This window comes from Emys orbicularis, chromosome 18 (assembly GCF_028017835.1).
Source record: "Emys orbicularis isolate rEmyOrb1 chromosome 18, rEmyOrb1.hap1, whole genome shotgun sequence".
In the NCBI taxonomy this organism is placed as follows: domain Eukaryota; kingdom Metazoa; phylum Chordata; order Testudines; family Emydidae; genus Emys; species Emys orbicularis.
This window is the reverse complement of record NC_088700.1, coordinates 8,544,913-8,689,091: the sequence shown is the minus strand read 5'-3', so window position 1 is coordinate 8,689,091 and position 144,179 is coordinate 8,544,913.

The window sequence follows — 144,179 nt, the reverse complement described above, 5'->3', positions numbered from 1 at the left end:
GAAGGCCCCATCACATAATGCTTCCCAAGCATTCAGGAATAAAATTAACAACAGTCTCTTTCTTCCTCTGTCTTTTCCTTCTCAGCCCGCAGGAGAAATAGGTGGTTTAAGTTGACACGGTTTTTGTGTGTGTTTGTGGGTTTGTTTATGTTCGTGTGTATGAGTGTGTTGCGTGCATGTGTATAAAGAGATTATTGAGGAAAAGCTAAGTTGCAGTGGTGGGTTATGCCTTTATTTCTGAGTGAGATAAGCACTGTGATCATTCTTATCTCCTGAAAGAGCAAGTTCCACAGTCTGTGCCCCCCCCCCCACGAAAGTCCTGTCTCCCACATTCCCTCCTGCTATTGGCCAACAGTTTCATTGGGCCAGTGGAATGTAGCGCTGGTTGCAAGAGGGAGATGCCATTCCTCAGCTAGTGGGGGCCATTTGACTGGGGCCGGCTTTGACTATCAGAATAGGGATCTCCAGCAGTACTCTTTTCAGTGGGGAGCCAATGCAGAGAGAGGAGCAACAGGGTGATATGTTCATGACAACCTGTGTTGCTAGGGAGACAGGCTGTTGCCCTTGGTACCAGTTGGGGCTTTTTCAGGGTGGGTGGCTTCATCCCTAAATAGAACGACTTGCAATAATCAAGCTTTACTCACTTTTTCCTAACATGGAGCTTGGAGATCTCTGAAGGTCTTCCCGGCCTGGGCTTCCCATAGTTTATTGGATTTGTGTCCATATCTTGTGTGCTCAATATCATCTGTTCATGACTACTTCAAATAAAAGCCATTATTTAAAAATAAACCCCACAGAACGAAGCCCACCAGACTGACATTCTGCTGCGTGGGAACCTAGGTACCATATGACACGGTGTTTATATTTCCTGGAGTGTTTTACAAGCTGGGTAGTATTTATGGTGTCAATTTATAGGGGCTATCAGGGTCTGGTGCTGCACACCTGCAATGATTCAGTGTCACACTGGGATCAAAAGAGTAACAACAGGCTGAAAATGCTCCGGTTTTCCAAGGCACCTTGTACTCCACCCCCAAATCGCCTGTAGCAAATCAAAGTGCAACAAGTACCTGGCATCATCTTGCTGAGGCTGCTTCCAGAAGTCTGGGGCCTTGTATGTTATCTTGAGGACAGGGTATGGGCTATAATAAAAGGAGACTTTATTGTAGACTGCAACAGAGCCAAGAATCCAACCGGTATTGCCTTGTGGATTCATTGTAAATTCTCTTTTATGGCCCTTTCAGTCTAATTGCTAATGGAGATTTACAGTGTGGTGGGCTTGTGTTCTCCGTCTAATTAACACTAGTTTTAGCCTGGATAGCTTCAGCACTGTGTCCAGTCTTTGCACTGGGAACTCGAGAGCCTGCCCCAAGAATGAGATGGGAAGTGGATGCACTATTGACTCTGAAGGGGCAGCGTTATTCTGCACTCAGGCTACAAGGCTCTGTCAGGAGGTTGCTGTGATCTGCCCTGGCGCTAAGTCCCAGCCTCATTCCGGCACATCCGCAGAGTTTTCACCCTCTTCCAAGCCGGGACGCTGTGAACAGCCTTTGTCACCTGCCTTTGGCTGCAGGAGAGTCTGAGGAAGGTAATTTGCATTCTAGCCGGTTGTTTCCTCCCCGTAGTAAATAATAGTTAGCTCAGGGAGGGAAAGGAGGCTCTTTGGACCTCCACTGGGCATTCCTGAATATAGGCATGTTTAGAACCCTGCCAATAGGTATTTGTCACCAGCTATCCTGGCATGTAGAGCCATCTATGTGGCATTGGTGATGGCCATGAAAGGGTTTCCAGGCACCAATTTTACATTTGCCACCAGCGTGTGGAACATCCAGCCAGACCATCTTAAGCACCTAGCTAGAACTCAGGCTGGGTTGGGCTCAAGGATTTGCAAGGATTTGCCTTGAAGATGATGATGAAAGGGCTTGGTGGTATACACCTAGTGTTCCCAAAAGCAACTAACAAGCATATCCTGCCTTCAGGCTAGACCCAGCAATGATGGTGCAATGCTTATCACTGGTTATCCTGCTGAGGAGGGCTGGGCTTGACGTCATTGAGATAGCCACGCTCATTAGCGACATGGGATCTAGAGTTAGACTGGTGGGAGATGAGGGCCAGATCCTGGTCAGTGCTTTCTCTCAGGCTGTGGAACGGTGGACTCTGTGCTCGTGTCTAGCCACCTTCAGAACCCAGTGCCCGACCTGCACCTTTGTATATACCTACAGTGAAAGGAGCTACGCTGATTTAAACAAACAAAAAGCCGTGAAGCCACAAGTGGGGAGCACTTTGCTTAGAAATCTTGCCTTTCGTATTTCAGCCTTTAGATACTGTGGTGACTGATAGCAGATAGATAGATAGATAGATAGATAGATAGATAGATAGATAGATAGATAGATAGATAGATAGATAGATAGATAGATAGATAGATAGATAGATAGTTTGGAGGCTATGCTGAACTGGACAGAAATTGAGTTGTCCATTCCCAGCTTGCTTGTACAGTTTCAGTTGAGTTCAGACTCTTAATTAAAAGTGGTTGTTATTTGTTTCTTATTCACCTTTGGACTTTCAAATACTTTGAACCCAGTTCTGCTCACAACTCCAGTGGAGCAACTGCACCAAAGACAATGAAAGTGACTGCACTGATATCTGGTTGGTTTCCATTGTACTCTGCTCTGCTGAAATGAAACTTCAAACCAGGCGCGTTTCATGTGGTTGACGGTTTTGCTGTAAATGTTCCATGCAGATCTCCTGGGCAATTAAAAAGTCAAGAGCAGGAATGAGAGCCGTCTTGCTAATGATTTGAAGTCAGCTCCTTTGAGCCAACATGTCTGAATAAAGTCAAAATTATATCATATCAGTCTCCAGAAGTTAAACATTAAGCAGTCTTGGGATGGAAACTTCTGTAGTTCTGCGGCTGATCACAGGTGAAGGAGAAAGCCATTAGGGGTGGCCTTGATCTTTAGTAACCGTCAGGAGAAATGGGAAAGCACAGAAGAGAGGACAGCAAGCATCCGAGCGTCATAAAGTTCAACCGCACTTTCTGCTTATCTGGAGCTTGGTCAGGCACACACTCAAGAAACAGGAATACTCCCCCTGGCTTCAATAGGCATAGGGCTGAGTTCCTGTTTTATTTTTCTGATAAGGTGACAAAGTGCTGGTGAAAGGAAGAAACAATCTCACCTAGTTGTTTGAAGATTCATTCTAGCTAGAACAGTCCAAGGAGGCAGATCCCCAGCTGGTTTTTTTTGGTCATAGCTCCACTAACTTCAGTTCCTGAGGACCTGTCCCCCAGTGTTTAGAGCAGAGGTGTCACAGTCTGGACTTCTGGGTTCTTTTCCTAGCTCTGCCACTGATTTTGGACAAATCACTCCACCTCCCTCTACTTAAAACGCTGTAGCGCTTTAGCGAAGATGCTGTACACCGACGGGAGAGAGCTCTCCCGTTGGCATAGTTAATCCGCCTCCGCCAGAGCAATGTTGGTGGGAGACATAGCGCTGTCTACACCGGTGCCTAGGTCGGTATAACGCCACCGCTCAGGGGTGTCGATTTTTCACACCCCGTGAGCGACACAATTATACTGAAGTAATCCCATAGTGTGGACCTGGCCTAAAGGTGCGTCTACACTGCACTCCAAGGTGCGATTGCAGCTTAGGTAGACGTGCCCGGGCTAGCATAGGGCTGTGCAAACAAGCTGGGTCCCTAGGGAGCTTCTCTTGTTGTTAGAGCCTATGCGGACTCATTGACACTGCTATTTTTTGCCATGCTAGCAGGGGTAAATCTAGTGTGGGTATGTCAATGCAAGATGCAATCACATACCCTAAATCCATTAAGTGGGAGCTGGAGCAGGTAGCTATTCTCTGGGGATCAGGTACAGAGAGAGGACATATGCCACACACTGAAGAGTAAGCGAGCTACCATTTCATTTAAGGTGCTGTAGAAGTACAAAAGACTCCATTTGTTCTCACCATTATTACCCATATTACAATGTATTAAATTCTCTAGTCACTGAGGAATAGAGGAAGTTTTATGTTTGGGAAGACCCAGTATTTTCCATTAGATTTTCAGCTCTCTGGGGTAAGGGCTTTGTCCTTTTATTTTTTCTGCAAGGCTCCTAGCACATTTTGGGGCGACAGACAAACAATAAATGACGATGTTAACTGGCCACGGGCTGCTAAATAACAGCAGGCTCATACCTTAGTGGAACTTGTTTAAAAAGAATTGTGGAAATATTGTGATGGTGTGACTGGGTAAAACACCCCACATCCAAGATCCCAAACAGGTAAAGGTGATGCCAGAAAAGTGAATTGTATTAAAGAGATTTCCAAGGAAATGCACAGTTACTAAGTTTTGAAATAGGTATCAGGTCAGAGCATTCCTGCTGTGCAGCGAGGGAGGAGTCTTAGTGAGGTTAAATAAAAAAGCTTTTACAACCCAGACCTTAAACACATGCCCTCCCCTTTTGCCCATTTATTAAGTAATAATGAAACACTTTTGTCACAGTTTAGGCACAAAATTTTTGACACTAAATCTGCTCTAAAACTAATCAAGGGCTAGAAAAATGGGAATATAATTACGGCGGCTGACATCCCTGTATCATTAACCTCTCCGCTCAGGTGCCACACTGAGTCACAGCTGCACAAGATTCCGTATTACAGATAGTTAGCTCCAGCCTCGGAAATGAATTTGGATGTTAATAGCCGTGTAATGTCTCCACAGCTGTCTAATCTGCCACTGCTTACTAAGCCAATGCTGAGGGTGAAGTTTCCTGTATGCGACACCCTGTGCTCTCTAGTGGCTTGGGTCAGGATCCAGCTAGCTTCATGGCCTGGTCTTAAATAAAGTGTAGTTGAAATTGTACAACCTTGAGAAAAGAGAGTTTTCCAGGCAAGGCACTAGACTGGGACTCTGTTCTGGGCTATATAGGTTCTTGTACCACTCTTATCATTGCAGTATCTGAGCCTCTTCCTTTAGGGCATTGACACAACGAATGTCTGTGAAGTGTGGTTCATATATCAAAACGAGGGATTGTTGTTATTATTAGTTTCTTCCCAGGGCAGCAGAGTAAGCCATTCGTTCAGCCAGTCATCTGATCTCACAATGCAGTGCCTCCGATTTCAAAAGACCCAGAAGCCCTTGCTTTCAGCAATGGTGCTGGGCACTTGGCCTGGGTACTTCAGGAATCCCAGAATGCACTTGTACAGGGCCGGCTCTAGGATTTTTGCCGCCCAAAGCAAAAACAATTTTGCCCCCCCCGCCCGTTTTTTAATTACCCCACCCCCGGCCCCGCCTCAACTCCGCCCCTTCCCCAAATCCCCAGCCCTGCCTCCTCCCCCCAGGCTCTCAAGCCTAGGAGGGAGGGAGGGAGGGGGAGAGGCGGCGCCCGCGCCGCGGCCACTCGGGATCTCCCCCTCCCTCCCAGGTTTGAGAGCCTGGGAGGGAGGGGGAGACTCCGAGTGGCCGCGGCGCGGGCGCCGCTTCTCCCCCTCCCTCCCAGGCGCTCAAGCCTGGGAGGGAGGGGGAGCAGCGGCACGCGAAACGGCCGCTCGGGATCTCCCCCTCCCTCCCAAGTTTGAGAGCCTGGGAGGGAGGGGGAGACTCCGAGTGGCCGCGGCGCGCGAAACAGCCGATTCGCGCGCCGCTGCTCCCCCTCCCTCCCAGGCTTGAGAGCCTGGGAGGGAGGGCGAGAAGCGGCGGCCGGGGCACATTTTTAGGGGCGGCATTCTGGCGCCGGCCATGCCGCCCCTAAAAATGTGCTCCCCAAGCACCAGCTTGTTTTGCTGGTGCCTACAGCTGGCCCTGCACTTGTACAACCACCGGTGTAAGGTGTGCTGCATATGAACATGCCAAACCGGTTCTGCTGGAATCAGTGTTGTTGCAAGGTTGCCCTGACCCAAAGCCCACTGACCCCCCAAGGGGACCCATTCTGTTGACTTCAAGGAGATTTGGATCTCTCATTGCAGGTACTAGATGCACCACAATTCAATAGAATCATAGAAGTGCAGAACTGGAAGAGACCTATAGATCATCTAGGGTGACCAGACAGCAAATGTGAAAAATCGGGACAGGGAGTGGGGGGTAATATGAGCCTATGTAAGAAAGAGACCCAAAAATCAGGACTGTCCCTATAAAATCAGGACATCTGGTCATCCTAAGATCATCTAGTGCAGTCCCCTGCACAAACTCTGACAGGTGTTTGTCTAACTTGTTCTTAAAAACCTCCAATGACAGAGATTCCACAACCTCTCTAGGTAATTTGTTCCAGTGCTTAACTATTCTGACAGGAAGTTTTTCCTAATGTCCAACCTAAACTGACCTTGCTGCAATTTAATCCCATTGCTCGTGTTAACAAGAGCAATTTTTCACCCTCCTCTTTGTACCAACCTTTTATGTATTTGAAAACTGTTATCATGTCCTCTCTCAGTCTTCTCTTCTCCAGACTAACCAAACCCACTTTTTTCAATCTTCTCTCATAGGACATATTTTCTAGAACTTTAATGATGTTTGCTGCTCTTCTCTGGACTTTCTCCAATTTGTCCACCTCTTTCCTGAAATGTGACGCCCAGAACTGGACACGGTACTTCAGCTGACGGTGAAATACTTCTCATTGACTCCATCAGGGGCAGGGCTAACCCTGAGTGTGATCACAGCAAGTGCCTAAACCTTTGCTAATCCTTCTCAACTGCGAAGGAAAGAAAGGCCTACAGGGCAAACCTATGTTCCTTATTCTGTCTCTCAAGTCCCCCAAATCCATAGTCAGACCTGGCCAGGAAGGGTTCTCCAGTCACCGCTCCGGGGATGACAAGAGGCCATTGTCTAATGTAGAACTGAACACTGGCTTCAGTTCAGGGAATATCCCAGCCCTGCCTCTGGGTGCTGATCCTCTCCCTGTTCCCGCCAAGCTAGTCGAATGCAGTGCAGACCTTACCGCTCTGGACTGGAGGCGGCGGGCACACATTACCCTGCTTTCTCTCTGCCGAGAGATTATGAATTGTCTGGCTATACAAGGGTGAAATCAAGCAATCTGTACAAATCATATTACCCAGGCAGCAGCACTGGGGGCAGCTGGGGTTCAAGCGGTGAGGAGTCAAAAGGTGAAGCCGATGCCCTCTGGATGACTCGGGCCGACTGGCGGAGACATTTTGTAATGCTCTCACCAGGACGACACTCTCGTGTGCTTCTCCTTCACCTGTGGTAATCACAGGAGACAAAGGGAGAGAAAAAGAACAACCACCGGCACTTCTGAAAAAGGAACCGTGGCATCGGTGGTGTCTGGGTTGCCTCCTCTGGGTCCAGCCCAGAGGGTGCTGCAAAGTGAGAAATCATAGGTGATGCCATGGGCCAAATTTGATAAACTGGTATCAATTCCGAGTAACTCCTCTGACTTGGTTGGATTGATACTGGGATGCTGGAGGGCAGAATTCAGCCCTGTAGCTGCAAACGGGCCTTGTCTCCGTCACATCTTGTTATTCATCTTAAAATAGTAACCAATCACAGAAGCTTGCCCACTCTGTTTGCAGTTCAATGGTAACTGAGCATTAAGATCCGTTCTCTTCCTCCCCTTGTCTGATATGAGAGCAGGGGAGGGAGCTCTGGTGTCCTTGGCTATTCTATCGAGGCGTGTTTTTGAACAATACATGTAATGGAGATAACTGATTAGCTCTGAACCGTCCCTGCGGAAGAGGAATCCTATCTGTTTTGCTTTGGCAATCAGTTGCCTTTCATATCACATGCCCACTTCAGCTGAAGTGCGGCTATTCAAGGGGCAGACACTGGCTTTGCTTTTGAGGGCTCGCTTCCCCCCCCCCCTTTTTTAAAAAGGGATTTGACTGCTCATGACAGCAAGTGACTAACAACACCAACGAGCAGCACGTCCCAGACTTCTTAAGAAATTGTTGCAAAATGAATTGATGGAACATCAGCCGCACTTACCACAGTTTGGGAACCCCTGGATGACTGCCAAAGGAACAATAAGAGCAAGCTGCTACAGAGCCTTTTATCTGAGGATCTCAGAACATGTTACAAATGTTAATTAACCCACCCTCACATGGATTATTTTATAGACAGTTAAACTGGGGCACAGAGAGGTTAAAGGACTTACCTAAGATTGCAGAAATCCATATCTGAGCCAAGAATAAACCCAGGAGTCCTGAAAACTCAGCCCTTTGCTCTAAAGGCTAGCCAACATTTACTCTTAAACCAGCCATCCACAGTGCCCCTGTTAATGTTAACCCAAGTATGCATGTGCATTTAGAAGAGAGTACACGCTTAGTATCATGAGAACCTAATCGAATGGCCAATGCACTTTAGTCCTATCTTGCAATAATCCTGGTGATAGCTCTGTTAGGTGCATCCGACGAAGTGGGTATTCACCCACGAAAGCGCATGCTCCAATACGTCTGTTAGTCTATAAGGTGCCACAGGACTCTTTGTCGCTTTTACAGATCCAGACTAACACGGCTACCCCTCTGACACTGTTAGATGCTAAGCAAAGACGGCTGGATTTTTCTCGACATGGAAAATATCTATTAGAAAATATTAATTAGAATTGCAGTACTAAACCCAATTAAAAATCGGGTGTATTTTATTGTTCATGGTTTGCTATCACAGATCTTACATTTGTTGCCTTGGATTTCAAAGTTTGTCTCATACCTTCTCTACAACGGTCTCAGTTTCTATGGGGCAAAACTCAGACTCCTGAATCCAGTACATTGTGTTTTCACTCTTTCCATATTTAAAGGTCGCCAGCTTACCCAGCCCAACCAAAGCCACAGGAAACAGAGATCACAATAAATAAGAGGCCAAAGCATCACAATCCAAATGAGAACTCTTGAGAAGTTCATGCACCCTATTAATTCCATGTGCCCTGTGTGTAGTTTTTAGTTGGTTTTAATTCAGTTTCTTGAAGATGCAAATCAGATAGATTATACTCAGAGGATGCAACAGAAAGTCTTTAATCCAAATGGGATGTAAGATTTATTTAGAAGAGGCAAAAATATCTTGTCTTGGACAGAAGCGACTGAGTTGAGCTGAAACAGAAGGAAAAAAAGGAAATCAAGCAGTGTTGCCACCTCTCATGATTTTTTCGTGAGTCTTGTGACAGTTGGTGGTGTTCTTGGATATTAGGAAAAACTTTTTCACTAGGAGGGTGGTGAAGCACTGGAATGGGTTACCTAGGGAGGTGGTGGAATCTCCTTCCTTAGAGGTTTTTAAGGTCAGGCTTGACAAAGCCCTGGCTGGGATGATTTAGTTGGGAATTGGTCCTGCTTTGAGCAGGGGGTTGGACTAGATGACCTCCTGAGGTCCCTTCCAACCCTGATATTCTATGATTCTTAAACCCCCACCTCCTGGAGGCATGTGATTAAGTGAGAATTTTAACTTCCACTTTAAAAAAAAGAGTCGTTTGTAGCCTTTTATGTTCTGGAGAAAAGTTGAAAATGTTACCAAAAAGCTCAGAAGCCAGAAGACAAACAAGAATCCAAAATTTTGTGGTTTTTTTTAAATCTCATGATTTTTAAGACAATCTCATTATTTTACCAGCCTGATTCATGATTTTGGAACACCTGATATTGGCAATATTGATCAAAAGATTCACAAGTAACTTTTCTTTTTTTTAAAAAGTCCCAAAAGTTTTACCTCTAGGCAGTTTGTATTAGGCAGTGAAAACATCAACAATCTCCATTTTACTCTTTCCAGGCACCACCCAAGTATATTGCAATCCATGGTTCAAATGGGACTTCAGTGGCGCTGCTGTCACTCTGCAGAGAGTTGAATTTCACTATGTCTTTAAAATTAAAGTCCTGCTAGATGTAGCAGGAATCAGAATGATACTCCTTAGATACTCACAGCAATAAATCACCGGGCTGGAAATCTCAGTAGAACAGGCTGTCTTGTGAGATTTCTGGCACTTCCCGGTTCTTTTGAGGTCAGAAGTATTGCAACAGCCAGAGTATCCTTCCTTGTGGTATTTTGATGCATCCGGTTGCAGACAGATTCCAGAAAATGCAGAGACATATGAAAAAAAATTATCTGACCTTCTTTGTGCCAGGAAACAGTCTGGAATGAGTTTGAGGCTTGGGCAAAAATGTGGATTAATTCTTACTTCATTCAAACTGGCTCCCCAATCTGTAACTTTCAGGTTCTTGGTGGTGATCAAGTCTCCTTGCTTAGTACTAAATAATAATAATAATTAATAACATCTTTGCATTATGTAGCACTTGAGAATCTCAAAGCACACGGGGCCTGATTCAAAATCCACTGAAGTCAATGGAAGTTTTTCCATTGACTTCAATGGTCTTTTGATTTGGTTCTTAGACAGGTGGGTGAATAGGGTCATCCCCGTTTTACAGACTATGGGAAACTCGGTCTGACAGAAGATGGATGAATTGCATCCGCTCACAAAAAAAGTTAGTGACAGAGTCAGCAAAAGAACCCAGATTGCCTTACTTTTGTCCATGCTGCCTTCCAATAACAGGTGAGAGAGAAGCAGAATGCTCACTGGCCTGAGGTGGCTGCCCACTTCAGACAAGCTGGCATCCTGCAGTTCTGGCTGTAATATTTCCAGCCCTCTGAAACTCATAAGAGCATTAGCCTTGCTGGCATCTGACATTTCCAAAGGGCAGAAAGTGTATTAAATACACCACCCCACTTCCAAACAATCCCAAGCAAACATCTTCCCACTCGCACCCTAGAGCAAACCTGTTGCATTAGATCCCTTCCCAACTGCTCACCTCACATGCCCAGTTTTACACTTAAGGAGAAGCCCCCCCGCCCGCCCCCCTGTTTGCTCATTTTTCATCTCTTGTCCCTGAAGTGGATTCAAACAAGAAGGGAAAAAAGAGTGCACACAGAGAGGGAAGAGACTCATCTATTATTATGCTGTGCACAAGGCAGGAGGTCTTGGCCTTTCTGGTTTGAGTGCTTATTCCCCATAAAATACATCTGAGAGAAATCAATACAAGAAGCATGCAAGAACTTAAATCAAAATGCAAGGAAGCAACACTATGAGCAGGGAGCAACATTCTGAAGCTGGCTGTATGGAAACTGCAATTGGCTGGCTGTCAAAAACCAGGACCTGGCCTGTCTGCAATTGGAAAGCCTTCTGCAAAAAGTCCTGAAGGCAAATTTCCTAGATTGCTGGGTGCTTCCTTGGTGTAGCTCTTGCATGGGGAGAAGCATTCCAAAATGTGTGTGCATAACACATGCTGCTGCCCTTGCAAACTGGGAAACCGCACAGTTATGTTCACAGCATACAACCAGAGAAGTTAGATAAAAACATGCAATACTCTTGCTGGAAGGTTGCAATGTAACACAACTTTGTTTCTTAGAATTCAGAACATTAACACACAAGAACCAAAAGCAGAGAGAGACAAAGCAGGCTGTTCCCTAATGTGGAGAGGCAAAACAATGCTTAATTGGTGCCAGGGCTTGCCAGGGCTGCGCCCCGGCACCTCTGGGCTTGGCTGTTCATAGCCCCAGCACCTCTGGGCTTGCTGCATCAGGTATGAATGTAAAATAATTGTTTGAGCCCCGGCACCTCTTTCTTTACAAATTAAGCACTGGACACAACTCAGCTCACTTTATTCTAGGCTGGCCCTTTGCAGATTGGTTGTTGAAGACCTAGACTGCACAGAGCCCTCTACCTTGCAAGGAAACCCCTTAAACCAAGAGACATAGCTTGCAATTTTAACAGTTTTCAATAGACCGCACTGCCCGAGCCCAAGCGGCAATTTCTCAGTGCTCATGTGCAGTTGAGCTTGCAGTTTCCATTCTGTGCCCAGACTTGCACCTGCAGTTTAGGTTCATCTTTTGGTGGAGAATGTAACTAGGGTGACCAGATGTCCCGATTTTATAGGGACAGTCCCAATTTTTGGGTCTTTTTCTTATATAGGCTCCTATTACCCCCCACACCCCCGTCCCGATTTTTCACATTTGCTGTCTGGTCACCCTAAATGTAACCATCTGTGTTGCCTTTGTAGGAATAGAGCCTGAAGCCTGCCGCCCCAGACAATGCTGTTGGCCAATCTGGCTAAGGGATACTTGGGGCTCCTTCTAGCCTCCAACCTTATCTTGGGAAACAAGCCCTTTCGGACTGTGTGACAAGGACCCGAAATGAAGGCCCCAGTCATGCAGCCCTTTCTCTGGGTCCTGGTAAGGACAAGCAGTTGAGAGCTGCATAGCCTGCCTGCATAAAGGGTGCCAGGGCCCGATGCTATCAGGTCTGATGCCTTCCAAACATGTTAGTGCTTCACAAGTAGAAGGCCCACCTTGAAACAGTCAGGTGTCTGGCTGGGTGTCCCCCATACTAGGACCTGGCTCAGTGCTACGTAACAAATCTTCAAAGATTTTCCTAGTCATGCTCAACGCCCTGCAAACCACAAGGCCCATGTTCCCCTGCTGGGAAACCTGACCCCTCTGGTAGGCAGAAAGACAAGAGAAGCCTGGGTTTGGTGTTTTGAATAAGTGGCTTTTTATCTGCGATCCCTTTGGGAGTGTGAGCTCAGTAACCAATGAAATTATATCTGTTGTTTCAAGCAGTGAAGAAAACTTGGGCTGATGTTTATTGAAATTTATGGCTTCCCTTGAGCTTAATTGTCTTTGGGAGCCCTGGATCTTTTTAACAGTTCAGCTAAGTGGTACTAAGAAGGATGATAATGGTTTGAGCAGTTGGCCCCCTTAGCATCTCTCTCTCTCTCTCTCTCTCTCTCTCTCTCTCTCTCTCTCTCTCTCTCACACACACACACACACACACACACACACACACACACACACACACACACACACACACACACACACACACACAATTTGCTGATATTTGGGAAATACAGCTGATGCACTCCATTCCTGAGCTCACAGTTACTCACTGGTGTGAAACTTCAAAGAGACAAAAACAGGTGTGAAAAGCTCCCAGCGGGTATTTCCCTTCTCTAGCCGGCTGCTGCAGCTTCTAAATTTTTCATGCTCCCATTTCGTGAAGGGGTGGGAAAAGTACACATCAAACATCAGTTTTGTTTACTCCGGGGTGGCTGGAAAGTCCGCTGCTTCCCCTAAAGAGACTTGGGGTTGCCCTTATCTCCCCACAATATTAACCCTCTGGGTTCTTGTGGCTCATTCTTCAGATCGCCATATTTGGGGCCGGGAAGGAATTTTCCTCCAGGGCAGATTGGCAGAGGCCCTGGGGGGTTTTCGCCTTCCTCTGCAGCGTGGGGCATGGGTCACTTGCTGGAAGATTCTCTGCACCTTGAAGTCTTTAAACCATGATTTGAGGACTTCAATGGCTCAGACACAGGTTTGATACAGGAGTGGGTGGGTGAGATTCTGTAGCCCGCATTGTGCAGGAGGTCAGACTAGATGATCATAATGGTCCCTTCTGACCTTAAAGTCTATGATTCTATGATTCAGATCCAGGAAGATTGGCTGGGGGCTCATTGGCTGCTGGGTGACCTGAAGCAATCCCTTCCCCAAGTATTTAGCGCTTGATTGGGTCAGTGGTGGTGTTTCCAGTGGCTTCAGTGCTGGCAGAATCAGGCTCCTACCGTGTGCTTTCTCTGTTGTGCTCCTGCCTGTCTAGGAAGCAAGAGACTGGAAATTAAACCCGGGTCTCACTTCGGTGGGCAAAAGCTCTAGTAACAAGGCCAACTGCGTGTGACTTTTACAGCCTTGTACTGGATCTTCATTAGAACGAAGGGGGGCATCACAGCCCACGCTCATCCCAAAGACTTGACAACAACAGTCAACAGTGGCATGAATAAGGAGTGAAGGCGTGGAAGACCAGGCTGGTTTCAACAGGCTGGTTCAAGGGGCATGCACCTGACGGCAGGGGAGATAGGGAAGAGGTGGGGATGGATTAGATGCTTGCTGATTAATCTCTCTTCGCCTGGGCCCTGGGATGAGAAGACCGTTCTCTCATTCCTGGCCCTGCCTGTGGGAACTGCACCACAACCCAGGGGCGGAGAGGGCAGGGAAGGATCGTCCCTAGAATGAATGGGAAGTAGATCCTCAGGAGCCTGTCTTCACTGGGACAGGTGCTGCACAGTAGAATCCATATTCAGATTTCTGGTGGGAGCTTGGACCCAGCACTGGTCCTGAATTGTTGCCTGTCTCAGAAGGAATTTCACACTGTGATTTTCCAGCATAGAAGGGAACAATGCTCCTTTGGCTAGCCGGCCTCAATACTCCCCTCAGAAACTGCCCCAGCCAGAGACACATGATGCCGTTCTATTCTGTGTATGGACCATCCCATCCGGTAAATCTCAGCACTGGAGGCCTCTGACAGGGAGCTTGTCATTGGAAGGAAGATGATGCCCTTCACATGTAATTATTTCTCTCCTCTGGAACCTTTATCTTCAGTGACCCCTGTTGGTCTGTTATCTCTATCCAGCCATTCAATGAAGCCGTAGACCTATCATTGTAGGAAATGACCTTAACCTATTTACTCACCTCGAAAAGATGCCGTGTCTGCTACACTGGGTACTCACAGCTGGTCCCCAGGAGCCCAGAGTGCACATCAGCCTATCTGTGAAGAGCAGGGAACTTGGCTGAGATAATTACAACAGCCTTTCAGGTTCAATGGTCACTTTCATTAATAAACCTCAGGTTTCAGAGGTAGAGAGCTCGGCCATTTGAAACCACATCTGGCTGTAACTTTTCAGGCTTACTAAGACATCAGGTCATGTCCAACTTGCTGTGGATCCACGTGCTTTAAAAAGAAACTAAACAAGCAGTCACTAGGCTAATCTATTCAAGGCAAGAACTGACATGTGCCAGTCCCTTACCTTTTATTGTGAGCTAGTGCCATTTGGTTATTTTTTTTTTTTTTTTTAAAAGATGACTCAGATATTGAAGAATGCCTACACATTCCTTGCTTCTCCTTGATTATGGTGTTATTTATTGGGGTTAACTTTTCATGAAAGTGAAGGATTTAGAGTACTTGGCAGGTACTTATTAATTACTATTATTATTTGTATTGTTATTTGAGCACCACTCAGCATCAGGCTCCAGCGTGCCAGGTGCTGTACATACACATAATAAAAGACAATCCCAGCCCCAAACAGCTGACAGCCTGAAGAGCCAAGGCAGACCTTGGGTAGGACATAGGAATTATTATCCCCATTTTACAGATGGGGAGCTGTGACACAGAGATTCAGTGACCGGCCGCAGTCACACAGAAAGTCTGGAAGAGCCAGGAATCAAACCCAGAGTTTCATTGTTCGTTATTGTTACTACGGGAGCGCCCACAGGCCCCAGTCGGAATCCAAATCCCATTGTGCTGAGTGCTATGTAGGATGACACAGTCCCTGCCTCACAGAGCTTGCAACTGAATTCAAGACAGGATGTGACCTGTGAGCATAGCAAGCATTGAGTGGGTGGGAGTATGGGGGAGACACTTATAGAAGCACACACATTTACACAGGCTACTGTGGCAGTGTAATCTTGTGTGCGTGGTGCCATCAACCGTTTGGGTCCAGGCACCCTCAGACCACAGGGCTCTCTTCACCCCAGAGCCCTTTCCTAGCTAGTCTTTCCTTTGGCCTCCAGAGCAAGGCAGGCCTGATGGGCTGGGCTGGCAGATGGTCCTCCCGGATGTGGTGCTGGGCACTCCGTCTCTTCCTGGGCAGACAGACTGGTTTTTCTCCCCTGCCTGATGCTTTCGACAGCCAAACTGTTCCAGGGACAGCTAGCTGAGGGGGCAATGGGGCACCGCCTGTAAAACGGGTTGCTTCTGACTGGCTGGGCCCCTCTGTCTGAGAGGCAAAATGCGCGCTCCCCTGAAACCAGCTGTCTCCCCACAAACACCATCCTGTCTCCCCAGACACGGTGCACATTGTCGGGGCAGGGCCAGCAGGGAGCAAGCGATCAGCAGCCTGCAGTTGGTTGCCCTAATTGTCAATCAGGCTCCTGGCCCAGCCCTCCACAGGCGACATATGTCTCTCAAGGCAGGCACAGTGTCAATTCCCCCAGCCTCTGTGGGGGCTGCTTTGCTCAATCCCCAAGACGGGAAGGGGGCCCGAGCGAGTTTTGAGTCAATTTCCCTTTGGCCAAGTTGTTGTTAATGTGCCGGCCTGTTCAGTCTAACCTAGAGGAGTGAGAAAGGCATCCTAAGCAGGTCACAGTTGTAGGCACTAGCTGTCTCCTCCCCTGTGCTGGTATCAGTCATGCTGGATCATTTCTGTGGGGAGCTGAAGGATATTACTCACAAGGTCTCGAACTCTCCTGCGTAAGATCTCACTGTGGAACCTGGTAGTGCTGCCATTCATTACTTGGCCAGAGAGATCACCACTGAGCAATCACAACCACTTCCTCCCCTCCCCTCCCCAGCTTCAGAGGGGACGGCTTCTATGTGCCACTTCATGGCAGTGAAAAGCCTTGGCCGCTTATATGCACAGGTGAAATAGAAGCTATCTGGGCTGATCCATATTCATGTGACTTCCCAGTGATGATGGTCACCACTCTGGGAGAAAGCTCACTTGCCACTCTCTGCCACCCATCCCAAACATGAATCGAATTAAGGCCATTCAGGCATTGTGCAGGAATTGGAAACACTTGCCTACTATAGGGAATTAAACTGAGGGTTGCAGCTTGGTCATGGGTTATTGCCACGCTCATGGATTGCTAATGATGTTTGCAAAAGCCCTAAATTAAGACCACACACATAAGAGGCTAAGTGAGTGATATATCTTGGACCTTGAGGGCATGAGGCAAAAATGCTTTCTTTCCTGACTCATCCGTTCTGAGCTAATATTGAATTATAATTACTGATTTTGGTCCAAACAAAAGATTTCTCTGCATTCAAACATATGGAAAATGCTAATATAAGCTGCCCATGAAAAGGGAGGGATAGATTTCTATGCATTCACTGGGCCGTACAATGCAGGGAAAAAAGGATCTCAGAGATGCAAATAGTAGCATTTACTTTCTGATCATGACTTATAGATCACTCTGGTCTGGGCACCAGAAGGAAAAAAGCAGACATATGCAAAACCTGCCCCAGTGATGGTCATGGGAGTTTTCCTTTGAAAGGAACCCTATAATTGGCCTTTAATAGAGGTCTTTATTAAACTCTTGGTAGTGGTGGTGATGGGGTTCCTGCTATGCTCACATGTGGTGTGACCAGCTAGATGGGATCATAGTAAGAGTTCACTCAAGCACATTGGTCTACCCACTGCCTTCAAGGAGATATTCATGCATCTCCTTGACCACCTAGCCAGGGAGTTGCTCAATGAGCATATTTCCATTGACTTCAGCGGACTCCAGTGATGTCGGATTTACACTAGCTGAGGATCAGACCCGTGCTCTCCATCCCCAGTCTCTTGGATCCTAGGAAGAAAGGGGCAGGAGGGGGAACTGGCTATTAACCCAGCAATCTGAGTGAGATATCAGCGGTCAGAATGAAGAGCTCTTGCTGGCAGCTCCCAGGCTGCTGAACCCACCAGTGCATGACATCGGGAAGCTTGTTTATTATTGTAGCTATAGTGCCATCACAATAGGCATTGCACAGTGGGTCAGGCATGCAAAATGAAGAGGCCTCTGTCCTGAAAAGCTTGCAGAGTAAAGCCACGAGCAGGCGGGATAGGGTATGGAACGCGGACAGCCCTGATAGCTGGAAGGCAGAACGGAACAGATGAGAGTGGAGGAGCTTTTTGAATTAATGGAAGGAGGTGTAAATAAAGGTGAGCCACACAGGAAGGTGATGAGAGGTGAGCCTTATTTCATGGCCCCATAGGTCAGGGTTAGGAAAGATTAATACCCCTGTTGCAGGAGGGGGGTTGATATCCACTCACTGCAGCAGCTCCTGTTACAAGGGTCTTAGTGTGCATTAGATAGAAAGATGAACCCAACCGCTGAGTTGCCCTCTGCTCTGTCCAGGATCTGTGCAGAAGGCCACAGCAAGGCCTATGCCCCGCTAAAGTCTCCCCGCAGGGCACACATTGCAATAGTACAAAGGGGGAGGAAAAGGCTGTCTACAGCTGGGCAGGAACCAGTTTGGCTGCCCTGTGAAGATTTTTGAGATTTTGAAAATTTTGCCCATCCAGAATCAGGACAAAAAGTCAAAATCTCAAAATTGTCCACAAAATGAAAATAAAATAATAAAAAATAACGGGTGCAGGTCAAAGCAGCTTGATATTTCATAACGTTTCATTTAAAGTTGTACCATTTTAATTATATATATTTTTTACTATCATTCGCTTAAATTTCAAAATGAAAAGTAATTTTCAACTGGAAAACCAGACATTTTCATTCGATAAATGTCCACTAGAAATGTTTTGACAATTTCAAAACTTTTATTGAACTGGGAGATTTGTCAAACTGATTCTTTCCCAGGAAGTTTTGATGAATCTGCATTTTCCAATGAAAAACTCCTGACCGACTCTAACCCTTTCCCATTTAAGATCCATTTTCCGACAACTCTCCCAGGTGAAAGGTGAAGTTTAATCCTCAGCTGCTCTGGGACAATGCCACCGTTCACCATGCTCTCTCCCTCCCACAAACCCTCGCTCTGCCACGTTCACCCCAGCAAGCTCAGCTCTTGCTGGAAGCTAAGTGGGAATTTCTCCTTGTGCCAAGTGTTAAATAGTTATCATGCTAATACAGCATCTTTGCGGAGGTGCGTACATGAGACAACATGTTTCCTTAATTAACAAGCCGCTGAAGCTGGCACGAAGTCTCTGCTGCAGCTGCTGTCTGCTGATCAGACCTCGGTTCCCAGGGCTGTTGTCCTGCCTTCTCGACAAGACAGAAAGGTAGGAGTAGGTGGGGGGAAAGCTACATTTTGAGGTACCTTCCCTGATTAGAGCGAATGATCATCTTAGATTGAAGAAACCCAGTGCAGGAGGAAATCTGAGGCTTGGTCTACACTTGCCCCCCAAGTCGAAGTAAGGTACGCAAATTCAGCTACGTGAATAACGTAGCTGAATTCGACATACCTTACTTCGAACTTACCGCGGTTCAGACGCGGTCCACACGCGGCCGGCAGGCAGGCTCCCCGTCGACTCCGCGGTACTCCTCTCGCCGAGCTGGAGTACCGCAGTCGACGGCGAGCACTTCCTGGTTCGATTTATCGCGTCCAGACCAGACGCGATAAATCGAACTAGGAACTTCGATCCCCAGCCGCCGAACTAGCGCGGCAGTGTAGACTAGCCCTCAGGTCATCAGCAAAGAAGGCCTTGTGGTTAAGGCTAAAGTCTAGGAGATTTGCGTTCATTTCCTGCTGCTGATTTCACCTGTGACCCCGGACAACTCACTTGCCCTATCTGCACTTCTGTTTCCTCAGCTGTTAAATGAGGGTATTATATCCCTATTTCATAGGGCTATCAGAGAAGGGGTAGTACTCAAGAGCCACCACCATAAGTGTGGTAGGAATACTTATATGATAGAGATGGAAGGCCACTGGCCAGGGACAGAGTGTTTTTCATGTGATGACAAACTTTCCTCTTTGATGCCCGGCAACACTTTGGACGTCTTACATTCTAGCATGTGATTTAAAAATCAATACAGAATAAAGAGTGAAGTCTTTGGCAAACAGGCCAATGACTGATTCTGAAAACAGGCCTGTTTAGTGAGGCTTCAGGACCGTGTGTGTTTTGGGTGATGGGAAACATTTGCAAAGTATCTATCTACTGTATCTATAATAGGTCTCAACTCCTTTATCTGGACCAGATATGGATTAGCTTACTTACCCAGCCATTCACTTAGCCTTAAGCAGAATTGCTGCACCAGAATCTCTCTTTCCGTTTATCTTGCCTTAAGATGTGAAATCTCAAATACCAAATAAGTCATCTCAGCAGCATGTGGTAGCATCTTGACCTACATTACTATTGGGTTTTTTAATTTTTAATTATTTTTTTTCCTACTGTGCTGTATACTGGCTTCCTGCGTGCAAATTACTCTGTGTGAACCATTTGTCTGGAAAATAAAGGTTGTGTTCTCAAATAGGCATTTAGCTCCCTTTCTGAATGATCAAACTTGTTTTCTACTGAGAAAACCAAGGTCTTTAATACAGCGCAACCCCCTAACCCAATGACAGGGGAAAATGTACAGGTAAAAGCCATCCATTTATTTAATGGAAAAAACCCAAACACCCAAACAGATTAGCGGAAAAGTTTAAAGGGATTCCGTCAACCTATTGGAACTGAAATTTCCTTCCTGTCTTAAAGGAAGGTAAATCCAATCTGGCATCCCTAGAGGAATATAACCGTAATTGCAGTTTAATGCCACATTAGGGTATCTTTAGAGATTCTGTTAGAGATTTACCTGCCTTTAAGGGAGATTCATTTTTGGGTGTAAGCAGGCTGACATGATAAGTGTCCTTTCGTTGGTAACTTTTGCAAGAGACGACGCAGGGAAATTATGACTCAGACCACAGAAAATGTGGCGCCTGGGTCTTTAACTCAGTGCCCTCAGACAAACAAAGGGTATGATCCTGCAGAATGGCCGGTGGCTCCCATGTGCAGAGTTAGTGGACCAGACTCCAATCAGGTTGGATAGGCGTAAATCAGGAAATCTCCCTTGAAGTTGACTACATTACCCTAGCCTAAAACTGGTGTGAACCAGAGAGCATCAGGCTAAAGCGAGGTGGAAAAGATCACCCATTGCAATCATATCATCTAGCCAGGCACAGACAGAACCACAGCTATGCTGGCACGGTGCTTCACAGACACACTGCTACACAGGCACCTCTGACTTCTGGGTATGATTTCTGACTTTGTAGGATCTGGGCATACTGGGGAAGCAGCAAGGTTATCTCAGAGGGGAGAGACTTCCTTGTGACCGTGACAGTCAGCACCAGATTATAGATGGGCCCAACCCAAAACCCTGCATCTGAGCACCTGCTGACTTCGGATCCTGATCTAGATTTCCATTTCATGCGCATGCCTAATTAATGCGTAACACTGATGGTCTCCGAAAGGGTGTTCTACCTGTTCCTCCTTGGCCATTCCAATGTATGGCTCAGTAAAAGAGGACTCCCAAGTCAAAGGGAACGTAAAGGGTTCTGATAAACAGAGTCATTTATTAAGGAAAGGATCATTTAGATTTGGGGTAAAATTTTCAAAAACACCTAAGTCATTTGGGGGCCTAAATCTGATTGAAAGTCAATAGACAGAGGTGCCCAAGTCACTTAGCAGCTTTAGAAAATGTTGCCCTTTGTCTATGTATAGATTAAGTTCTTTGGGGGCAGGGAATGTCTCCTGATCTATGTTTGCAACACAATCGACTCTCAATCTTGGTTGGTCTCTAGGCACTTCTGTAATAAGAATAATATTAATAAAAGGAATCAGATATTTTTCCTCCTGCTTGTAATATAACCCCAAGGACATCAAAGCATTCTAGCTCATCAGTAAAGAATAGATCATTGTGAAAATACAGCTCAAGGCTGTGGATTGAAGGTCTGTGTAGGTGGGTTGGATTCTGTAGCTAATGCGGCTTATAGATAAAGTTGGACGGGAATTTTGTTTCAGAAACGTTATCTGTTTCAATGCAAATTTCATCAGGAAGTTTTCTCAGGTCCCTGGTGGACGACCCTGGTCTGGCCGATTTGGAGTAAGGACTTGAGCGTGGGTACCCACATCCCACTAGGCTATTGACTATTCTGGGGATGGGTCTCTCTCTCTCTCTCTCTCTCTCTCTCTCTCTCTAGTTTTCGTTCTGATGCGGAATGAAAAAAAATTTTGAAACCTCAAGATTTTTGGCAAAATGGAATTCTTGTTTTCCAGCCTGCCCGACTTACAGGCCCAGTCATTGCAATGGTGTCTTGTGTGGCCTGAAAATAGAGAGTTCATCAGTTACATTCTTGACTCCCCTATTCTAGCTCCAACAGAAAGAGGAGCCGTAGGCTCAAATATTTATCCCGGGGCTATAGGCAGCTCCAGGAACGTAAGGATTGAATTTCTGTACATTCTGTACCTTAAGTAGATTGTCCCTAGGTAACACACTTCTAAATCATACTGTACACATGCAATGGAAATAAAGATGGCACCAACTACAAACCCTAACCTTTCTGATCTATTAAAAGGTTTTCAGAGTGGTTGGTTTCATGTGAACTGATATCAGAATAGTAGTCAGCAGCCTTTCTAAATCAATGGTTTCTTACAGTTCTGTCTAAAACTCATCTGTATTAACAGATGATGATGATGAATATTATTAATTATGTTTTGTACTTATCTGTAAGGCCACTGCAAAATGTTCATAAAACATGAGACAGGCCCTCCCAAATCAGGACACTGTCTTAAAAATCATAAGATAAAAAAACGTTTGGGGTCTGTTTATTTATTTATTTATTGCCTTCTGGTTTCTGAGTCTTTAGATTGCAACTGGGCCATATTTTTGAGCTTTTCTTAGGACATCTAGGGCTAGAAACCTATTTGATTTTAATGCACACTGAGAGTCTCATGTGATCACTTGTCTCCAGGAGCTGTGGATTTAAGTAAAACACCAAATATCATTAAGACTCACGATAAAATCATAAGCTTTCGTGGGTAAGAACCTCACTTCTTCAGATGCAAGTGAGGTTCTTACCCACGAAAGCTTATGCTCCCAATACTTCTGTTAGTCTTAAAGGTGCCACAGGACCCTCTGTTGCTTTTTACAGATTCAGACTAACACGGCTACCCCTCTGCTACTTGATAAAATCATGAGAGTTGGCAATACTGACAGTGCCCACAGATACATTGGCTGCTTTCCATTTATGTGCAAACACGAACTGAATTCAGATCTTCTACGCCAGTGCCTTAATGCTGAGACCATCCTTGCTTCCCAACCATTCTTTTGCCAGCATAGGATTACACTTTACAATACATTCCCCAGACTCAGGGGTAGTTGTAATAGACATTAATCCATTTCAGGTTATTTGTTTCAATGCACAATTCTCAGTCTCATGCCTGCGTTTGTTTCACTTGGTTTTGGGCTGATTTAGAACCCTGTTAAATAATAAATAATATAGATTTGTATTATTGGCTCCTACGTTCTTATGGCAGGAGAGGCATGCCCCCCTTGCTTCCACTTGACAGCTGAAACGCTGAGCTAAATATAGACTGGTACATGCCACTCAATCACCTGTAGATCCATGTAGGGAAAAAAAATCTCTGTACTTTAATTGTGTTGGAGGGTCTGATTCTCTGATCCAAAGCCCAGTGAAGTCAGTGGAAAGACTCTCATTGGTGTCAATGGGTTTTGAACCAGCTCACAGGCTGTCAGGGCCCCAAAGGAAGGGAGGGGTAGGAGCACGTCAGCACATCACCCAAAATTGCATATCACTTACCTGTTGATGTTCAGCCTTAAGAACAGGAGGGCAAGTCAGCTGCCACTGGGTGAGACATCGCTCCTTGCTACTTAACTGGCCTGCCTGACAGGTTTTTTTTTTATTATTATTTTTTTATTCTGTCTCCAGTTAGGCAATCCACTTGCCTTTCAGAAATACTGCCCTGGGCTGCCAGCTCTCTGAAGGAGAAAGGAAGGCGTTTGTTACCAAGGGGAGGAATATAAATCAGCTTGTCTCTGACCTCCTCTGCTCAAACAGGCAGCAGCAGCTAAACTGGACACAGCAGTGTCTGGGTCGGAACCAAAACCCTTGGACCCAAACACCTTAAAACTGGACTCAGATCCAAACCTCATAGCCCAGCCCTCTCTTTAAGCTTAGCTAATCTCCTCTGCCATCCAAACTGTGGAGGGGTCTGTTGTGTTGGGGAGGAGGATTGTATTAGTTGTATCTATGAAAAGGACCCCAGGCCAATGAGCAGAGGGGAAGAGGTTTGTACAAGGTCACACACGGAGTCAGTGGCAGAAGTGACACGAGAACCCAGGTGTCCTGACTTGTGCCCTGTCTACTAGTTGTGGAGCTGCTGTTGAACGGTGCACAACAGTGCGAGGCAACAGTTCAGGCCAGGAAGGGAAGCAGAATGTCGCAGCCAATCAACACTGTAATAGGGAAGCTGGGTGTTGCAGCCATGTAGATGCAGAAGGCTGGGACTCTCCCAGAGTCATTTTTGTAAGGGTTTCTGGGTTGCTGGATTCATTAGGAAACCAGGCGCTCCTGGGACGAAGCAAGAGGTATTTGGGAAAATGTGCTACCAGACTCCAGTGACTTAATAATTTCTGCCGAGATGAGTGCAGCAGGTTAAGTGAATGTCAAGTTTGTTTGCTTTTGCAGAGGGTTTGCTGATGGTTATGTAATCAAAGGGTGTGACTTCCTTAATGAGGAAAAAAAATAGAAGCACACACGTCTGCTCAGGGACGTGAGTAAGTGCAAGTGAAGCGATAGGCGTTATCAGGGAGCGCTGATAGGCCTCTTGGCAGCCAGGCCCTCTCTGTAAGTGTGCACAGCTTTGGCGCGCATGAGCCTGTGGGGGCCTGCATTGGTCTGATTTTCTTTTGCTTCATAAAATGCCACAGATTCATTCTCCTGGCTCAGCCTTTAGGGTCGCAGGAGCGTCAAGGACAGAGTGGCCTCGTGGAGACAGCACTGCGCTGGGACTCAGTTCCATTTGTGGCCTTCTCACTAGCCTACTGGGTGACCTGGGGCCAGTCACTTCCCCTCTGGGTGCCTCAGTTTCCCCATCTGTAAAATTTTACAGATGGGAATAATGACACTGACCTCCTTGGAGGTCTACTGATGAAAACAAGATCGATATTATCATCATTTTTATTAATGGCGATCACTCAGCAGAGCAAGGCCTAGAGGGGGGACTCAGTGTGTGACGAAGAGTCAAAAGGACGGACACAGAGCAACTGTTGATGCAGGAAACTGACAGAGCTGTGGGATCCCTGCCTTCAGTGGAACTGACTATTTCTGTAACCTCGGCTCCACGATTCTTTGTTTCTGATGTCAACCATTTCCCAGAACTAAGAACAGAGGAGGGCACGCAACCCATTTGTGTTGAATGCAGGGAACGCTGGAGACCACCACATTTGATGCCCCTGGGCTAGGTTTCATAGATCCCAAGGTCAGAAGGGATCATTGTGATCCTCTAGTCTGACCTCCTGTGTAAGACAGGCCAGAGACCTGCCCCCGAATAATTCCTAGAGCAGATCATTTAGAAACAAGAATCAGATCTTGATTTAAAAATGGTCAGTGATGGAGAGTCCACCACGCCCCTTGGTAAGTTGTTCCAGTGGTTGATTACTCTGTTAAACATTGACACCTTATTTCCTGTCTGAATTTGTCTAGCTTCAGCTTCCAGCCATTGGGTCGTGTTAGACCTTTCCCTGCTAGGTTGAAGAGCCGATTATAAAATATTTTGTTCCCCATCTAGGTACTTATAGGCTGTGATCAAGTCTCCCCTTAATCTTTTCAAAAGGTGCTCAGGGCTCAGCACCTTCCAGGGAGCAGACTGGAGAATTCGCCCCTGGGAGAACAATGGTAGCAGTTGGGAGGTGAGTGGGTTTGAGAATCTGGGCATCAAGACCTACCAGACTAGCCTTGTTATTGGCTTGCCAGGCTGGGAAAGGCCGTCCCAGTTCTGAAGTGGCTTTTCAGAGTGGCGCAGTATCTCCTGCTGGAGGAGAACTAGGTTGCGTCACAAAGACACAGCTTTGACCTGGGGGATGAAGCGGAGTTGCCCCACCCTAAGAGGATCTCAGAAAGGAATAGTGCAAGGTGAACTCTGCTTCCTCTGGCCTGCCGAAGGCCCCAGGGGGAGTATGGAAGGAACAATTGTAACCCACACACCTTCTGGGTGTGGTGTTCTGTCCCATCGAGTGGCACCGAGACCACTGAGAGAGAGAAAGAAAAAAATGTGTCTGCTCTACAGCCTTAGCTAAGAGCCAGGTGGCTTTTAGCTCATGCAGTAGAGGCTCATGCACTAAGGTCCCAGGTTTGATTCCACCCACCGCTGACCGGGGTCTGTTGGTGTTACAAGTGGGGGCTCGTCTGGGATTTCAACTGGGAAGTCTCTGAAGCTTGGGTTGTGCTTCCCCAGCTAGGGGAAGTATGTAACCCACCCACACCTCCTGGGTGTGGTGTTCTGTCCCATCTAGTGGCATCAAGACCACTTGGAGAGTGGCTTTTGGCTCATGAACTAAGCTCCAGAGGTCCCAGGTTCGATCCCAGCCACCGACGACTGGGGTCTATCGGCATTGTACAATGATAGGTCATGGACTGCACTTGTCACTGAGCATTGCATTGGGTGCCCATAGGGACGGAGAAGTTCTTTCCCATGCCAATGTCATGCATTTTGAAGTGTGTTATGCATCCCTCCTCTCCTGAAAAAATTGTGAACAAATTGTTTCTGGTATAATTGAAAATAAAGTTTTCGACAAGTTGAAAAAATTCATTTTGGTGTTTTGTTCCACCTGAAACCAAATGTTTTGTTTTGTTTTTGAGTGTTTTGTAACATTTGATTATTTTTAAATAAAGTTAAAGGAAATTTCTAAAGGAAAAATCATTTTGAATTTTTAAAAAATCAAAACATTTCAATGTTTTGGATTTTTAAAATTTCCCCCCCCCAACAGAATCAATTCAGCAAAATTGTCATGAAATTTGTGAAATATTTCAGTGTTGCAGAATCTGTGTTATTCATAAAAAAAAGTTGAGATTGAAACATTTTACCCAGCTCTATGTGCACGTACATGAGAGAGACGCTGCCCTCTGCTGGATGGAATGTCAGATTTACTCAAGTATTTATGGCCCCGTTGCCCTCTAAGGTTGGAGGTGCACAACTGCAGAGAGTTGGCCTGAGCTTGTTCTCATTGACGACTGCTTTTCTGCTATCTCTGTCCCTTTTCTTGTCACCTCACCCTCCAGACCCATTCCCCCTCCATTTGTACATCTCATCCTTCTGTTGTGTGCTGGCTAATATGTAAACTAAAAGCTCCCTGGGACAAGGACTGGCTCCTTTGTTACTTGTCTGTACAGCACCTAGCACAGTGAGGACTTGGTTGCGGCTTGTAGGCATGGCTGTCATACAAATTACTAATATTACTAATATTACTATTGGGAGTTTTGCTATTGACTTCAGTGGGAGCAGAGGCCAATGTTGAGTGCTTTTGGAAATACCCCTCCTAAAGTGTACAGAGGAGATAGGTCTTAATACTGTACTAGTCAATGCTTTTGGAGCAGAAGATTCTGAGGTTTAGCCTCATTTACAACAGAGAAGCCTACATGGCTACAGAATCCTTTCGAGCTCCTGGAAAAGATTGAATAAAGTCTGAAATTGGAACCACCTGGCTGGCTCCTTTCGTCCATACAGAGCCCCTTGCTCTCCACATGTATCATGCTCAGTGGAATGGAGTCAGAGGGCCCACGTTCCCTAGAGAAACAGTTAGCAAGGGGACATCAGCAGAACAGGGAACATGGGGAGTTGTGGCTGGAAGCTACTCAGCCACCGGCATAGAGCAGTGCACAGGGTATAATCAAGTCCCACTTGTTCAGCTTAACCTGCGCTCAGCCTCACTCTGCTAATGGGACACCATGGGCGTGAGGGCAGCCTGCATGGATCCTATTGCAGGCTTAGGGCCATAATGGGTAACAAAAGAAGAGAGACACAGCAGTATGGCGAGTATCCATATCCTCCGCAGCTCTGATTAACTTCACTGGAACGGCCCATTTACCGCTCTGAGGATCTGGGTCAGGCCTTTTTTTCCAGTCCTGTATTATTGTGTTCTTTGTTCTTCTAGAAGCAAGCCCCAGCCCTCTGAGTATACACAGGATCTCTTCCTCCCACCATTTAACGAACCCATCCAATCAACCACACACTCTGAGAGGGAGTAGGCAATTACCTTGGATTCCTCCCTTGTAAACGGGAACCTTTTTGGCATTACTGCATCTCTGTTCTTGTCCTCATCACAGCAATTCAGAGCATCAGGATGTCTTTGGGTTAATCTCCCCTGGAAAAATGACTTTCATTATCACTAGCAGTTGTTCCAAGGGAGGCTTTTCACTAATCACACAGAGTAAATAGCCCTGACCTAACAGCATCCTGGATGGAATGTTTGTTCCCCTCTTGCTCTGCCTTTGCCCACGGTGAGTGTGGTACATTGGTGAGCTGGAAGGAAATTGCTTGGTGTGGGATATTCAGAGCGAGGGACCTGGCCTTGTCAGTGTCTCTGACTCATATGTATTTCTGGGATCAATAGGCTGCAGTAATATATTGCACTAAGATAACAAATCATTTAGCTTATTGGGTCTTAATTAGACCTCTTTTATCTCAGTGACAGCCCCACACCTGAGCTTTCGCCCAAGCCAACGGTATCTGAGACTTAGCACCAGGGAAGCCACAGTGAAGTTCAGGAATTGATGAGCCTGTACTCAGTAGAATTACCTCATTGTGTTTACTGAGCACAGAGTCATTGATCTGTCATTCCCCTGCTCCCTTCTGCTCAACCCAGAACAGATACAGCATCAGCAGGCCTTCCTCCTTCCATATTACAGCTGATAACACAAAAGGATGGAGGAGGAGGAGGGGGGATAACAGAACTGCCCCTAGCATTCAGCTGAAGAAAGGTCAAGTTAGCCTAGGCCCAGGTAAGCAAGCTCCCTGAAAACTCCCGTTAGGCCTCCTGGGTAATAGATACAGTTGTTATAGTCCCTGACAGCATGAAATGAAGACCTACATCATCATAATGTATTGTCAGCCTGTAAGCACTCTGCAGCCCCTGAGATGAATGAATGCAATATCTCTGTATAAGAGGGAGAAGGGAAAAGGTGTTACCTCTGCCGTTGGCCTCCAGGCTTGAAGCCTGAATAGTCACGTTGTGGCTTTGGGGGGGGGGGGGGGGGAAAGGCATTTTTGTTTTGCAGGTAGAAGTTGAGGGGGGGTCCGGATCCCCGTGAAGCTAATGACAAACTTGGGCCGTGAAGGGGAATGCCTAGTGAAGGCTGAGATGCTATTGTGATGAGTTCATCCAGCGATGAAATAATCTTTCTCCAGTTCTGTCATCAGATGAGGAAGGAGGACAGGGTATAAGACCATGGCTGGGCTGACCAACTCTGACAACTACTAACGCAACCGAAGAGTGGAGCAAGACCCTTTCAAGTCAGCAAGGTCAGCTTGACTGGAGGCTTGTCTACACGGTAACAGAAATCTAAATAAAACATTGAATTAAGTTATTTTGAAATAGAGCACTCTTATTCCAAAATGAGAGTATCAGCATGTATACTTGAAACAACAATAATAATGCTGTGAATTACAGCTGATTTAGGTACTTCAGCTCTGTTTAGCGGGTAGACACGATGCCCATAACACAGCACACCTGGGATTGCTTCCTGCAGGATCTCTGTATTTCTGCTCTGTTTCCTTCTGCCTTAGGTACGTGTTTAATACCTTTCATATCTTGGGTTGCTAATATGACCTGTCTGGTCTGGCTCCCAGCAAGAGTCAGAAAATAGCTCTGCATCTTTATTTAGAGCCCTAGAACTTAGGGTTAGACTGCAGAAGACCTCCAACTTTCTGTGCAGGGTTTTAGAATCTGACACACTGTTACAAAGTTCTGATCCCAGCTTAGCCATTGTCTTACTATGCAACCTTGGGCAAATCACTTAAGATTTTTCTGTTTACCAGTCCGTGAAATGGGGGAAGTAACTTTTGGCCTCCCATAATAGGCTGAGGAGGTTTCTTGCAGGAGACAAAACTGGACATATTTTGCTATGCTGGACATTTGCTACATTGTGGATATGTGACGTTACACACAGGAAAAGTTATTTTTAAATAGCTTTCTGTTTGCCTTTCACATCAGAAGGCAGGGTGCTCAACAGACTAACATAATATTAACAATAGCAAAGCCCTATGCAATCAGCCTACACCAAATTCAAGTAAAAGGGAACACCCTGCTACTGTTCCAGTGTTTTCATAGTGAACTACGCTTACTTGGGTGAACATAAGAAAGAGAATATAGAAAAGTCCAATTCCCACATATAGTCAGCATAAATTTTCCTTGTACAGTAGTTCAATCCAGGGTATATGAAGTAATTGCCATCCATCATCCACAATTGTAATGTTACTTGTTTACTGATCTAGTCTTGTTTCATCTTGCGGGAAAGGATCCTCTTCCAGATCCTAATCACGGTTCCTTTGTCATTTGTTATGTGGGCTAGGCTAGCTGGGCTTGAGTTTTGTTTGGTTTGCCCTTGCCAGAAGTGTTCAGGGAAAGGTCTGGACTACATGATTAAACCCTTCTTCTGAGCGGGGAGAACAAAAATGCTGTTTGTGAGAATCTGTGCGGGCGAAAAAGTGACTGTTGGCTTTGACCACGTTTGTATCCCTTATTATTTGCAAGAGTCATCAGTGTCTCCCTGTCACCTTATGCTTCCCTCATCTGTTTGTTGTTTCCACTTGTTGCCTCTTGCTATGTGCTTAGATGGTAAACTATCTGGTCAGGAACCATCTTTTCATTATATGTGAATATAATGCCTAGCACAATGGGGCCTTGAATGAGGATCTAGGCATAGTTATGGAACTGCTAGTGATGCTGCTAACGAATGGGTTGTGGTTCATGGGACTGTGTGGTGAATGGTTATCCTTCCGATGAATATCCATATTCACGTGTGATTCGTGTGCAAAGAAAAGTATTCCCCACTTGTTATGTGCTATCGGCCATGTTTTAGCCTCCTGTTCAATCACGCAGGACCTGACCCAAAGCTCACTGAAGTAATCTGGAAAGACCCCCATTGATTTCAGTGGGCTTTGGATCAGCCTCTCTACCAGGGAGCAGAAAAAATATGATGTGACTTAGATAACCAATCCTACGGCACAAAGAGAAAACCGTTGAGTAGAACAGCCTCTGAACAGTCCATAGGCTGAAATCAATTTGCATAAATTATTGGGTGAAAAATAGCAAGTAACGAATCAAAGATCAGGATCAATTCATGAATAATTTGCAAATGAGGGGGGAAATGGGGCTGTATTCATTACAAATATTTACAATGAATAATTTGATCCGCTCTATTTATTAGTGGTAAGAACAAGATCAATAATTCCTACCAAATACAAATGTTGCCATTTTGTACCACTGATGAAAACTTTGCAGCATTTGTGACACTGCACAGGCCTGGAACGCATAGCTCAAGATGTAGTGCTGTTTGTTAGACTTACGTCATTAATAGCAGAGATCCATGAATCATGTCAGGGAGCAATGAGGCTGGAGTACTACACCCAGGCATAACATCCTCATTCTCCATTCTCAGTGGTGAGGTGGAATTTCATCCAGGTTGTTGTGTGCAACTATGGATGGGGGTGAGTAGGGGAAGAGTGGGAAGCAAGAGGCCTCATGGCTTTCTGATCATTAGCATGTTAGCATTATTGTCCTGCATCAGCAGCTCTGAATGTCACAAATAAGCTCTTTAGAAAGCAAGTCCTTGAAGCACATCAGCAACCAAAGCTACAACACACTTTGACAGTCTGAGCTTGGTAGAGCTCCTGAAATAGCAGGTGTTATTGTAGACCAAGGTTGCGAGGTGCATTAACAGACCCATGTAGGGAAAGCCTTGAGGAAGAGTTGTTTGCATCACATACAGCTGCAGCTAGCAGTGACACCTGAGAAAGTGTTGAGAAAGTTTTCTATTGAATTCTGCACCAAAATTATTTTGTTTGTTTCAGCTTTTTCAGGGGGAGGGGGTTATTTTGGGGTCCCTCAATCTTTGCTTTTCTGCCAGATATGACAAAATGGCAGCTTTTAACCTCAAAATCATGTTGGGAAAGATGGAGCCAGGTCCCACAGTGAAAGGCAAAGCTGAACCAATAATTCAAATGTGGACGTTTGCCCTTGGAGTTTCAAAGCTACTTCTTTAAGGTCAGCCATCTCATTTTCTCTGCAAAACTGGCCTGTGTTCAACTGAAAAAGTTGTGCAATCACGTCCCAGTTGCAAATGGAAAATTCATGAACATTGCAACAAAACTGGCCAGTCCTCAAGTGTGTTGCAAATTGAGAAAGGACTCGGGCATACCTCTCAAAATTCCCTCGAGAGGTGTCCATCATTTTAGCCCTAAAATTATCTATGCGTTTCATGTTCCCTCACTTTTGCTGAAAATGGCTTACATCAAAAATGCAGAATCATGCCAGGGGAGTTACAGAAAGAGTTATTTCTACTCAAGGAAGGAATCCCACAGCATTGTGAGCTTCCTGCATTAATGGTGGGGTTTATGCCCTTCATCCTGGCTCTTCATCACATATGGGCCTTGGCAGGTTGAGAGGCCTGGACTGAAACACAGAGCTGGTTTGCCTTTTGTTGCAATTGGCAGGTAGCTTTTGGCACACCACCACCGTGTGCCTCTCACTTTGATGAGACACGTCTCTCCCACTCAGCAGGGACTGGAGATTATGTAATTTAAACCTTGGCATCCCCCTCCCATTGATACTAAAGTTATCAACTCTTTCAAAATAAGAGCGAGTATGTTAAAGGGACACAGCTTTTATTTGTGTTGCTGCTGTTGCTCTGAGGGCTTCCCGGGAAAGGTTAAGTCCACTCCAGTGTTACCATTCTTGGCCAGACTCTGTAGGCGATATCTGATGTCCTTGTAGTCTTCCGTGACATACGTTTTGCTCCTGGTTGTCTGTGTGTCATCTTCTCGTGCCTTGTCTGTTATTATGTCTAGTGATATGGTGGTGTTTTACTGCTGACTGTTTTTCTTGTTCGTCAATGGATGTCCCTTATGGGACGTTTCAGCTTTAATAGTGTATAACTCTCTGTTTATGGGATGTTTTAGTTTTAATTGTGTATAACCAGCTATCTAGGGAACTTATCTGGCCCCCATTACTATAGTATCTTAGTGCTTCTGAATCGCTAATATATTTATCCTCACAATACCCCTGTGAGGTAGGGAAGTATTTTCCCCCTCTGTAAAGCGGGGATCTGTGGCAGAGAGGCTAAGCTGTTTGCCTAGGACACACACAGGAAGTCTGTGGTGGTGCAGGGATGTAAACCCAGGTCTTCCAAGTCCCACTCTAACCACTGGACCATGATCCACCTTCTCCTTTTAAACTAGGAGTCTGGGGTGTCTGGCTTTTAAGGATTGTGACTCACAGTGGTCACCATTAAATGGTGGCATTTGCTATTGGTTATTAGCACATAGGGGTATCTGAAATGTAACATTTCCCCCTATAGTAGAACACAGGAAGAGGAAGATGTTCTGGAGCTGAGCTGGGACTCAGGTTCTGCCTCGGCCATGGACTCTCTGCATGACTTTGGGCAAGTCACTCAACCCCTCTGTGCCTTAGTTCTCACTCTTCCTCTTGGGTGCTGTATCCCTTTCTCCCCCCTCGCTGTTTGTCTTGACACTAAGCTCTTTAGGGCAGGGCCTGCCTCTAACCTAGTGACTCTGTGCTCCTTTAACCTGGCTCACTTCTAGCATCCTTCTCATATGCTCTGCACTTCCAACCTTCATACAAGTTAGCCATATGCTATTCACTTTCAGGTGGGATCTTTATCCCCAAGTAGCAGCCTATAGCTGGGTCCCTCCCAGTCTGGCCCATTGTCAATGTAGCTAGGAAAACATCACGAAAGAAATCCAAGATGCCCATCCCAATAACACACAGACGGGATTTACATGCACAAACTAGGCGTGCGGCCGCTCTGCAGGCCCAGACGGTTGTGAGTGTGAATTCAGGGTGGCTGAGAACATGGCTCCTTGTCCTAAGCTTTTGAATTCTCCTTCCCGAAGCCCAGGATTTAATTTTACGGCTCAGCCCCTCTGAATTCTGGGACTTCAGCCGCTGCTCCACTGGCAGCCTTGAACCGGAATTCCTGCTGCGTGAGGTGTCCCGACTTCACCGGTCCACTTGTGGCCTTTCTTGAGCGAAAGGCAGAGATGGCGCACTGCGCAGGGGTAAGGGTCATCACAGACAGTGCTGTGGGATGGAGGACTTGGTGTCTGGAAGCAATCATTGTTCAACTTTTGCTCATCAGCACCTCTATCAGAGCAAAGCTCTGTGCAACTAGGATCTAAAGAAGCTGGCTAATCTGAAGGAGGTACTACATCTCCATGGAAAACGGCTCCAGTTTAGCTGCTCTGAATAATAAACAAAGCACTTGGGCAGATGAGAGGGCATGTAAGTGTTTACTCTTCAGAGCAGTAAGTGCTAAATTTGTTTTTAGCTGGCTTATGAAGAAGCCCTTACAAGCAAATCACACAAGGGTTTCAGTCATACCTTGCAGCGTTCTCTAATCACAGACTACTGCAGTCAGCGGGGAGCTTTGCCGTGCGGCCACATACAACAGATGCTCCATAAGATCAAATGAAGCACTGATCAGTAGGATTACAGAGTACCACAGATGCTTAACGGGCAATGAACAGAGAGGAGAAGCCAGACCGAAACCCCAGCTCCAAACACCCCCATAACTTTGCAACTCGGCTCCATCTCTGACAAGTCCTTGTCCCCAAGGAACTCACCAACTAAGGGCTCTATCATGATTTTTACAACCTGAACAGGATTCTTCAGTTGATCAGTGCTGAACAGGGAGCACCAACTGCTGTTTTTGTTTCCTTCAGAATAAAGCTGAGTATTATCATTATTTTTTTAAGTGCCAACAATGTGCTTAGTGCTGTACGGACTACAGATGAGACACTCCATGCCCACAAAATCTTGCAGACAGACAAGAAACGCTGGGGGGATGCCTCCACTGCACGCTAACCCCAGGCTCTGACTCAGGTTTGACTCCGTCCACATTGAATCAGTCAGTAAGCACTCACGACCCAGGTCCTAGGACCCTGCTGGGGGGGGGGGGGCAGAACCTGAATCCTGCTGTGGCTGGGGGCTAAGCCCTGTCACTTTGCAGAAGAACACAGCTCAAGCCGCAGCCCTGAGTCAGAAAGTCTGTGTAGTGGCAATACGGCTGTGAGACTCGGATCCAGGTTTGCAATGCAGTGTGGACACTTAAGTGTGGACTTGGAAACACTGAGTCCACAATCCTGCGTCCCACAGACCTGGATTTATAATGCAGTGTAAACGTACCCTGGGGAGATCCACAGCACCGCGATCATTTCCCCTCCCTTCCACTTCTTTTTAATCTAATCTTTCCCATAGTCCTATCACTGATTTCAAATCCAAAGGGACTCCACTGTCCTGGAGGAACGGAGATCAAAATGCAGCCTAGGGAGTTCAAATAAAAAGACTCTACCTGATTCAAAGACAGAAATCTGACAATCCATCGCTCTTTGCAATATTTCACTACAATGAATATAAGATCATGAAAATCATTAGCTGATGCTAAGAAATGCAATGATGGCAGATTGTACTTGCCTACAATCAGATAGTGTCGTTCCAGAGAATCCAGCCCGATGTGTGTTTTAATTAACCTCATTGCAACTTTGTTCTGCTGAGGCAGGGTGGCTGCAAGGGGGTTCGATTCTGCTCTTACTCTCATTCCAGTCCATGGTCACACTCCTGTAAGCAAGAGGGGAATAAAGTTTAGATGGCTGGCCTACAGCAGGACATGGTTTATGCTTGCTTTTCCCTTTCTCTTTTCCTACTGCATTTCTGCTGTTTTCACATTGCTTCACGGCCAGGGGAGTTGGCTTTGGGAAAGCAAGAATATCACCTACTGGTTCGTTTTATCTTGCTGTGCGGAAGCCCACCTGGATCTGCTCTAAAGGGGACATGATTCTCAACTGGTGGGGGCAACACTGCTGCCCCTTCCTTGTCTACTATTGTGCCAAAGACACACAATGCAATGGTGGGTCCCATCACAACCCCCACCCTTCAGGGAGAAGGAGACGGATCTGCTGACAACAGTGATCCTCGAAGTGCAGTTGACTGACAACATGCTAGTGTGTACAGGACAGGGGTCAGCTCCTCCTTTTGCTCCCAGGGCTACTCCTGGGGCCTCAACAGCTTGGAAATTGCAATTGGTTAGACACCAAATCAGTTTCCCAAGGGAGGTGATGAATGCCGCAGCAGCCTTTGGGGCACAGACTGGATAGAGCATTTGAAAATAGGGTGGGGGCTCTCCTGCACTGGCCTCGAGGCCTGGACTGGATGACCTGGTAAGTCTTTTCCTTTTAGAATTTCTAATCACCTTCATGATTCAGTCCATAGGAGGTGGCATGTGCCCAACAGTTCTGGACATATGCACTGTCTGTCGAGGCATATTAGGTTTGCCACCCAGACAGTTTTCACCCAGACAGTCCGGGTTTTGGCTTGTGGGTCCGGGTGCCATTTGACAAGCTCTGATGTTTTTTTTTTAAATCTTGGGGGGAAGAGGCAGAGAAGGGGCGGGGCCTCGAGGGAAGAGATGAAGAAGGGGCGGGGTCTGGGGAAAGAGGCAGCACAGGGGACAGGGCCTCAGGGGTCCGGTTACCAGCCATTAGAAAGGTGGCAACCCTAGAATAGATTCTTTGCCCATTACTGTGGTAGGTGAGCATCTTGCATATACATGGACACACACCCATCCCCAGCTAGCTGATTATATGGTCCCCATCACAGTAGTATCTGATCATGTCCCAAGTACACACAAAACTCCAGTGAGTCAGGGAAGTATTATTATCCCCATTTTACAGATGGGGAAGTGAGGCATACAAAGGTTAAGTAACTTGCCCTTTATCACCCAGGAAGGCTGTGGCAGAGCCAGGAACGGACCCCATATCTCCCCAGAGCAGCCCAGCTCCCACACCAGCACAATTTCTACTGCAGAATGTTAAAAGCTTTGTTTTATGAGGCAAAAGCTGCAAGAAACATACTAAAGAAAAACAAAATGACTTTCTATTTCCAAAGCCCTGAGTAGTTTGCACTCTACCACACCAGGACAAAAAAGAAAATTGGCAGTTAGTAAAGGAAAAACACCACAAACCCACACTACAGCGTCAAGATGCTGAAAAGCCATTTTACCCATAATGCGTGGGTACAGTTTAATTGACTGTTGTGCTCAGCACTGCACCATTTAGCATTCAGCTCCTTGGGCCTGAGCTGTGTTCTCCCGGCTTCTGCTTCAGCTGAACATTTCATGATTTTTAAACCACTTTTGACACATCAGAAATGTTGCCGAATGACTCCGAAGTTTACAGAATAGGGCTTTTTGCTGAAGAGGGAAAAGAACATACATGTGTCTATATATCATGGCAGCCGCCTCCTTTAAATGGATCTTTTTCCAAGAGGAATAATATGGTTTCGGAGAATTTTGGACATGTTGTAGCATGCTTCCCGTCCACATCGGGGATTCCATTACAGCACAACGCTTTGCAGACTTGTGTTAAATTTTAACTCATTTCACATGGGTCGTGTGAACTTTGCCTGACATTTTAAGGCATGCAACTTGTGTCATCAGGTTACACTCACACTTATCTCTGCAAACATAGCGTTGCACCCAGACCAACACAATCGCCCTGGATATAGCTGTCATTAATTGAACCTGAAATGTGCTTTCTTTTGGGATTATGCTCCTTGGCTGCTTTAACAGTCACACGTGTGAAAAAACAAATTCAACGGCAACAAACAGAGCATCTGTGTTGGGGTGTGTGTGTGTGCGCGCGTGTGCCTGGGATTAAGAGTTGGGGGAAAATCATAGATTTACCAGATGAAGAAACTCAAATGCGTATATCTTGTAAAATCCACAAGCCGATCCAACGTCTACAGAAGTCAAGGGGAGATTTTTCACTGACTCCAGGGGGAGTTGGACTGCATGCCACGAGAGGGGGACAGACAACCCAGAGAACACTTTAAGGCAGGGGTCTCAAACTCAATTTACCTCAGGGCCAGTGCCAGTCCTCAAATCCTCCCAGCGAGCCAATGTCACTCGTGCCGCCAGAACCCGCCCCCCAAAACTCCACCCCCCCAAAAACTCTGCCCCCACCTGCCTAAGGCTCTGGCAGGGAGTTTGGGTGGGGGAGGAGGTCTGAGGTAGGGGATTGGGGTGCAGGCTCTGGGAGGGAGTTTGGGTGCAGAAGGGGTGAGAGGTTTGGCTCTGGGAGGGAGTTTGGGTGGGAGAGGGGGCCTGGGGTGCAGGCTCTGGATGGAGTTTGGGGATAGGAGGCGGTGTGTGGGAAGGGGAGGGGGTGCAGGCTCCGGGAGGGGACCAGGGGGTGCAGCACTTACCTGGGGCTCCAAGGCGGGGTCAGACGGGGGGCCTCCGTGAGCTGCTGCCCCCAGGCACCGCCCCCGCAGCATCCCATTGGCTGCAGGGGCGCTCGGGACAGGGGCCGCAGGGGGGGCTGGCAGCCATTGGAGCGAGCAGGCAGACGCCACTCAGCTCCGCAGCGCTGCCGGGGCCCCTGGGGGGGGGAGCGCCTGGGGGTGGCAGGTGGGCCAAGGGAGATACCCGGCCCCAAAACTGCTGGAGCCCCGCAGGCCACATTGGGGAGGCTCGTGGGCCACAGATAGCCCGTGGGCCGGGAGTTTGAGACCCCTGCTTTAAGGAATCTCAGGTGATCCTCATGGAAAGGTAGCTCCAACTCTGCTCAGCCCCCTGCTTTCCCAGGGGCTGTTGGATACCTCTGCTGCACCTACGCTGCTCTCAGCAGGGAAGCGTGGGTGCTAATACTGATTCTAGAATAGTTTCTGTCTCAGAAATCTGTCAGGCCCAGTGGGAAAGAAGTGGAAAATGGGTGCCCCCCATCCCTGCCCTCAATATGCCCCTCTCTGGCCAGTGCAGCATCAATCCAATGGATCTCACAGACAGGACCTTCCTCTGGCTCCAGAGAAGGTCACAGAGCCACAGCTTACCACTTCCGCCACCCACCTCTGCACACCCTGCCTGCAGGGCCGGCTCCAGGCACCAGCCCACCAAGCATGTGCTTGGGGCGGCGCCTGGAGGGGGGCGGCACGACGGGGCGCTCCGGCCCGAGAGCGGGGCCGCGACTGGGCTCGCCGCCCTCCCTGCGGCGCTCCGGCCGGTCGGGGAGAGCGGAGGGCCTCGGCCGGGCTCTCCGCCCTCCTCCCGGCGCTCTGGCCGCCGGGGGCTCTCCGCCCTGCTCCCAGCGCTCCGGCCAGTCGGGGATTGCGGGCCCACGGCCGGGCTCGGCGCCCTCCCCTGCCGCGCTGGGGGCGGGGGGCAGCGGCGGGTGGCTTTTTTGCCTAGGGCGGGGCCGCAGGGGGGGCTGGCAGCCATTGGAGCGAGCAGGCAGACGCCACTCAGCTCCGCAGCGCTGCCGGGGCCCCTTTGCCTAGGGCGGCAAAAAAGCCAGAGCCGGCCCTGCCTGCCTGTTTGCCCATAGTAAGAATTGGGAACAGTGCTTTCCGAATGCTGGCTACAGAGGAAATTCCGGCCTATGCGCCACTCAAAAAAAGAAAAGGGAAAAAAAAAAAGAGAAATTTAAGTGGCACATAGACCTTCTGCTTGCCCTGCCTCCGCCCAGGAGTGAGATTCTTTCAGAATGAATGAAATACTTGTCCTAAAGAATGGAGGATATTTCAAGTGGCTCAAGTAACCTGAGTAGCCTCGCTATGCAGCGAATCTTATCCATCAGCTCAGCAAGGCACAATAGAACATCGAAAATGAAACAGTGAGTATCTCCTGCAAACATCAAATATCTCCTGCAAACATCAGCCAAGGATTACTGCAAAGTTAGATCTGCTCAAAGCACTCCTTTCTGTCAAACACTTCTAACATCCGAAAAAAAGAAAAGCCCCATGATCATTCAATCAATCTTTTTTTACCTCAGCTATAAGAAATGACCAGCTCGGATGATCAAAGGCATGGACACCATTGCTTTAAGGGCAAAATTAACATTTAAGGAGCTTTTGAAAGTCCTGGCTTGCAATAAAAATCCAGACACCCAGTCACACAGTGACTCAAACTCAAGTTTAATGATAATGAAACAGCCCTTTTGTTCCTAAATTCAAAGAAGAACCACAGACCTGTTTATAGCGTTTCTAATAATGACTCCAAACCTTTTACACAGAATCTAGTAAACTGACAAATCTTAGTGCTACCAAATTATGCACAGAGTGTGCAAAGCAGCTTTTGTGAAAGTTACTCTTTTGTTTTTTTAGTTTTCAGATGCTATTTACGTCGCTTTCTTTCATCCCAAAGAAAATTTCCTTCTAAAACCAGCAAAGCAAGATGGATATTTTCATTCAATGGAACAAATCACTCCATTGACATCAGCTGGGTCACACCTGACTTGAACTGGACCTTTGTGAGCAAGATCCTTCAGCTGATGTAAATTAGCATAGCTCCATTGACTTTCAGAGAGCTACTCCAAGCTACTCCAGTTTATGATCTGGTGCAACATGTGTAACAATTAAATTGCTTCTTTCTGAAAATGGAAGTGCTCTTATGGGCCCAGATCTTCAGCTGGGGTAAACTGATACACTGAAGTCAAGAGAACTATGATTTACCCCCACTGAGGATCTGTGATTTAGATTTATTAGATTTATTTCCTGAATTACACCCATCTGAGTGAGAGGAAAACCAGGCTCCCGATCATTACAACGATCTTAAGTTACCAACTTTCCTGTGCTCTTTGGAAATGAAACATTTCAACCACTGCAGTTTCATTTGTCAAGCTGTTTGACACTGCTGACCAGTTTCTGTAGCAAGTTAACTGCAACGCATCACCAGGACACATGTGTGCAGGACAGAGGGTGCTTTTCAATTGCTTTCTTTTTTTTTTTAGCAAGCTCGCTCAATAGTCAGGCTAAACTACTGCCTGCTCCTGCTCCAACTGAAGTCACTGGGAGCTGGCAAAGACCAAATCTAAGCTGCTCCTGAGCAATCCAGCGCATTTATTTAAGGCAGCTGATTAAAAGCAGTTGGGACAGCCATGCAGTGACAGCAGTGAGTTATGGCCGATAGGCCAGAGTCGGATTTCACCACTGCAATCAGGAGTAATTTCAGTGATATACAGGGTCTGCTCCTACTCCCATTGAAGTCAGGGGGCCAGATCCTCAGCCCGTGTAAACTGATGTAGTTTCACTGCCTTCTACAGCGCTGCACCGATTTATATTAGCTCTCCATTGATTTCTGGGGGAGCAGGCTAAAGCCCTTCTACCAGGGAGACCAAGATTAGGATCTGGCTCGATATCCCGAAAGCTCTCACTAGCATGATCTACACATTTCAGCATGCAGGAGCAGCAACAGTGCAGCATGGGGCCAAGAAATAATTGGCTCATACACAAAAATTCGTATCAGCACCTCCCTCTTTTCCCTCTGTGCTGATACGAATGAACGTAGCTGCCCATTACAAAGAGAGTTGCAAATACATCACTCTGTCTAACAGCGAGTCCCTGGCCCTTCTTAGGGGACGTGAGACTGTGTATGGAGTCTCATAGACAGGATCACAGGGCCATTCTGCGTCACTCACTTCATTTATAAATAGCCTAGAAATGAGAGATGGGCAGATAGAACCCACAGCTGGGTAAGAAAATACAGTGCTCTCTGCGTTGGCTCTGTCTGTACTGTCTTGTACTGGGAAGGTCTTTGCTTTATGGCTCCCAGAGCCGCTAGGGCTGCTATATTCCAGCACACAGCTCCAATAAAGTTGATTATACACACATTCTTTATAACAGGCAATTGGAAATATCAGGCACATTCCCTCATACCTAAGAGTTTTTGAGAGAGTCTGGTCTACTGTACAAACATGTTTTTATTACAGTGTGTTACATCAAAGATTTCTTCCCCCTCCCCCTCCAGATGCAGTAAATACCAGGGGGTACTAATAATACGCATGTCGGTAATTCCTCGAGGAAAGCAAGGTTCTGAGAACTGAGTACAAACAGAAGCATAAAGTTTATTGGTTTGATTTCTTAATTATTTGTAGCTGACAGGACCAAAGGCAACAGTGCAAGCAGCAATCTTTTGCCTCTTCGGGCAGGTGCAGGTAAGGAGAATGTACCCTCATGCCTAATAAAATCTATCTACAGCACCTTTCGTCCTAGAATCTCGCTCCATGTGTGGTAGGGACTCTCCCAGCCTCCTTGTGAAGGAGACCCAGGATTATTATCCACATGCTACAGAGGGGGAAACTAGGCACAATGAGATGAAACACCTTGCTGGGATTCCCATAGCAAGTCAGCATCAGACCCAGGACTAAAACCCAGAAGTTTTGACTGTCAGCCCCCTGTACTGATCAATAGACTATATACCCTCAAAGCTGGGACTAGAACTCAGGAATCCTACAGTCTAGTCCCCGGCTCTATCCGCTAGGAAGCCTGCCTTTCATGAGCTGTAGCTTCATGCACCCAGACCAATATGCCACGGGGCCAGATCCTGCAAAGGGCAGAGTGCCTCCAATGCAACACTCATCGTCTCAGACGTTAACGATGCAGAGTATTCAAATAAATTAGCAATGGGGGGGAGGATGGGAAAGCTGGCAGGCTGGAGACTGACATCAAAACCAGGGAACAGATGCAACTCATCACGTTAATGATTTTTTCCTTCCCAAAGGCATCACCCTATTGAGAAGCGGGCGCTTTCTATCCCATGGCAACACCGAGTGGGGAAAAAAAAATGGGCCTGGCTTTTATTTAATTTTTTTTTGTCCCTTACAGGAATCGCGGGAGAACAAAAGCGCCGAGCGGATTCATCATTTTTCTCTCGCCGCCACCCCCCTCCACCGCCTTTTCTTTCCTTTTATATTTTTTGAAAATAGGGTTAGAGCAAGATGGATGATTCCCCAGGCCCACGGAAGGAGCCGCGAGCGGCGACCCTGTCCTCCCCAGCATCCCATTAAGCGAAGCTGCGGGAGGAGGCCGCTGTCCTTATTACATTGGCCTGGGTCTATCGATGGAGGCCGCCCCCCAGCCCGTCTGCACCCCAAATCCTGGCCTGGGGGCCTCTCCCATTTCTGATCGCCCCAGGCCACCTTCCTGGCCCAGCCCCACCCCCCGTGGCCCTGATCCCCCTGCAGAATCTCACCCCGCCTGGCCCACCCTTCCGCCCTCTCCTTATCAGCCCGGGAAAGGGGCTTCATCAGTTCTTGTCAGCCCAGGCCTATTAGTCACCAGATAGATGACATGCTTTTGTATGGCTGTCAGCTCCTCCCGGACCCCCTGCGGAAAGCCAAGTGGCTGCACCCCCCCCCACACCCCCCCCACATAAGCAGGCTGAGGCTTGGTGGTGGTGGCTGCCTGGCTTTGGACTCTGTTCCCCAGAGCTGACCCGCCCCTGACCTGCAGGCTGCACAGTTGCCTTGCCTGTGACTTCTCTCTCTAGCTGACAAAATGGCAGAGGCATAAGGAGGAGGGGGGAAAAAAAGAGAAAAAAGGCCAGGTCCCCCGCCAAGGGGGGATTGGGACGGGCCCACCGGCCGGCGTGGGAAGGGCTGGCAGCGAGCCCACGGGGCGGGGTGGAGGGAGAGAAGGTGCCAACCAGTACTGCCCACCCTCCTTTCCGGGACGCCGCTGCCTCTTGGTTGCATTCTCACTGTTCTTTCCGCTTTCATGCCTACCCAGGATTTAAAAGCCTCCGGTCGTCGTGGTTTGTTTCTAACAATAAATTCTGAGTCGCTTATAAATCGGAGGCACCGTTCGGTTCCTCTGCCTGACAGGGTCCTGCCGGAACTGGCTCACCGGTGTAAATCAGGAGTCACTCCACTAACAGCGAACTGTTTACACCGCTGCAGTGTAACAGGGTGCCGAATCCGGCCAATGGTGCCTGTGACTGGGACGTATTATATTAGGCAAGTCTGTCACACCCTGCTATAACAACACACAAATCTATGTATGTATATATGCAAACACACAAAAATATATCTATGTATACACACGCACACACATATAATCATAGTGATACCTCTTCTTATATAGTGTTTTTTCATCAATAGATCTCAAAGCTCTTTACAAAGGAGGTCAGTATCATTTTACAGATGGGAAACTGAGGCACAGAGTGGAAACAATCATGCAGCAGGCCAATCGCACAGCCAGGAATAGAATCCAGGTCTTCTGAGGCCCAGGTCAGTAGCCACTAGACCACGCTGCCTCTCCTTATTTACATGCACATATAAACGGACAGTATACGGAGACACAAAGGATGAGATTTTCATAGGCGCCTAAGGGAGTTGAGTGCCAAACTCCCATTGGCTTTCAGTTGAAAATCCCACCCATATACTATAGACACGTGCATTTATAAACACACATACCATAAAGGCCAGCTATTACTAGGTACTCAGCACCTTCAACTCCCCTTAAAACACCTTGTAGGATCACCCTCAGAACGGCTAAAGGCAGCTTTTGACTTGAATCTTCCATGTACTTGGGGTCTGTAGAGGACTACAGAGAATTTTTTTCTGGAAACAAAACTTGCTGGAAAAGATTATCTCATTTGAGCCAGTGAGAAAAGCGTCCATCATGCCAATAGTCTTTGGACCATATGCAGTGTATGCTCATTATTTTTCCCCGTCACATCATAATTCCACATTAGAGTTGCGGTGTAATATTGAATTGATATATTTATTTAAATTAGCAAAAATACAATACTGATGTTTGTGTGGGGTGTGTGTCTCCCTCTACTGTATTTATTCTATAGGAAAACACTGCCTCTCGTCACTTTGCTAATCCATAGACCTGATCCTTCTTATGTGGCACTATCACCCATTTACTAGTACTATTTATTAGGAATATTATGGTAGTACCTAGATGTCCTGATCAAGGCTTGAGATCCCACTCTGCTAGGCTCAGCTCACCTAAGATTTAATAGCAGAGGCAACACTGTAGTGGGCAGGGCCGGTGCAACCCATTAGGCAACCTAGGCGGTCGCCTAGGGTGCTAACATTTGGGGGGCGGCGACCGCGGCAGCCGGATCTTCGGCCGCCCCGGTCGTCGTCGGTATTTTGGGGGCGGGACCTTCCGCCGCCTCTGTCGGGGGCGGCATTTCGGGGGCGGGACCTTCCGCTACCTAGGGCGGCAAAAACTTAAAAATCGTGTTTGTCATTGGAGAGACATTTTTCAGCTTCTCCTTGGTTCAGCTAGTTGCAGGAAGTTGGATTATTCAGCCAAGAAACTTAAGCATCTCTCTCGGGTAGATATGTGATAAGCAAAATAAAAAAAAAATCTGTGCGAGAGATGCCAGAGAGGAATGATTCTGCTCTCATGGGCACATGTGTAATTAGGTGGCATCACATACCCAATAGTCTGGAACAGGTGGGCCATCCCAGCCTCTTTGAACCATGTAATTAGCAGGTGTGCCACCTGTAGTTAAAATCTTCTAAAAAACCATTAGGAAATGTTAGCTGTTAAATGCGAAGATGATGATTCTAAATCTTCCACATCTTGGCTATTTAGACTTTGATCCTGCAAGCACCCCAACACAGCAAAGCATTTAAGCATGCACTTAACATTAAGCATGTGAGCAGTCCCACTGAAGTCAATGGAACTAAACATGCTTAAATTTAAGCATAAGCTGGATCAGGGCCAATGTACTCCCAACTCGCATTGAATTCAGTTGGAGTGGGGAGCACTCAACATCTCACAGGATTGGGACCATGTCGTGTTTCACTTTCCAAATACCAAAGGTATTTAGACCGTATGACGGAAGGATCGCATGCTGTAAATGCCAAATCTAATTTTTAAAATCAAAACCACTTGTGTAGCCCATGGAGCTACCTTTAGCATTTTATTTTACTTAGCAGTAACTCAAGGAACCTACCGGTCTGTACGACATTTGCTTAAACAGTTAGCATACGGCTTTGAGGCCCATGAACTTTGGCATAAATGGCCTGACAGTCACTCTGGGTTTGGGGGAGCTGGGACTAGTTTGCATAAGAGGGGGTGTCTGTACAAATTGATACCAGATATAGGTGCTAGAACTAGGAGTTGTGTGGATACTGCCGCACTTCCTGGCTTGAAGTGGTTTCCATCATATACGGGGTGTACAGTTTAGTTCAATGGCTCTCAGCACCTCCACTCATAGGTGGCGAGTCCGTGGGTGCTCCGGGGCTTCAGCACCCACGTCAGCCCCCCTAGCAGCTCCTCCCCACCCACCAGTGCCTCCTGTCCACCGGCGGGCTCTGCTGATCAGCGCCTCCTCCTCCCTCCCCACGCCTCCCGCCCGCCACAATCAGCTGTTTCGCAGCGTGCAGGAGGCTGGGAGGGAGGGGGGAGGAGCGAGGATGCGGCACACTCTGGGGAGGGGACAGAACAGGGGCAGGAAGAGGCGGGGCAGGGGTGTGGCATTGAGGGAAGGGGGGGGCCCTGGGACCCCCCGGCACAATGAAAAGTCGGCACCTGTGCCCCCACTATACAAATTGTTCCAGCACCCCTGATACCAGGTAACTGCGGGAACACTGAACTGATAATTGGTTTGCATATTTTAGGATAAAATCTTGGCAAATGCTTAACCGTAGACCTGCCTTGGCAATGAATTTCTGTGTACGGTAATAGGCTAAAATCATTAATACACTAACCTATAGGATATGGGTGAAGAAGGCTGATTATGGACAAGGGAGGCTGGGCATTTGTATGAATATTCATGACACCCCGTCGGCCCTATAACAGGCAAGACCACCATCTAAGAAGGGGACCTGGACCATCAGATGCCAGGGACAGAGCAGGACCTTTGTCTTTTACCACCAGCTCCCCAAGGAAGGGTGAGAGTACGTACGTGAGGAATGGTACAAGATACTGCTTCACTTCTGTAGTTTGCTATCTTTTTATGTGGTTTGGAGCGTTTGTGTCTCTGCTAGTTGTGCTAATAAAAGTGTTTCGAGTTTTACCTTGCCCCGGTATGAATGTCTTCCTTGTGCACACCAGGGTTCCCAGTCCGATATTGAACTTGATAACCTTGTTTCTGTTATGCCTGATTCTGGGACTCGAACCCTACAATCCCCCAGCTCATTAATTAGTAATTAAGTGGAAATCAGTAAGCACTAAAGAATCAGGCCGCACTTCGGAGTTAGAAGAGGGCTGGACCCACGTCTAAACCATTCATTCCCTTGCTGAGACTTTGAATTCCAGCCAGCCTTCAACATTGAGTGAATTTTTAAAGCCAAGTTATACTTATATATGGTTTGCATGCAGAAAATGTTTGGAGTTCTACAGGCCTTGGAGAAAAAAGTGGACAAGGGAAATAAAATTGTACTGGTTCTTGCCTTATGATGCTAGGAAAACTTGAACAGAAACAAGCGGGCCAATCCCAACCCTGCATTCCTTATTCAGACAAATCTCCCATAGCAACCATAAACTGGGCCCTGTAAGAATAATGAAAAGTACAGTGTCCAATTCTGCAAACGCTTTTGTAGGTACTCCTTATTTGTGGGAATAATTCCATGATCAACATTAACGGGAGAAAGGGTTTGCAGTAGGTTTTCTACTTATAAAATGCACTTAAGGCCTAGATCCCCCAAGGTATTTAGGCACCTCACTTCCATTTAGGCCTTAGTTTTTAAAAGCACGGAGCAACATTTTAAGACTAAGCCATACATAGGGGGCAACTCAAGCAACAATATACTGGTATCAAATATAACGCTTCGCAATTAACAAAAGCATTACAAATTTAAAAAGTGAACCTTTATTAACAATCTACAGCCCATTTCCCAGTAAGTCATGTATCATGTAGGTCCGTGAGTAAGTATTTTTATCACTGGATCATGGGAAAAAAATCAAACTAGAATATATTTCCTACCGTGTGGTTGACTGATTCATTGCATTTCTGTGCATTCATAACAATGGTATCCAAAATTGCTCAAAACAGTATCGGAAACAGATGGTCATAAAACAGCCAAGAGAAAATGTTACCTTCAGCTGACATTTTCACGCCAAATGCTTTTCAGTTTGCACCTTTGTAGCTGAAGGCTGAATTTGGATCCATTGCATTTATGGAACAAAAATATTCCAGATGATGTTATGAAGGTATATAGTCCTTCTGAGATCTAATACTACATGGGCAGGTTTGTGGATTCAGTGGATGAACATGTGAAGAGACATATCTTCATACCTCTTCAGTGCCTTTCTATCAGAAGGGACACCAAAGTCCAAATAACGACTTCGGAATCGGTCGTAATTTGTCTCCCCACAAAGTATTAAAGAAAAAAATATTGATGCTTCTTTTTCTCTATAAAATTCACCCCCCTCTTTCAGATCAGAGAGCATCAACGCATAAGGCATGTGGGTCAGAAGGTCAATCCTCATTCCTATGGGGTAGCCATATGAATATTTTTCTATGCAGACTGCTGTCTCGAGTTGAATCATTTGAAATCATACTCTTCCCTGCTCCGCAGTGGGTAGTAACTGAACCTAACAAGCCAGATTCTGCTCTCAGTTACATCAGTGAGAAGTCAGACTAACTCCACTGAAATCAGCAAAGGCTGCTCCAGTCGGTGGAGTTACTCTGGATTTAGAGCAATGTAAGTGGTGGCAGGATATGGCCCCAAACATGTTTCTTTCACCCCCTTTATTCTGCCATCTCTTTCAAAATGTTTATCTTGGATTGTCCCGTAATTTACACTAGAAATCCATGCAATATGTCTCTCTTACTAAACTATGCAATGTCAGCACTTGGGGATCGAAACCACGGCTTGGGAAGCCAGCCAGCAGAGCGGGGAGGTGGACATGCTGGGAAAGAAACAGGGAGAACAGAGCTCAGGGTGTTGATTGTCCTTCAAAAGCCAAAAAATACACATCCTGGGAACTTAGCACTGCCCGTGACTTTATTTTAGATGCAGGGTAACAGACGGACAGCTTTTAGAAACGAGACGTGTGATGTGTTGTGTATAATTTGCATGTGCAATTACCACCATTGTATGTGCAAATCAGGCCACTGTGCAGCCGAATGTCCATTTACGTGCCATACGCAATGGCAGCAGCGGCATGAGCCATTTAGGTGCACTGCGGATCATGAGCAGTTTTAGAAGTCTGACTGACCCAGGACGTTTTCAGTGACTCACTCAGTCAGATTACACTGGACAGCAGCGAGTCTCAGACTGGTTCATAGAGTAGACCACATCTTAACTGCATGATTCGGGTGGCCACATTCCATCCCATCGGTGAACCCATGACAACTCTGGCAACTACAGCAGTGGCTTACGTGGAGAAGTACCATTAGCAAAGAATTCAATCTACTGCTAGTCTCTCTAATGTGATTTTGTAGTTGGAAACTAGAACAAGAATCAGCATCATGTCACTAGCCAGGTCCACGTGACTACCAGTGGATCACTGGTGGTATGCAGACTACAGTTTGAAAACCATGTTGTTAGAGGAATTCCCCAGGTTTTTAATATCACCAAGCAATCTCACTAGATTTCACTCAGTCAAACCCACTGAGGTACCAGGTCACATTGTATATAGTGCTGGAATGATGGACATCCAGCTGGGGCAACCCTTCCTTTCCTCTGTCTTCGCCTTCTCCTGATACATTCTAAGCTAGTATATTTTTAGGGAGGGAATTTCCTTCCCACTGCCTGAGTTTGTTCCTTCAATTCAAGCTGTGGTTGTCCCCACACTCAGAGCAAGGACTGTCATGGCTGACATAAGCAGGGAATTTCAGTATTGTGTTCTCAGCAGATAGTCCCACTGACTTCCCGGGGATAAGGTCAGCTCCTAGGTTTATATACCCTCATCTTTGTACTTACGCAAGGGTTACCATCCTGGCTGACACATCAAGGGCTGAACTAGGAACCTCCAGAGCCAAAAGCATAAACTGCCATGCTTTGAGCTGATGCTCTCAAATGGAAGCTTTAGGGCAATGGCTCTCAACCAGGGGGTACACGTACCCCTGGGGGTACACAGAGGTCTTCCAGGGTTACCTCAACTCATCTAGATCTTTGCCAAGTTTTACAACAGGTGACATAAAAAGCACTAGCGAAGTCAGTACAAACTAAAATTTCATCCAGACAATAACTTGTTTATACTGCTCTATGTCCTATACACTGCAATGCAAGTACAATATTTATATCCCAATTGGTTTATTTTATAATTATATGGTAAAAATGAGAAAGTCAGCACTTTGTCAGTAACAGTGTGCTGTGACACTTTTGTATTTTTAGGTCTGATTCTATAAGCAAGTAGTTTTTGAATGAGGTGAAACTTGGGAGCCCACAAGACAAATCAGACCCCCGAAAGGGGAAAGGTTCAGAGGCACTGCTTTAGGGGACTCACATCCTCTATGGATGGGCACACAGAGGGACCTGTAACATACAGCGATGCTTCAGAAAAAAGCAAAATCCTTTGTAATGCATCTAGCGCATTGAGTGAGGTGGAACACAGGAGGAACAGTTTCCTGCCTGGCCCCAGTAGCACTCATGTTACACCACAAAGCATGAGATCCGAACACTATTTTCTTAACTCGAATATCTGGGTGGCCACTGGTCATCACTGGCAGCAGTACCTATGCAGTAGGTCACCGCTCTGCTAGCTTGCACACTTCCTAAAGCTGTAAAGGAGGGGAGAGCTAAAGGTAGAATTCTGTTTCCCACTCCCTGATGTCTCCATCTCCTCCTTCGTGATGAGAGCACAGCGTTAGCAGAGCCCACAGTTTAGCACACTCAGAGGATCAAGGGAATCCCCATGACCATGTTTGAAATTCAAGGTCTTTGTTGTATCTGCCAGACCTCTGGCGCCATGCCAGTCCAGGCACGTGCATTTCCCATGTCCAAAGGGCTGAACTAAGGGCATCTCCTTCTGTCATGTAGCTCCTAGGGGATGTCAATACAAAAGATCAGAGCAGACCTCCAAATAGGCTTAGTTCAGCTAGCTCCTACAGCACCAGCTGACAAGAGCAATTCCTTCCTTCGCACTGAACAGAGGGATATCAGTCACTTGCTCAACAGCACTAAGAGAAGCACCCAAGAGGAATCAGCTCAGGGACCAGTACTGGGATTGGGTTCTCTTTTTAGGTCTGCAGACTGTCTCCAGCCTCCTTCACATGTCGCATACATGGAGTGCCACATGTTTGGTGATGACTTATATGCCTTGCAGAGCGTGCATAGGCACATACCTGTGTAATGTACAGTGGGCAACATTTTCCTCCTGATCTCTACTGCCTATCCTGCACTCCTTTCTTAGGCAGACTAACCTCCCACTAAAGTCAGTGCACCTCCTTGGGGCCATATGGGAATCAGCTCCATTTTGGTCTGATGCCCCCTTCCTCACACCATGGCGTCTCCTCGCTCTCCGAGACCTGCAGTGCTCCTTTTTTATGATGCAGCCCTCCAGCCAGATCACTGGACAGTCCTCCCCTTCGAGGATACCAAAGTCCCACTGGGTCAGCTGTCCTCATGCCCTCTAAGCCAGGTCCTGTGCCAATTTCCCAGCAGCTGGTAGGGGAAACCCAAGCCCACCCACTACTCTGGGATCCAGCCTAGGAACCCTATATCTAGCAACTGTGGTCTGCTTGCTCCTGGACCCTGCTATTTCCCTGGATTCTTTCCTCTTTCCCCACTTTATCTTCTGGCCCCATCCTCTGGGTTTACCAGCCCAAACGCCCTCCTCCCATGGAATAACTGTAGACTGCTCCTTTCTTTACTTTCTTGCCAGTCTATATAGCTGCTCACACCATCTCTCAGAGTCACTGCAGCCTACTTCCCATACAGCCTTTTTCTAGGCTCAGCTTGCTGGTTTTATCCTAGCTCAGTCAGCCCCTGCCCAGCTGGGCTCCATCTTCAGTTAGTGCTTGTCCTTCAAGCCTCACTCTCCTCCCACACGCAGCCTCCCAGGTTAATTGACCTAATTTAACCTGCTTTGCCTTGTGTGGCATAACAGCCACATTCTGATCTCCTTTACGCAAGTGCAAATTAGGAGTAACTCCCTTGCTCCCCGATTTAAACCAGAGTAACTGAGACTAGAGGCTGGCCCAATTATGTGTTCCCCACCCAGATGAAATGTCCACCTGCAGAATTAGTGAGATAGTATTTTATTTATTGTTAATATTTATTATTAATTATTATTATTTTTGCAGTAACACCTACCAGTCCCAGGCACGGACCCCATTATGCTAGGCGTGGTACAGACACAGAACAAAGAGAAGGTCCCTTGCCCAAAGGAGTTTACAATCTGAGGGTTGAAGTTTTGGAGAAGGGGATTTTTTCTCCCTACAGTCTGTCCATATTGCAGCCCTATCAATGTTATATATTCATACCCAGGCAAACCACATGTAAATCAGGCTAGCTGAAACCTCTTTCAAATCTGTGTTTGAAAGTGATCTAAAGCACCCACAGGAGTGAGTGTTTAGGGAAGTTCCCTATCTCTGCCTTGTCACGCTAAGCTGAAGGAAAAGCAAGCACTGTCCTTGTTTGTACAGCTCCTAGCACAATGGGGCCCCATGCTCAATTGGTCCCTAGGCAATGCTGTAATAAGCATGATCAATAATAATAACCCAGAACAAAGGAAGGTGCTGGGAAAGACAGATCTGTGGCACATACACCTCTACCCCGATATAATGCAACCCGATATAACACTAATTCGGATATAACGCGGTAAAGCAGCGCTCCGGAGGTGCGGGGCTGCGCGCTCTGGTGCATCAAAGCAAGTTTGATATAACGCGGTTTCACCTATAACGCAGTAAGATTTTTTGGCTCCTGAGGACAGCGTTCTATCGGGGTAGAGGTGTAATTGTCTAGTCTCCTGTGGGCTGTAATGCTTTGGTATCATTCTGGTGGTTGGGTTTAGCGTGCGGTGCTGGGTGCTGCTGGTGACCCAGTGACTCTGCAGCTTCAAGAATATCAGTGCACTTCACCAACACTTCAAGGGAGTCCTTCTCCCCCCTCCTCCCTCCCCCCCCCCCAGAAAGGAGCAGAGAGACAGCGGGAAGTGGGGCGAAAGCCATGGAACCAAACTTCCAACACGAATAATTCCCTCCTTGGGAGCCCCGGAGACCTAGGACTTTCCAAAGCATCATTCATTTCCTCCGCTGCCCTGCCTGAGGGGCTTAACTCAATCACAGAAATCACAGAAGGGAAAGATAGATTGACTCATCATCTCCATCCCCCGGGGGGGAGGGGGCATAATTCCTCCCCACAGCACTGTTTATTCTCCACGGCTTTGTCCAGACCCATTTTCAGAGACTCAAACAATTGAATTCCTCCTTGGGACAGTAATCCACAACCCACTAGACCTCTCCCTTACAGCGCCCCCCGCCCCGCAGCACTCAAACGCTAACTCATCCCATTACTGCTTGCTCTGCCACCTGGAGGATTTACACCCTTCACATACTCACAGGCTGATGATCACCTTTCCCAACTACCGAGGGCGTCAGGACCACTGCGGCTGTTGCTGATACCACCTCTGCAGCACATTGTGTTGAGAAGGCTACTTTAGGTGTCTTGTCTGCGCCATTCTCCCCTCCTCCAGCTCAACCCTGGGGCATCCCCTCTGTGCCAGCATGAATTTCAGTCACCCAGCTGAATTTAAAATGAAAGGACCGGTGTACGCATGAGAAAAACCAGCCAGGAAACGTGAGGTTAAGGCTGATGCTCCATCCTGAACTGATACTCAAGCCCATGAGCCTCCTCTTCACAATGTGTGACTCGGTCTAAAACAGAGGCCTTGGTTTGTCCCACAGCCTTAGCGCTATTCACGTGGTGTTAGTTTCCCAGCCTCAGTCAGATACAGGACTCCTACTCTGCATGCTGTGGTGCATTGAGAACTGTGTTAAACTTGTAGGCTGTCACTTTAAATTTTATGATTTTTCCTGGACTTCCTTACAGGCTGGGGTGTGTGTGTGTGTGTCTCTGTACAGGTGCGTGCAATCTGGACCTAATAGTGGTCAGTTCAGCAGACAGCCAACCCAGAGTAAGGTGGGGTGAGTGGTACCAGCCTGCCTTAGTGAGCAGCCTGCTTTGTCTTTCTCTGATTTGGGTTCTTGTGTGTTATTGTTCTGAATTCTAAGAAATAAAGTAGTGTTAAATTGCAATCTTCTGGCAAGTGTATTTATATTCTCTATTTAACTTCTCTGTGAGCATGTCATGAACATAAAATATTCACCAGTGAATTTGTGGAAGCCACTGCATGTCAGCAAGCAACCTCCCATTAAAAAATCAAATTGCCACTGATACACTTCTCGTTATGTTCCAGGCCTTCCACATCATTATTTCTTTTAAAAGAGGGTATTTGCTTCCCTTCGCTTAATTTAAGTTCTGAAAATTTCATTATAATTTTGTCATTTGCTGCAATTTGACCACTTAATCACCACTTAATCCAACCTGCCAAGAAAGTTGATTGCCAGGTAAAAATCTCTTTGAAGCCTCTACGCAGGGGAGGAAAAAAAAAAAAGACGACAAATTAGAAACTGACGAGGCTCATCTAAGGGGAGAGGAAGGAACAGTGGAAATTGGCAAGAGCGAGATGCAAATCTTCCTTTGGAGGCTCCAGATAATCTAACTAAATGGATTAATGTGAGGACTGAGAAGAAATGGCTTTAGTTACCCTAATTCAATTCCATTTATTTTTATATGGCATCTTTCATAGAGTGTCTCCCCGCCGCTTCGCCCAGGGAGTGAAATAATAAAGAGCTAACACTCCAGCGGAACTGCAGACCGCGTCAGCCCTATGGGCTAGAACGACACACAGAGAGGGACTGGAGGAAAGGAAGAGGAACGGGGTCCGTGCCTAGAGGATTTGATTTTTCAAATCAGAAGGAAATTACAATCAATTTTTTCTTCTTTTTTTTTCAGATTTCAAAATATAATAATATTGCTAGGCTTTGGTTATAGCTTCCTTGTAATACACTGGGGCTGATTCCAATCTCATGCTGGTTTTATAGCAGCATTATTCTGATCTCATACTGCTGCAGTTCCATTTATTTCAACTGAGTTGACTCCTGATTTATACTAGTGTAACTGAGAGGAGAAACAGGTCCAGTGACTTCCATGGAGTTTCTCCTAATTCACACCAGGGTGAGTGAGAGACAAATCAGGACCACTGGAGTCCCACAGATTTAAAACTGGTGTGAACTTATGGTTAGCCTCCTTACTCTTTGAATATACATTCGCTATCTTATATGAAATGTAGCGTATTTATGAAATATAAGATATTTAAGAGGAAGGACTAGGATTCAGGACACCTTGTTTAAACTCGCAGCTTTGCCATGATGTTCTCCCATGGATGTATCCAGAAGAGGGATGGGACTCCCTATTGTAGTCTCCTAATTGTCCTGTACTGAATTCTGAGAGATCCACTAACTCATTTCCCTAAATCCATTTGTTCTCTTAATAAATCTGCGTACATCCCCATCCTACGAAGTTCCAGTTCTGCCCGCTAAGTCTGTTGCTTTGGATTAAACGGAAATGCATGTCCTGTTTGCTTTAAAATATTAAAATGTAATCCCAGGGAATGAAATCCCTTAAGATATCAGTGTGATAGGCCTGCATGCAAGATAGTATTTCTTGCTATTTAGCGCACAAAGCAAAGAGAGAGACAAGAGCTGTGTGTTCCCAGAGTCATAGATTAGGTCACAAATGGATCTGTTTTCAAGGGCAGGATCACGTAATTCTAGTTCTTTTTTTTTTTTCTAAGGCTATGCGCTAGACAGCTGATCACTGCTTGCCCTGAGGTTCGGTTTGTTTGGGGTATATTCATTTCCTTGGTTTCTTCTCGGTGATGTGATCAGGGATGTAGCTAGCAATTTGAAACCTGGCTCATGGGCTGCTCCTTTCCCCATAACTGCAATAGCCCCAAAATAGACACAACATAGCGAGCTAAACCCTGAAATCCTAATAGAAGGCCGGGTCTCAGTTACGCAGGTGTCAATACGAGCAACGCCACTGACTTTAATGACATTCCCTTGGCTTGACACCAGTGCCCCTGCCTTTGACTTTCACAGGGATGAACTCCCTTAGGAACGTTTGAAACCCTCACCCACTGAGAATAAAAATTGTCTTTAATTTGTACTTTCTCTTTACACAGGCCAAACTCCCATTGAAGCCAACAGAGCTGCATGTCCAGGGAGTGTTTTAGGGAGGGTAATCCTGTGTATCGTCGGAAGGGCATCAGAAATTGATGCCCGGATCTTTTCCGGAGACATCCCTGGGGAAACGATTGCGCCCAGACTGGGGAACGTTGCCAATGTTTTTATAACACCATATAGCACGTTGAGTCACCACCCAAGATCAGGGCCCCATTGTGTTGGGCACTGCACAAACAGCTGTTGCCACAAAGAGCTTACAAAGTAGACAAAAAGTGGGAGGGAAGATGCACTATTAGCTCCATTTTCTAGATGGGGAAGTTAAATAAGGAAAAGTTAAGTGACTTGCCCCAGGTCACACAAGAGCTGAGAACTGAATCCATCACACCAGCAGCCCAACCCAACATTTTAACCACAGAGCAATCCTTCCTCGGTAGGGAGCACCGGCCATTTCTCCCTAGCTGGAATTTTACCTTATCCTTACGTAAAAGGGGATGTTTTCTCAGTGGCTGCAGTTGTGCCCAGTGTGCAGATCAGTTGGCTAGCTCTCCCTCCTCTCTCTCTCTCAGCCTCTCCATTTTTAAAGAACAATTGACTGAATAAAAATGGCCTTCTTAAGGCAGGGTTGAAACCTCAAGAGGGTTTCACTGCTGTTGCTCAAAGCACACCAACCACACTTTGTTCTGACAGCTGATCATGTCGGCGGAGTCTCCTGATTATTGAAATTTGGTCTTCAAGCCCGCCCCATCCGTTTTTCTTCGTCTATTACGTATGAGAGCAATGCCCTTCCCTCGGTGAGGTTTAGCCCGGCAAGACTGATTTCCTCTCACAGAGTGGAGCACTCTATTAATAAGATAAACAAGGGCCGGTTGTAATTAACGACCATGCAATTCATCAAACATTCATTGATCCTGGCGTTTTTCTGCGTGAAGCTTGAGCTTCCTTGCAACAAAGGATCAGAGCTGAGACCTGGGAAAAGGGAGATGAGAAGGGGAGACGAATGGTAAAGTTTGCTCTGTTGTTATTAATAAAGGAATTTAGTCATCCCTTAGGATGTGTATAGCCCCTTGAAAGCTGAGATCTCAAAGCACTTTGTTAATTTTCCCTCCTGACTCCTTTCTGAAGTCTGGCTATCCCCATTTTAAAGATGGTCACACTGAGGCACAGAGAAATGAAGTGGCTTGCCTGAAATTCGCTTAGTCTGCATAAAGACTGGATAACTGGTCTTCAATTAAGTGAAGTGTGAGAGAGATGGAGAGGTGAAACACATCACCTATCAACCCAGGGATAGGATGCAACCCCCCCGCCCCAGTACACTAGTCTACAGGCTACAGTGTAATCTCAGATCATGTCCCCTTTTCTGCCCTCACTCTGGGCTATGTGGGGCTAGCATGGAACCCTTTCTGTGACATACAGGGTGCAAAACTCCCTGCAATAATGGGACCACTCCATCTTCAGCCCTGTAATGCAACCTGATCCTGGGGCCTAAATGAGGTGGAGAGCCTCATAAGCCCACCCCCACCACATGGGTGAATTGACCACACAGAGAGTCGGTGGGAACAGAACCCAGGAGTCCTGACTCCCACTCCCCCAATCCACGACACAGAGTAGCTCCATGGAGTTGTATGGGTCTATGCTGATTTATGCCTGTTGAGGATCCCTCATTGTTTTAGATCCAGGAATAATTTTGTGTAGCCCACTGGATTAGGAATTCCTCTGCCCTTTTTTTATGGAGTGCCCAGTCTGGCCCAGTTGGATTGAATTCCTCCGATCTTGCATTGTTTTCGACAATCTCGTCCTGATGTTCCCCCCTTTCATACATTTTTTTGTTTACAGCCCAGAAGGAACAATTTACTGCTCACTACACCTTGAACTCGGCTCACCACAAGCCACACACCCCCTACCACTCTCACTCATACACACAGATAACCTCCAAATGACCTACCGTACAAACTTACACTCAAGGAAGGGGACTTCGGACAGACCCTCTTTGCTTTACAAACTTTGTGCAGTTGGCTGGAGTCTTGCCAGGAGGGCCTATAAGGCTGGGATGCCATGAACTGACATCAGCAGAATAAAATATGACCCTGGCAGTAATCTGATAGAACTTGATGGTGATGACGGGGGGAGAGAGACATTTGAAAGGACAGTTTCTTTCAATGCATTGCTGAGAAGACCATTAGGTAAACCACTAGATTATTTTTCACATTCTTCAGTGCAAAACTACTGCATTTTATGGCCGCTATCAATAACAGCTATCATATTACTAATGCTACAGTTGCCACATATATAATATTTAAATCACATTTGCGGCTGGCAGAGACCTATGGATATTCTCAATCCCAACAGACTATTACGGTTCATATCATGTCTGTCATATAAATATTATGAATCATTTCCCACTGTCTTTATGGGGTCTACGTTGACATCATCGAAAAGGAGCTGGTGCGCTGGATACTGGTTGCATATTTATTCACCCCTTATGTATATGTATGTGTATGGGGAATGATTTATACAACAATTGTCAGTAATAAATGCTCCTGATAAAGCATATTATCTTCACACTTCATTTGCAAAGTGTTTTGTATGCAGAGACGGGGAGAAGGCTGGAGGAGAAAGCAGAATAGACTGGGCCGGATCCTCAACTGGTGTGAATCAGTAGAGCTGGATATACTTCACTGGAACTATACTGAGGATCTGGCCCTATTCCTAGTCTTGTCAGTGCAATGGGAGTTACTGATACTATCACAGGACCAGATCTTCAGTTGGTGCAAATTAACATTGTTCCATCGACTTGGCTGGCGTTATGCTGATTTACACCGGCCAAGAATCTAGGCCATAATAACTCCAAAAGGGAAGCTCAGATTCTTTCACCAGAGCTCTGTACATCTGATATTTAATATGTGACATTTAATCTTCAATCAATTGAAATTTTCTTTCTTTATCGCTTCCCTGCTAATCAATGTCTGGTCCAGAGAATCAGATGGATCCCCATCCGTGGTGTAAGGCAGATACAAGTCGGGCTTGCACTTATTCAGAGCCTTTTTGCAAGGTTGCCAAAGCATTTTACAAATATGAATTAATTAAACGTCACAACCACCATCCCTTTGCCACAGGTGAGCAACTTCTTCCAGTTTCACCAGCGAGGGGAAATGAGGCACAAGAGAGGCTAGACTTGCCCAAGGTCACCTAGTGACAGATCAGAAATAGAACCCAGGAGTCCTGATTCCCCATGCCTGTTTTAACTACTTGACCATGCTACGTAGATAAACTACACAGGCATAGCTATAGACAGACAAAGACAAATGCTCCTCTATGGCTTAGAAGTGATAGGGTCTTTGATAGCATTTTATGTCCCATACTAAGAGCTGACCATACAAGACAATGTTTCTTGCACTCCCTTGTTCTTCTGATTAAGTTTTTTCTAAAAGACAGTAGGGTGCAGAGTCTTTTTGCCTAACTTCATTGTGGGAATGTGGTTTCCAGGATCAAAGATCAAATATATCATGTAAATTTCACTTTACAAACAAACATCATCTGCCTGTTAAATGCTTCTGGGAAAAATAAACTGATAACTTTGAATCTACAATGCTTATGGAAATACCCTTCAGATTGTTTTGTTTTGCATTTGCAATGTGTCTTGTAGGAATCAGCAACTGGACTCAACAGGTTTTATCATTACTGTTGATTCTTTGTATTATGGGAGTGCCTGGAGATCCCAGCTGAGATCTGGAGACTGTACTGGGAACTGTGCAGACACAAAGCGAGAGACAGTCATGCCCCAAAGAGCTTACAATCTAGAGAGATAAGACAGAAGAAGAGTGGGAGGGAAAACAGGTTTTTCAGGCTGTTCACCCAGGTCCTGCCTCGCCCCATGCTCTGTATTTATTTAATCTGCATGTGTTTGGAACGAGGGAAGTAGAATACTGGGCTGAGGGACGTGCATTTCGTTTGCTATTTGGGATCTGCTAGTAAAATCCAAAGGTCAGAAGGGATGTGAGATGGTCAAGAAGCTTTAGGATTACGAGTGCTTGAAAGGCAAATGGAACAGTTTCTAGGTATCTTGTTTTCCTGGGCAAAACAGTAACACTACAAAGGACAGGGGCTGGCGGCAGGTGGAGGTGGGGCGGGGGGTAACAGGGGACCCTTACTACCAGTGTCCAGTTTTAAAGGCAATGAACCAGATTCTGACTGCAGGACGGTGCAACCCCATTGACTTTCATGGGGGATGAACTGGTCTGATTGAGGATCAGGGTCGAACCATGATAGGTTTAGTAAGCACGGTAGGCCTGTATGAAAGGTGTCATTCTGTTTTCTCCTCATCACACCTTTCAGTGTAGAGCTGTCTCCCTGTCTGCTGCACTGTGTGTCCATTTCAGATACAGCGCATTAGGGGTTGCCTAGGTGAGGGAAATTTGCACCTGTGTGACAAAGGGAAAACAGCATGACAGCTTTCAGACACTGAACTACCATGTACAATAAAGGCATTAAGACATTTCTATCGCCTCAGTTAGATCAAGAGTACTTGTGGCATCTTAGAGACTAACAAATTTATTTGAGCATAAGCTTTCGTGCGCTACATGCATCCGAAGAAGTGGGCTGTAGCCCACGAAAGCTTATGCTCAAATAAATTTGTTAGTCTCTAAGGTGCCACAAGTACTCCTGTTCTTTTTGCGGATACAGACTAACACGGCTGCTACTCTGAAACCTGTCAGTTAGATCAGTACAACCACAGTGAGGTAGTTATAGCCAGGCAAATTTCCATAATATACATAGGGTTATCTCTCATGGAGACCTTATATTTGTTCTTTCTTTGTTCGCTGTTTTCCTTAATCTGCTATAAAAGTAATCTAGAGTGGAAAATACCTGCTTTTTGCTCTTTATGTGGGAAAACATGGAACAGCAGGAAACCACAGCAAGTTCTAATTTTGTTCCATCTGTCAACTCTGAGTTGCAGATGAGATCAAATAAATAAATCCTGCTAGGAAAAATAATCAAGACTGCAATTTTCAAAGCCACCAAAAGGATTTAAACACCCAATTCCCATTCAAGTTGGAGTTTGTGCTGGGTAGGGCTGCCTTTACTCGCTGAGCCTCAGCCACTGCTAAATTTTATAGCAAGAGCCAACCACAGCATGGGAATCCATTTCCCACTGTTATGTGAGAAACAAGAAGTCCCCAAACATGAGCAAAGGTGCTGTTATCCTGCACCAACAAGAGCTGTGGGGTGTGATTCATGCTGTCCCTAACTGTGAAATTAAAAATAAATTCAAGGCATTGGGGAGACAACCAAGAATGAACAGAGAGACCAAGAGGCACGGAAGGTGTTTTGCAGGACAGCGTCGGAACTCCAAGAAGCCCAGTGCCAAACAGACGTACAAGCCAAAGGCCCTGAAAATGGATCATTTTTTAAATTATTCAAGTCTTTACTAAAAAGTGCCAAGCCAGAGCTCAATGTAGCACAGAGCAGCCTGATGCCGGTTATTAAAGCACATTAAAATTCATTGGGGGGGGGAAATGGTTGGTAACAGAGTAGAAATATCCTTGCCACTTTCCGGCATCTCATGGAGACTGCAAATATGGGACCTCGTCTGGCAGCCTTCTCCAGGGCAAAATTCCCATTGGCAGTATCACTGGAATAAGGACTGCAGGATCAGACCTATTGCCACTACAATTAACATTCGGATTGCACTGAACACCGGCTCTTTTGGGCTGGTTGGGGAAAAATGTAATTTACTCCAAACCGCTTGCTAGGAGAAACATACTAGATATGAAAATTTCATGTTTTATAGTCTACAAAGGTCTGTTTCCAGCAGTGGCTACCGTGTCATTGTGTGTATCAGCTTTAACATGCTGTGGGATGGAAGGCCGAGCCAGATCCTCAGCTAGTGTCTCATAGGGGTGTAGCCTGTATACACCAGCTGACAGTGTAACCCATTATTATCTACCAATCTTCCTATATAAACATACACAGATTCATAATGGGCCAATTTTTCCTTTCACTTACACTGATGTGACCCCAGTGACTTGAATAGAGTTTGCAGTGGTGTCGACGAGCGCAGAATTTGGATATATCGATCTACACACGCGCGCGCCTTTACCTCGCTCATTTTGCGGCGAGCCGGAGGTTCACTGCCCCTATAAACGAGTTCAGCCCTTTTTAGATTAGTGCGTTCAGACACAATTGATTATAGTTGACTTCGGATTCGGTGAAGTTGATCTCTGCCCTTGCATTGTTGGGTGTCACACACATGCATGTATTAAATCTCTGACTTTCACACAGCTGCACCGTAGTTAGAAAGGCTGGACCTGCTCCCCTCAAACAAGCCCAGTCCCATTTGTTATTATTTCCCCCCAGGAGTTCATATAACAAACTCAGCCATAAAAATTGACTGGGAGATGAAACTTGACATGCAAGGTCCCAGCCCGGGAGCAAATGATGTTACCAGTTATAAACGCACACACACCAATCTGTTTGGACATGCTTAAATTACAGGAGCAAAGGATAAAAAGGAGTGCTCTGCTTTATTTTGTTTTTACTTCTACAGCTCCCAATGAGTGCCAGGCTGCAGCTGCTTGCCGCTGACACAGAATGGGTCCTGCTGGCATTTTTCATTCCTGTTGTAATGTATTGCTATCGCTAGCTGTGCAAGGGGCAGAGAGGGAGGCCCCATTCTGTTCACGGTCCCAGAGCTGGTCCACATAGGGATCCTGGGGATTAGCAGCAGTTTGCCCCTTTGGTGTGATCACAACCCTCCTGCCCTCTGGGTAGAAGGGACCAGGGTGGGTGCCTGTCCCCTAACACAGACACACTAAAGAGGCTGCAGGAGGAGTTGTTAGCATAGTAAATTACCTTAGCCTTTCTCTATCCTTGTGCACAGGGGCTCAAATACCACAATGATGGGCAGAAGATAGACAGACAGACATGCCAGGGCAGCAGCAACCCTCGCATACATTTGCAACCTTTCCTCATTTTAGACTTAACATTTCATTCCATCCCCCCAAAAACTCCAGGCCTGATCCTCAGTGCCTCCCACACTCATAGTCCTTGTTCACATGAGTCTCCTTCAACGGGATCAGTCAGGTGAGAACGGGTTGCCAGGTTGGGATCCCCTGGCGTTCTCCTACTTGCTCTTGTAAATGGTTTGTCTCCCAAATGCAGGGCCAGACACCTGAGTTCATACACCCTACCCTAGCAACTCCATCCTATGGAACAAACCTGCGTGTTAGGCACATTGTGGTCGTCCGGAGAGTGCGGGTCGATATGATGCTTAATATGCTTTACACACAGTCAAGTCGTTCCGGTCCATCAAGTTACTAATACACGTTCTTAACAGGCTGAGCACCATTTATTAAAGCTGGAGACACCCCGATATATTGGTATGTAGCACAGACAGTTAAAAACAGAAGAAGGCCGAGGCAGGTTTGCACCCGAGAGGCTGGAGTGGTGACAGGCGGGCATGTGAGCTCTCAGATAAGCTGCACACCTATCATTAGCTATTGACTTGTATCTCTGTTACAGGAAAGGAAATAAAGCATGTTTAAGTAGCAGGAGGGTCAGACTAGATGATCATGATGGTCCCTGTTCTGACCGTGAAGTCTATGAGACAACCTGAGAAAGGGAAGAGCCACCTGGAGTCAGAACTCACACTTTGCTCTTTCCAGAGGGGAAGGAGCTTGTTCGTGTCTTCCTTAAGTTTGCACTTTGTGACTTGTGTCAGTTACTTAAAAATGGTTTATCATGTGCGCGCGTATGTATCTATGGTAGATCGACTGATCATTTGAACAACTAATAGACAGACTGACCAGCAGTTCTAGCCTATTTATCCACCCTCCAATCTTCTTTATAAGGCTGAGAGATTTTCAAAGCTGCCTCTGGAATACAAACACTCCATCCTCCCGTCAAAATTAATTCCTTAGGCAGTTTTGAAAATCTCAGCCTAAAGGGCCCCGTCTTGCATCCTTTACTCACATAAGTAATCCCATTGATTTAATTGGCTCTATTCAATCACCTTACCAGCTACTGACCTGTACAAACTCAAGTTTCAGTACTGGGTCCAGCCTTTCTAACCCAGATGAAAAGCCCCATAAAAGTACTGAAGGGAATCACTCCAGCAAGGGCTTTACCTAGCAGCATTTACACAACAGAGCAGGTCCTTTATCCTCCTCCTCCTCCTCCAATAAATGTACCTATGAGTTGGCACTTTGCCAGCGTTTCCCATTAACAGTCTTCTTTAAACCCTGCAGCTTTGTTAAATTAACATCTGCAGGCATGAGACAATCTACGGTTGTTCTTCTGATCATCAGGCAGCCCCCTCTGAAAGCCCCCACCCCGCCCTCCAGAAAACGAGTTGAGGATCGAAGCACACAGCCGCCAACCCTTAAAATTGGTCGGTTGCAGGCTCCCAGCTGGCAGCGCCGTCGCTGCTACCAGGTTGGCCCTCCCGCTCCCCCTTGGCGGGGTCCCCTTTGCATTGCAGCTCCTGTAGTTGGAATAGAGAGACACAGAGACACAAGTACTTTAGTTACATTGTTGGGTGAGTTTGAAACAACTCCTCCTGCCTTGGGCTCACACACACACACTTGGACTGGATTTCCTATTCCACCCGCTCCCGTGCGGGGTGCCTTCTGCTGCTGCTGATTTTTAAAGCAAGGCAAAGCTGCGGTCTTTGATTGATTTATTTTTTTGCCTGCTCCCCCCGTTCCCCCCCCCCCCCTCTCGTTTGCTTTGATTTCTGCGCGCGCGTGTGTGTTTTGCCTCCACCGATCTTCACAAATCGTTTTGGCATGAGTTAAACACCCGATATGGACACCAAACATTTCCTGCCACTGGGTGAGTTTGTTGCAAAGGCTTCTTCTGGCCATACGGCGCAATGTATTCGGCTTGAAATGCTCCAGATCGCCAGGGGTTTGGGGGGGGGGGGGGGGGAGTGTGGACAGGAGAGACGATCGGCGAAGTGGAGGGAGGGGATGGGGGGTATGAAAAAAGTGGCTTTATTGCAGCGCTGATCCTTTGATCCGGGACACCCCCCCCTCTCCCATGCCCCCTTTTCCACACGCGATTGCAGGGAGGCAGGCTGGGGTGCATGGGAAGGGGAGGCATTTGGGGTGACCGCTGCAGCGTGGAGAGTTGTTGTCAGTTTCGCCGACTGCCCTAGGAAGCCTCGATCCTTGTTTGGTTGGTTTGTCCCTCTTTGCAAGGAACAATTTTAGTAGATGAGTGTCCGGGTTTGTTTCCCCCCCCACCCACCCCCTCTCCCCTCCCCTGCCTTTTCTGGGTAAGACAACGTGTCGAGTGAGCTGCATTGTGTTTTGCAGATGGAAACCACAGATTAAACTACAGCTCAGGAAGGGGGAGTTGATTTTTTTTTTGGGGGGGGGGTTAAAAAGTGCTGTGACCAGGGTTGGAAATGTGTGTTGCTTCGTGTCCTGAGTGTTTGGGAGATGGCACGGGATTGGCATTGCTGGCGTGGGGCCGGAGGGGGGAGGGAGGAAGAGAGGGGAGATGGGACAATCTGGAGACATTTTTAGGGAGCAAAATGAGAGAGAGAGAGAGAGATATCTGCGAAGGAAAGTGACAGTCGCAAGCGCTATTTTCAAACGTGGGACCAGCTAAGGTGTTGCCCGAGCAGAACAACAACAACTAAAGTTTGCCTTAAAAGTGGTTCCTAAGACTCCGATCGCAGGTTTGGGGCATAGAAACCAGCCCCTTCAGCCTTGGCCGTTTTCAAAGAAAAAGCAGGTTTGGAGTGAAAACTGGGTGTTCAGTGCTATTTTGTGGGGCGCTCCTCCCCACTCCAGACACTGGTTTGTTTTGTTTTGCACAACAGGCTGTGGTTCTGCCTTGCACTGAGCTAATGCTCTTATTTCTGGAGCCGTGTCTGACATGTCGCAAAGTCTTTTTTCCCCCCTTTATTTAATTGTTTGTTTGTTTGTTTCATCCTCCCTTTTTTTTCTTTTCCACCCCTCTCCTCTCCTTCCTCCGTAGGCATTTGCAGTGTGCAGACTGGCAGAGATAAATGTAATTGCTGGGGTTAAAGGTGCCTGCCTGTTATACATTGACAGTCAAGTGCTGATCCAAAAGATGTATTTCAGTTGCGTTGTCCTTCTTTTTCCAGAAAAAATGCGTCTCACCTGATGGTTCGTTGGTTTTGTTTTATTGTGTTTTAAATTTATTTCCAGCTGGATTTTGCCAACGTTTCAGCAAGGGAGTCCAGTCTTGGCTTGTAAGAGTAAAAGCTTCCTCGTGTCTCGATTTCAGAAAAGTGCTGTGACTTTGCACTTATTCTACAGGTCAGCGTTTAAAAAAAAAAAAAAAGTTATATCAAACTCCTCTGGGAGAATAACTCTGAGCTACAGAAACAGGGAATTCACAGCTCAGACCGTGGGCCCAATTCTGCTCTCACTGAGCTCAATGGCAAAACTCCACGATCAGGCCCTAAATTCCATCTCACCTTTTTACCCCCAGGTTGGATGAGTGGGGCACTAGGGCTGGTCACACGTATGACATGAGCTACAGCACCGTAGCACGATGCAGAGCAAGGTGCTACCCTGAACGCTCTTGGTTCATATCAGCGCATGGATCCTTTTAAAAAGAGTCACCGTTTTAATGAACATGAACCTCTTTTTTTATGGCAGAATAAACAACAACAAACCCGGCGCCTTCCATTCGCCCATGCGCCAGCTGGAGCCGCCTCAGCCCCTGCGCTCTATGTCCGGTCCTTTGGACCTGAGACGGTCCTAAAAATCATTGTGGTTTTATTGCCACATGCAATTGATTTTGATGGGAGATAAAAATGCCCCCGAAGTGCCCAAGTGGCTGTTCCAAGTGGAAATAGCTCCTCTGCGGCTTGACGCCCGTAACATCTTTTATTTTCAATCAAACAGATTTCGTTTTTTATTACTGTTATTTTGGGTGGCTCAAACCAAAGCATCTGAAACCATTACAAAAGCATGTTCTGCTGAGTGCTGTGATGCTATCGCTCTGCCTTCCCCCAACAAATGCCTTCGTTTTATTTGCAGCTTTGTATGTTATTTACCCGTCATGTTGGGAGCCACCTAGGTGAAGACAAAGGCAAAAACCTCTACTGACTTCCTAAATCGATACTTGCGTTTTTCTACCGTACCTGAGATATTTTGATAGCCGGGCGCTATATGCCCTAAACAAAATGTACCGTTATTAGAAATTTGATCTTAAGTGGGGGAGAACATGTGGGACCAGGCTGATGACTTGTCTAAGGATTTTTACCCTGATGCAAATGGAAAAAAAGCTGATTTATAAACTCATTTATAAATGGTGGGGGCAGGGCCTGATTCTCTGCTATAGAAATTTGCAACACACACTTCAGCCCATCAGGAGCTTGTCTGTCTCGTGAAGCATTCAGAGGAGATCAACAATGCTAGCTAAACCCATTCGCTTACAGCAAAGAGGGGGAAATAAAAGCAAACCGTGACTGTTTATTAAAAGATTCGTCCACTTTCAGGAGCTGTTTGAAATGGGAGCTCAGTGTTAGTTAATGACTTGCGGGTATGAACAATTCCCAGGCTTTACCCAGGGACATTTTCCACCTTTGTAAAAGTTTGGTTTGTGTATAGGGCACCAGGCTCAGACTGAGGAGATGAGGGTTCATGTTTGGTCACAGAGGGCAGAGCTCAAGAAAGAGAGAGGAACCCCTTGGAATATCGACTGAGTCCTTCCCAGCGAAATAATAATGTCTCGCTGGGACAGGGGTTGTCTGCAGCTCTGTGGAGTCTGATTGGTAAGGAACAGGGAGAAGTGACTGGATCCTGACTTTGTTGAGCATGGGACTGTTTTGGAAATACTAGAGGGACAGCGGGGGAAGCTGGCAGTTGTAATCAGAGGGTGAATTACGGAAAAAAAAGTTTGTGCAGTTCCTGTATTCCCTGCAAACCGTAGGGCTCTTAGTTGGATGATCACAGAGAACACATACTGGTAAAGGGCCAAAATCAGGTCTTGGGTACTATGCAGTCCCACTGAAGACTCCTTGGGGCTCAGTTTGGCCTAAAGAGGATCAATAAGTAAAGATTTCTGGCCACGTTCTGCTTGCCAGGTAACGCCGCCGATGTCACCGGTGTAAACGAGGGCAGAGCTGGGCCCATTAAAGATTATAATCGAGTGTACCTATCCACGTACCAGTGCATGCCATGAAGAAACTCCAGTTAGTGCACTGTGTGCCAGTACATCTTCTAACCGCCATGGGGTTCTGAGAACGCCCCCTCTTAATGCTCCACCCTGCACTGTCTCCCCAGGTAATACCAGGCCCTGAACTTGCCTTCCAAAAGCCTTTCAATGACTAATATCTCAGTAACTGCCTCTCTTCCCATGACTGCCTTACCAAGATGGCTATGCTGCTCAGGGACACTGGAGTGGACAATTCTCCGGAGTGAAACTCCCAAATATCTCTTGGTACACATGGGCCTTCTTGGTAGTGGGCTATAGATTTCCCTTCTACAAGATATGAAATGGCCAGGGACCTTCCTGCTTTTGGACTCAGCCTTTTACATCAGCCATGCTGTGCTAGCTCCTCAGAAGGAGAAAAACAAGAAGATGTTATCGCGCATGCTCGCGGCAGGGCTGGTGGGACGAGATGACAGACATTCAGGCTGATGGTATGCTTTGTGTTAGTTGGGTTATGCTCTGGCACTAGGCTGACCTAGGACTTTATAAATACCAAGATAGACAGAGTTTGATAAGAGAAATACAGATGCGAAACTAATCTCTGTTTTTGTTTGCTTGGGCTATGTCTGAACATTACAAACCAATAACTTTTGTACCTGCTTTTATTTTCACGGATTCATGGATAGATAGAAAAAAAATCTACTGTGACTAGTTAGCTGTACCTGGTTTTGTGGAACAGGTGCATTTAGGAAAATCACACTTGAGCGTCAGGCTCTTGGAGGAAAGAAGCAGTTAAATCCGAGTCTTTTGTTGAATCCAAGGCCTGTTTCCCAACCAGAGGTCGCAGAGTGGCTCAGTTCATTTGGTCTCGTTGTTCATAAAGTCCGTCTTCCCATCGGAGCTGTTCAGCCAGGGACAGTTGCAGCTGCTCAGGATGTGGCTTTAGTATTGGCTGTCCAAGAAACTGTAGAATCAAAATAAGCAAAAATGTCAGGCAGGGTTACACAAAAAAAAAGTCAGGGTTTTGTTTTGAAGGAAAGGAATGTGGTAGAGAACAAAGTGCTGGGGAGAATAAGAAACTATCCAGATTGGTTAAAGGCCACCAAGCGTGTAAACTTCTGGACAGCCTATGCACCTTCATCTTGACTTGCTTATATCCCTGTTAAGTGGGGCCTGGTCACCATCCGAGACTGATCATTGGGCAGAATTCTGTGGCGGATTTTGTTATGTGAATAAAAGGCGTCACGGAGGAAACATATCCGACTGATTCCTGTTTGTGGCCCAAACTGTATCCCGATGCACTGTTTCTGAGCTGGACGACGTGATGTAACCTAGAGCTGGGTGGAAAATGAGGGGGTGGGGGAGAACCCCCCAAAAGGTTAAAAATTTCAAAGCTGTTTTCATTTTCAGGTTTGTGAAAAGGATGGATTTAGAACGCGATATTTTTTTTTTTAAATGTTTTTTTGTTTTCTCCTTTCCCTGGGGGCACTTTCCTCCTTTCCCCCTTTTCCCTATTTTGCCGCTGAAAAAAAAGGAGGGGAAAGAAAAAAAGAGGGCAAAAGAGGAACCCCTCTGCAAAATGAAAAAAAGGTTTTTGTCAGAAAAAAATCGAGAAAAATGTAAAAAAACAATTGGCAGAATTTTTGATTTTGAGAAAAGGGCCATTTTTTGACAGAACGTGTTTTTTATTAACAAATATTTTTTTCCCCTGGATCTTGAGACAATTGAGTCTTCTTTGTGTGTGCTTGTAAATCAAAGGAAATCCGATGACCTGGACAAATAAAGGTGCTTAGCATCTCCTTGAGGTGCACAGGATCAGGTCCTCAGGGGACTGAGAGATGCACAATAATTCTTCTGTTCAGCTTTTTTATCTTTGGATCTAATATAGTGCCGGACCTCCTGACTTTACATATGCAAAATAAGTTGGAAAGGGGTTTTCGTGTTTATAAGACGCCTCGGTTGGATTCAGATCTCTGCTATACACGTGGAATCAATTCCCTGAGGGTCAGTGGACTCCACATTTACCCTGGTATGACAGAGAGCAGAATCTACCCTTCTCTTATTAGGGGCATTTTATTTTATTTAAAAGAAAGAGACACAGAGAGAAATCCACAGAATTTTAGTTATTCATTGCAAATATTATTGTTGGCATTTCCATCCTGTTCACAGACCCAGGGAGAATCAAAACATCTTGCTGGAGAAATATACCACAGCGTTGTCCCTCAACCTTTTGAATGCAAAGATAAATATTTTTTTGAGAAATGGGTTAAAAATACTCTAAGTGGAGGGCTGTGGTAGGGCGGCCCGGGTAGGGGGCAGGTTCCTCGCAGCCATGGTTCTGCCACCCGTCTGAATTTTTCGTGGCACCGTTAACAAAAATAAACAAACAAAGCTGTGTCGGCGCCGATCTCCTTGCAGGAGCGGGGCAGGGCCTCTGGCTCCAGATGATGTCACGACCCCCCCGAGACCCGAGTTCACAGAAGTTCTGGAGTCATCCAAATGTCAGGGTCATGTTACATTCTTGGGCAAAGCCCTGGAAGCCAAGAGTGATTCCTTACACCGGGAATGTGCAGGGTTTGGTTCAGGGACTGCCCTTTATTTACTAGGTGGGGGGTGTTTTGGTAAAAACTAAAATAAGGAGAACGCGCACTTGACCCTGTGCCTGATGTCGGTCTGCTGGGTACGCCAGTGGCCAACAACTTAGCGTAAGGCTGTGAAGTTCTTTCTGGGGAGCTTTTGTAGCTTGTCACTACGGCAGGGCAGCTCTGGTGTTTATCAGACAAACACACCTTCAGGTATAAAGGCGTTTACCCATTTTTGGTATCGTTTGTTGGGGCTTGAACTTTTCTGATTCCCAGCTGCTCCGCTCCAAGCTCTGCCTATGCACCTTCACCCCCGAGCTGTAGTACCCTGGATAAGTCCAGTCTTGGTGCCTCCTGAATGCAGGCTTGACAGTGGTGTTGCTGATCTGTGTGGTGATTTCCAGTTATGCACACAAGAAATCAAATTCTTTTTCACTGGTGGCATGCACGAGGATTTGAACACAGGGCCCTGCGGATGAAGGGGATTGTGCCAGTCCCCAAACTCCACTCACTTGCAGTCTAATAGCCTAGCCACTAAACCATACTGCCCCTCAAAGAGAATGGCTGCGCAAGGCTCAGTACATTGAAAACTAGGCTGAGGGAAGCAGTGTATATTGAAGGGGACAGTCCTTTGTGATGAGCTGACTTACTATCCACTTCAATGGCCCTCAGCACCATTGTATGTGAGCATCTCCTAGACATCTTCAGAGCACCCCTGGGAGGGGAGGAAGTATCGTTATCCCAATTGTAGAGCTGGGGAAACAGAGACAGGGAGCAATGAAGTAATTTGTCCAAGGTTTTACAGGGAGGTTGAGGCCAAACCAGCAATTAAACCCAGATCTCCTGAGTTCTTTGACAAGTCTGTCCTTCCTTTCTGAAGGCTGGGATTTTATCAATGGAAATGCGCTCAGCAGAACTAAGCTGTGTGTCAGCGCAGGATCCAGCCCAGGGAGAGGGTTCTGTAATGTTTCCTAAAAGACCCAGGTGGGCTTTAAACCTCTCCATAACTACAAAGCGACGAGGAAGCTGCCTGGGTGGTTTTATTTTAATTGTTTTTGTCAGTAGTTGCCGTATTTTATTGCATTTAAAGACTAGACTACGGGATCGCGCTGAATGTTTCATACGCACACAAAAAGCAGCTTTCTGACATTTTCCTCTTGGAAAGAGAAAAAATTTTATTTCCCCCCCTCCTACTTCTCAAAGAAAAGGAGATGGCTGGAGGGAGGACAGAGTAGAAGAGACCAGAGGCTGCGTCTCTCTCCAAAGGCTTCTCGACGCGAAGGCAGAGCAAAGCAGTTGACAGGAGATCACAAATAAGAATTTAAAAAACCCTACAAACTATCCCTCTTCTCCCTCGCATGCCAGCAACTAGAGCCGCTTGAAAATCTTCCAGCGGAACATTTTCCCATCAGAAAATGCTGCTTTGTTAAGATCAAAACTTTCCATTGGAATGTGTCTATTTTGACAAAGTTTTGTTTTTTTTGGGGCGGGGGAGCCCCAGAAAGGAAACATTTTGATTTTTCATTTTGAAATTACTTTTTGTTTGAAAAATTATTATTCCAAATGCTAATGTAACATTTAAAAAAAAAAAAATGGAACAAAATGCTTTACCGAAACGCAACATTTGGATTGATCCAAAATGAAATATTTCAGAAAATTTTGTTTCATGGGACATTTTAAAAAATGTTCTGAGTCGGAACTAAGACAAATGTTGATATGTTGGAATTCCTTGGGGAATGGACATTCTGGCTCTCCTGTCAACTGATCAACAGAAAGTGAAGTGGCATTAGAAGAGAAGATGGGGGCAGGTACTGGATGTGCTGAGCCTACATTCTGGGGCAGAGGGATTTTCCCTAAAAGGTGTCAGTTATTTGGGCTCTGGTTTGAACACATTGCCAAGGGATTTTCTGTCCGGAACCCCCTCTTTTTATTTGAAGTTGAGTTAAACAAACATGATCTTGCAGTTATGGAAGGCCTCAGACTAGGAGTCCAAAGACCTGGGGTGTGATTCCAGTTCAGATAGGACTACTCACCAGCTTAAAATGATTTATTAGTATCCTCTATTCTTTGTCTTACAGTAGTGTCTACTTTAGAGGCCCCAACTGAGATCAGGGCTGCATTGTGCAAGGGGCTGTATGTACACATAGTGAGAGACAGTCCTTGCCCCGAAAAGCCTACAGCCTAAATATACACAAGACAGAAAAAAGGTAGGAGGGGAAGCAGAGGCACAAAAAGGGGAAGTGACTCCTCAAAGTCCCACAATGGCAGAGCTGGGATTAGAACCCAGGGATGAGTTTCTGGTCCCGTTGAAGTAACTGGCAAAATTCCCATTGACAGCAAGAGGGCCAGGATTTCACCCCAGGTCTGTTAGCTCCCAATCTAGTGCGCTAGGCGTAGGCCCCACTGCCCCTCCAGTTAAGCGTGTGCTTTAGTGCTATGCTGGATTGGGGCCTATGCATCACCTTCTGCTGCATGGGTCCGGTGACGCTGATGTGCCCAACGTTGTTCAGCTACATTCATTTCTGCTGGTAAAGAGCTTTGAGAAACTGGGACGGGAGACTCTGGAGAGGGCTCGGTGTTCATGCTGGGCCCGATTCCCGGCACTTACACCAGTTTCACACGGCAGTGACTCCACTGACTTTGATAGGCTCACTCCTGATTTAGCACGGTGGTGAGCAAGAGGAGAACCAAACTGAAGTGTTAAGTTTGGCAGAGTCCCTGTAACTTGGGTATGTGTGGGGACAGCTTGGCTGTTTGGATTCCCCAACAACAGCATCTGCATTGAATACGCTTTGGTTACGATTGGCAACAGGTGTTGTTTTTGTGGCCACTTCTGCTGGCACCTCAGGCAGATTTTTGGAAACTGAGCAGGGTTATATAAATAATATATGGAGAGATACCTATCTCATAGAGCTGGAAGGGACCTTGAAAGGTCATCAAGTCTAGCCCCCTGCCTTCACTAGAAGGACCAAGGACCATCCCTGACAGATTTTTGCCCCAGATCCCTAAATGGCCCCCTCAAGGATTGAACTCACAACCCTGGGTTTAGCAGGCCAACGCTCAAATCACTGAGCTATCCCTCCACAACTTTTCTTTCTGCTCCATATCACTGTTGGGAGGAGGGTCTGGCTATGGAGTCTGAGCTGGGCAGAATGAAATCAAGGGGTGAAATTCTCCCCTGTGTAGAGGAGTCAGAGCAAGATCTATGCAGCACTTGCCTCCTCAAAACAAGGCAAAATTTACACCGAGGTTCTAGACCCTTTAGTCTCTCCCCACGCCGAATCAACATTGGGCTTGATTTTGAGCTCATTTCCGCTCGTGTAAACCAGGAGTAATCTCTCTGAAGTCAACGGAGACACATGTTGGTAAAACTGAAATCCGAATCGGGTGTCTTTTTGGCATTGTGGGGAAAGGTGAATAGATTTTGGTGAGTGGCCGGGCAGCGCTGCCGACGCTCACGATTTTATCGCGAGTCTCGTGATATTTGTTATGTTTCCTACACACCCACTCTCTGAGGTCAAGTGATTATGTGAGAATCTTGGCTTTCCTTTAAAAAATAAAGTAAGTTTCTATTCCTTATGGTTGGGGAGAAACACTTGAAAACATGAATAGGAATGAAAACGAAAGGCTCAAAAACCAGAAGGCAAAGGAAACAAACAACCACTGTATTATTTTATAAAATTCTCACGATTTTTAAGCCAATCTCGTGATTTTTGGGGGCCTGACTCATGATCTTTAAATGCTTGGGGTTGGCCATCCTGAAACTAGCTATTGTTCCTGACAATTTTGCCAGGCTGCTGGGCAGTAAAACCTTGTTTTGGTTAGTTAATGGAGCAGGGAAGCCTCGGAAGATACATGGGGAGAAGATAAGTGCAATTTACCAGGCATCAGGTTTTTTTTATGGAGTGACTTTTCTGATCTCAACCTCACTTTTTAACTTGAAGTGGAAGAAAACGCAGCTTTGGAGACCTTTCTGGCTAATTACTTGCTTGCTGGGGCTGCCAGAAGGAACTGCCAGAATCAAGTTTGTTAGATGGATTTCCCATCACAGTTAGCGGTCAGGTTCCTTTATTGTTTGCATATTTGGATTTGGGGCTCCTCTGAACCCTGACCCTTTTCCTTGTATTGAATCGTGTGTGTGATTGCTGCTGAGCGAAGAGATAAAAGGTGCAGGGCTGGTATTTGTGACCAATAAAATGGTAATGGGATTCCCATCTGGTTGTTACTTTTCATGGCGTCTTTTGCTTTGTGGAGCCTTGGCTTTTTATCAGGTTTTATAGACTTTCAAGAAAAAGAAAGAAACCGGGGGTGGGGAAGGATAGAGAAAGGGAGATGAGAACACTAACCCAAAGTCCCTAACGCATCCCCGCCTTGGAGGTTTACAGCTCCGCTCAGCTTGCAGAGAGACCCCTTTGTATTCAGAGCTGCCAGGAACGTTGTCTAGTTTCGGCTCTGAGGCTCTCAGCATTAAGTCAGAAGCATCCTATTATAATCAGGGCCGGCTCCAGGCACCAGCCCACCAAGCATGTGCTTGGGGCGGCGCCTGGAGGGGGGCGGCGCGGCAGGGCGCTCCGGCCCGAGAGCGGGGCCGTGTCTGGGCTCGCCGCCCTCCCCGCGGCGCTCCGGCCGCCGGGGAGAGTGGAGCCGCAGCGGGCTCGCTGCCCTCCCCCCGGCGCTCTGGCCGGTCGGGGAGAGTGGGGCCCCGGCCGGGCTCGCCGCCCTCCCCCCGGCGCTCTGGCCGCCGGGGAGAGCGGAGAGCCCCGGCCGGGCTCTCCGCCCTGCTCCCAGCACTCTGGCCGCCGGGGGCTCTCCGCCCTCTTCCCGGCGCTCTGGCCGCCAGGGAGAGCGGAGCCAAGGCGGGCTCACCACCCTCCCCCCGGCGCTCCGGCCGGTCGGGGATTGCGGGCCCGCGGCCGGGCTCGGCGCCCTCCCCTACCGCAATGGGGGGGTGGGGCGGCCGGCCGGTGGCTTTTTTGCCTAGGGCGGCAAAAAAGCCAGAGCCGGCCATGATTATAATTACATATTCGGCTGAAGGTTAGTGCCGGAGAGTTTTTCTGTGAACTCTGCGGGCTGTTTCGATGCAATTTCGTCATGGGTGGTGTGTGTCCCACCAACGGATTCCAGAGTCAATATGATACAATTGCAGAGGTTCGTGATGGGAGGGTGAGCCAGGGGAAGGTGCTGGCATAAGGGAATAGATATCTGTCAAGGTGAGATCTGAAACGGAGAGAGATACGGCGAGGCTGCAAAGGAGAAGACTCGTACACCAGCAGTGATGACTGTGTAGAGGGAAAGAGAGCAGGCTGGCCTTAGGGGAGTGGAAAGTGAAGAAGGGGCTAGAAAGAAACCTGGCGAGTGAGAGGCAGGAGCAAAGCCATGTGATGTGAACGAAGGCAGTTTTGGACTGGATCCTGCAGGGAACGGAGTCGCTTGGGAATGACCATGAGGCGGCTGCACTTCTTTGTACATGGGAGAAGGCAGGCGGCAGCATTCGCTCCACGGGAGAGCTGCAGACTTGAGGCCAGAGGGGCCAGAGCCAAGGTGAGAGAGAGCAGGATGGGGCGGAGGAGTGTCCCAGTGGTGGGGACCCTTGATCTGCAAAAAGCAGCCTCATCATTTCGTTCTCCCGACTCCGCTCCCAGCTCAAGTAGCAGCCATAAGGTGAGGCCGATCCTTTCGTTTGCCTTAGTTCGCTGGGTCATGTGCTGCTGCACTTTTGAGAACCCAGCACTGGGAGCGCCCGATGGGATCCCCCTGCCAGCCAGGCATGTGGCTTCTGGGAGTGAGGGCTTCCCCTTGCCACAGAGGGGTGTGCTAAAGGGGAGCCTCACGCCCCACCCAGAGCTGTATTTACCCCTTAATTCTTCTGCATTTAAATGCTTGCATTGAGCCCGCTTGATCTCCTCTGGCCTTGCTTCAGGTTTCCAGTGAAAAGCTTCCTCCCTTTCTTCATCCCTGTTTACTACAGGCGCCTTTCTTACTTCCCTCTGGTCCCAGCTGCTCCCCTGCCCTGCCCCTGCTCTTCTGTGCAGGCTGTGGCTCGAGGTGCCCATCTTCTGCTGGTCCCTGTTACTCCTCTGCCCCAGATATTGTGCAGACGACCCACTTGGCAAACAGGTCATGTCACGTGGGGGCAAACAAAGACGGAACTCCCCTCCTGCCCCGTTTTTATTAGACCAGTGGCTTTCTCTCTTTGAACCAGGTAGCTGCAGGTGCTTCCTTCAAGCTGAGCTCCAGTCTTCTCACGTGTGGCCTCTCGGATAACAGCGTCTCATGCCTCTGATGGGTGGCTGACCATTGTGGGTGGGGAGAAGGGAGCTGGCGAACAGTCAGGCGCTGCTGTGCATGGTTATCAGCCCCTTGGGTTGTGTTCAGTAGTCATCACTCTTGACGGTGAAGGAATGGTCCTTTAGAGACACATGTTGGTGGCTGTAAGACTGGGGGCGGGGAGGCACAGGGGCTAATGGTGAGGTAAAGACAGGGCTCCCGAAGGGATGCAGAGGACCCTGCGATCCAAACCATCCCGATCCCAGTGAAACTTCAGCCACTTGAATAAGCCTCTTGGAGCCTGCACCTGAAATCCAGCCCTCGCATTTGACCTGCACTTACTCAAGTGTGACTTTCAATTGATCATGAAAATCCAGTGTGATTCACCGATTTGATTCACTGGGCTTTTGCCCTCCAGCCTGCAACATACAAGTCTCTCTCTCTCCGTCTCCTCTTCCAAGTGTACCTAGCGTGAGAGAAGATTGTTCTCCAATGCATCCTCCTAATTCTTAAAGAGAGACGGAGCTCACCAGAGCTATTCCCTGTCCCCTCCCTGCACGATCCCTTTCAAATCATAAATTAAGATAGGTGGCTCGGCCTTTTAATTTAATTCCCCTGTTTTTTAAAGTTACTGAGAAGAAAAGAAACCCGGTGGGGGGATAATAAAGGCGACGGTTATCCATGGCTTTGTCTCAGCCCAGAACCCGCCCGTGTGCATGTGTGTGTGTGTGTGTGTGTGTGTGGCTCACAGACAGTGAAATTGCACCCTAGAGTTATAAAGCAATTGTCTAGCTCAGCAGCAGAAATGAGTATGAAATGGTGCAGAAAGCAACTAACTAAAATTGGGTAAGGCAGATGCATGAAAATAATGACATCTATATACTGGAGTCAGACACGCTCTCTCTCTCTCTCATACACACACGGAGACAGATAAACTTTTACAACAGAGCTGGCATTTATTTTTATAGAAACTCTTAAAAATGTAAATTTGTTTAGTTGGGTGGTTGTTTTTTGTTAACAGAAAATACATGTAGTGGGTGAGCGAGTCATTCTATTTACGACCCCCCCTTCCGATTCCCATTCTTGTTTTCCCTTTTTTGTTTTCAGAGCTGGATTTTTATGCTCAGTCAAACATTCAAACGATAACCTTTGCAACTTCATTTCCCTTCTCCTGTGGTTGCGCTGCAGACTCGGGGACCGCTGGAAGCGGGTGCTGGTTAGCAGTGGCATGCCAGGTCCAGTGGAAATTAGGCTTCGAGATGCTGTCATTGCTTGCTCCTTCTTCTCCTGGGCCAGATCCACAGCGGGTGTAAAATCCCATCGCTCTATGGGAGTCAGTGGAGCAGAGCTGATTTACATCAGCTGAAGAGGAAGTGTGTGTGTGTGTGTGTGTGTGTGTGTGTGTGTGTGTATGTGTGTGTGTGTGTGTGTGTGTCTCGGAGGTGAAAATCTGGTCTATGTTTGTATCTGGCCCAGAGGGTGTGTGTGTGTGTTGTATGTGTGTGCCGGGGGTAGAAATCTGGCTGTGTGTGTGTGTGTGTCGGGGACAGGAATCTGGTCCTGTGTGTGGTCGCGGGGGTGGAAATCTGGTTGTGTGTGTGTGTCTGGCCCCTGTGTGCATGTTTGGCCCTGTGTGGTGAGGGTGGGAATCTGGTTCTTTGGGTTATGGAGGAGAAGGGCTGGCTTCTCACCAGGGGTAATCGATTCTTTTTTTGTCAAGGTCCAGATTTCTTGCTCAAGGTATAGTCAAGGTCCAGACTCCAGAGAAAATAATACAGAAATACTAACAATAACGATAAGAATAAGTAAATAGAAAGATTTCGGGGTCTGTTCAAAAGCGTCTGGCTGTCCGGATTTGGCCCGTGGGCCGCCTATTGCCTGCCCCGATGTACACCCCTGCGAGCGCTGGCCCAGTAACAGAAGGCCAGTGATCACCAGGCCGGTTACAAATTGTAACTAACAGGATCGATGGACCTGTTGGAAGTTCAGCGCCAATCCTGGCATGAAATTAAAAACCCAGATCAATACAGCTCGTTGCGTCTCTTCCTCCCCCCCAGTTGTCTGCTCTGCTGAGCTTAGCTGGCTGGTTGCTACAGCTGTGGCTGCAGCAGCATCACTCAGCCTTGGCCAAGGTGGGCAAGCGGGGCAGTACCAGGGGGCTGCTGTGCTGTGTATCATTACCATTTACTGAGTTCCAGCAGTGTCTAGGAACCTCCCTCAAGGATCATTGCGCTAGGACCTGTGTAACTTACGCAGTCCCTGCCCCGGAGAGCTGTGTAACTCACTAGCCCAATGACCAGACTGTGCTGTTGCCCTGGGTCACCCTTGCGGTGTAACCCTGGGTGCAGCAGAGATCCATAAGGCCTGATTTCCAGCCAGGCTCAGCCAGCTTCTGTTCTTTGCTTGTCTGCCCCACTGGTCATGTCTGAGCACCCCGGTATAGCTTGCATAAACCGGTCAGCCAGCTTCCACTTTTGGCATGCCACCAATGGTGGCATGTCAGTTTCCTTAGACACAGTCAGTCACACCTGCAAAAATGGAGGCCTGTAGATTTGGCCTGTTAAATTCAGAGTCCTGATTGCCGAGCTCAGCATTTGCACCGTTCGGTCATCAACAAGCGCCCCAAATAAGCCCACCTTAGTTCTTCCTATTCCTTCTCCCCCACTTTCCACTGAGCCCCTTGCTAAGTTTCATCCTCCCAGCGACTGCCTGCCTTTATCCTCAGACCGCTGCCCAGGAGCCTTTAACCTTAATATGGGCATGGTACCCTCCCTTCATTAGCTCTGTGGAGGCTTATATGTTTCCTGACATTGTCTGACGGTTCACTCCTTCTGCTGCGAGATCCCTCACAGGATGGGAATAAGCCTCTAATCTGACCACCCAGGAGGCCCTTAAGTGAAAGTCAAGTTGCATTCTGGAGCGTCGGCCAACTCCCTGCTCTCCCTTTCCCTCTCTGTGCCACCCCAGACCTCGGGCTGGCACCGAGGGACATGTTTACTGCTCTCTGTGGGACGTTGCTCAGCTTTCTCGGTAGCTCCAGCTGGCGCAATTACAGCGTGGTGTTGCCCACAGCATTCCACCCCTCCGGGCTGCATTTCGCAGCCTCGTCAAAGGATTGCAGTCGCTGTGCTAATTCTGACCCAGAAGGCTGCCAGCTCCTTTAGGCCCAGTATTCAGCCTAGCTTAAGAGTTGCTTTGACTTGGTTGGAAATGTCCACGTCCTCGCTATTAAAAAACTACCAACCCAAGAACACTGGTTTTGGGAGGTTTAAAAAGTCAAATAAACCAGGCACTATTTTTGGACCACCAAAAAATAAAAAATCCAGGATCCATGTTTAAGAGCTTTGTCTGCTGCCTCTTCATCACAGATGTTTTCCATTGACTTCAGCGGTTGCTCCAGCACCGTCCAGCTCTGGGAACCGGTTAATTTGGACTCCACTAGAGACACAGCATGGACGTTTTGGGGAGGTGGTAATTTTGCCCCATGGGGTGGCATGAAAGCATGCCGATGAAATGAAGCGGTTTTGTAAGGTCCCGGCATCTGTGCCTGAGAAACTCAGGATTATAGCTGAGTGCCACGCTTAGGGCCAAGTCCCCCGCTAGTGTAAAACAGCATAGCGCCATAGAAGTCAATGGGCCAGATCCCTAACTGGTGTACATCAGCATTTCCCCATTGAAGTCAATAGGTCAGATCTCCAGCTGGTGTAATGTAGTATAACTCCATTGAAGTCCAGGGGACGGATTCCCAGATGGTGTAAATTGGCCATAGTTCCATTAAAGTGGATGGAGCTAGGCTGGAAATCAAGCCCTTCGTTTCTTTACAAGGGCTTGATCCTGCTTTCATTGACGTCAATAGGCCAAATCCTCAGCTGGTGTCAATCAACATAGCTCATTGACTTCAATGACTGGGGCTTTAGTAGGAGTAGGTCCTACGTTTACTGGTGCTGGGTCAGCGTGGTGTATTCAAACTGTGAGCTGATGCAGCACTCCGATAGTGACAACCCCATGGCTGTATTCCCCCCCCACATCCCCTGGTTATAATTGTCTCCCATTCAGAGTACACAGTTGGTATATTGTGGTTGCAATTGGCGCTTCCCTCTCTGCTAATGAACACAGAGGCATAGTTAGTCCTTTATTTGCCCATGTCAGAGGCCCTGATTGCTCCCTTTCATGTTTGTTTGCATTCCAAGGCAGTGTAAAATTCAGTCTCTGATTTCCTGTTGGTCGGACCTACCCCTCAGGTCCCAGATTAACTGCTCGAGTGCATTGTCCACCGTCTCCCAGCCAGATGCAAAGAACACAGATTCCATTGGCTGCACATAATCGCACATTGTCTGCTCGCCCGCAAAGCAAACAGCGCTCCAGAGCACAGGATGCAGCATGAATGGACTTTATCCTTGCCCGAGCTCTCTCTCCACTAAAGAGGGCTCTTTGAAGAGTTACAGAGAATGAGATCTCTCACAGAACACATGCGAAGAGCTTTTCAGGCTGCCAGAGAATGCTGTCATGTGCACTGGTGTAAATCACGAGCAATGGTATTGATGGCAGTGGAGTTACGTGTACGGAAAAACAGTATAAGGCGTAAATCAGAGGAAAGAAACCTTGGAGAAACATAGCTGTGCTGGGAGAGACGAAGGTCTTTCCTCTACGTTCTTCTGCCATCCACAGGACCTTCCTGATAGAATAACTAATGCCACCTAGCTCTTATATAGCCCTTTCCGTCAGTAGATTCCCAAAGCGCTTTACAAAAGAAGGCAATATCATTATCCCCATTTTACAGATGGGGAAACTGAGGCAGTTAAAGAGCCTTGTCCAAGCTCACCCAGTATGCGGGTGGTAAAGTCAAGCATTGAGATTTCCACTGTAGTGCCCTATTCTTAGGGCACAGTGAATAGTAAATGTGTGAAAGCGCAAACTTTCTACACCCCTCAGCTAAAATATATGATATGAAATGGACACATGCCAGCGGACATTAATCAGACCTCCTTTGTACCGTGCATCTTGCACCTACATGGACCCCAAAGCACTCTGCAAATTGTTAATATCACCTTGCCCGCCCACTGCAATGCAGCCACCTCTGAAGCAGGATTTGGCAGCTGGTTAACAGAGCAAAATAGTTCAGTGAGGAACTGAAAAATATCCTCTCAAGTTGAAACTCTAAGGGGACTGCAGGATGCATCTACCCCACTTGGAATGTAGCCCAAGGCAGGGAAGTTCACACCAGCTCTTCTGGAAAGGGACACAGAGGACAAGACCCTCAGCTGGTGTAAATGAGCGTCTTGTCCAAGATCGTCGTTACCCACATGCAGCCAGGTCATTGGTTTTGCCTTTCTTCTAAACTGCAGAGCCCCTGTCCACACTACAGTGCCTCCTACCACCATGCTAGGGCAGTGGCTCGAAAGGAAGGTCTTCCCTCTTGACTCACCCTGGCTACAGCTACAGGGATTTCCTTGGTGGTCCCCGTTCAGGCAGTAAGGAGGCCTGACCTGACTTACCTTGTGAGAGCCAATGAGAGCCCAGGCAGAGATAGGATGGCTTCAGGCCAGCTGAGGTCTATTGTTTGTAAATTTACAGGGTCCTTGTATAAAGACCCATTCAAAAGAAGGGACTGTTAAGAGAACATGCTTGTGATGTGGAACAAGCATGTGGAACAGAAGGCCTTATTTAAAGGCCTTCTGCTATCCAACCACTAAACTACTGTTAAACCCAGGAAATCTGGGAGATTCAGAGCAAAGGCTGAGGCTCTTAAACACCACTACAAGAGACCAATATATTAACATTAGTATCCACTTTTATATCAAGTAAGGGCCATAACATCCAGAATGAAACCCAGTGGGTACTCGGTGCTGAGAGTCTCTGAGATTTCATATTGTTTATGATGCTCTGAGATACAGATGCACTTCATTGGCTTGGCATTTATTATAGTGTCACTTGCTTTGGAAATGGGACTCACTAGCACTTCAATAAATATATTGGAGAGCCGTTTAGCCAGCGCCACCGTGTATGTTCTGCTATAGGGTGACCAGATGTCCCGATTTTATAGGGACAGTCCTGATTTTTGGGTCTTTTTCTTATATAGGCTCCTATTACCCCCCACCCCTGTCCTGATTTTTCACACTTGCTGTCTGGTCACCCTAGTTCTGCTAGGCCCTCTCCTTCTGCAGCAATCCTCGGTGTATCACAGCAGATGTTCTTAAGTACCCTTGGGATGGGAGGGAGTTATTTCCCCATCCTTGTAGCCTAGTTCTAAGGCTGATATTTTCAAATGCAGCATGTGCAGCTGGATTGTCCGAAGAGCTCACCGTTCAATGTGTACCCAGTGTGCTGAGTTCTTTTGAGAATCTGGCCACTTATTTGGGTGCCCAAAGGGAGCTGAGCACGTTTGAAAACCTGCTCCCAGTTGTGGGTGCTGAGTCCTTCTGAAAAGGCAGCGATGAAGGGCAAATATAAAAATCAGATCTTGCTTTCATCCCCAAAATCTCCACATGCTTCACAGAATCTATCTATCTATCTATCTATCCTTCCTTCCTTGAATCACTTTTCAGCCACAAAGGAAATGCAGCCACTTCTGGATAGCAGTTGTTTAACAACCCACAACAACATTGCACAGCTGTTTAGGCCAGGGGGTGGAGAATACTGGGTCCAAAGGGGAACTACAGGAGGAATTTAGACAGGAAGAATGTGGTTGTTCAGATTTCACCCTTGCTCATGGGGAAAGAATCAACAAATCTTCCGTGGCAGTTAGTGGCCAGATCCTTAGTTTTACGTTACCCGAGAAATGGGTTCCATCCTTAAAACCCAGAGGCACCAATTCCAGATTTGCTCTAGCTTTTCTCTGCCTCCTTCGGTTTTCTTTCTATGCCCAAATGCTGCTGCTGCTCCTTCTGAGAGCTTTCCCATGTACAGCTGTGCTCACAGCTGTTTCCTGGACACCGCGTTACTGCCCCAAGTACTCAGAGATGCCGGGCGGCAGGCTGGATGTGCTGCAGCAACGTGGGTGCTGGCAGCATCTATAACAAGAGGCTGGGTCCCTTTAGGGGGAAAGGTGCCCGTGGGCGAGAGCTGGGCCCGAGTGTGTGTGTGTGTGTGTGTGTGTGTGTGTGTGTAGCGATGTGGAGGAGGATTTATTGCCAGCCTGTTGCAACAAATCCGGGATTGCAACTAACAGACACAGTGACTATATAAACTCCACACCCATCCAAGCTGTGGGACTAAAACTCTGCTCCTTCCTACCCAAAAGCCCAGGCCTCTGCTGCTTGAGCAATCTTCTGTCTGCCCTTCTGCCAAGGAGCAACTCCTCTGAAACACCCCCAGGGCCTGATTCCCAGTTACACTGAGGCCCTTTATGCTGCGCTGCCATGTGGCAATGACCCACTGCGAATACTTCTTCCGCAGGGGCCTCCCCAGCTAGTGTAAGAGCTCTGTGCCAGACGTATCCCACTCCCAGAGTAGAGGGTGTGTCGGGGCACGGCCAGCGTGCACTGCATCATAGGTAGTGTCTGCCTCTCAGAGCCCACAGGGGGACTTGGAAATGAGCGTGTAAGTTAGAGCAGCCCTGTGGCTACTCTAATTTACACCTGGGGCCTGGCCCAGAGTACAGAGAGTTCCAAGGTGGCTTCAAAACCCCCAGTGCAGAAACAGAGGAACCAAGGATCAGGCTTGCAGACTGCTGGCCAGACCTCAGAAGCCCCAAGGTCTGCTCAGTCAGTAGGAGTGAGCTGTTACGGGATCAGCTACTGTCCCTGACATGCCTGGGCCATGGTTCCCACTCAGAGTGCCAGCTGTAAGGGCAAACCTTGCACAAATCCCATTCTGAGCCGTGTCTGAGACCCGGCTTCAGATGGATCCCGGTGAGTGACTGACACTCAGAGACAAGACGAGGCAACCAGAGCGAGCGAGCGAGTTTTACCTCATGCCTGCAGCTTCCGCATCGGGGCAGTTCAGGGAGATGCCTCCCTGACTCGGCTGCATTCCACTAGGTACAGCGAAAAACCAGCCACCCTGCTTTTCCACTGACTCTTGGGAGCTCGGTCTCTGGAACTCAAGGCAGAGGTTTCAGCTGCTAACGAGCTGTCACTAGGGGAGACTGGACAATAAATAGATCCCAAGAAGCCGTAGCTTTACCTTGGTTGGTGTCCAATAATGCGCTTTGAGTAGCATAGTGAGAGGAAGGATGGCTTAGTGGTTAAGTACTGAGCTGGGACTCAGGGAAACAGGGTCCAGTGTCCATCCCTACCACAGACTCCCTGTGTGACCTTGGGCAAGTCACTTATATCTGTCTGTGCCTCAGATCCCCAGCTGTAAAATGAACTCTCTCTGCTATCTAGATTGTGAGCTCTCCATGGCGGAGACCACCTCTTACCACGGGAAGTGCCTAGAACAACATTCTTCTAGGGGCTACAGCCATACAAATATTAACAAGAATTAGGATAGTGAAACTTCCATTCCACCTAAAAGGGAGGTTTGGTTTGAAAAAATGAAACTGTTCACCCCACTGAATGTATCCTTGCAAATGAATAAGGTAGGAGCCAGTCTACCTAAAAATAGCACATTTGGTTACCGGTATAATTATTCATATGGAAATCATCAATACATCATGACTTGGCAGCAAATGATCCAATATAATGCCTTATTTCAAAACCAGCTTTCCATTGACTTATGGCATGCTCTTCAATGTCTAATATTCTAGCAGGAGTTAAAGTCTGAGCTGGCCATGGATTGGTGTGAGATTTTTGTAATACCATTAAAATCGGCAGGGTCAACTGCATTGATCCTACTGAACTGATTCAGCCTCACACCAGCCTAAGTAAGAAATGAAATTGACCTGTAGTGATTTGCTGACTTGATTATTAAGACAATGATTTCACTGGTGTGCTAGTAATTAACATCTGTAAATGGTGCTGAAATCCTCCAAGAAAAGGCTCTGTGGAAGTCTAAGGAATTATCCTGGATACTATTCACATTTCTATTTTTTATTGTATATTTCATTGTGAAAAAGGTGAAATCCTCTCTGCCTTGAAAGAGAGCTAAGAAGGGACTCTCCATCCATCCCTGACCCTGTCAGGAGCTGTAGAAGAGGAATGCTATAAGGGGCTATTCATCATTTCAATTATTTTATTAAGAGTACAGAGTGTGCTTGGCAGCTGGAAGAGATGGAGCCCGTGGGATGCTTTCAGAATTGTAAATACTGGCTTATCATTACATCACCTGATGTTTTAAAAAATGGTGTCTGTAGCCCTGCTGTATTGACAACCCTGGAGACAGAGATCTCTTCTTTGGCTGTATCCCAAAGGGCAAAAGAAGAATTAAGTCTCCGTGACCTGCTCAGTTCCTTGCCTCTCTCCTGAGGGGTCCAGTCTGTGTACATGTGGTGGTGGTTTCTGTGGTGTGGACAACTTGTCCACTGCAAACAGGACTGAAACCTCCCAAAGACACTTCCCTGTGCACAGCCATCAAAGAGGGCCTGACTTTTGCAGCCAGATCTTCAGCTAGTGTGAATGGCTTCAGTAGAGTTCCACCCCCAGGCTTGTCTGACCTGGGCTGGATTTGAACAGGAGACCTAGGGATGTGTGGACAGCCCGTGCCATGCAGGAGGTCAGACTAGATGATCACAATGTAAAGCAAGGTGGAACGGTTTTGCTAGCAAGAAAATCAGCTTCCATACGGGGGGCTAAAGTCCGTGGCAGGAAAGTGTCCTGTGGACTTTCAATCAAGTCAGAGGGAGACCTGAACTTGGATCCCTTAACTGTTTCATGGCAATCGCCTTCTAAAGGCCAAGAAAAACAACAAACAGTGGCCTCTTTTTGGGGCTGGCTTCTCGCTCCAGGCTGTCATTAGAGGACTGTGAAAAGGGAGGTAATTAAGGCAGAGCCTTCCCTCTCCTGTTGTGTCAGAGCAGTGAAATAGAACAGGCCAGGCAGCTTTCAGGAATGTCTGGGTTACAACATGAGTGAGCTCTTGCTAGACAGAGCACATTCCCTCCTGGTGGATTTCAGGTTCTTTTCTCCACTGCCCAGCTTGGCCTCCCTGCCATAGCATGGAAGGAAGGGGACACTCCGGTGGGGCCAGACTATTCAGGGCTAGATGCGTATTATGGTGACGGAGGCCTTTAAAGAGCTCACAGGTCGTCATGCCCAGTGTCCCTAATGCGTGTGGAGTGTGTGACCCTTTCTCTGGGTGGCGTCAATACAATGGCGACATCCCGAGGTTCAACGTGCTGACTCCATCGATCTTGTCCCTGCTCGTTTGAGAGGCGGTTCCCCACTCTCCTTCTCCTTCTTCCCCCCCGGCCAGCGTCACTGAAAACGAAACCCTTCGACACTGTATGACGCTCATTGATAAACTTGGTATTTGACTACGATTGACACTGGTCCTGCCTCAGTGTGGAGGGTTGGACCAGATGACCGTTTGGGTCCGTTCCAGCCCTATGGTTCTGTGAGATCAGACCTGAAAGTGCTTCCTGACTGGCTGTGATACCCCCCTGGGCCTGTTTTATTTGCGCTCAGCAGGATGAGGCGCCAGCTCCCCTTGACCTCAGAGACTTATAGACTTGAAGGTCAGAAGGGACCATCATGGTCATCTAGTCTGCCCTCCTGCACATCACAGGCCACGGAACCTGTGGGTCCGATGCTCTCTAAACCCACGTGTGTAGCCTGCATTCCACATCTCTGGGAATTAACGGAGCCCCTTGCTATTGCATACATTTATTACAAGAAAGGTTGGGGTGGGGAGAGTGTTAGTCCACTTCCTGGTGGACAAACATCCATGTATGGTAGGATGGGATAGCCTGATTTTGGCAATTAATTGATCTTTGACTATTAGCGGTAAATATGCCCAATGGCCTGTGATGGGATGTTAGATGGGGTGGGATCTGAGTTACTACAGAGAATTCTTTCCTGGGCCTCTGGCTGGTGAGTCTTGTCCACATGCTCAGGGTTTAGCTGATCGCCATATTTGGGGTCGGGAAGGAATTTTCCTCCAGGGCAGATTGGCAGAGGCCCTGGGCGGGTTTCGCCTTCCCCTGCAGCGTGGGGCATGGATCACTTGCTGGAGGATTCTCTGCACCTTGAAGTCTTTAAACCACGATTTGAGGACTTCAATAACTCAGACATAGGTTAGGGGTTTGTTACAGGAGTGGGTGGGTGAGATTCTGTGGCCTGCGTTGTGCAGGAGGTCGGACTAGACGATCAGAATGGTCCCTTCTGACCTTAAAGTCTATGATTCTATGATTCTGTGTTGCACGAACCTCCGCCTTATTTGGCAGCCTCTGCAGAGAGGCTAGAGAATGAATGGGCCACAGAGACCAAGCGCCTTTCTCCACCGTGCAGATGACTCCGTCATGGTTCAGGCCTGTTGGCTGGGAAAGACGTGTGCGAGGACCCGGTCAGTAGGTTCCTAAGCACTGCCACACAGACAAGAGTTCAGTTTTCAGGGCTGTCACTCCATCCCCTTTACCCTGGTTTGTTTTGGCCCCTCCTGGCTTTACAGAGGTGTCGGGAGGCTGCTAATCGTATTTCCTTTGGGTGAGTCCAGTGGAGGGCTCTAACGGATTACACAGGCCGGCGCTGCTCACCAGAGTTAGCGTCCCGTAAGACTTGGAACGTGGTTCTAAGGAACGTTTCCGAAATCCGTGCAGATGTTAAAGCGAGTTGGAGTGCGTGTGTGGGGGAGCGGGGAGGGGGGGAAATGGTTTAAAGTTAGTCCAGGAAACTAAATCAAAAGACAGCTTCTCTCTGATGATGCGGCCAGTTGTGTTGACCATCACAGGGGGAATCAATCAATTTGCAGCAGCTGTGGACGGCTCCATGCGTTCGCGGGCTACACAGCTCCAATGAGGGAGGAGGCACACTAGTGTTTAAAGAGCCTGAGTCATGTGAAATCTGTGACTTTTGTCTGTTGCTGAGCAGAGCTCGCCATAGTTGCGTTTGGGAGGCCAAGGAGTTGGGAACATCATGGAAAGTATTTTTCATCAGGCTGAACTCGTACAGTGTTCACACGTGGTTTTTCCCAGGGTCCCAGTAATTGCTGTTGTGCCTGGCTTTCCTCTAGGTTTAGTGCTCGGGGGGAGTCAGTGGAAAAGCTCCCGTACATTTCAGCAGGAATTGGGTGAAGTCCAAAGAGAACAAGGCTCCCTATGGATGGGAGGAGGTGCAGAAGGGAGAGCCAGATCCAGTTATTTTCTGCTGAGAGAGAGCAGACTGTAATATGCGTGCTCATGGAAGCTGTGTCACCGATGGGTGTGCCAAATTAGTGCCGTTGATGCTGGTGGGTTCTGCGGTGCGGGTAGACCCTTGCCGCCAGATTCTGAGGTGGTGTAATTGAAGTCAGTGGAGTTGCACTGATTTACACTAGCTGAGGGACTAGACCCTGGATTAGGTTAGGGTCTGAGAAATCATCCGACAGAGGTTACCCACAACAGCCATGAGGTCATATCTTTTATTGCACCAATTTCTGCTGGTGAACAAGATAAGCTTTCAAGCTGCACACAGCTCTACTTCAGGTTGGGACTTCAGGGCTGAGTCTGTCTCTTTCACCAGCGGAAGTTGGCCCAATAACAGATATTACCTCACCCACCTTGTCATTCTAATATCCCGGGACCAACATGGCTGAATGACGCTGCACACAACGTAAGATGAGACTGACTTTTTGGTGACTCTTGGCTTTGAATTCACACCGTTGTTCCGGGGGAGAAAGGTTTTGTGCCTTTTTGCCAGTCACATGAGCTTCTCAGTAAGTGAGAAATTACAAACCCGAACCCTTTAGTACTGGGTAAAATTTGTTTTGTTTGTTTTTGTCACCCATTGTGTTTTCTGCTTTGGAGACTTGCTCAGATTTTTCTGATTTTCTGTGTTTTACGAGGGTTCGGGGTTTTCAACTTTATTTATTTTTTTTAAATGTCACTTCCTCAAACTGACGCGGCCAGTTGTGCAAGAATCATTTTGTTGGTTTCCTCAGTAGTTTAAAGGGACACCCTCAACCTACAAAAAAAAAAATAAAAATAAAAAAAAATAAAAAAATCACAGGGTTGTGGGCAATTTTAAAGAGAAAACCCTGCTATTGTTACAGATAATACCGACGATTACTGTAACTGAGAGAGATTAGAGAAGAAAATCACATTATTTCTCTGTTATTTCACTTTGTTTACTTAGTGCTTTTGGCAGCACTTTGTGTGTTGTCAGTTTCACTGTTTTCTCTGTATAGTCAATTACACCAGGCTCCTGCAAACAGGTAGGCGTGTGCTTAGTTTTACATGTGTGAGTAGGCCATCAAAATAAATGGGACTATTTATATGCCTAAATCTTTGCAGGATTAAAGCTATGCTTTCCTCTGTTGTTTGGGTGGGTCTTTCACACAGCAGCAGGGGAGAGAAAAATCAATTGAAAAGAGAGGAAAATGAGTGCAGACCCCCCAACATTGGGAAGGGAGGTTGGTGCACAAGTGTAGAACCTGGAACTACTTTAAACTCCGTTTCTTTTCTTTTCTTGGTGTGTTGATGGATAAGATTTCAAGCCGACGCTGTCCAATTAAAAGGAAAATAAATGTGAGACATTGCAGAGATGTTATGTCAGATCTGAACCTCAGCGAGTAGTGTAGGTTGTTACTCGGAAAGGTGTTAGCCTCATAAATCCTGCGGCAAGATTCCCTTCCAGGTGGGAACAGAAATCCAGCCTGCATTGTGTGTTCTTGTGTTGAGTGCGTTAATGCTCGCTTGTCATGGAGTGTGTGGGTGAGAGTGAGAGTTGTAATATTCACTTCCCTTTGTGTAGGTGTGCGTGTGTGAGTGTTGACATTTTGGTGTGTGTGCTGTACCCATTTATTTTGGTTTGTGGGCAGGTGAGGGAGAGTGTGAGTGTTACAACACGCACTTATCTTGGTGTGGGTGTGTGTCTGACAGAGCAGAGATTGAGATGAAAGAAAACTTCCTACTCCAATGTCCAAAATATAAAAGCACGAGCAAGAGAGGTTTCCTCAAATGATAAAAAAACCCACCTTTCTTTTAAAAAGGCAGGAGGGAAAAGGGCTGTGTCTAGCCCCTGGAGAGGGAAAAGGGAACGCATCATGCTCCACGCTAGAGCAACCTGACTCAGTGACAGAGAGGCTCAAATCCCAAATGCTGAGAGCTGGCCCCATCTGGCCTGATCCTCAGGAGTCACTCGGCTGCAGTGACCCTAGGGTAAAACGGAGCTGAGAGGAGGATCAAGCTGGGTTTTTTGGGGTCTCTTTTGCACTCTGTCAGCACTGGCTTGTCAGGCCATGTCTGCCAGAGTTAGCCCGAGCTCTGGGATGCTCTGAACTCGTGAGGGTTCCATCCCTTTGTGTGACTCAAAGGCTGGGCGCATGAGCCCCGACCAAGCTCAGGGGACCCTTTGCTTGGGCCCGGTGTGCCCCATATTGCCCTGCATTCTGCCGACCGCCTCCACGAAGGTTCTGGAAGAGGCTGCTCCCACACCTGCCTTGCTCAATCTGCTCCTTCCACACAGCTGTTTACGCTCTGTGGAGAGGGGAGAAGATTTTCTCTTTTTGTTTACCTACCTCCCACGCAGGAGCGGCCTGGCCAGGAATAGGGCCACACGGCCTATAGCACTCTGAATGTGCCGCAAGGCTTGCCACCGTGGCTACTGGTTGGCATGGCTCTCTGATCCTTCTACCCACCGTGGCAATGAGCTCAAAACCTGCAGGGAGTTATAGGCCTGTAAGGGCCCAATCCTGAGCTCCCGTGACTGAACCCAATGGAGTTACGCCGCTGGGAGGTGAGGGCTCCCCGATCCCCTTTGCAAGAGTAGGCCTCTTATTGTGGACGGGCGCTCCAAGGTGTCTGAAACACTGGGGGCCCGATTCTCCCCTGCCCTGTGCCTCACGTCATTGTTTACACCCTTGCAAAGGGGGTGCAGGTGGGCAGTTCTGGTCTGGGGGGGCATCTCACACCCCACTTTGCACAGGTGTACGTGATAACGCCAGGTGTAAGTGTAACACCCACAGATCCCGGTCGTTGGCGGGCGGGGTCGAACCGGGGACCTCTGGAGCTTAGTGCATGAGCCTCTGCTGTATGAGCTAAAAGCCAACTGGCCATTAACTAAGGCTGTACAGTAGACTCATTTAACTCTCTCTCTTTAAGGGGTGTGGGTGCCACTAGGTGGGACAGAACACCACACTCAGGGAGGTTTGTGGGTTACATAAGGCAGGGAGAGAATCAGGCCCTTGGGTGAGTGTGGCTAAAACTTTATACAGGCCCAGCCTCTGTATCTTTTCCTAAGTACAGAGCGGGTGGAGATGGAGTCAGGTGCCCAGGATTCGGACGAAGCTGTTCACAGGAACAATACATCCGTATCTTCTTGACATAATTTTCTCATGCATAATAACTCTCCCCATCTCATCCCCAGTGTTGTGGGGTTTTGGTCTGGGGACGAGATGGGGAGAGTTATTATGCATGAGAAAATTATGTCAAGAAGATACGCATGTATTGTCCCTGTGAATAGCTTCCATGTATTGTTTTGGTCTTCTCTTTCTTGGGAAGAGAAGGGGGGATAGTAAAAATCTGATCCGTGGAGTGAAATATTGAACTTCTCCTCCTGATGGTTAAGCCAGGCAGGAAAGAGAGCTGCAATCCTTAATGCTAGGACTTGCTGCTTGGCGGCACAAACTGTGATGCATCTTCTCTGCACAGTGAAGCTCAAAATGCCAGCGGTGCCAGTGGTAAGAATGGAAACCCAGCTCATTTTCAAACGCAACACGGGGTTGGTTTGTACGTGGCCTGTTGGCAACTTCTCATCATGGGGGAAATTCACCCCTTTGCAAAAGGGCTAGGACAAAACCTAGACACTGGGTGAGGGCTTAGGATGGACTGAAGTAGTCGCACGCCTGGGTCTGGGCCCTCTGCACAGGGGGAATTTTCTACACTCTGCCCTTAGCATCTTTCCACCGAGAGCCAAATGTTCTGGCTCTTCATCAGCTGCATTCAGGTGCTCAGCCTCCGGAAGAGGGAGCGCGGAACGCATGGCAATTCCTGGCTCTTAGCAAAGCCTGGGGAAAGCGACTGGAAAACGGACTATTCCAAAGGTGACCAGCAAGACGCTCCCGCTGCTATGGCCTGCAATTCCTGTCTCACGACATAAACCCACTCTTTCGTTTGGCCGGGATAGCTGGGCAAGCTTCCCTACCGTAGGGCCCCCTCATACAATGTGCCACCAGTTTTCTGGCATGAGCCAACAACAGCCATTTCCATCGGTCAAGGTCATGCTGGCAGTGGGTCATAGTCACCTGATGAGGAAAACCGGGGGCCTTGCCATTTACCCCATGTCCCATCTGATCCAAATGAAGAGGTGCTTCTGCGTTGGGTTATTTATTTGCAGCCTTTGCCCAGCTCGTGACTTGATTATAAAACCAAACCCAAATGGCATCCAAGAAGCTTGTGCTAGCAGGCTGGCTTCTTTCTTCCTAGGTCCTGCCCCAGCTCTGCAGGAGATGGGAGTTTCCAGCCTATGCTTATGGAAAGCAGTGCAGTTCAGGGGCCTGATCATTGGCAGACTCATTGGTTAGGAGGTTGGTGGAGCTAGACGCGTAAAGAAAGATTGAAAGAACTGGGGCCCCGATGCTGCACTCCATGAAACCCATGGGGGAACTCGGGGGGCATCAAGTTATTTGAGGGTGAAATTCATCCATGTGCAGAGCAGCCAACACCAGCCATATGCACCATTTAGGTCTTCAAAACAGGCCTTAAGAGGGACTTAAATGATGCGCAGGCCACATGCTGGCCCTCTGGTAGGTGTGAATTGAATCACAAATGGGTGTTTGCGGGATCGGGGCCTGGTTATTTGCAGCTTGGTGACTGGGAGGGATGTGACCCTGATGAAGATGCGAATAAGGAAGAGGGATTGGCTGGCACTAGGAATGACAGGATGAAATTTGGCCAGGTAATATTTAGGCTGGATGTCTGATCAACTTTCCGGACAGACTGATCTGTCAGGCTGCAGAACAGTCTCACAAGGGTTGAGGCAGGAAACCCATCACTTGGCACATTTCAAACTAGACTGAACAAAACAATAAGCAACAGCCCCGCTCCGGCAGGGAAGATAGACTAATGGGCCTGGTCCGTCACTGGATTCTGTGATTCTCTCATCAATTGTATAGATTTATCTGCTCGTTAACGATTCTCATGCCTCCTTGTGCCGGATAATGGTTATACATACAGAGGAAAGCTCTCATTATATCGGAGCGAACGAGTTTCTTTAAAAACCACTGGAAAGAAAACTCTGTTAGAAACAAGCCTACGATTGTGAGGGAGCATGATCTAACGGGCGGAGCAAAATGGTTAGTGTTCGGTAACACGACAGCTCTAATCCTGACTCTGCAACTGAGTGGCCTTGGGTAAGTCACCTCATCTCTGGGTGCTTTGCTTTCCCTATCTGGGAGATCAGGATTGCCTTATTAGTGAGGATTAATGCTTGAGAAAAGCTTTAAATATGTATATTACTGTAGAAGCAGCACTGCCTACCCAGTCTGGCTTCGAGCTAACTGCTGCCTCAGTTTTCCCTCTTGGGCTCCTCATTAACTCACAAAGGTTTTCATGGGTCCAATATCAACACTCCTTCTTTGTTTGGTTTATTAACATAAAGTTCAAAGGGAAACAAAACTCCCTGGGGAAGCTTTTCCTTCACCCTACTTGTTCCCTACACTCCAGCCTTTCTAGTGGTTCCTGGCTCCGTACTGTCTTCTGAAAGCTTCCTACTTGAGAGGATCCAAGAACTTCTCTCCCTGGCCCTCCCACAGTCCACTGCCTGCCTTGTGACGCTCTGCTCTGCTCTGGCTAACTTTCGCAGGCCTCTGCCTTAGCTATACCCACGAGGCCTGATTTAAGCATGTGAACCACCTGATATTCCTCATTCTCTTCACCTGGGGAGGCGAGCTAAGTGTGTCACAGGTGGGGCTGGACCCATTTCCATTTAAGGAGGCCGGCCATTCTGTGATGATTACTAATATTATTATCCATCGGGGGCTGATAATCGAAAGCTTATGCATTGCACAGAATTGTTACAACCTCCTTAACTGTGAACGCTCTTTGAACCGTGGCTAAATGAGAGATATTTTAGACCGTGGAATAGTCTCCCATCAAGGGGATGTGACTGAAACCCAATGGCTCGATACATTTAAAACTGAACTGGGGAACGTACTATGTGGAACAATACTGTGTTAGCTCAGGACGCTGAGTAAGAACCAGCTGGTCTATGTGATTGCTAATTTCTATTTGTTTAATGGAATTCATTCCTTTGTAGTGGGTGCATACAAACTTTTCTGATCCATTGAACGCTGCATTGGAGGATCTAAGTGATGCAGGGCACTTTGCGTAGGTGTTATGCCCCGGGGTGAATTTCATCCAACTTCTAAATCCATTGAGGTGTCCGTGTGTCTAGTGAAAAATCTTCCCCAATCAGGGGTTATCCTTTGTGCAATTTGTGGAGACAGTTGAAAAAGGGGGGTTGCCATCACTGCAAGTTAGAATCCTGCGCGCACCTTGTCAGTTGCACTGTCACTATCATTAATGTTATTAATTCCTCCTGCCATCGGCAGCTATTGCGTCTTTCCATCCATTCTGGGGGAGGGTGGGGAATGGGCACCTTTCTGAAAAAGAAAAGGCAGTTCGCTTGTACAAAAGTTGTTGGGTTTTTTTTAAATCAAATGTGAGAAATGTTGGTTAAAAAGCCATGCAAATTTTAAGTGTCCAGTTTGTTAATCCTTCCCAGAGCTGAATGAAAAACGAGATGAAATTTTGAAGAAAATGTTGTTGAAAACTTTGATTGTTTTTAGCTGAAATTTGAAACGGCGATGAAAAAGTTCCTTGAAGTTTTGAAAATTTTCAACAAGCTACAGCAATCCTTAAGCTTCTGAGGAACCTACCTACCTGAGAATATGCCATAACCTTGTGTCTAACCTTAGATTATAAAAATTTGAGGCCTGATTGGGGAAAGTGCTTCTATTTTTTCTGTCATAGAAAGATCCCAGACTGGCCAGATTATGAGGAACATGTAAGGAATATGCCAGAATGTTCTTATGTGGTTATGAACCTTTGAGTAATTGTGTATGAAACTGTGAAACTGATCCTTGAATAACCTGCTGTCAGCCTGCTCCTCTTCTTACCAGCAGGGAGAGACAAAGTGACCATAATTTTGAAGATAACTCTGAAGAAATGGTGTAAAAAGTTAAACCGCATTAGTCCATGATCTAACTGGGGGGAGGGATAGCTCAGTGGTTTGAGCATTGGCCTGCTAAACCCAGGGTTGTGAGTTCAATCCTTGAGGGGGCCACTTAGGGATCTGGGGCAAAAAATCAGTACTTGGTCCTGCTAGTGAAGGCAGAGGGCTGGACTTGATGACCTTTCAAGGTCCCTTCCAGTTCTAGGAGATGGGATATCTCCATTAATTTAAAAAAAAAATAAATTAACCCTTCTGGCCTATTTTGGCAAAAACCCGTCACCCTTTGTATAAAAAAGGAGCAAGTGACTCATAAAACCCTCTCATCTACTGGGGATCAGGAAATTAGCTCATGGCTCTTGCAAAAGAAAGAAGCCAACCTGATACCTATAATTAAATAGACTTTCCTGTAAAGTAATGAAATGAGGATTCCTTAAGGTGTGTATCACTGGGAATAAAACCAGTGTCTGTCTCGCAGCTGACTGGAAGGTGGTAATTCCTCTCTGGCGATGACATAAAGAGGACTGACACTGAGGTTCGGTTTTCAATGTTCTGTGTTGCTTTGCAAGAGACTAGGATATCAGACTTGGTGACTTGCTTCCTAGGTCTGTAAGGAGTGAGGTTATTGCCCTAGGTTGATTACCCATGATCCTTCAGGAAGTCTGGGAGGTGCAGATCAGCTTTGAAGGGAGGCAATTGTGACAAGAGACCTCTATTGATATAGATATGTAGTTATATGGCTTCCATCACCGTGTAGCTGAGAGCCTCAGATATTGATGGTGCAGAACTTCAATGCAGCTACTCTGTTTTATACCCACTGAGGTGCTGGCCCCTGGTTATCCTTACAATGCCCTTGGGAGGCAGGGAAGTATTGTTACCATTTGTAGTTGGGGAACAGACGAAGAAGTGGGTTGTAGCCCACGAAAGCTTATGCTCTAATAAATTTGTTAGTCTCTAAGGTGCCACAAGTACTCCTGTTATTTTTACCAAAGAGTAAGTTCCTTGCCCAAGGTCCTGGTGGAAATCTGTGGCAGAGGCGTGAACAGAGCCCAGGTCTAGAGAGTCCTAGTCGAATGCATTAACTACAAAACCATCCTTCCACTCAGGGTTAGGAACCGGGGAGTTGTGAGAAAGTGGTGAGTGCTAGCTAGCAGGGACCCGGGAATCTGCTCAGGCCGAAGAAGAAATTGACTGAAGCGCTGCGGTACTTTCCCCAGCCTCTGAGAATTTGGACCTCCCTTTCCATTCGTGATCTTTTCATTTCAGAAATTGTCATCACTGCAGTTAGGATTCCGCAAACACCTTGTCGATTACATCGCTACTGTCATTATTGTTATGATGTTCTCCTGCCGCCCACAGCTAGGGCTTCTTTCCCTCCGTTCTGGGAAGTGGTGGGGGATGGGCACCTTTCTGAGCAAGGCAAGGCAGAGCTCTCACAAAAGGATTTAAGGTCTTGAGGCAATTAAGGGTTTTTCAAAAACTCAGGATTTTCAATGCATTCTGGGCAACTGGCTTGGAATTTTGACTGCCCTGGTAACTCATGTATTCCTGTTATAAGAGGGATCGTTGTGTAGTGTTTGGAGCAGGGGAGGGAGAGACAGGACTCCTGGGTTCTGGTCATAGATTTGCTGCCGACTTGCGTGGGTAAGCCATTTAGTTGCTTTGTGCCTCGGTTTCCCCTTCTGTATAATGAGGGTGATGCTATGTACCTACCCCACGGAGGGATGCGGGACTTGGTGGCAAAATCATTGGTAAAACACTTCGCAAGCATCCATGCCTCCTGGCCTGACCTGTCGGTACAACATGTCCCCGGCTGCTATTTTCCAGCCTGATGGGGTGGCTGGGAACCAGAAGCAGGGTCACCCCAGGAGGGCAGGATAAGAGAAAAGTAGGGGCCGGTCCAGACTCACTCTAGATTCTCAAACTGCCCCTTCCTTGGCCAGAAAACTTTCCTCGAGCTGCGCCTCCTAGTGGATCTCTTGCAATTTAGGAAATGAACCAGTCGTCAGTGACGTCCAACCAGGGGATTAGCAAGTTCCTGAGAGTTAAAGTCCTCGCTGATAGGGACCCAGTGAGCTAAATCACATGACGCAGAGTCTGTAATGTACTGGCTGCTATTTTACCAGGACAAGTGTGACATGAACTGAGCTCTCAGAGGGGTGGAAGCTATTAGAAGTGACCTATAAATAAGCCTGGTTGGCTACATTTGGGTCAATGAGTAGATGGGAGGTTGTTTGAGGCAGCCAAATGAAATCCTTTATGCACTGACCCGTCATTCTGGCTGTGGGCTGTAAGAATGTGATAACCTTTGGGGATCCCTGGAACACTTTGTACTTGGCTAGTGCCTTCCATGCAAAGCTCTACAGACGCCAATGAAACGTAGCCTCATAACACCCTTGGTAAGTATCATTATCCCTGGTGTGCAGTGAGGAAAGTGAGGCATGGGGATTTTAAAGGACTTGCCTGGAGTCATATACTGAATCAGTGTCAGAGCGCAGAACAAACCCGAAGAGTCCTGGGCTGTGTTCCCTCTCAGAGACAACTAGAGTCTTGTCCAGCCTTTGATGATAATGGTGGGAACGTTACTGCGGCCCCCACCCTGACACAGCCCAGCCCGCTAGTGCCGAAGGAGATGTCGAGATACCGGTTGTGGTTGATGGAGGAGCCACTGTCCGAGCACATTCCAGCGCACTGAGCCACTTGCGGGAACTGCTGCAAAAAACAATAAATCTTTCAATCCACCGATCGTTTCTCTTGAGTTCTCATGTCAAGGCAGGGGAAACAGCACTAAATACCACACCACCGAGAACAAAGGGGGATCAAGAGCATCCGAAGGGTGTAGATAGCCAAGAGAGAGAGATGGATTGTTCAGGGCACTCCAAGTCAGGACTCCTGGGTTGGATGTGAGCAAAGGAAAATGCTGGCTGAGCTGGAAGAGTAGTAATGTGAAAACATTATTCCTAATGGGGATGTCTAAGCCCATGGCATAGTCTCCCAAGGGAAGCGGGGGAAGTAGTTAGCACATTTAAACTAGGCCGGAGAAAGTGCCGTACTAGCTGGTATGAGGATAGTCACTGGATGATCTTCTCTACCTTGGGTACTCGTATGTCCCCCATCGCTGCAGAATCTGAGCCCCTCACTATTTGTAATGGATTTGTCCTCACATTACCACTGCGAGGTAGTGCAGTGCTGTTTTCCCCTCCACAGCTGGGGAACGGATCGTGACTGAACGAAGGTGGCACAGGAGGTTTCTGACAGAACAGGGAACTGAGCGCTGGTCTCTGAAGTCCCAACCTAGTTCTGCAACTCCTGGGCGAGTCCCTTTCCAGAACTTTACCAGCTCTGATTTCTGAGACCTCATTACATCTAAAAGTGAAACAATAAAACGAATGTGGCGCCGTGGGTTGGTTTCATTTTGTGCCCCCTAAGTGGGTCATGTGCTTTTATGCCATTTTCAGACTTCCTGAATTTGGCTCGTCTAGATTTAGATTAAAAATCCCTATAGTACAGTATGCCCCGGCTGTTCGTTTATTTAAGATGAACGTAAAGTCTGCTGAGCAGGCGGAAAAAATAATAATAAAAGAAAGCAATGTTGGTGAGTGCTGAGTGGATTAGTTAAGAATCCTCACTGGATTCCTTAGACGGGAGGGTTCTGTCGCTGGAACGTCAGCACCAGACGGTGTTGTTGCCTTTCCCCTGGTTCTATTACTGGTTTGGGGCCTGAGCTTTGCTCTGCGATTGTACGTTTGTTTTGCCTTAAGCTGGTTTGAGTCCTTTCCTCTGAGCATTGCCCTTGCTTTTCACAGGTGCTCTCTGGTCAGAAGTTTCTTGGTGTTGGGACAGGTCATGCCCAGGGCCTGAAGTCTGGACAGGTGGAGAGTTCAGAAGTGATAAAAGGAAATACTTTTTCACACAAGGACGAGGCGGTCAGTTTAACACTGAGGAAAAAAGAGAGTTTTTCCACACAACTGGTCTGTGGAACTCACTGTCACAGGATGTCTTGGAGGCCCAAAACTTAGTAGTATTCAAAGAGGGATTGTACATGTGCATGGATAACAAGCATACCCAGAGTTGTAATAGTAAATAATACAGGAAGACTTTTGGAAGGGATACAGACCCCCAGGCTTCAGGGCTTATAGCAACTAACTACGTGAGGTCAGGAAGAGACTTGCTTGGGGGCACATTATCCCATAACTGCAGGGTTTCGTGTAGAAATATCTGCTGTTGGCCACTGTCAGAGACAGGATACTGGGCTAGATAGACCACAGGTCTGATCCTGTCTGCCAATTCTTATGTTCTTTATTCAGCTGGAGTTTTGTCTGAGTAAGGACTAAGTAAAATTTGAGCCAGACCCTCAGGACTTAATGCACTGCATTCTATAGTGCCTCACAAAGTACCATACAAACATTACTTACAGCTGCTGATCCCCCTGTGTGGGAAGCAGTGTGTCCTAGTAGATAGAGCCCTGGACTAGGGCTTTTAAGACCTGCTTTCTATTCCTGGCTCTGCTGCCGGTTGGCCTGGGGCAAGTCTCTGTACCTCAGCTTTCCCATCTGTAAAATGGGGATAATGATCCTACCCTTCCTTTGTAAAGTGATTTTGAGCTGTAGAGCTGAGAAGTGCTATATGAGAGCTAGGCATGATTCTAGAGGGCTCAAAGGAGAAACAGCAAAGTTAACTGGCCTGCCCCATTGAGGGGCAGTGCTCAGATCAGAAATTTATAGTGAAAATGTCCCATTGTAAATCCTTTCTTTGACATAGTCTGTTATTGTAGGATTGTGTATGAATGTTGGGCTTTACATTTGTTATTGTGAGGAGGCCATACACTCTGTTTTGTTATTGGTGGGTTGTTCATACAGACTGGGCTATACACGCCCTTTTGTTATTGCAGGGTTGGTTGTGTGAGCTGGGGTATACACACTCTTTTGTTATTGTAGGGTTGCTCCCTCACTGCAGTGGGGGGGGGGGGCAGAAGCGTCTAAGACATTTCCTTCCTTGCCGTTGCAGTGAGCCGTGCTGATCTAGACTGCATGGGCTGCAGACCTTTGCCCCATAACCTTTCCCGCTCTGGTCCTTCCTGGGACCAGCTCTTGTCCTACAGCCTTGGGTTGCAGGGGATGCCAAGAACATCCTCTTGCTCTTGGCAGGCTGATTTGGGCACCTGCCAAGAGCCAGGCTGCTGTCAGGTTGTGTGGAGAATGCCCCCTCGCTTTCCTCCCCGCCTTGCAAGCACGAGCTCGGGATGGGAACTCGGGAGGATCCTGGAGACTCGGGATTTCCTAGAGCAGCCAGGGCAGAGTGCCGGACGGTGGGGGCGGAGGCGGGGTGACGCTTTGCTAACACTATGAATTTATTAGGTACCGTTCCACATGAAAATCAGGACGGTAAAAAGTGTAGCATTCAGCTAGAGAACTTGCTGGCAGGTTTGGCTACATCTCTTTAGGCCTTCTCTTGAGCAACCCTACAATAACAAGGGCACGAGCAATCCAGTGATATCAAACCAGGGTGTGCAGCCCAGTGCTTATGAGCGACCCTACAACAACAAAGCAGCCACCACTGGCCAGCACTCACAAGCAACCCTACAACAACAAGGTAGCATGGGAAGCCCGCGCTCCATCAGGAAGCCTACAAGAGTTCTCATTAGTGGACGTTTTGCCGTTGACGTCTGTGGGAGCAGGATCCAGCCCTCTGACCATGTCCTTTGGGCCGCGGTCCCTTAGAGGTGCCGTGGCTTATTATGCCCAAGTGCTTCCTTAATGGTGCTGCAGAGAGCTTGTGACTGCAGCAGGCCTTCGGCGTCCAAACCTGAGTCCCAGCAAAGTTCACAAGCTGTAAACGGGCCCCCAATCAAGATAAGGGACCCGATGTGCTAGGTGCTGCACATTGTGAGGGACAGTTACAGTCTAAATGGACAAGGCAGACAAAGGCTGGCAGATAGAAAAGATTGTTAACCCGATTGTACAGATGGGGAACTGAGGCACAGAGAGATTTAAGTGACTTGTCCAAGGTCACAGGGGGAGTCTGTGGCAGAGCCAGGAATGAAATGCTGATCTCCTGAGTCCCAGCCCGGTGTTTGAGCAACAGGACCATGTTTCCTCCCCAACAGATTTCTCTTTACTTTGTATGAACCCAGAGAACGACCCTAGAGAGCTTCCTTTTCTCTTTGAAGAAGCAGCAGCATCCAGACAGTGGGGCTTTGTGGGGATGTACAGCCCTCATTCCTGTCTTAATAGACCTGAGTGCTCACAAATTAGTAGGAAAATCCAAGGTATTTTTCATAATTAAAACAAATAAGAAATGTAAGCTCATTATTTATAATATTCTCCTGGAAGAGTCAAGCTGAATATTGCTTTCTTACTAATTTTTTCCCTTTGTCGCTCATGCACGAGTTTATTATTGTTGGCTTTATGTGCTGGTTTGCTCTTGAATGCAGGACTGTGTCTGCTGGTTTGTTATTATAGGGTTGCTCACAAAAACTGACCCGTACACATTGGCTTGTTATTGTAGGGTCACTCATGTTGGCTTGGTGATAAACATTGCTTCGTTATTGAAGAAGGTCTCGCACTGCTTTTTTATTGTAGGGTCGCTCATAAATGCTTCATAGGGCACACTGGCTTGTTATTGTAGGGTCTCTCATGAATGCTTGGTGGTGAACACTGGTTTGTTATTATAGGGTTGCTCATAAGGGCTGAGCTAACAGGAAGCTTTATTTTAAGAACACAAAAATACACGTGTGCAGAATACACGGCCTTAGCAAATGGAAGGAAGTCAAAAGGTTGATCAAATTTTGGGCCAGCTGGCTTTGCCATTGTCACTTTAAGGAAGTATCATTTTGATCCTCTCTATCGGGATCACAAACAAGGTTGATGGATTTTGTGGAGCGCTGTAGATTGCTTGAGCTTCCCCTGTTCACCAACGTGTCCAGCGGAGCGAGCCAGACAAACATAGCAGGACTGTTGGCTTTGCTTTCATTTAGCATGGGGGAGATTCCAATTTGAACTTGTGCAGAGCTCTTGAATGCTGGATCTAGGGGGGGCTGGTTAGTGGGGTATTTCCCTGCACTGGGCTGGGTGTGTGTGAAACTTTACTCTGACCCAAGTCAGGGAGGTTGGATTGCTGCGCGTTGAACTGGAGGTTGGGATTAATTAGAAATAGACTCAGCAGAAGAGAAGCTTGTCAGTTTTCCAGGCAGGGGGAGCTGATTTTAGCAGAGCGACTTTCTACGGTTGCTGCTCTCCCGGTGTCATCCCTGAGGGGCCAAGTCATGAGCGGATGACATCATTCCACTGCCATGATGATGTCAGTGTGATGCGCACAGGGGCGCTTTCCCTGCGCCCAAGTTCCACGGTGCAGCCTCGCAGGATGCAGGATGGGCCTCTCACAATTAGTGCCAGCTGGTGACCTACGTGAGATCACGGTGAGCTGTGCAGGTAACTCTCCTCCCATACCGCTAAGGGCAGGAGGCAGGATCTAGGTCGTAGGACTGACTGAGGGGGCTGTAATGCAGCAGGCAGCGAGACTAGCCGCTGACTGACATGTTGGTGGGAGGAATATCCCTGACTCAGGAGTGACAGCAAGACAAGTGTGCACTGGGGTTGGGAAGAGGAGTCCGTTCTGGGCAGGGTGGGGGTGGGGATCGGAGCTCTGTTTCTCACTAGTTCCTGCCCTGCTTGGGACCGCTAAAGAGGAAACAGCGAGAGGCCCAGGAACAGAGTGCGTTTGGTGGGGTGGGGGAAACAACCCAGGGAGGGGAGCGAGATGCAGCATGAGAGGGTTCCCCCGGCCCCCCTCCTGGCTGCACACGAGACAGACACTGCAATATGAGAAGCATATGGTCGCATTCTAGCGCCAGATGGGGATTTGTTTCCACGCCGTGGACCCCCTGTGGAAATGTCGAGCTTTCACTCTGGGAAGCCGGACAGCCCGGTCAGATGCAAGGCGCTGCGTTCAGCCCAGGCTTCGGGGTTATGAAGGAGCGCTGTCCAGAAGCCGTGAACGGGACCGCGGCCCAGCCGGGCTGCGGGTTGGAGCCAGGGCACGGGGCTGGGAAGGCTGTGTCTGTTCAGGGAACGATGGGGGCTGCAGAAGGAGGAACGGGGGGGCTGTGCCCAGTGTGGGACGTTGCTCAGCTTTGTTGTGTGTGCAGATCGCCCTAAGGCAGGTTATGGCACTGTTTGCTCCACAGCAATGACATGTTTTTGCTGCTGGTTTCCAGCGGCTGTGTACAGCAAATATGCCTCCGCGACATCAATATTTTGAGGCAAACACCAAATGGAGGAGTCAGATGGCGTCAATATTGACATGAATGAGGAGCTCGTGTAACACACCCGCCCCCTGGATTCTTTCGCGTGTGTTCTAGACTGGCAGGTGTTCGACGCGCTGACTGGCAGGTGACGGGGTCCTGTCTCACTCCAAACACCCAGCCTGATCCTGTGAGGTGCCGGGTGTCTCGAGACGCAACGAGTGCCCTCCACATCCATCGAGTGTCGTTTTCACTTGCGAAGCAAATGATGATTTGAAACCAGGCCCTCAAGGTCAAAGCCTCGCTAGTGCATTCTAATAATTAATGAGGACTTAACTTCAGAGTGCTTTACAAATGTGAACTAATTAGCTTGCTGTGAAGGCGGTCAGGACGTAGAATAATCCCCTCTTTGCAGACAGGGAAACTGAGGCAGATCGGGAGGTCACTTGCTCATGATGTCAAGGATTGTTAATGTCAGAGCTGGGATTAAAGCCCATGGGCCAAATTCTCCTCTTTTTTACACTTGTACATTACACACATAGGGCTCCTGAGATCAGGGGTTCAAATCCCAGCACAGTCGACTCACTCGTGTTTTTCTGAGATAAATAAATTGAGATCCATGCAATGTAAAGTGTGTGTCTCTCTCCAATGTTGGTTCTGTCTGCCTGAGACATTGCCAGTCACATTCTGTAGGAATAAGGGATTGCTTTTACACCCTTGGTAAATATTTCCCCTGCAGCAGGCTCAGTGCCTATCAGTTTCTCCCTCTCCACCCCAGAAGTGGCGGAAATTCAGTGGTGTCACGTGTATAGGAAAGGCACTACATAAATGTTTTTATTAATATTCTTTATGCACATCATAACAATCAGACAGTGTGTGGTACATTTATTTTTAAAGCACCATTTGACTGAAGTATGTAGCACAGGGTTTATTACTATTTTTTATTTTGGTGGCATAAAATGTTCATATAAAAAACTCACATATAGAAACTTGTTGAATCTGCTGTGTCTGTAAGTGGATGGGATTAAAACTCAGCGGTCCATTGTGTGACAAGAATTTTAGTTCTCTGATGTTAAAATAGATGAAAGGAAAATGGGTTTCCCCACGAGCCAAGAGAAAATATTCAGCAGACATTGGTTGGCTGCGTCAGTGTCTCTTCACCGGGGCCGCCTTGCAGGTGGTCAACCAACGTCAACAAGCCAGGGAGCCAGCCATCCTCAAGGCCGGCAACTGCCCACCCCACAAGGGCAGCGTGAGAACAAAACAGAAAACATCCCTGTTGAATCAATAAATACCAGGCTTGGTGGAGCGCCTTAGCCACACAGCTAAGTTCCTCCGCTAGTGAGGTCTAAGGGGCCTCGGGGCATCCGTAAGGTCATCTGGGCCACACCGTGCCTTTCCGTTAGGGATGGGCTGAGCGCCAAAGGGGTGTTTGTGTATGTCACAGAGCATCAGGAAGGGCGTTTTCTCTTCCCTCGGAACGTCTCCAGAAATGGAAGAACGCTGCTCTTCTCCAGACTGGGCTACCTGGCGATGATGTGGGGCTCAAAACTGCCATCTTCCAGAGGCATGGATCCCAGGTAGGGTGTTGGAGGGTGTGGGCTTATTGATGAGGCAGCAAATATTGGAACCAATACCTAGAGCTTCTGAGCCATTCACACATGCAGCCAGCCTTCATGCTGTGCTCATCCCCTTTGTACCTGAGTGCCTCACAAGGATTATCGCAACTGGGTTCGTCCTGGGATCTGGTGTCTTCCAAGGCAGACAGGACGTTGGGGTTTTACTTCTTTGCCCTTTCTTCCCCCGCCCCCTCCTCTCCCAGCTTCTTGGAAATCAGTGAGAGTTGAGCTTGCTCAGCACTTTGCAGGACTGGTCCCATCCTTATCCTGGCTCCATGTTAAGCAGCACGGCAAGTGTGCTCAGAGTTGTACACAGCACCCAGGAGGATGTTTCCCTTCGCCAAGGGATTTACAAAGCCTGTGTGTGGATGCATTTGGAGTGAGTCATTGTTACCACTTAATATAGACCAACCATTCCATGCAGTTAGTTCACAGACGTGCCTGCGACGAGAGCAGCCGCCAGGAAACCAAGGTGAAGAGCCGCTTCCAAAAACGGCACTGGCGTGATCTGTGATTTATCCTTGTGTGGTTTAGCCACATGTCTGGGCAGCCAGAGGTTTAGGGGTGAGTCCGTCCCATCACAGATTTGTGGACCTAAATAAACAGCACATGCCTCCTCCGATTTGTTCTCACTTCTCTAACTCCTCCCCTGCATGCCTGCAAAGCCTTGGGCAGTTCTTCGAAGCCTCCTTGGAGGGCAGCTCCACTTCTTCTCGGGGCTGCATGGAATTAAAACAAATAGCAACGTTTATCTGCCAAGGTATCTGGAACAACCAGGCCTAATGGTAAGTGGTCAGACTGCAGTCCTATGCAGGGACGTCCATTGTGCTCCTTCTGTTCAAGCCAGCTGGTTCTCAGCAATAACTTTCTCATCTTGGGCTCTGTAGCCGTTTGGTGATGGCAAAGGGTGTCTCATTCTAGCAATGCCTGGGGGAGGTTCTCACAAGTGTTGGGGTTGCATTGTCGCATGAAATGTAAGTGTATGAGTTTGGTTGTGTGCACCAGACCAGCTGAAGTAGAACCACATTCTTCTCACCATCCCTCCAGCTCCGGTTGACTGTGGATGGAATATGCATTTCTCCCAGAGGCATCTCCAGGGGTGGGCTATGGGACCTGACACTTACAGGACTGTGCAGATATTTTACAAGTCTGTCCTGTGTCCTGCAAATCTCTCTGAACGATGGCAGGGTCTTCCTGAATTGGAGTTCTGTGATGAAGATGGTGCCATGCATGTCACCGATGGCCTGTCACCTTGGCATCAGCACGGCATTGCCAACCCCAGATGTTCAAAAATCAAAAAGTCCCCCCAAACTTGTTTCCCTCCTGGTTCCTGAGCTTACCGAATGCACTTTTCAAGCTTTTCTCCCTAATCATGAGGGTCAGAAATGTACTTTTTTTTTTTTTTTAAACGAAAGCTGAGATTCTCCCATAATCACAGCACTCCAGGAGCTGGGGCTTTAAGAAAAACATCAAACATTGCAAGGCTCACAATAAAGTCATGAGAGTCAACAACACAGTCGGCAGCACCATCCAATGTAGCTGATTCGCCCCCACCGGCCTCTGGAATCCCGAAGATTTCCCCTGTGTGTTAAACACACACTGTTACAGATTTCCTACCTTGTGGCCATCATCGTCCCGGCTCATGAGGAAGCCTGGATGGGGGTCCCCTGCAGAGCCCAACAGTATTGCTCCTTCGCTGACCACAGTGGTCTCACCCCTCCCAGCCCAGAAAGACAGAGGCTGGAGTTTTGAGACGCCCAAGCTCAGTGGTGGATGAGAGCATGCGTTGCTGAATAAGAGGCGGCAGGCCTGGGATGGTGGCAACACCCCTACGCTAAGGGCTGATCATTAGGGGCTATGTCCAGTTTCTTCTCCCATTGCCTTCAGTGTGAGCGAGAACAGGCCATCGGGGAGGAAGGGGATGCGAGTGTAGTGTGGGGTCTCAGGGCTGAAGTGCCCATAGTGGCATGGAGACCAGTGGCTGTGGGGCCCTGCTGCGCTGAGTCTGCTTAGTGCCCTTCGTAGATTAGCCAGAGCTTGGTTCCTGCTGTCCTTCCTCTCATGCATTAAACTACAAAGAGAGGTTTTCTCACTGCAGACTGGCCCCTTTCAGGCTGGAAACCATTTCACGGGGCTGACTGTCCTGTAAGCAAATGTTCTGGCTATATTAAAATGCTTAGGATTTTCTTGCGAATTGACGCTCCCTGAGCCCTGCCAAGAATAATTCAGCGGCCTCCAAAAACATCTTTCCCCAAGGAATATTTGGTCTTTCTGCCAGGAGGGTCGATTAAAGCTGGTGGGTCCAGGCGACTCAGCCTGGCTTGCCTTAACCCCTTTCCCTGCTCTGTCCCACAGTGTCTCACTTGCTTCCAAAGAAGTGTTTGAGATGGTTGCTGAGGTCCTTCAAGGATGGGCTATGTTGGGATCTCACTGTTAATCCCCGTAGCATTCGATTGCCCCTTTCCGTGTAGCATTCCTGGCGGAGCAGAGCCAGAAGGAACAGGCTTCAGTATTAGCCAGCATCTAGCAGGGCATCTTGAAAACATCCTATGAACTTGTCAGCACTTCGTAATCTCCTTTCTCCCTTCTCCCCAGGAAGCCCATTCCAAAGGTGCTGACAAATTCAGAGCCTGTTACAGCTGAGCCCGTGATTGACCAGAACGTAGAAGCAACACGCAGGACATCATGTGTTACTTCATTTTTATGCTCCCTTCCCCCTCACCCAAACACCCCTCCACTGCAATGTCCAATCCCAGTTGGTTGTTTAGAAGTCCAAACTCAGTGATAAAAACCAAGGCCTGGTTTACACTTAAAAATTAGATCCACCTAGCTTCACAGGCAGTTGTGCTAAGCATGAGGGAAGCATGGCCTACATACAGCGCCTTCCCCATCCTATGGCCTGGGCACGCGGACAGGATTCTTGGAAATTGCTGAGGTGATATTGCCGGGAGAAAAGTCTAGGATCCACCTTCCTTTTTGTTGAGGGATGGGGCAAGTGTTGGCGTGATGCTGTGAGCTCAGTGATTCCGCACTTCCCCCTCCCAAAACGCTAGCTCCAAAGCAACTAAGCCAATAATTCACAGGACTTTCCACCAGTCCAACCAGACAGAAAGCAGATTGCAATCTCCTAATGTCACCAGCTGTGATAACCTCTCCCGTGCACTTGAATGAAAAGCCTCAATGTTAGCTACATAACCTGCTGACGCCCGCTTGTCTTCTTGAGTACACATCTATTTTAAACAGGAATCCTTTGACAGCAGATAGGGTAAATTCCAACCGGAGTGGTGGAAATTTAGCCCAAATGAGGAATATTAACAAATTAGGGTATTTTTGTCTTGATTCTTGATTTGATTTGATTTGATTTTTTAAAGTGGATTTAGTGCTTGTGTGTGCGTGGCCAGATTAAGAGCTTTGAAGATGGAGGGTCAAAGTCAATGGCAAAACTCCCTTTGACTTCCACAGGGCTAGGATTTCAGCTGGACACTTCAGAATTGATACCGAGAGTGGGTAATGTGACCTTCCTCCACCCGGCCCTGACCATGTGACTTCCCATCCCTGGAGAGACCTAGTGGTATAAGGATAGTTAAGTCTCTGTGGCCCACTGAGAGGTTGGCTTCTCTGCTGAGCCTAACAACAGTGGGGCTGTTAGGTACCAGTTTGTTTTGTGGTTTCTCTCGAGCCAGTCGAAACCACCAAATTCATTTAATGTATGTCACCAACAGACATCAGTGGTAACGTGGTTTGGTCATTGCCAGGCCCTTCGGTGTTCTCTAGAAGACACAAGGAGGGACCTTGGGAGTGGTGTTCTTAAATTGGGTCTGTTTTGGGGCCTGTAATGATTGGAAACCTGACACGGGAGGGGGGAAGCCATAGGGGGCGATAATATAAGGCCTTGATGTGACTGCTGTAAACGGGACTCACACTGAGAGGAGATTCTAAGGGAGAGAAAGGCGGTGTGGGGCCCAGCGAGAGCGGCCATTCCGAGACCCACCACCGACCAAGGGTCTGATCCTTCAGGGAACTGAGCACCCTCCATTCCCTATACATTAGCAATCAGTGATGCCATGTGCAGGTAGTGTTGGAGGAAAGAGACCTTTATGGAGCACACACAGAAGCCAGTGTTGCATGATAAGAGATCTCTGTTGAACTGGAACCCCGTAGCCCTTGGTGTAACATCAGCTAGATGCCTCCTGCAATCTGACTCTCTTTTTCCAGTTCCACTCATACTCCAATTCCCTTTGAAGTCATTAGGAGCTGAGGGTGCCCAATACCTTGTACAAAGTGCTGAGCACCTTGCAGGACTAGGCCTTAATTCGCCGAGGGCAGGAGGGGGAAACTCAACTACCTTTGTCCTCCCAGCCAGCGCTAACCTATGGGCAAGGAGGATCCAGAACCGGAGCAGGAAGCAGCCAATGGGGAATCAAGAGAGGACTAAGAGTGAAATTAAAAAATGATGCATTGCATTCCTCCGCTCTTGCGGTCCAGTCTCGTCTCTCCGAGTGGGGCCTGTTCCACGACGCCACATTGCTTTTCAGCTGAGCCAATGAGCCAGCCGTTACTTTAATTTTCAACCGGCTTGGGCTTCTGGTGCTTTTTGCAATTGCTACATTACAGTACTTCAGGGAGCAGCCTGACTGTCTGCCTGACTGCCCTTCTAGTCTGGCAATAACAGCTGAGTAAACAGGAGCAGAAAGGGCCCAGGGAAGACAAGGAATTCTTGCCTTCCACTAATGCTAGACATGGGGTGCTTTTAATTACATGTGTGGTTAAGTGTGATGTCCCATAGGGACATCCCTGCTGGGGAGAGATCGCCATGCTAGTGCCAAAATCTAATGGTATGACCATGGGTGTAGGGGCCACAACCTTATCTTGGTTCTTATATGAGTTTCTTCTCCACCCTCCCTGCTGTAGTACATGAACACATCACAACCATTTGCAGGTTCCAGCCTCACAACACCCCGGTGAGGTAGGGACAAATTATCTGCATTTTACAGAGGAGAAACAGAAGCTCAGGGCTGATTAGGTGATTTGGCCAAGGTCACACTGGAAGTCTGTGGTGGAGCAGGGAATTGAACTCACTTCTCTTGAGCTCCGGGCCTATCCACTAGGCCAGCTTTCTTACCCTGCTCTGCATTCAAAATGCCATTTCTGCCAATTGCTCTGGGCCTCAGTTTCCCACGTCTAGCAAATGGCTATAATGATATCTTACCCTCCTATGCTCCTACCATCCCAAGAGCTTCACAAATTATGTACATGCAACTGCCTCCGGGGCAGAAGGTGACAGCGGCCTGAATTTTAGACCACCAGGGCTGACACTTACAAAAACCTTTAAGGCCTCTGTTTGGTTCGAAAGACCCACATACAGTAACTGCCTGGTACTCCTCAGGAGGCAGAAGAGTTGGGATTTGAACCTGTGAGTCCAAGTTATGCCAAACTTAAAGCAAGATTTGCCTCTCTGTTGTATCAGTACCCACTCCTTTGAAATTAGTGGCATTGTATCAGCGTATCTTAGAGGAGAATTTGCCTCTTACATAAGAATGGGTCAGACCAATGGTCTGTCTAGCTCTGACAGATGCTGGTTTAGGGACACCCAGAGTGTGGGGTTGTTGCTCAGACCACTAAGATAGCTAATAATGACCCTCACCTGTTCTGAGGCTTCATTCATAAATGTTTGCAAGGTGCTTTAAGATCCTCAGGTGCAGCATATGCATGGTATGGTGCAGCAGTAACAGTATGGAGATATACCTATCTCATTAAGCTGGAAGGGACCCTGAAAAGTCATTGAGTCCAGCCCCCTGCCTTCACTAGGAGGACCAAGTACTGATTTTGCCCCAGATTCCTAAATGGCCCCTTCAAGGGTTGAGCTCACAGCCCTGGGTTTAGCAAGCCAATGCTCAAACCACTGAGCTATCCCTCCCCCCTCCCCACAAGTGTTATTAAATCCAGACATCAGAGAGCCACTTGCAAAGTGCAACCTCTGTCAGAGACTGGAACAGCGAAGCCCTTTGAAGGAAGGCATTAGGGGCTTCTCCTGGTGAAGTCAATGGGAATTGTGCCTGAGTAGCGATGGAGCAATAACTGAGTAAGGACTTGAGGATTTAGTCCATTGACCTCAGTGGAATTTTTGCCTGGAGTAAACCCCTAATATGGGAATGAAGCCTCCAGAGTCTGGCTCATCACGGTTTATCTATGGAGAGGGTACAAGATACAGGGGCAATGCTCTATGTTACAGGAAATATTTAGGGCCAGATTCTGTCTCCTTTATATTAAGCAGTATCTTACTTCTCGAGTCATGCAGAGGATTAATTACGTTCTCAGCAAGTGAGGTACTACTCAGTATGAGAATGTAGGAAGAATCAGGTCCTCTGTGGCAGGGAAAAAACATTGAAACTAAACTATATTTATGAAGAAATATAACCATTTCCCCCTGCTGTCTTACCCAGCCTGCATCAGTCCCTTCAAAATGCTTAGTTTGATTTCCAAATATGCCACAGACGATCTAAAATGAAAGAGCTGCAATTTCCAGAGACTTTTGCTGTTAGTGATAGGCAGGAGTTAACCACTGAAGCTTAAATTAATTGTGCTTTTTTTTTTTATTGATGCATAATGTATGATGAGAAAAAGTGAAAAAATAATTAAAGTCTGAACAGTGCTGCATGGATTCATTCATTACTAAATCTGGGTCAGCAGCCGGAGAAGGAAAACAAGGGGTGGGGGGCGGCGGTCGGAAAACAGAAAAACAGGACTTCAGAAACGCTGGAGGCATTAAAGGAATTCACAAAAGCATGTTCGAGGCAGCTTGGGAAACCCAGAGTTGCATCCTTTCTTCCCAGGAGAAATATCACCCCCTCCCCCGCCCCGCCCTGGCTAAATGGCGTGCAAGTTCCATTTGAGGATGTATTTCAGGCACTTCATTTTGGAGGGGGGATTCCCTCCACATGGCATTTGGAAGAGCACCATTGGCTTCATTTCTGAGGCGGTGGTGAGGGAGCAGCCGTTTTGCTGGCAGGAGCAGCGGAAGAGACAATAGATGACCAAGGCCTGGTCTGCCCTAAAAAGTTAGGTCGACCCAGCTGTGAAAAATCCACACCGCTTAGCGACGTTGTTCAGCCGACCTAACTCTTGGTGTAGACAGCGCTAAGTTGATGGAAGAATTCTTCTGTTGACCTAGCTACCGCCTCTTGGAGAGGTGGATGACTGACGCTGATGGAAGATAGTGTAGCTAGATGGTGTAGATAGTGTCTACACTGAAGTGTGCTGGAGCAGTGTTTCAAGTGTAGACGTCTCCCAAGAGAGGAATAAGGAGGGAGACAGAAAGGGCTGTGCTTGGAGCATGCAAAGCGTGGGTTAAATAGGAAATCAGCTGGTGATTTAAAAGGGTCCCTTCTTCAGAGGGCACTGAATGCATGGGATTGGACTGGGGGATCCCAAAATGTCGGGGTGAAACTGAGTCTGAATTGAGGCAGATAGATTTTATCAGAGTTGGAGCAAAGATCCACTTCAAAGCTTGTTAACCAAATACACCTCTACCCCGATATAACGCGACCCGATATAACACGAATTCGGAGATAACGCGGTAAAGCAGTGCTCCGGGGGGGCGGGGCTGCGCACTCCGGTGGATCAAAGCAAGTTCGATATAACGCGGTTTCACCTATAACGCAGTAAGATTTTTTGACTCCCGAGGACAGCGTTATATCGAGGTAGAGGTGTAGCTGGTGATTGGGGAGACCAAAAGAGAAGTCCGTATCCACTTCAGAGCCCTCCCTGCCTGTCTCATTCCGGGCTTACTAGGGCTGAAATTCACCCCTCAGCAGAGGGCTGGCACAAGTTCTATGTGTTCTTCAGAGGGGTGCATTTCACTCTAAGCTACCCATGCCCACGTGTGCGGCATGACCTTCCCAGCTGTGTACTTTAGGCCTGATCCAAAACCTGTCTAAGGCAATGGGAAGACTCCTGTTGATTTCACTTGGCTTTCCACTGAGTGGAAATTCCCATACAAAGTGCACTGCTTGTGTGCCATGTGCTAAGTCAGTCAAACCAAGGCAGATTTCCAACCCTAACCCTAGCCCTTTCCCAGGTCAGATGTCAGCATCCTATTCCCAGCCCTATTGGAGGTGGAGCTGTTTAAAACCAAAAAGAGGCAAGATTTTTTTTTAATAATGAGGAAAGAGGATTCCACCCCCCCTCAAAAAAAACCCAACCAAAAGACAAACAACCCCCTCCCACAACACTTCTTGATGTAGAGACCAAATCTGGAAACGGTCAGCATTAAAGCTGAATATTTTGGAAGGCTACAGCCAGTGACGTTTGTAAAGCGACTGAGACCAGACATTGACAACTCTAACTTGCTAACAGAGAGGGGCACGGGATTGTGCTTAAAGCACAGGACTAGCAGAAGATCTGGGTTCGATTGAGGGCTCTGCCACAGGGCAAGTCACTTAACCTCCCGTGGGTCTGTCTGCACTGCGTCTGGGAGCGCGCCTCCCAGCCCTGGTCCACAGATTTGCGCTAGTGCGCTAAAAACAGCTGTGTAGACATCCCAGGATGGGGGTGGGGTGGCTGGAGAGCCTGAGCTCCCGCCCGAGTCACAGCGTCAAAGCACCTCCTATGCTGCTATTTGTAGCCCGCTAGCCCGAGCCCCACTACCGTGGGTCTGTGGACCCAGGCTAGGAGGCTTGTTCCCAGATGCAGTGTAGACACACCCTTGGGCCTTCATTCTCCAGCTATGCAGTAGCTCATTGGTTTGTAAGTTTTTCAGGGCAAGGAGTGTCTCTTTCTATGTTTTTGCACAGTGCCGAGGCCCTGATGTCAGCCTCCAGTAATGCAAATAATATTTAATAATATAGTTGTTGATAATTCTCCATTTACAGTACACGCCTCTCTCTCTCTCTCTCTAATTGTACTCCAGCAATGTACACACACACACATCTATCCCCAGACGGAACTACTATAATCACCCTCACTCAGACGCACATTTTTATCGCCCTCACAAGATATACTTCCTGCTCTCTCGCAGATCTACTTGCGTTGTGTAAAGACCATAAATAAATTGAGGTTGGATTTAGATGCCAGCGTTGTTGCAGGGAGGATGATATAATCTTGCCCACACTCGAAATGGCAGAAGGGGATGGTTTTAAGGGTGGAAATAAATGGGTATTGATTGTACTTGGGCTGTGGTGCGTATGTGTCTGCATTTATGTCTAAATGAACTTTATGAGGCAGGTCCTCAGTGGGGATAAGCGCTATGACAGTTTCCACCAGCTGAGGAACCCTCCCTACATTGATGGTGGATAATATGGGCCGGTTGGGGTTTGATGCAGCCACCAGCACGATGTCGAGCAGCTGGAGAGCACACCTGTATGCTATGTGTTCGTGTACATTTATGCCTGTACACAAAGTGTGTATGCTGTATGTACAAGAGTGATGCTGCTTTCTCGGCAGGTATCTGATTTCTGCCATAGCTTCCTTCCTTCCTTTCTTACGCAAAGTCAAGGGATCCTTTGGATCAGGCACACTGGGAAGGAATGGTTACGCCAGAAAGCCCAGCTGGTTTCCCACACCTGGATGGGGAGGGAGTATTGAATCAGAGGGAAGTAATAATGCTTCTAATTTTCCTGTGTGATTTAATAAAAATGTAAATTGACTTCGGGTGGATGACTCACTGTGGCGGATGGCGTTGATCAAGATTAATTGGCTGCTGCATATGCCCAGTTGGGCTTTGTTCCTTCCCCGAAAGAATAAGCCAAACTCCAGTGCAAAGGCAACAAAACAAAACAAAATCTCTGACCGATGTATCCCATGGGGCTGAGCGCTGAGATCGGTGGGTCTAGGAGGCAGTGACATTGCCTGGGTTGGCTGGTAATGACTTCGTAACAAAGGAAGAACAACAACCCTCGGGCTTTATTTTTTAATATTACTAAATAGGGCCAAAGTGACGGTCATGCCGTGGGCCCTGTCTAGGCTAGGAAAATGTTCACTCACGCCTTTGAACGAACTGGTTTTAGCCACTAGTCCAGGCAGAGTTTGACACCATGTTAGCTGGTCATGTTCAGCCCGAGGCACCCAAGTCTAGCTAGGAACTCAGTGTGACAAGTTCCGTGTTCCATTGAAAGTCCTGCACTGAACTGCGTGTGTGTGAGAGAGAGAAACCCAAAGCGGCGTCTCTGGGGAGAGAGGGAGGCTCGCCTCATCTTTTCATTTTATGTATCTGGTGCTGATTAAAGTCACCTGGTGTCAGAACCACTGGACTGACTGTACGGCTCTGTGCAGCGTTCGCTGTCCTTAACATGGGCAAGGCTGGCGTGCCATGCCGCATAACTCTGCTCAGCACCCAACATGCTGTTGAGAAAAATCTGACCCCAGTCGCAGGGGCTGAGCCTTTCTGAACGTTACAGCCGTCCTGTCGCAGGGAATGCTGCCTCGGACGTACATTGGCAGATCTGCTTATGGTATGGGCAGAGGCAAGACTGGACTAGCAAAGGGAGTGTTGCAGGGCAGGAGTCAGGTGCAGGGGTACAGGGCTGGAACTCCAGGGGGTGCTGCGGGTCATGAATGAATTGCATTGGTGGTGGGGGTGGGGTGGGGGGAGAAGAACTGGCCTAGCAGGGATGTTGTATTTCACAAGTGAGGTTCATCAGCAGAGTGGCATGCGTGCCTGGTGGACTAGCAAGGGGTGCTGAGGTTTATGAACTAGGGGCCTTAACAGAGCTAGTGGGGCCGGGAAGCTTGCACAGTTGGTAAAAGGAAATACTTATTTAGACAGTGCATAAATGACCATTGGAACTCACCACCACAAGATAATGTTAAGGCCAAGAGCTTAGCAGGAACTGAAAAGGGATTAGGCTTTTTATGGCAGGGACTGTCAGTTACTGCTATGTGTATGTAAAAGTGCCTGCCTCTGAACTCAGTTGGGGCCTCTGGGAGCTCATGGAACACAAACAACAACAACAATGTAAAATTACAATAGATAGAATAATCTGAGTAATGTAATTTATTAAATTAGCATAACTCTCTTAGTAATAGTTATACATTAGTATACAACTATTCCATTAGTATATATATATATATGTATAAGCCCTCATGCTTCAGGGCATAAGCCAACCTCTGACTGGTTGGGATCAGGAAGAAACTTCCCTTATGGGTAGATTACTCCATATTTGTGAATTCTGCACCTTCCCCTGAAGCATCTGGCACTGGCTACTGTAAGAGACAGAATAACAATCTAAGTAGACTATTGATCTGATTTGCTACGGCGATTCCTATGTGCTTACATTCATGAGGCTTGCCAGATTTATACACACTCCAAGCTTGAGCTACCCATCCCTCACTTCCACTAGCACTGAGATCATGCAGGAAAACCTCTGATGGTGACATGACAAACAGAGGGGTATGGCCACAGCTGGCAGACCAGTGACTGAGTCGGGCATAGACAGGAGCGGCTCTGGACACAAATGACCGGTGCATTTTACAAAGTTGGGTTTAGCTCTAGCCAAGGGGGGAGGGAAGGGGGGATAAAAAGCCCCACAAGGTCTGGACGAGCTTGAATTTGGGCACGTCACACCTGAGCTATGTGAGGGAATCCATGGCAAATAGCTCCTTTGATTTCTCCGAAGTAAACAGTTGGCATGACCAAGACCCAGTTCTGTCGAAAGTAATGAAGTGAGAGCCCTTCCCCTCAGTTATTTTTAATGCACTGAGCCTGCAAGGGTTCTGCTCCAGCTCTTGGAAATAAGAGAGAGCTGCCCTTTGTGTGCAAAGCAGAGCGGGGAGCATCCTAGCACCTCCGAGTTTCTGATTCCACCTCCGGTGCTGGGTGTGTGTGTGAGCTGTAGAATTGATCATCGGTGTGTAAGTTATTCGTTAGGCTATTAGGGCTGATGGGCTCCCTTGCATTTGAGCCCGGGCTTCTCCCCATCTAGTCGTATTACCATAAAAACAGAAGCCTTGTACTAGCGCTGGAAAGAGTGACAGCATCTGCCGTTTGGTGTTGGGCCCCAAATGCTGGAGCTCTTGGCTTACCGGCTCTAGTCTAGGCCACCAGTCCAGGTGGCTGCACCGTGCTTTCCCAGTGGCGATGCTGTGTGATGTGACCATCCCTGCAATTCTGTCTCCTCCGTGGGCAGTGCCATCCCCAGGACTGTATGATCATCAGAAGTCCTGGATCTTGCTGAGAAAGGCAGGGCATAGCCGGGATCCTGAAGGTATTTAGGCACCTAATTCCCATTGGGAAGTTAAGCGAGACACTTCTCACCCATCAGCTGGGAGCCTGAACGTGCTCTCCAGTCACAACCAGCTCCTAATCCCAACTTCAGTGCTCTATGTGTGCACAGCATGATGTGCTTCCACAAGACCACCCTCCCTGTGACCCAGCTACGCTGGTGTAAATCCAGAGGAACTCCAGTGAAGTTAGTGGGCCTGATTGTCTGCTCACTGGTGCCTGCATGAATCACTAACCTCAGTGGAGCTACTCGAGTGACATTGGTGAAAGAGGTGACATTGGTGAAAGACACTCAAAGAGGAAGCATGGCCTTGGGGTTAAGGCACTACACAGGGGAAATAGGGTCTGCTCCTGGCTCTGACACAGACTCACTGTGTGACCTTGGCCATGTTCCTTAGTCTGTCCGGCTAGAACTTTGAAAAATGACTAATTATTTTGGGTGCCCAGCTGGAGGCGCTGTAAAAAGCCTCATTTTCAGAGGGTGGGGGCTCAGCACTTTCTAAACACAGGAATCTGAAGTTGGGCCCCACAAAATCCAGGCACCCCAAATCACTAGTCACTTTTAAAAATCTGTGCCTCTGTTCCCCATCTGTAAAATGGGGATAATCATACTTCTTCTCACTTTGACTGTGTAGTTAGATTGCAAACCCTTTGAGGCAGGGACTCTCTCTCACTATACTTTCATACAGCGCCTAGCACAACAGCTTCCTACTCTCAGCTGGGACTTCTAGGCACTGCTGGAGCGCCTATAATAATACCGATGATGAATTTACTTGGGTGTAAATCCAGTTTAATTTAATTGGCACTCCTATCAATGCGGTTAGTCCAGGTTTGTGCAGCACCTAGCACAATAGGGCCCTAGTCCAGGATTGGGGCTCATGACCGCTACTACACTACCGATAATAAATCATTGACACAGAGTTAGCCTACAGGGGACGGAGCATTGCCCTATGCGATGCACTGGAATTGGGGGCTAAGAGCAAGACACCTGTCTATACTACTCCAGATGGGTTTGTTGCTTCCTGAAACAGTGGCCTGCTTTCCTGGTGGGATGGACAAGGTAAAATGTGGTGGGTCGGCATCTCACTCATGGCTTGTTGTGGCTGCGGCTGCTGCTTTGTATCCATGGCTGGGACAAACAAATGGGGACAGATTGGCTATTAAGAGATCAAATTGCTGCTTGCTGCGCCATCCTCTGTGCCTGCTTATTGCTCGGGAATCATTCAAGTGCTCCGACTGCTTTCCTTTGCCATCATGTCTTCTGCAGTGCCATGCTCTGTAAGCTTCCAAGAAGGCAGCTGTAGGGGATGGATTACTTGGCATGGGGTGGGTGGGTGGGATTCTCTACGTCCCCTCCCCACCCCCGTCTCTCTCCCACCCCACCCCCTTCTGTCCTCCCATTAATTTTTGATCTCTCTTGCGCTCTTCTCCCCCCGAGAGCGCGAGATGCAGGGAAGCAGGAAACGTAGACCCGCTGCCAGATGGCTAGAAATGTAGCATCTGTAATACTTCATCAGAAGAAATTACAGCCGAATCGCTCTCTCTGATTAAATAGCCTGTCCAGTGCCTCTGCCAGCCAGTTGGACAATTTCAACCTTTCGTGACAGGATGTAAAATGAAGGAGCAGGCTCAGGCGAGGTATTAGCCTGTGATGGCTTGGGGAACAGAGACATAAGCTCTGGGTCTGGGGGATGGGAAAAGGCAGAGAGAAATGGCAGGCGGTGGTGAGTTTTGCGGTGCAAGTTTCTGAAGGCCTTTCCTCTGGGCTTTCCTTTCCGGGCTCCTCTTGCAAGGACGCCTCCTACTTGTTCATCCTCCACAGCTAATTCTCAGTACTGGGGAAAATTAAACAAAGCCAAACCGGCTTACGGTTGATTGAGAATTAATTCCCTGCGGCTTACGTGCCAATCAAGCTGTGACCATTCCAATGAAAGTCACTGCTTAATACGAAGCCATGGCCACTTTGATCTGGGGGTGTAATTCCCAGCGCGAGGAGACGTACCCGCGCTAGCTCTGGTCTAGCGAGCGCACTAGAAATAGACTGTAGCCTTGGTGGCGCGAGCAGCAGGAAAGGCTCTAGCCATCCCAGGTACATACGCGAGGCACCTATTCAGTCAGCTAGCGCACACCGCCACGGCTACTCTACTTTTAGCGTGCTGGCTCGACAAGAGCTAGCGCGGGTATGTCTGAGAATTACACCTCCAGATCGAGGGCTAGACATACCCTGCAGGACACCTCCTGACCTCAGTTATGCCGGTGTAAATCCGCGTCAGCGTCTGTGGCGTTACTGCAGCATTACACAGCAGTATTAGGGGTCTGGTCCTTCGCCCGGCTATTGTCCGAGTCAGGGAGCTGTTCCAAAGACACAAGGAGAAGGGAGGGGAAGAGACTGCTTTGTAAGAGGCTGTTCGGAAACCCGCATGGAGGCGGGTGGAAGAAACTGATGTGGCTGCCCTTTGCTCGCTGTGACTTGCCTTCCTTCCCCCCCACCACACCCCCCAAATCTTCTGCCTTAAAAAACAAAACAAAACCCAAACCAAACTACCCTGCGGTGTGCTGACATTTTTGCTTCTGAAAATCCTGATCAGTTGTGAAAAGGCAGAGTGTGACGAGGCAGCAGGGAGACAGCAGGGAGGGCCGGGCATGGATCTCAACAAACAAACACAGACAGGTGTAATGTCACCTTCCTCCTCCTCCCCCAGCTAAAGCCCAGGTCTTGGAAGTCTGCCCCTCCCAGATCACCTTGAATGAGGTACCTCCGGCGCACCGGGGCTTTAGTCGATGTTAACAATTAGCACTTCCCATTGCAGCTCCCGCTGTCAAAGCACTTCCTAAAGGAGGGACCAGTGACATTTACAGAAGGGAGGTAACCTGACAGGCAGCCAGGGGGTGTGACTTCCTGAAGGTTACTTAGGAAGTCAGTGGCAGAGCCAGGAATAGAACCTCCCTCTCCTGACTTTGCTGTCCACTGGATCCCACTGCTCCTTTGCTTCGGTGCTGCACTAAACTCACATGGTCAAATCCATGGTCTGATTGAATTCAGTTGCCAAACTGCCATTGGCTTCTCTGGTGCTGGGATGTGACCCAGGCAGACGCATAGGCGTGGCTATCCACCCCCCCCCCCCGTGCCTTCGTTTATATTCACGCCACTTTGGCCAAGGAGAATCAAGTACTGAGGCTCTCACTGATGGCATGGGCTGCAGTTTTCATGCCATATTTGCTGCCCGGGTGCTGATGAGATGACCTGATTTTTAAAATGGTAAACAGGAGGTGTCTGCTAATGATACTGTGATGGGAGGGTATGAATGTGTGTGCTGGCTGAAGGGGTCGCAGTGCGTGGACGTGTTAGATAGGGTGGGAGGGGGTTGGTAGTTGGAGGGCAGGGTGTGTGCGTATGAGCATGTGGGTGTCTTCTGCTGAGATTTGGCATCTGGATGTGGCCTGAGATGGAATGCAGAAGGCGTTGGGCCAAATCCTAAACAGTGCAACTCGCAGTGAAGTCAAAGGAGATCCATCCATCATCCCGCACTCATCACTGTATGCGATTCGCAAGCGCTCAGCATCACTCAGCATTTAGCCCTTTGGGTCCTCGGCAGAGAAAGTTGTCATGCAGCTCGTGTCTCTGCAAGTCTGGAGGATTTTGGTGCTTGGGGCGTTGTTCTTAGGGTTTGGTTGCTGGAAGAAGAAACCCGGTTTCCTTGGTGGAGAAGCGGGGGACTTTTCTTAGCTGCTGTGGGAAGGTTCGACAGCTGTGGCCGGGACGGTGGTGCTCCTCGTGGGTGATGAAAAAGCAGCTGCTTCTGGTGTTATACACATGTAGATGCCCAAGCACGTTCTTGAAATGATCCTAAGGAATTTCCAGTCGGCAGCCATGAAGCAGCACTCCCCACAACAATAACCTTGGAATGCGGCTGCCGTCGTGGACTCAGGCAGGAGAAGAGGAACTGTACACCTTGAGAAACATTATCCCTTTCCTGGCCGGTAAATATTTCATGAGTGGATTAAAAATTTAAGCCAAAATGAGCCCTGCCATCAGGAGAAAACAGCTCGGTTTCAAGTTCTGTTTAAGTATTTTTCTTTATAATGTAGCTGTGTCAATTAGAAAATGACATTGCTATTTAAAATGCTGTTCCGTAGCCCTCTTTAATTAAGGCAGCGATATAATACCAATCTGCTCTCATTAATGAATTTTTAACAATCAAAATGAGAGTTGAATGACGCACAGTTGGGTTTGCCGGGCGAGTGCCTCTTCTTGTGCGTCCGATGGACAGATTTAAAGGGACAGTTTCGGATTCAGTGCTCCGCTCGTATAGATTAGAGTTAGGAGGAAATCTACATATTTAGGAAGAGCGAACTATTTATATTGTTGAGAATCAAAACCACAGTGTTAGACTGTAATTTCTATGATAACAATAGCGTGTAGCACGTACCATCCTTTGCAGAAGGGAACAAATGAAGATCCTTGCAAGATAGGTAAAGAAACAGTGTTATCGCTGATCTATAGATGGGGACATTCAGACATAAAATGGTATGTAACTTGCTGAAAGCACCCTAGGTCCTGATACTGCACCCTAATGATGCTAATGGAAAGACTTCAATAGGCTTTGGAATGGTTCCCTGGTGAGTCAGTCCCTACTGATTAGAACTCAGAAATTCCTGCATCCGGATCGAGTGCCCTATGCATGTCAGATTCCTCCTACCTCTTGTTAGGATTATTCTGAAGGCCGGGAGGCTCAGGCCTTCAGAATAAGGAGCTAGCTACTATCACATCACCCTGGTTATTCCTATTGGTCTTTGGCATCTGCCCTGCCATCAGGAATTCTCCCTTTTATGGGACAGTAATTGTTCATGGAACTGTGTGATAAGGAGTCATAGGAATGAGTTATGGGAAAGACCCAAGTCTTTCCACTGGCCAGTGCAGGGTTGCTCCCCAATATTATATTTCCTAGTGGTTAGACCTTGGAAATCTGTTTCCTCACTCCAGTCTGGCTGTTGGGAATTCATTCTGGGACCTTGTCTGGAGTGAAATACAACATCCGATATGAAGAAAAGGGGCCAGTTCCTGAAGTAGGGAACTCATGACAGCAGATACTTGCGAGCCAACTGGAGTTCAGATTCCTGGGGCGATGGGAGGGGAAGAGGACTCGAAATGAGCTGATTGCTGTTCCTGTCTGCATTTGATCTCTGGCACACCGTGGTTCCCAAACTCTAGTCCATGGGTTGGACTAGTGCATCCCTGCTGGGTGGTCTGTGGGCTGAATTGTGTTGAGAACTGTGCTGTGGAGCACTGGGTGGTTGGGAGTGGAGTGGGCCCGTGGGAGTGTCTTTCTCTTATGGAGTGTCAGCAGAATGAAGAACTACAATGCTAGAATAAAGCCTTTGAGATATAGGTCTAGCCAAGGGGGCTGATCCCCTGCGTTGCTGGACTCTTGCATTGAGGTCAGAGTGAGAGGTGCATGTGGATTATCTGATGCTTAGGATGCCAGCTAGCCCAGAAGGCCTTTGTTTCTTTTTTTAAGGATTTGTGCTTAATTTTTGCATCCTTGTCTGCTTCTGTTTCCAATAGCTTGCCAATAGCTCCATGCAGGGAGTGTGCTTTTTAGAGGAGAACTTACATTCTGTAGTGAGGTTGCCATCTCTGCAGGGAACACACTGATGGCCAACAGCTTTTGGATGGCTGTGGGGGCAAGGGGGAGGGGGGAGCCTGATGGGCAGAAATGGAGCAAATAAGGCTGGATTGATAGAGGCTGCTTTGGAGAGATGTAGCCACCTGCTGAGGGAGGGCTTCGGTACCAGTTTAGGGATCCTTGCAAGTGGCCTGAGCATTACGCCCCACTCTCAGACACTCATAAATAACCAAGTCCGGAGTCCTTTCCCTGGCTGTGCTGTAGAAAATGGGCACGGTTCCCATAAAGAACACAGCACCCGAAGAAGCCTGCGGCGTAGCTACACGTCCCCCTCCCCGGCCCTTCTTAACAAAACAACCGGCAGAAGTGCTAATGCATCTAGAACAGTGAACAGACTGGAACCTGGCCGCAGCTGCTGCCAGACCACAGAGGGGACTGCAGTGGGTGTGACCAATTCCACCGTAAAGGCCTGGTTCTCCCCCTGCGCAAAGCGCCCTCGACTCCCATTAAATCAATAGGAGCGGAGGGTGCCCCCGCACAAAATGGGAGCGGGCCCTGCAGAAAGAACTGCGGTTCCTCGAATGTGCATTGATGGTGACTCTGATGCATTCTGCTCTAGAGGACAGTTCCATCACTCGGCCGTTTGTCGGGCGGGTCCGTTAAGTTATGTGCCGGTTTAAGGGCGCTGTCTTTGGGAAGAGATTTCGTTTCTGTTTTTAGTGTGCGTGAATTTAGCAAGGCTAAATGGCCATGAGAGGAGGACTCCGTCCTGTGAGCCCCTCAGCCCTGCTCGGCTACTCCCCTCCAGCAGTACCCCTCAGTCCTGGCCTGCAGCTCACCATTCATGCAGCTCTGCACGTCTCCTGAGCAGCGACTGCCAATAAAGCCAGATTGTGTAGTGTTGTACTGTGAGCAGTTAACAGCTAAGGGACAGGGCAAGGCCTCTAAACTCATTGCACTTGTGATCGGAGCCAGGGTTTGAACGCCAGGCCTTCCTAGCTGAGAGGCAGGTGAGTCAAGCCAGTGGACATATATGTCGTCAGCTGGAGCCAACTTGCCTTCCCATGAAACTACATGATGAGTAGAGTGGCCCGGTCAGAGGTTGCTGGGACAGCAGTATTCTTTTGGCCACATTTTCACCGCTCAGTTTCGGTGCCTACATAGGAGCTGAGCTGTTTGGGATATTCTGGCTTCCAATTTCCATGTGGTGCTTTTGACCTGTGGCTCTCAAACCACTTGACAAACTATCCATCAATTCTCACGACCCTCTTGGCAAGGACAGATATTGTTCTACCCTATGTTCAAAACCAAGGCATAAAACTGTTAAGTGAGTCAGTAGCCGGGCTGGGATAGAACCCAGGAGTCCTGAGCAGCAGCCCTAACGTAAGCTTTTGAGTGTCTCCATTGTAGTTTCTCTAGAGAGCCAATGTGCTTTGGATTGCACCACTCAATGGGCAGCGGTGGGCCAAGAAATGGCACAAAAACTTCAACAACACCCCTCCCCCCTGCCAATTTGACCATTAAGCTTTTCTGTTTTGATAGAACAGAGCAGATAAAAGACGATCCCCTCATCATGACTTGTGCTAATTGTCTCCCAATGTTAGAACAGGAAGTGTTTCTTCTGGAGCTGCTGTTATCTGCCCTGGCTTGAGGAGCATGTTCTCCTCTGGGCCTTCCTTCAAGAAAGCCACATGAAACCAGGAATGTCTTTGAAACATAACTTTGCACGCCTGGCTGATTTCTTAAGCACGGTCGTTTCCCTGAACTGCTTTCATCTTAGCCGGCACCTCTCTGGGTCCTGTCTCCTTGCCCCACCCCTGGGAAAAGCCACCCAGAGTATGTCTACACTGCAGCTGGCAGTGAGCCCCCCAGCCCAGGCAGACAGATGTGAGCTGGTGGGGCTGAAGCTAGCGCGCTAAATATAACCGTGTGGATGTTGCAGCCTGGGTCAGGTGGGCTTGAGAGCCGGAGCTCCAGCTCTAGCCGCAACATCCACACGGCTATTTTTAGCATGTCAGCTCGGGCCCCACTAGCCTGCATCACTCCCAGCTACGGGGCCAGACATTCTCACAGAGCCCTGTCCCACGGCAGAGTCCATCCTGCTGCCTTTTCAAACAGCCAGAGGGGGTCGCTAGAGAGCCACATCCATCGCTCTCTCTGGCCCAGTGATCAAATGGGTCAGAACCCCCCTGTGTGCCTGGAGAATGGGCTTTTCAGGTACGGCCCCCAAAGTCAGTTCCTTCTCCTCCCCCACCTACAAGTTTGACTGTCCAGCCTTTTCCTTGTGGATTTTTAAGCAGGCTCGTGGGGATGGGAACAATTTGGGGGTGGCTCAGTGCCTTGAGTACACCCTGAGGGTCTCAGATTTGCTGTCCGTTTCAATGGGCTGGGTGCTGAATTAAAGCCTCTTGGAGCCTGACGCTTGGGATAACGGTGGTTGTGCCAATGCGTATCAATGTAAAATAAAGCCACCTTCGTCCCAACTCTGCGCCCCATTCCCAGTGGTTAGAAGCTCTTCCAGATGAAGGCTCCATGCTGCCCGCAAGCTAAAGTGCGGGGGCACATTAGCAAAGCAATAGCATGGATAAAGATCAGATCCAGGGGTGGGCAGCTGTTCTGAGATTCCAGACTGCACAGGGCGCATTTTACGATAAGGATGGAGAGCTCCATAGCAGCAGAAGCAGGATGACTTGAGGGAGGCCCCCACGCCCCATTGAACAGTACAGTTGCCCCAATAGGTCACTTTTAAAGAGAGCCCTTCATTAAGGAACACATTTGCAGCTACTGCTGGTTCTGAGGTGGATTTCAGGGGCTGGCAGGGCCTAACGTCTAAGATCAGGGAGACATGCTCCCTCCTTGCCTACTGAGGTTTTTTTGGCTGGGTTTTGTAGCTGGGGTGGGTGCTGGACCCTAGAAACCATCCTCCCGTGAACGTCTTGTGGGTGAAATCAGGAAGCATGAATGTCTGGGAAAACAGCAGTAGCAACAACCACCATCATCAATATCATCATCCTCAAAATCCTGGCCCAGCGTTTAAAACTCCATCAGCGTGGATTTCAAAGGCTGCTGAAGTCATGCTCACCGTGGCTGGAGAACGTGAAGTGCTTAGTTTAATTGGGAACAGAGCCAGAATTATGAAGCAACCACAGTACGTGCAACTTGCTGACAGGTGGGACAAGGAGGGGCGTGTGTGTATGTGTGTGTACAGCACATTCCAAACACCTTGTGTTGCTCTTGCTAGGTTTCCTCCGTGAAGGGCAGGGAGGGGAGTTGGCTCCTTAACAAGCCTGGAAAAAAAAATCTTCCCAGACAGTTGCAGAAGGCAGAGGACAGAGGAAGCGAGGGCTGCTTCCGATGTGTCATACAGGGATCACTGGAGAGCTGCATGAAAGATCAGATCTGCTCATGGGAGCAGGCAAAGCTCCTCTAGATAATTCTGGAGTGGGGGCAGTGGGATACTGAGATCACTTTCACTGATCACTAACTGGGATCCAGAAGAAATGTTCCCAGGGTATAATATTGTACAGCTGGGTGTGTTAATATGGGGTTATATAGAAAATGGGCCCTAAACAACCTCCCAAATCTGGATCCAAGCATCCTTGAAGTTTGAATCCAGATCTGAATGTTGTGGTTTGGGTCCTGGTCCGGTTTATACCCTTTCCTGGGAAGCATCTGGCATTGGCCACTGTTGGAGACAAGATACCAGGCTAGGTGGAACAATTGTTATGTTCTGTGATGAAAAACGAATACGCTCCCTATGCCCAACCCTGCAGCCCAATGCTACAGATCTGTTACAGCTCCTGTGCAGGTAGGTTTCTCTGTATCATGTAGGGATTAAAAGGCAGCTGAGATCAGGGCTCCGTTGCACTAGGTGCTGTACAAACATATAGTAAAATACAATCTTGGCCTCAGAGAGTTTACAATCTAAACCGACAAGGCAGACAAAAGAGAGCCAGGAACGAAAACTGCCCCCCCTTTTACAGATCGGGAACTGAGACGTAAAGTGCCTGGCCCAAGGTCGCCCCGCAGCAGAGTCAGGAATAGAGCTCAGACCTTTTTCTCTCTGAACTCCTTTCTCCTTTAAGATACCGGCGAAAGCCCAACTCAGTTCAGTGAATATGGACTGCCGGGCTCTCCAGATCAGTGCAGAGAACAGGTGAAGCTGTAGCATGCACTGGCTGGGATGTGTTATACAACCGTCTCCTCTATATCCGACCTGCTCAGGGGTTTGGTCAGTTCTTCCTCGACTTTTGTCAGCCAAAGGTCACTCGAATCATGCGTTGTTCAACCCTTCGCCCACTTCCCTCCAAGTTCATGGCAAAATGACTTCGTGTCTGGACCCAGTCACTGAGATCAGCGGTTGCCTTCTTCCCAGTCATCGAACCCCCCTACCGGGGATGGGGATGATGATAGAATACAGTGAATTCCAGGGCTGAGGTCAAAGTTTGGGTGCACAGCCTAACCTTTGCATGGCACTGGAGGCTGGTGGATTGACTCTGCAGGAGCAAAACCCAGGTGCACTCAGCAAGGGTTATTCCTCAAGGGGTAATGTTGAGGACCAGCAATCAGAGGAAGTTGACATAAGCTCTGGAAAACTCAACCAGCCTACGCACCTGGGTGTGGAGTGCCACCTTCCCCAAGGCGTGCTTCTCGGCATCAGCAAAGGTAGAGTCCTTCCCTTGAGTACCTGCGCGAGAAAAGGGGCAGAGCTGAGCTAAGATGAATCCTTTTTTCCCCGGGTGGAGAGGAGATGGAACACCTCTGCCCCTCGAGAAATGCTCCCGCGCCTCATGTAACACCTTAACCCTTTAAATGCTTTGTTGCTCATTCCTCACTTTACACACAACATAAATCAGAGGAAAAATAACCCTGCTGTCCCTTGGGAGGATTTGAGCACGTGTCTAAGTTGGGGCTCTGCTGTGGCAGCCGTACTTTACAAGGCGGAGCCTGGCTGCGTCGCAGGGAAACGCATGTGAACAGATTTCCCCGAGGAGAGAAATGCTTTTTGTCATCGAGTTTGGTATCAGACATTTGCTGTCGGGCCTCCTCTGTCGTATTGGGTATTCGGAAGTGGCTCCCCCCGGTCGGTTATTGCTGCTGATCTGAAGTGAGAAGCTGCGTGTCACTTCGGGGACAGGAGCCTTTAAGCATGTTCATTCTGACTCGCCCGCTCAAGGCGTTTCTGGGGATTGATATTGATTTGCCAGTTGGAAACGCAAAGTGCAGTCCGGGAGGGCCCACACTGCGCTCTGTTGAGCAGAAGGAGCAGGACCCCACCTTGGATGGAGGGGCGGGGGTTAGTCACGGCTGGTAAATTGGGGTCCCTTCTCTCCATGGACCAGATCCTCAGCTGATGCAAATTGCTGCTCCTTTAACAGAGCTATGCGGCCTTGCACCAACGGAGGATCTGGCTCTGTTTCTCTGCCCTCTGAACTCAAAGGATACAGTTTGAACAGAGGCTTCTGATGGACATGCCCAGTGTCAAAGTGAAAGTCCTGGGGCTAGCAGCACCCTCCCTTCCTAGGAAATGAAAGCACGTTCTTACAGAAAACGCCACTTGCTACCCCTGATGCTCAGGGACCAACAAAGCAGCAACTTTTCATTTCTGTTCATCAGCTCGGGTGTTTGCCCTTTCCGTGTGATGAGGGGAACTAGAGAGAGCGCCTTGGAGACTACCACATACCCACAGACCTGAGGGAAGCTGGTCCCTCAGGCGTGATCTGTCGGGAACCACCTCTGTGGGGGAGAGAGGGCAGTAGTGAGTCTGTCTGATCTATCTGGTAGCAGGGCTCTGTGGAGTGTAGGTGGTTTTGTCACCTGCCCATTAGCAGCACAACCCAAACCATCAACTCACCTAACAGGCCATTGAACATCGTGTCCTTCTGGTTCGTAGGGCCTGCTGTGAGTCCCAAAGGTTTCTGATGGTGATAGGACCATGGGACACACAGACCCAAGCAGCTAAGTTTGGATCTGGATACTAACTTCCCCAAGCTTTGGGGGCGGGAGGTTTCAGATAAGGCTCCTTGTACAGACAGGAGCCTGTGACCAGACTGGCCCATCGGTACCCAATAGTGTATGGGGATGAAAATCCAGCAGGACCTTCATTATTGCTTCGTGGTAGCAGGGTGATCATGTTAAGTTTTCTCAGTAGCTGTTAGTGGTGAGTGGGAAGTCATCAGAAAAATCTGTCTCTGCTCTCTCTCCCCTTCTCCAGCAGGAGCGCGGCTTTCTTATCTGCAACGCCCCTTTCTTCCCCCTCACGCTTATTTACTATCACTGGCGTTCTTGTCTTGAAATAACACTGAACAGCGAGATCTGCAAAGAACCTTGACTGTCTGGAACTAACCGCAGCTCTCGGGACGGAGATGGCGCGGGGGCCTCGCCCGTCATGCCCCACAAGATCCAAAGGTCTTTGGTCCCTCTCTCTCTCTTTGTGATGTCACTCACATATTCCTCATCGACTGAGCCCTGCCTTCAGCTTGCAAGGCTGGCAAATGATGCTGGGACTGGGCAGTTCCAGGCCTGGGACTCGCTGGGGTCAGTCCTACACCGGAGCCGGGAAGGAGCAGGGGGCCGAGGGATCACTGCCGTGCTGGCGAGGTTTTCAGGGGGCTGCCCTACTTGTAAAGTGGAACAGCGGGATTATGTTGGCTGGTTTGCAGAACAGCGCCTCCTGCTGGACAATGAAAGGAACAGGAGTAACTTCTACAGGAGAACTCGTCTGTCTGGAACACACTGAATGGCCTGAATCGGTATGTGGCCATTTGGCTGCCATCCAAAGAGCGTGAGAGCGAGCCAAGGCCTGAGTCCGGGCGGTGTTGGGATCGACACTGAATTCTGAAGAGAAGGGTCATTCCCCCCTGCCCGAGGCCTGGGGTGGGAGTCATGCTTTCCGACCAGGGTGGTAGAGAGAAGAGTGTACGGTGCCCACCTGTCTGCTTCTGCTGGGCTCTGCTTCTGCACTTGTAGCCGGCTTGGCTCTGAGTCAGTTTATAATAGCACACCAGCGGTTTGCATTTCTGTGGCGCATTGGACCCCAGAGTGTTGGGATTACATGCAACACCACCAGGAGGCAGCCACCTCTGGGCTGGAGGGTGGCAGCCAGCAAGTGCCCGGCAGCGGGGGGTATGTGTGTGTGTTTGTGTGGGGGAGGGTAGTTTGGACCAGGGACATCAAGGCTTTGGAATTATTAATGCAGACAAAAACGGAAAGTCCTCTGCTCAGTAAACTACAGGGAGGTCAGTCCCTAGACAGAAATATTTGACACTCCCCCCCTCCCCCCCCCCCCCAAAGCAGGCCATTCAAAGCAGTTCCCGGGCTAGTGACTCCATCCTGCCGGCCATTCCGCAGCAGTGCGTCCTCGCTGTGGTTTGTGAAGACGTTACGTGCAGTTATGGAGTTGCTGGAGGGCATTGAGAGGAAGGGGTGAGGACTGCAGGGGGTTCAGGAGCATTGTCCCACTTGGGAAGACCTGCTGCGCGTTTTGCTGTGTTCTGGATGAGTCTGAAGGGCTTTGGCGTGCCCACAAGAGAGGAGGGACTGGGATGGCTGGCGGGAGCCAGGCTGAGTGAGAACAGGTGCGGTGAGAGGCCTGATGTGATACACCCCAGCTTCTGCTGTCGTCAGCTTCCCCCACTCTCCAGCTGTGGCTGTGCACCTCAAGCGGGTGGCTTCAGACAATTGGCTTTGGGAGCGTTTGCATCCTCTAAGGCTCAGCAGACAGCATCGCACGCTGCGCAGACTATCTGGGTTCAGTACTGGTCCGAGGCCTGCTCGATCGCAGAGGGGATGCTCCCAGATTCTGACATGTGACTCTTTGTCGCCTTCTCCTCAGACAACTTGCTTACGTTACAGTCGGGGAGAAATCCATCACCCCACCTTGTGCTGAGCTCCAAACGCCGTGTGCTGAGTGCGTGGTGGGAGAGAGAGGAAATGTGCTAGGGGAATGGGCCCAGAATGCGGGGCTAGGTATACGCCTTGGACCAACCCCACTGCTTCACGTTAGTGGCTTGGAGCTGGGGGGGATCGCCACACCTTCCTCCCCAGGCGAGAGCCAGCCAGCCAGCACACACGGACCCCTCGCACACCTGGCCACGAGGGCTCTGCAGTAAGTTGTGCCCAGCGGCCTGAGAAAATCAGGCCGTCTCCCAGTCACTGACCTAACGTGGCTACCCCCAAAAGGGGGACCGTGGCCAGGAACTCCCTTAGCCCAGCTGCTCCCTGCAGCCTGGTGTTGCATTGTCATACAGCGCCGGTGGGATTCGTCTCTCAGGTCCCTTCCCCCATACCTGCACTCTACCAGCAAATGAATTTGATTAATGTACTAATTAGGCTGGCTTTCCCGTTTCCTCAGGGAGGGGCATTCTGCGTGTGTGTGAGAAAGAGAGAGAAGGCGGCCCTGAATCCCGTGCGCAGGTCGAGAGGCAGGGCACGCTGGCACATAGACTCACCAGAACTCAGGCCTCAGGCTAGCCAGAGTTAGAGGTGCCAGGTGCTTGAGGCAGAAGCTTGAGTGGGGTGTGAAGGCACAAGACCCTCTCCAGACCTTTGACTGCGTCTCTTACTGCTGCCTCTCCCTGGGTAGAAAACGGCTCTCGTTGAGAAAGGCAGCTCTCCGCTGCAAGCAGCCTGGATATTTCAGCCCACGGGAGCAGGTCAGCTGCCTCAGTTTGTGCCCTGTGGGGAGGTAGGTTGGGGGAGCAGCTTCTTTTTGTAGTAGGAGGTGAAACTTGGCCGTGGTTTAGCAGGGTGGTTAAAAGCTGATCTGCTGTGGACACTTAAGGGCTGCCATGTAACTCGCCAGATCAGAGCTCGTGGGGCCTTAGAGATGGCGCCGAGGATTCACAAACCCAGGGGCTGTTCAGGCATGGGATCCCTGAGGTTGGGGAGAAGGCTCGGGTAAAAGGTGCTGGTTTTGGCCTGTCTCTTGTGTGAATAAGTGAGGGAATGTTAGTTCGAGGGCAGGATGTTAGACTGAAAGTCCCTGGGGGCAGGGACTGTCTTTTTGTTCTGTGTCTGTACAGCCCCTAGCGCAGTGGGGTCCGGAGCGCTACAGTAATACAAATAAATCATCGTCGTCATAATTAATAACCCAAGTGGATTTTCACCCCCAGGTGGGAACTGACCTCGTTGGAAACTGAGAAAAGTTCCCATTTGCTTTCTCGTAACATTTTCCCCCAATCTCCCTGTATTGCCAGCTGGGACTGGGTGGAGAAGTGTCACCAAGAGCTGCTTCTGTTCTGTTTTACGCCATCTTTGTGCCACTCGAAAATCTGCACCTGCCTGGCTTGCTCTGAATCACATGGCAGCTCCTGGGTCTGGGGCCTTGCCCATGCCCCTCTCCCTGAGCTGCCCCGGCACACTGCTGCCACACTGGGGGCAGCTCCACCAGCCCTGTGCCCTTGCGGGAAGAGCCGTTGGCAGAGGTGGTATTTCCCAGGGGTGCCATTCTGCCCCCTTTACACTGCGCCACAGTGTGGGAGGGGATCAGTCCTACAGCCGCCTCCCTACACGCTCTCCTGGTTGGAAAATATCCAGCAAAATGAAATTTGCAAAAAACATTTCCCCACTCTGACGAGCTCTCCCCTGCACTTATGATCCCCAGCACTATGGACCCCTAAGACTTCCCTTCTTGCCCCTCTGTTGAAAGTTTTGGCCCCCAATGTTGCTGGAGAGGGAGGAGGGAGGGGAAAAGCGTCAGGAGCTGCCACCACTGGGGAGCCGAGAGGAGGAGAAGCAGGGTTAGTGTCAGAGCTAAAATTGCCCTAAATGATGCTATTTGTCTGCCTGGTGCTCGCCGTGTCGGAGCAGTGTGTTCCTGTGTTGTCACGAAGCACAAGATGGGATAATTAAAGTGCCCTTTTCCTGGCAAAATGTTACTCGCGCTGCGTGTTGACTCTTTATCAGGGCTGGCGGTAGCCCCATTGCCCATTACACACGCGTCGCCGCAGATTTCAGGTGCGAAGCGTGTCGGGGAGCAGCCAGCATTGATAATTGTCAGGACGATGAGGATGAGTTTTTTGCTTCCCCAGAAGTGGTGTGGACTCTGTGTGTGTGTGTGTGTGTGTGTGTGCAAGACACGCGCTAAAGCGGGCATCTGCTTCAGAGGAGCGTAAGGAACAACTGTGAATAATCAGGAGGATATTCTTGTCCTTTAAGCCTCTCAAGAGCATGGGCCGCTCCCCGCTCCTCCCCCCCCACCCCCCGAGGGCTCCGAGATATTCCTTCCTGTAAACTCTCAAGCGTTGCAGGCGTGGGTTTATCATGTACATCCTCCTGGGGGGCAGAGAAGACCAGAGCAGGTTTGGACCCTGTGTAGGGGGAATTTCTGAGACTGTATGAGGCTCTAGTAACACAAGCTCCCTCGGACCCATCGGGAGTACCCTTGGGATTAGGAACTGCCCTGAAGAAGAAGGCTTCTCTGAGGGACACTCTCCTGCAAGTGCAGACCATGGCATTTTGTTCTAACAGAGATCTGTTCTCTCCCCTCCTATTTCTTCTTTTCATGACTGAAGGAACTTGTGCGCTAGAAACACATTGGAGGACTCATGTACCTCTTCTAGAGGGGCTGAGCACTGGAGAGCCGGGGAGGAAGAAGGTGCTGTGAGTTGTACCCAGGTCTGAGCTGGGGAGCGGAGCATAGGGCAAGATGGGGAAGCAGGGAGACTCCCACAATGCCGCAGGACAGGGCTGATCCGGGGAAGTGAGCGAGACAGAGAAGAGTGGAGGACGCCTCAGAGAGGATGTGCATTTTGGCCAGCAATAGAACAAGACCTCCCAGCAGAAGCCAGCGTGTGCTGGAGTTCTGCTATCCACTTCCAGGCGCAAATCCTCCCGGCAAAGGAGGAAATGCCTAAATATCCTGTCGTGGTCGCAACCCGGCTCGACCCGAGCAAGAGCCAGATTCATGCAGGTCCGCCCAGAGGATTCCGGGGGCCTGGGGTCTTCGGCGATCCGGCACTTCGGCGGCGGGTCCCGGAGCGGAAGGACCCCCCGCCGCCGAATTGCCGCCGAAGACCTGGAGCGGAAGAAGCTCCGGGGGCCTGGGCCCCGCGAGAGTTTTCTGGGGCCCCTGGAGTGAGTGAAGGATCCCGCTCCAGGGGCCCCGAAAAACTCTCGTGGGGGCCCCTGTGGGGCCCGGGGCCTGGGGCAAATTGCCCCACTTGCCCCCGCCTCTGGGCGGCCCTGGATTCATGCCACGTTTGCTGTCAGTGCACCACAGCATCACTCGCTCTGCTCGCAGCCCAGGGTGCTGGAGCGCGAAAAGGAGACTGTTTTGGAAAGCCAAGCTCAGCTCTAGTTTTCAGTCGGAAACTGGAGCGGCGCATTAAGGGGTGGTTCCCGGAGGCAGCGTCTCCTAATGGCCAGAACTGAGCATGGGAGCCAGGACTCCTGGGTTCTGTGCCAACTTCTGCTGACTCTCTCAATAGCTGTAGTCAAGCCACATAACCTCTCTGCCCTTCAGTTTGCCCATTTGTAGGCTGGGCGTGATGCCCCTTCTCTCAGGGCGTTGGGAAAGGTTGATTAGTTAACCGTTTGTAACGGGCTTGGAGAGCCCCACTTGAAGGGAGCTGTATGAGAGCGAAGTGTTATTAATAATATCAGTCACTCTCTATCAACAGCTTTCTTTTTATTCCCTTTCTTCCTTCCTTTCCCTCCTGTGCAGTGCCAAGCCTGCAGATCCATCAAGCATCATTGCCGTGCCTTCCGCTATAACCCTGCTAGTTGACTTCCAAGAAATGGCTCTTCCCAGCCTGTCTCACACCTCTCCCCCCTGCAGTCCTGCCCTGAAATATTAACACCACAAATCACAAGTGACATTAGCCCTGCTGGAGCCCCACTGGCTTTTCCAAGTGGGGGGTGGGGAAATGGAAATCAGGGTTGCTTTATATTCCTACCCGAAGGCAGTATTTCACCCATCGGTCTCAAAGCACTTTGCATAGCAAGGATCATTATCCCCCACCTAAAGAAAGGGAAACTGAGGTACAGCATATTTAAGGCTGGGACATTTAAAGAAGACAGGCACTCAAATTCAGTGGGATTTGGGCACCTCATGTCTTTAGGCTCCTTTGAAAACTTCAGCCTAAGCGTCTTTCTCATTAGCTGAGTGACAGAGCTGGCATTAGCACCGAGATCTGCAGACTCACAGGCAGGTGCACCTTCCCCATGACTTTCTATGGCTAAGGAGCGATCCCTTATCCTGAGTCTCATGCCATGTCACCCATCTGTGTTTTCTAGACTTGTCCCTCCTCCACTGCTTCCAGCTCACCCTTCGCTCCTCTTCCTTCTGTCCACAAAGGAATACTAATAAACACATAGTCATCACTCACGTCTCTGCTCTTGAACCAAAAACACATCGCCCGGCAGAAGCCACGCTAGAAAATGAGTAATGTCTTGCTCATGGCATGGCCACATGGGTTTATGCTGCCTTGATAGATATACTGTATGGATTCTATATTATGTACAGACCCACAGCTGGCATCAGGGTGGACTCCAAAGAACCTCTGTGCTCTCCTGGTCATCCTCCCCACTCTCTAAATATAGCAACCCTAATGGACGCAGCTCAGGAAATGAGGCAATTAATTTGAATTACTCCTCTTGCGTCTGGGAGATGACGGGTTCGCTCACTTGAGCATGAACTCAGAGCAGCAGATAGTGTAAAGGAGATTATGGCTTCTTCTTGCCTTTTTTCTGAAGCTAATCAGTCGGGAGCTTGGAAGACTATGTGGGCTTTAGCATCAGACCCTCTGCTTAAAGAGAGGAGAGAGAGAAAAAAAGGCCAGTGAAATAGACCCCAGGATAGCGCTGGCCTTGGTCAAGGCTGGGTGGTGGCTCTGGGAAGGGGATTCGGTGGATGATGTGGTCGGTCAGGATTTAGGCCTGTTTGTTTTGTGTATTCTAATGCCAGTTCGGCCTGCTAAACCCAGGGTTGTGAGTTCAATCCTTGAGGGGGCCACTTAGGGATTTGGGGCAAAATCAGTACTTGGTCCTGCTAGTGAAGGCAGGGGGCTGGACTCGATGACCTTTCAGGGTCCTTTCCAGCATTATGAGATTGGGTGCCCTGTTTTTATCCACAGAACGGGCACTACGTGCGTTGTGCTAGTTTCCCTGCAGTGCCCTGCTCACCCTGCCCATGAAGAGACCACTGCCGTCACGGTGAGAGGGGAGCGTGTTCTCTGAGCTCGTTTCAATTCTCGGCCTCTCTGCTGACACTGCGAAGTGGACAGCGAGGGCCATGCAAGAGGTTTGTGATATGAAGACTTGTCTGGGAAGCAGGGTGGTTCTGTGGACTGACTGGAACCTGGGTTCAATCCCTGGCTTGGCCACAGATTTCCTGTGTGACCTGGGATCTCTCTGTGCCAGTGAGAGATTACGGAGATTACGACTAAGGACCATGCCCAAGGTCACACAGTAGAGTCAGTGGCAGAGCCAGGAAATGACATCTGATCCCCTGAGTTCCAGTCCAGTGCCTTCACAAGTTTTCTTCCCACGCAGTCAAGTAGCTGATGCCCAGAGTGGTGGGAACCACAGTGGTTTCAATTGGCTTGGTTGATACAACCCGTTTCCCTCTTGTATGGAGATTGCACATCCCGGTTTCAAAGGGAGTCTCAGTCCAAACGGCTGAGCCTGGTTTTGCCTCAGACCCACAAATGGGGCCCAGGCTTCCAAGGAACCAGCGTGAATTGTTTGTGAATATTTCAATACGTCAGGAGCTGACTTTCAAGTAAAGCCAGTCAAGTGGCTGTGTGCTTTAGTTACAGAATAATTAAAGGCTCTGGGGGTGACTGGGCACAGCATGGGGATTCCCTGTGAGTGGACGTACGCCCCCCCCCCCCCCCCCCCATGCCACAGAGCTCAGGTCAAAAACCAGAGACTATCCACGGCTCCAGGGTTTGGGCATCCAGGGCATTAGGGGAACCACCTCCTTTACTTTGACTCCACTGGCCGTTAATGATTTTGTCAAGGTTGTCAGCCCCCGGCTGGCTTTGTCCCGACACCCATTGTTTCCTGGGTGGAAGAAGGAAGGTAAGAGCGAAAGAGAAGGTTTGACAGATGAGTTCGGGCGCTCGAGGAGGGTTGAGATTGCAGTGCAGTAAGTGGTTCTAACGGGCACCAATTTCTCAGAGACATTAGACGCTGTAAATGACTCTCTCACATCATTCGTTTGTAATGAGCTTTTCCATACTGTAATTTGGGTCCCCTAATTGTGTGTACAAGTGCCTAGCGATTCTGATTAAAATCAGAGGGAACTCTGTCGACATCCTCTGAATAGGCAGGAGAGACGTCATCTCCAGAGCGTCTGGATAGATGGAAGGAGGTCCGAATCCCGGCCCAGAAGAGCCTGCTTACCTGCCTGCAGGGTTCTGTGGCTGGACCGTTTGCTGTATACCAAGCGGTGCCATTCATTAGTGGAGCTGTGGCACAGAAAGGGTTATGACAAGGCCACAGTTTGCAAAGATGACACCCAGATTTTTTTCTAAATGACTGTAGCGACTGAACAGGCAACATTTACTCATGTGAGAAATTCTGATGACTTACTGCAGGCTACTTATGCAATGATCCAGTGGGTAAGGTGCTAACCTGGGATGCTGGAGACCTGGGGGCAAGCCTCTACTCTGCCACAGACTCCGTGGGTGACCTTGGGCTAGTCACTCCATCTCTCTGTGCCTCAGTTCTCTTATCTGTAAATTGGGGATAATAGCACAGTGCTGCCTCACAGGGGTGTGTGAGGACAAATACATTGAAGAGTGTGAGGTGCTCAGATGCTGTAGTAATGGGGACCAGATAAGCACCATCCCTTTGTTGGCCAGAGGGGTCAGTGTTGATATCTGATCATTATACTGAAACCTCTGTGGATTTCCGAGAGATGGTCCCCCAGCGTAATGTACATTCTTATGGACTAAACATACAATCCCCACCCAGTCCACCTTGGCAGGAGACTTCTCCAGTGGTACCAGATCCCAAACACTCCCTCAGCCCCACCAATATTGATCCCAATCAAATGTCAGGCCACAGACTCTGCCATTAGAGAGGGCGGGCGTCCAGGCATGAATGAGAGAGGGAGTAGAGACTGGATATCCAGGAGCCGACCTCCTCTGCTTTAACCATGGAGATAGTGCAGGGAGGGATAACTATAGGGACTGATGATGCAGGGAGCGACATTAAAGGTAAACGCAGCTGTGGTTTTCAGATGATGTGCTTAAAAGGTTTGCTTCTGCATGGAAGAAGCTGTGCTCAAACCTGCTGTCAGGAAGGGGTATCCTGGTGCGGCTAGTGCTCTGGGAACGAAGATGTTTCTCCATGCTCCCTGCAGGGGCTCAGGAGGGTGGCTGGCTCTACTGGAGGAGATGACCTTGATTCTCTGCTGACCTTCATGCCCATTAGTATCAGCTTTGCTGCACTTAAACATCCGTTCTGCTTTCAGGATGAAGCAGGGAAGCCTATAGTCGAAGCCGCTCAGGCCTGCAAGCCTCAGTTGGCATTTCTCTCTCTCTCTCTCTCTGCGAGAAGGAAAAGCCTCAGGACCAGCTTGTCTTTTCATGCTGGTCTGGGTCTGGGGTGGGAAGGAAGATGAGCTTATTTATCGGAATGCAGCAGGCACGTGGGGTGGGGGTTGGGGTGCGGGGAGAGGAAGGAGCAATGTTTGGAGAATGTGAAAGGTCCAACAGGAAGAGCTGGGAGGGAAGGAGGTTCACTGGGCCGTATAATTCAGGGACTTTGGCTTGCTAACAGAGGTTAAAAGGGGAGTGTTATGATCTGTTGGGAAAATCGTTAGTGATGGCCTCTTCCACTCGATTTGCCTTTTACCCTCTTCTTTCCACCGTCCCCCACCCACTCTCATTATCCTTTTACAGAAGAACACAAGAGCAAAACTTGAAATGAGATTGTATACAGGAACCACCATGGAACTGGGATTTCCGGGGCCTTGTGTGACCCTCGAGGCAGTAGTAGAGCCGGTCATCTATGGTGACCTACCTGTGTCTCAAGGAGACAGAGGACAGCCCGTTTGGAAAATACAGGACCCTGCTTATGTCTTTGGGTGAGCGGCACCCAGTGCTGTCTTAGCCGTGGCCCGTACCTCTACATTTGTATCACAGCGAGTGCCCTTCTGCATCATTGCTATTGAAACATGGGACTGAGGGCATTCTGTGTGGGCTTGACACAGGATGCAGGATGTTACGATCAAGTAAGCGATGTGCTTGGAAATAAAGGCCGGTCTCGGCCCACAAGATAAGAAGTGTTGAAATGTTAAGTAGGCTCTTCCCCGTCTCTCTGCCTGCTTCCGGGAAGGCTGGATGAATCTGATGCTGCTGTTTGTGGAAATAATAGGGAGTTCTCTGCCCTTGAAAGCACTCAGAACTGCCCAGCCACAGCTCCTGACACTGGACTGGCTTCAGTTGAGTTGCCTGGGCCTTACTTCAGGGCATAAGTTCTTGGTGGACTTTTCAAAGGCGCTTAGGGGAATTAGGCGCTCAACTACCATTGCATTCCAATGGGTGCCAAACGCCCTTCGGTTTCATTGGAAATATCCTGCCTTAACTGGGGAGTTAGGAAGAAACCAAACTCATTCCTTAGAGGTGAAGGGCTCCATAGCCTCTTGCCAACCTCCCGAGCCACCTAGTCTCCAGGCATGTTAAACACTAATTAGGGAGGTGGAACAGAGCTAGTTAGACTGCATGACCTCCTTGCATCCCACAGGCTTGTGTGCTTTCACTTCAGGAATCCGGTTCGACTGGACCTAGTTGCTGCCTCAGCCCTTTGCTGTGGGTATGTGGAAACTGGTCTGAGCGTTGGGGTGTAGCAATCCTCTAACAGAGGGAGGGAGGGTGGCGAGTATGCAGGAGACGTCTGATCCTGAAATAGAACGATTCTCCTCTGCTGTATTAACATCCCTACCTTCCCCTCACCTGCCACTCAGCATCATGGGACACTCTTATTTGCTCTCTGAAAGCTGGGGGGGAATGGCTGTCCAAGGGGTGGGTTTTCCTCCCCGTGGAATGTTCCCCTCTCTCGGGGAAGTTCCTTCTACCTGACCAGCTTGCAATAAAATGACAAGATTTTTGCATTATAAATGGCAATACTCTGCCCCTCCCATCTGAGGACCTCAGAGCGCTTTGCAAACAGGAATGAACTCAGCTTCCCAACGCAAGGCATGGGGACTGTTCTGCCTCATTTGACCGATGGGGAAACTGAGGCATAGAGTGGGGAAGTGACTTGCCCAGGTCACGCAGCGCATGAAAGGCAGAGCCAGGACTAGAAGCTTGATCTCGTCCTGTGCTTTCACCACTGGATCGGATCTTACTCTGTAAAAACAAACAACCAAACCAACAAAAAACGCAAGGAGACTCCTACTCTGGAGGAAATCGTTACAACACTGCAAGCAGGGACTCTCCATTCTACGCTGTTCGTGAATTGACACATTCGTGCTGTCTGAGGGACCACATGACCCTCCTTGTCTTTTTATTAAAGAAGCTTAGTGCCATGCGTCACCTAAGTAACTGATGCCTGAACGTCATATCAATACATCAGTCGGATTATAAATGGGATTAGTCATTAGCCTTCCTAGGGAACAACGATACAGTAGAACCTCAGAGTTACCCACATCCTGGGAATGGAGGTTGTTCGTAACTCTGAACAAAACATGACGGTTGTTCTTTCGAAAGTTTACAACTGAACATTGACTTAATACAGCTTTGAAACTTTACTATGCAGAAGAAAAATGCTGCTTTCCCTTTATTTTTTTTTAGTAGTTTATGTTTAACACAGCACTGTACAGTATTTGCTTTTTTGTGTGTGTGTGTGTCTCTGCTGCTGCCTGATTGTGTACATCCGGTTCCAAATGAGGTGTGGGGTTGAGCGGTCAGTTTGTAACTCTGGTGTTTGTAACTCTGAGGTTCTACTGTACAGTTAAATATCATATGCCATGTGGGCCACAAAGATATTTAAAATTTCCCATCTAAATTGTGGATTTTTGCAGGGTCCTCAATGTAATCCCCGCTGCAAAAAGTCTACTACAGTACCTTCTCTACCCAGGAATTTAGCATTGTCTTGGGGAGGGGGCCCTGGTCTCCTCTCTATCTCCAATGCATCTTACTGTAGTTTCATTAGTATCCCTTTCCCCTCATTCCCTTTGTGTGTATGTCTGTGCATTGCGGTGTGAATTGCTCTGTGGGCTAAGTGAACCATTCAGGTTGGGGGGAAAACTGACTCAGGCTTTTGCTTCAAAGTCCAGCCAAACTTTTTGTGATGTTCAAAAGAATCTGAATCCCTTTGATTATCCTCATTCTGTTCTTCTCCTCGGCCTGATCCAAAGTCCATGGAAGTCAGCAGGAGTGATTCCATCGGGCCCTGGTTCTGGCCAGGAATGGAAATGTTGAAATACCACAGGAAATGCTGTTTTTGTCAGATATCTGCCCTGGCAAGAAGCTGGAAATACCAGAAATCTTCAAGGAAAGCTCAGCTTTCTAGCCCATACTGCAGCCCCATGAGGTTCAGATCGTTTAGAGAAAGCAGCCAAACACATGGTGAAAACTAGATGAGTGGCAATGGCAAAGATTGGAGAGAAACGCCTTAGTAATGGGACATCTGAGGAAACATCAGGTGTAATTTCTTGGGGGGCGTTGCTTCCAGTGCCCAGACCAAGACTTTGGAACAAACACAAAATAGAAAATCTATCCCATATTTTACACTGAGCCTCATGTATACTGGGACAGGACTTTGAGTGCTGTATGTGGATAGCCATTTGGAGGAGATCTGGTTATGTACCTTATCAAGTCTCAGTACTTTGAATTTAAGGAGATTCCAGACTCCTGGGCCATACCATTAGCTCCTTCTGAGACAAGAGCACACCCATAGGTGTCACATTGTGTGTTTTGAGCAGACAAAGACTCTTGCGTGTGGGGTTTAGTTTTGCAAAACCTAGGGGTGTGCTGATCTCGGTTCCATTGTATTAGAGCCCCCGAATTTCAGGAGCATGAAGGGTTTGGATGCAGATTTCTCATCTCTGGCCTGGAGTGCCCTTTTCACTCACTGCAAATATCTGTTTTATCCCTCTGCTATCCCAGGCGAGTTCATTATCACCAGCTTAACTGGACGGCCATCAGGAACGGCTGTGCAAACAGGGGAAAATACACAGGCAGCAAAGGAAGTCATTTTATGTTGCATGATCCCTATCGCAGGCAAATAATCAAAGACAGCAAGAGTGACTGAAGGGACGTTTCCTAATTGTGTCAGATTGTTTTAAAGATTCCCTGCTTGAAGCTGGTGTGATCAGAGCTGGGTGGAATTGACTCTCCCTCGAGACCTGTGTGGCATTAACCCCTTCATCTCTGGCAAAAATAAACCAAATGGCTGCTCTTTTTATTTTAAATGTAGATGAATGTATGCTGTGTTGTGAAATGCTTTTATAAGTAGCCTTGGAGTTGTTCCAAAAAGCTGTTAAAAGGGGACACTCCTGGGTGTCCTTCAGTCTTCCTCATCACAAATGTAACTCACTGGAACTTTGAAATGGCAGTATGTTTCCTAAATGAAACATGTTCTCCCTCCATGGCACACCCCTGCTCTGCCATGCGGAGCAGCACACGCAGGTTTGTTATTGTAGGGTTGCCTGAAGATGGCACATTGGTTATCGACAGCAGGGTTTTCTTATGAGCGCTGGCTTGGGTATGCTGGCTTTTTGCCAATGTAGGAATGTTCATGAGTGAAGAGCTGTGCAAACTGGTTTGTGATGGCACGGTTTGCTGCACACCGTGGTTTGTTGCTTGTGAATGGTGGGCTACCTTCCCCGGTTTGTTAACGATGGGTTTTCATGATGGGACGTATGGATGGATTTGTTACTGTTGTAGTGTTGTTTGTGAGCACAGGAAGGCACGTGCTGGCTTGTTATTGTAGTACTGTACTGCTCACAAACGGAGGGTCGCCCATATCTGTTTAGTACAGTACGGTTGGGAACACGGAAGGGTTTGTTCGACAGAGCAGCGTTTAAAGCAAGCTAGGGTAAGGGTGGCCAAACTTCCACACCCTCCGAGCCACACGACAATCTTTAGGAGTTCGAGAGCCTAGGCACACCTGCGGGGGCGTGGGTCTTTAGCCCCACTCCTGCCGAAGCCCCGAGCCCTGACAGGCAGGCCCTGTGGGGCTGAAACTCCAAGATCCCCCTTTCTGCTGGGCAGAAGCCCCTACCCCAGCACCCTGCTGCAAGGCAGAGGTCACAAGCTCCCCACCCCCCGCCCCCGCCAAAGTCTGGTAGGTGGAGAATGTGGGGGGAGGCTCCCATTGTACATTTCCCCGGTTCTGTGTCTCCAAAAGGATTGTGCCGGGAGTTTTACAGTCCCCCGGGCAGTTGGAGCATTTCCAAACACGCTAGCAGGGGGGAGCTGACTGCATTTCCACTGCCACAGCCAGCAGCCAAGGGTTAAAGGAGATTGAAACAGATGGGGGAGTTCTCCCTACACTCCAGGTGGAGGGGAAGCTGTATGGGACACTGCTCAGCCAGGAGGAAGAGAGGTTGTGCCCCTCTGCTTTTAGCTTTCTCCCGTACCTTCGCCCCTGAGAGCCATGCTTTACAACCATTGACAAGTGCAGCTTCAGTACCGCTTGGGGGAAGAGGGGCAGTGTCATTATTCCCACTCTATAGAAGGGGAAACTGAGGCATAAAGAAGTGAAGTGGCGGGTCCTGCCCAGGCTCCT